Consider the following 117684-nt stretch of genomic DNA (forward strand, 5'->3'; position numbering starts at 1 on the left):
GACCTTAATCATGGTATCTTTTCAGGCAAACTGAAAGAAGCCCAGGCTAAGAAAGGGTCTTCAGAACAAGAAGAAATAACTAAGAGAGAAAGCTTGTCTTTGTTATAAAATTTCAGTGTCTGGCTCTTAGAGCTTATTGGGAAACATATACTGGGGGCCTAAAGTCTGCATGGGTGGCAGGTACCCTGAGTGAAAGGAATGCAACTGCCATGTATATATAGTGACTTGAGGTTTAAAAGCATTTTTATATTGTCACCTGATTTGGCCTTGTTGACAACTGAGTTAGATATATATGACAGATGTGGGGGGTATTCTGTGCACTTTACAGATAATCAGCTGAGGTTAAATGACATTCATGGTCATGTAGCTAGTAAACATCAGAGCTACCCATGAACTCTAATCTTTGGATAATACTAGAGGATTTTGTCTCAGTGTAAATGAATCTCAAGTATTGACTCTCACAGGAATATATTTGGGAAAAAAAGTCTCTTTTGGTTCCCAGAAATAATACTATAGAGGTAAACACTGTCCACTATTCTCCCTTGTAAAAAGCTGACCCTACATTATTAATGGTAGGTTCACTGACACATTACCTTTTCAAGGCCAGGAAGGCCCCTTTTCCCTAGATCTGGCTTTTTTATGAGCACTGCAAAGAGAGAATGTGTTTTTAGGCCAGCTAGAGACCTCCCCATGCCCAGAGGGAGAGGCACTTTCTCAGAAAGCACTCTTGCACAAGAGCCCCTTCCTTTTTGTTTCTCCCTCCTCCACCTGCACCTCAATGGAGAGTTCCTCACCTTTCTCCAACACCCCTTCATTACCAGAATAGCCAACCAGCCACCCTGTCAGTGCATACCTCCTGCCTTCTCACCAAGCATCCTCTTCCTCAACACAGATTAGGGCCATGGCAGGCCAGTAAAATCAGGTCTAATGGTAGAGGGATTCTGAGAAGCTCTTCTGAGAAGCTGCGAGCCAGCAGAGGTGGCTCCAGAAAGCCCCTTCCCCCTCCCAGCACTAGGCTTAGCCCTGCAGCAGTGGCAGCAGGGAACCTAACCACTGCAAGTTGAAACAGGACTCCCCGCCTCCCCTCTCAGCTTTAAATAGGATTAATGAGAGAGAACATGCTAAACACTGCTCTGAGAGGTTCCAGAACAGGCAGTCAGCTACTTCCTCTCAAGCTGCCATTTTGGACAGGGTCCCCTGGCTGCCTCCCCCTTAACTTCAAGCTAGCTCTTTTGTTCTTAGCATCCTAGCTCCGCTGGGAACCCAATTTTGGGATCTCAAGGACAAGATGAAGTCCCATTGCCCTCCCAGGTGACTCCTCTCCCCATGCTAGTGCCATAGAGTTCACTCTTGCCTCATTCATTAGACTATATTCTTTGATAAAATTCAAAGATTTTAGGAAAGGAGGTGGGCAGTGGAGCTAGGAAGGAAACAATATAAACCTATTGGTTTCAGCTTAGTGTGACATGCTCCATTGTATAGCAATCACAGTATCCCCAAGAATTTTAGTAAACATATTTTAATCTGCTTTATATTTGTGTGTGTGTGTGTGTGTGTGTGTGTGTGTGTGTGTGTCCTTCCCTGTGGAATTACATCGTCAATACCACTCGAAAGTGCCAGAAACTGAGGATATGGGCAGGAGACTTGGCCAAAGTTTCCCAGCTGGGTTTCTGACAGGGGGAGGAGAGGTATCAAAGAAAATAATTAAAGGGGTTTCTGTATGACAGGTGTGGTGCTAAGCACTGTGAGATAGGTACTAGTACTAGGAAACCCCCAGCAAACTGATGCTATTTGACATTTTGCCTTGATTGTATCATGAAAACAAACCTTCTCAAAGTTTACTAAAAGCCTCTTCTGGATGGAATGCTCACCTGGCTGCTGCAACAATCCTTCTTTTTTGTTTCTAGCAAACTTAGCTAAAAAGAGTCAGAGAATGCTGAAAGTAACCTGAGAGAATACCTGGTACAGCTACCTACCACCTCCACTCCTCTGTCCCTTTCCGTAGCTCCTTTATTTTTTGCAGGCAATAAGATTGAAGCCTTCTCATGGTGACTGCAGTCAGTCTGGGAATAAAGCAAAATGTGTGGTCAACATCTAGAGAGGTTCACATATAAAGTATAGGCAGTGAGGTTAACCCCAGAAGACCTAAGGGGAGAATCACAATGCTTGTTGAGAGGTGCAATGACCTGGAGATTTCAATGAAAAAGTCAGGCAGGCCAGCAGTGGCTTCTCATCCCAGAAGACCAGTGTCTGATCCTACCAACTCTTAAGGTACAACATCAGCCTTTCTGTCTGGGACCCCCCCAATCCCACCAGCTTCCTGAGAAATGACTAAGTGTGTGAATTAAATTTCAGCACACAGGGTCTAAAAAGCCTCTGTTATCCCCTCCACCCCCTCCCCCTTGGGGGAAGGAAATGATCATGCCAGCATTCCCCATAAGGGATCTAAATGATTTCCCAGAAGCCATGTTCTCATATGCTCTGTTTGTTTAAAAGAGTTCAGGGATATGAGTAAATGTGAGCCTGACAGGGTCCATTTGCCAAAGACCTCCCTCAGAACTGACAAAGGTCATGTCAACTTCTTCATCTGCATGCGGATCCTCAGCCCTAGGGAGAAATTAGCCCAAGGTCAATTAGTCTGTTAGTCACCACCCATATGCTCATCGGCAGGCTAAGTATTATTAGGGATATAGAAAAATAAGAGGTGGTCCCTGCCCTCATTTAGTCATTAAATATTTGTTGAGTGCCTATCAGGTGCCAGGCATTGGGCTGAGCACTTAAACATCTACCAGGAAAACAAGATGCATTCACCTGAAATAATAGAATATGAGTTACAAACTGCACAATAAATGAAAGAATAGCAGGACATAGGTGGGTTATTTGATAGGCTTCAGTGAAGTGGGGGTAGGGGACCCACGAGGACTAAGTGAGGGCTTGGGGAGGGCCTTGAAAGACTTCTATTATGGTTTGAAGGAAAGCAAGGGAAAAGAGATGAATGTGGCTTTGATGAAGGTGGGGAGCAGTATAGAACCAAGGAGACATACATGCTGAGGAAGAGGGAGAAATCAAGGTGAATAGGTAAGGAAGGGGGCATACAGGGAGGTGTTGGAGATACTAGAAAGCTATTTTATCTCTTGTGCTTATAGTGGTTCCTGGAAGACTTCAATTCATTTCGGGGGTCTCCAGTCTTGGGTAGAGCTGAGAAGGGTCAACCTGGAAGTCAACTGGAAGAGATAGCCTGGAACAATAGAGAGAGGAGAAGCTTTTGATGAACTTGCATTCCAGTCCCTTTTCCTTCACTTACTAGTGGTGGGATTTGGCATACATTATTTAATTTACTCATTTGGAAAACAGAGATGGTGATTTCTGTGATTTTTAAGTAAGACACTGTAGATAAAATGTCCAGCAAAGATGAGATACATCATAGGCAAGCAATGACTGTTTTTCTCCATGGCTTCCTCTTCCCCTTGTATACAAAGGTGAAATGTACAGGTATGTCCAAGTATATATTCCACCCCAACCAATTGGTCAAAGCCAATTATGGTATTCTCCTTGAGTATGCCAATGGTTGCTAGATGGTGTCCCCAATCCTATCCGGTGTCAGCTGAGAGCCTTCCAGGAAAGGTTTTCTTGATCTTAAGAAAGAGATGCAGGGAAAAAAAAAAAGGTCCTTTATTTCTCAGCCCATCACTGGTTCTGGGTATGACAACTAGACTGGCATATCCAACCAAAGTCATGAAGCAAACATCCTGAGGGCAAAGCCCATACTCCAAGAATGGCAGAACAGAGAGATGCAAAGACCTCATCTATGAGGACACTGTGAAGCCAAGGTATGAACTAATCTGGAAGCTAATCTCTTAATGTATTAATTCATGAGATTTTTGTTACCTATTGTTTAGGCCAGTTTGATTTAGGCTTTTTGTTACTTATGAGTGGAAACATCCTCCTGATTCACAGTTTGAGACAAACTAGTCAAAACCACAGAAGAGATAGATTCCAAAACAGGTGATAGGCCAGACCAGAATTAGAAATAGCCTATTGCATCCCACTGAAAATGGTATTTGAGGTGAGGCAGGACATGTCAAATCATAATACTTCCTCCTTATTTCTCTGTAATCTAGTTCAACCCTGTATTTACATTGAAGGGTTTGCTAAAGGATTATCACATGAGCCTTGTCAGCTGATGGATGAACAAAGCCTATTTACACTAGAAGCTAGTTAGCACCATTTGAGCCCTGGTTTTGCATTAGCCAATGTGGCTGTTTCACTACTTTCTGCTCAGGGGAAGGCTGCCTGCCTTTGGTCTCCACTAACCAAACCAAACCACATTCAGGCACTGTATCAGTTACAAGGCTTCTGAGGCAGCAATAGGATACATGCCTCAAAACCTTGGGGTCCCAGCTCCAGTAAAGCTGGGTCAATTTCTCACCTTGCTCTTTGACTCAGTTTTCCTTTCAATGAAAGAGTCGGATGGACAAACTTCTTGAGATAACTTGAGCATGCAAGTGTAAATAAGTCTTCATTTGATAGGAATTCTAACATCAGCATGTTCTCCCTAGGGCTCCTAAAGGTGTTTGTTCCCTCTACAACTTCCCTGGTCTCCTGAATACAGATTAAGTACTCAGAATGAAGTTCTACATGATAATCCTCCTGATGATAATGATTAACAATTTCTTGGAGTCATTTAGTACTTTCTAGGAAAGGAAAAGCATTACTTGCATTTTATCCTATTTGTCTTCATAACACCCAGAGAAGTCAAGGAATAGATGTTCCTCCCAATGCAAATAAGAGTTTACTAAAGTTCAGGGATAAGAGGTACAAGGTGTCCAGGGACAAACAGGGAAGGAATGTAAATTCTGGTTATAAGAACTAAACATCTGGAAAATTCCAGGGGAACTGTTTCCCCCACCCCCCAATCATGGAGGGAGACAGGACACTGGTGGGGCATCCTTCCAGGTCAAGAGGCATTAGATTGGCTTTCAGAAAAATCAGCCTTCCTGTACTTTCCTGGGTAGCTTGGATATAGATGCAGTAGTGACTCAGTGATCTAGCACTATATTTTCTCATCTACTTTTGGAGATTACCCAAACTCAGTTAAATATAGTCAGCTCTTTTTTTTTTTTAAGATTTTTATTTTTTTAAAGTAATCTCCACACCTAACATAGGGCTCAAACTCACAACCCTGAGATCAAGAGTCACATGCTCCACCCACTGAGCCTACCAGGCGCCCCTATAGTCAGCTTTTCTTACTGTCTAACATAAGTATCTGGAATTTTAGACTTGAAATAATATTAAACAACTATTTTACATGTTTTGCTTTTCTTTCCACCTTAAACTTCATTAATTCTTTTCATTTTTGCATCATTGCCACAAGACAGGTGAGGATAATGTTAATAAGCCCATTTTACCAATGAGCAAAACAGAGTCTCAGTAAGGTTTTAAGAAGACCACACATGTGAAGAAGTGGGACTAGATGTGATTCTTTTGTATTTGAGTCCATTTCTCTTTCTAAAATATCATCTTTCCCCCCTCTATAGACCTCATTCAAATATTTCTGAGTGCTTTCTGTATACCAACAATGTACTGGGCATTCAATGTTGAACAAGAAGGATATAGTCTTTTGAATGAGAAGTTTACAGAAGAATTGAACACACAGACAAGATGGACAATTATTTAAGTTGTAATAGGTGAAAGTACATTGAGAAAGGCAGAGGTGTATCTAGTCCAGAGAGGCTGTTAGATTAACTGGTCCATGGGCCTGGTCCTATGTGATCAGTCTGAGATCCTAAAGATAGAAGCCGGAATGGCAAACTACTTGAATCTTAGGTGGTGAACAGATGAGGAGGGTAGGGAATTTTTTACAAAAAAAAATGCTTTGTGACCCATCTTTCCAGACTAAGCTCAGGCAAAGGAGAGCCTGAAGGATGCAGAGGTCCAGATGGGACACCTGGGGCCCAGTTAGGGCAGTGCCCCTTCACCAGAAAAAGGAAGAGGAGCCACATCGAGAATCCCAACAGGGGTGTCAGGGGCAGACACAGCAAGTCATTGTGTTACCATACCCAACAGCTGAATCAGGGAGCTAATTATGGCTTTCTGCTTCTGGAGACCACATTCCTGAGGCTTTTAGGAACACACACACACACACACACACTACCATGGCAGCTCTCCTCCCCTTATTCTGTTTCCTTACTTCCACCCCCACTTTCAATGCACCCCATTCTATCTTTGAAGCATCCCTTGCACAGGGCATTTCTGTTATTTCATACTGTATCCTGGTTCTACCAACACACCAACACACTGCCCATACCCTTTGCCTAACTCAGTCATTATAAGAGCACTACACATCATGCTTTATATTCTCCCTAGAAGGTCTCTATCAGAGAGTCACACTATGTCAGTGCTGGATGAATGCCCTTAAAGAGTCTCATCCAAACTACTACAGATGAAGAAACTGAGGACTAGTCAAGGATGTGGCTTATCCAAGAGCATTTAAGTAGTAACTGTAGGGCCAGAATGAGAAACAGACTTCCAGGACTTTTTTCCCCTTCCATGGAATTTCACATCTAAAAACACAAAAATTAGTTTGACTGAAGTCTGAAGCCAACCTGATCCCTTATTCTACCTTCCAAGATAATACCTTTTTTTTTTTTTTTTAAGTGCTGAGATGTTTGGTTTATATTAAACCACTCAGCAAATGTTTCTGAGAAACTCCCACCTGTGAGGGAGCACACCAAGTCCCCGACTCTACATAGTTCATGGTCTACAGAAAGACAGACCTGCAATAACAGCCGCCATGCAAGCAAGCTTACATATGCTGTGTCAATGAATGGGACACAAGAAGCATGGAGCTTTAGAGAAAGGAACTGTCATTTTGACTGAGATGATAGAAGAAGGGATAAATAAGGATTGTGTTTTAGGTCTCAAATTCTGACAAGTAGAGAAAGACTTCTCAAACTGAGTGACAAGTATACACAGAGGTGAAAAAGAAGAGGTGATGTTTAGAGAAGGCTGAATAGCCTTTGGAGTTGATTCAAAAAAGTTGTAATGTTATTTGTAATAGCTACCATGTGTATGTACTTATCACATGCCAAGGATTCTTATTTAATCCTCATAGCAAACCTATGAACTAGGAATTGGTTCATTTAACAAGCAGTTATTGAATGACTACTATATGCTACCCAAGTTTTAGGTATTGAGGATACATCTGTAAACAGAGCAGACCAAAAGAACAAAAGAGAACAAGTCCCTGCCCTCAGAAAGTTTACATTCCAGGAATTGTTACCCCCATTTCATAAACGCAAAAAACAAAAAACAAAAAACAAAAAACAAAAAAAAAAAAAAAAAAAACCAAAAAAAACTGAGATATAAGGAAGTTAATGCTCTAGCTCAGGGATGCAGAGAAGACAATTAGCAGAGCCTGTCTGTGCTCTTAAACTCTATGTTGTATTGCCTTCCAGGAAGCCTGGGATTGAGAGTAGGGGTTTTCAGAAGTAGTAAGGATCTCTTACAAAGTTTTGAGCAGTGGGGTGGCTGAAACAAAATGATGTTGCTTCTGTTAGGGCTGTCTTTCCCCACTCTACTTATAATCAGAGATTAGCCATCTCCATCTTCCCTCCTCCACACATACACACCTCTTTTGGCTGAAGATGGCATTCCCTGGGTAGAGCTATTCGTGGTTTTAGCGGATTAGCCTGGGTGAACTCTCAGGATCAGAGCTTCATGCCACACCCAGCACCCCATTTAACTGGTCTTTTGTCCTACCAAAGCTTGTAAATTGGGTTTCCTTCCTAGCTCAATTGCTAGAAGTTAAAAGTGGGAGTGGTAGAGAAAATGATAGCGTTAAAAATGCACTGGGTGAGAATTAAAGCTATAAACTTGAAATAGGCCTCAGCTATCACCTGAAACCGAGTCCCCGCGAGGAAGCTGAAAAAGTTTGTCTTTGAAATGTCTTAGGAGTGGGAGTGCCAGTGCTCCGGCCTCCAGTCTATAGTCCTAGCAGGGTGAAGCAATGCCCTTCACCAAAGCTGCGGGTCCCTCTTTGAACCTAGAAATCCAACCTTTTTGCGGGATTTGGGGGTTGCTGTAGGGAGACCGTGCTGGAGAAAGGAAACTGGCGAGTAACTAGAAGGGGTGATAAAGAAGGAGAGGAATACGGGAAAAAGGAGAAAGCGAAGGAATGGATAAAGGAAACCGGAAGGAATAAGAACGGAGTGCACACAATAAAAGGAAAAAAAAAATGAAGGGAAAAGAACAATATAGAACAGTAGGAGAAAGGGAAGGGCGGGGTGGAGGGGTGGGTGGAGAGAAAGACTCAGGGCCGCCCGGCGGGGTCTGCTGGAAGTGAGAGCTGAGAGATGGGGGACGGCGGACGGCGGACGCCAAGGAGCCCAGAGGTCTAGAGCAGCCCCAGCTGTCAGCGGTGAACAAAGGCCGCCGAGCCGCAAGTGAGAGGCTGCAGGCCCCGCCCCAGCCAATGAGCGGTGCCGGCGCTGGCCCCGCCCCACTCCGCTCCGCCCCGCCCCGCCCCGCCTTCGGCTCCGGGACCCCGCGCGGTGGCCGGCGCGCGGAGAGCTGGCGGGCGGCGGACGCGCGGGGAGGCCGAAACTTTCTCTGCCCGCCTGGTCCAGCTAGCCAGAGCCGCGAGTTGTGGCGGCGCCGCGGGACCCGCTCGGCCGGCAGCTCTGCTAAGACAACCGGGAACACACTGCGAAACACACTGAAAAAAAATTCTCAAGTCAGTCCGAGGCTCAACGGGGCAGGTAAGGTGCGGTGGACGAGGGGTCGCTCCTGAGAAGTGTCTGCAGCCGCGGCACCCGCACCAGGGCTCCCAGGGAAACTGCACTCCCCACGGCGTGCCAGTGCGTCCGTGCGTCCGTCGGTCTTTGTCTATGTCAGATTCTGTCTAGGTGTCTTTGTCTCTGCATGTAACTGTCAGGGTCTCTCCCTCTGCCGGGGTGGGTGCTGCTGTTCTGGTCCCAGTCTGGAGAAAAGGATGCTGCGTCTGTCCTCTGTCTTTGTCTCGGTCTCCCGGAGACTGGTTTTATCTACTCCAAGCCCCGAATCTGATCTTGATGGATATTAAGTGATGTCTGAGATGAGGAAAAGGGGAGTGTGCGTGAGCCCTGAGGGGGCCAGGTCCTAGACAGAGGGTCTGACAGCTGGGGTCCGGTCACTGCACTTTGACTTCTGGAACTATGGAGATGGGCTGTGTCTGCACTCACAGGGTGGCAGGGATGCGATACAGTTAGGTTTGTAATGTTTCACTGAAGGAATATGTCACAGGGGCTCAGGTGGGTAGAGAGGGGGTTAATGAATGAAGGTAAGTGGCACCCTGGAGTTGTGGGTCACCAGGATCAGTCCTTGAGTTGCCATTTAGCCAAATTAACACACGCACAGTTCCACACCCACACATACTACATTCACTTCTTTTTTTCACCCACCATAGGCAGCCAGCCCCCCACTCCCTACACCCCCCACCACACCCTTCAACATACTTAACTCCATCTTTCAGAGCATACAACTCAGCAGCAACAGGCACCAAAACACCACAAGCCAGGTGAGCTTTCTCCTTCGTGGTCCGAGTGGAAAGGAGTAAACTGTGGAGAAAATGAGTGTTCTTCTCACCCACAAGTATGTCAGGCCTAGGAAAGTGCTTGAGACTTGTTAGCTTCAGAGCACTCAGTTCCCCAGGAACAAAGAGTGTTAGGGATCTAAGCATCTAAAGTTCCTGGGTCCCTCCTCTCCCATTCCATCCACACCCTCCTGCAACCATCAGCCCTGATCTTGGGTCTTGGATGCTGGCAAACTAGTGTGGAGGCATTGAGTTCTGGAGAGCTCTTGGCAAGAGCTGTACCAGATAAAGGGTCTCCTGCTCTGCTGGTAGTGCAGCCTAATTGCAGTCATGGGAGCTGAGCAGCCCAGCCACAGAGAGGTGAGCCGTCTGCTTGGTAATTCTTCCAGCACCAGGTACCCTTGAAGTGATTCTGTAGGTAGGAGCTAGAGTTTGTAACCTGAGCTTCCTCTAAGTTCAAAAATAATTTTCTGTGGGCATTCTGCAGAAAATACAGGTGTTGAAAGTGTGTATATATTTGTACATACATGAAAATGGGTATTTGAGACTGCATTTACAGGCAGGAAGGGTGTTTGTGTTCAAGGGTGGAGAAGAGCAGAGTGTGTGGGTGGAAATCTGTGGGCAGAGGCATACACACTAATCAGGTGTGGCATTTACACCTTATATTTATCCAGTGCCTTTCTTCTGAGGTGCTTTCTGCACATCACAGACGTTATCTCATTTGTTATCTCCTTTATCCTCACAATGTAACTACCAGGTTGGCATGAGGCATTGTTAATTCTCTGTTTTACCAGTGAAGAAACTGAGGCATGAGAGGGGCAGGGATTTCCCTGAGGTCCACTGCTAATGGGAGCAAAGTTAGGAAGTCAAAGGATAAACTCTCAGCTGAGAAGATGTGAGTGTGGACATTCACTCTTCATGAGGTGAGAAAAAACCCAGGTGGAGAAAAAAAGGTTGTCTCTCAAAAGTGTCTATGTGAGAGCAAGAAGGAGGATGGGACATTTGAGATGGTTGTTATTTAACATTTATGGCAGCCTCTGTGCACTTCATGAAGTAAAACCTGCTTTAACAATCCAGCATGTGCATTTGTGTCTGCAGGAGGAGCCTCCTGTCTGTGTGTGCCACAGTAGATGTGTGTGAAATAGTTGCTGTCAAAGGTGTGTTTTGGGAGACCCAATGCTTTGGGAGTATGTGAGGGAAAGATTTGCCATGCAGTCTTGAGAAGCCATGCGTTTGCCTATGTCTGTCTGTCTGGACAAAGAGGTAGATGGGCTCCAGCCATATAAAAAATGGCTTTCTAATCCTGAAAATTTATTTATATGCCTTTGTACTTATTCAGCATTCACTTAATAAATATTCATTGGATACCTACAAAATGCAAGGCTTTGGGCCTGGCAGTGAGGCTACGAAGATGAATAAGGTAATGAAGGCAAACCTATGGTTAACCAGCTTATAGTCGGTGTAATGGGCAATAGTTAACATTCACTGAGTATACTATGTGCACAGTACTTGTTATGCATTATCTCATTTAATCCTCAGCACAGCCCTGCAGGGTGTATGATTATTAGACCAGGAAATTAATAACGTAGCTAGGGTAGAAAATGGAGGAGCAAGGAATTGAACTCTGCTCAGCTCAGCCCTGGCTATTTTTTTTTTACTTTTTTTTTTAATGTTTGTTTATTTTTGAGACAGAGAGCATGAGTGGGGAAGGGGCAGAGAGAAAGGGAGATACAGAATCTGAAGCAGGCTCTAGGGTCTGAGCTGTCAGCACAGAGCACGACATGGGGCTTGAACTCACAGACCACAAGATCATGACCTGAGCCTCAGTCAGACGCTTAACCAACTGAGCCACTCAGGCACCCCTGCCCTGGCTCTTTCCATATTCTTCTGCTTTAAAAATAGAAATACATGTTTCCTCTCTGCAAAATATTCTTGCCCTGTCCCTCTCCCTCTACCTCCACCTAACAAGCTCCCACTTGCAATTCTGATTTTAACCATGAGAATAAACACCTTCAAGAAAACTTCCCCTCTCCTTTCCCTGAGTTTCTCTGGGTCACATGGCTTCCTCTGAGTTCTTCCATGCTATCCTGGCATTTACTCACTGGTCCTGAAGAGCCTGCTAAGTTCTTAGAGGCAGAGATAGTGTCGTGAATGCCTAACTCAGAGTATAGTTTGTGGCTACTTTGATTAGGCCCTTAATAAATGCTTGTTTAATAAAGTAATGGGAAGGAAAAGAACTGTCAGAGACCATTGGCAGGGAGCATTTTTCCAATAGCAGGTTACTGCATGGACACACTTCGTTGGTGTGGCCTCTGCTTTCCTGCCTTTATTATTGGGTCACCTCCTTCAGGGCCGCTGCCTAGACAGGGCTCCTCCATCTCAGTTCCTGACTCCAGTTTGGAAACCTAAGGAAAATCTAGCTCCCAGCCACCCTTCCAACATAGGCACTCTATGTCAGGTTCAGTCAACCCACAAATATATATAAGCGGGAGTTGCTAGGGTCTAGAATTGAGGTTTTAAAATTGTGCATTTGGAACCCCAGGAGGACAGTGGTTCCAGGGCAATGATGGGGTGTTTCTAGGGGTTTGCCAACAAAGTAGTATCTAGCTGTCTGGGGAATCTTTAGGTAATTTAAGTGGTAGGACTCAGAGGTAGCTTTTGAATAGATCTTTATGCTGCTACAGTTTGAAAACCACTGATCTAAAATAGACACTCATAAGCTGCTGTTGGGAGTGTGAATTGCTACCATGTTTGGGGAAGTAATCTGGTCATGATTTGTCCAAGGTCACATGATTACAGTCTGGTGACTCCCTTTCCATACCCTTTACACAACCCTATTATTTCTCAAAGGTTGCCACATGCCTTCTCAGAGGTCTGAGATTATTTTAGTTTTCCTAAAACTGCATTTCACTATTTATTAAAGATTTTATCCATGCAAGGTACCAGGGAGTTGGGGGATTTTAAGAAATGTTTCAATAATGCCTTGAGAATAAAAATTGTGATGAAAATTGAAAAGAAGAACCAGAACACATGAATCAATGACAAGTACATTGAAAATTGGATTGTACTAACTTTGAACATGGCAGCTGCACAGCATGAGGGAGGTGATCTCAAAGACACCAGGGAAGAGGTGGTCATGAACTAAACCTTGAAGTTGAGCTTCAGGAATGTGTAAAAAGAGTAGACATAGCAGCAGCAAGGTTATAGTTTCAAGATGCAAGCTGAGACCTGAGGAGATGGAGCTTTTATTCCCAAGAGGAATCCTGGTGGGAGCCTGTTTCCTCCTTCCATGCAACTCAGGAAGACACTGAGAGCAGACAGAGCTGGGAAATGAAAGATATGAGGTAACTCACCTCTAACAACTGCCTTCAGCAAAATGAGTGTGCAGAATCACTTTGGATCCCCTTCTCCAAGTATTTAGAGAAGTGGGTGGGGATGTGTCAAAAATCAAGCATGGTCGCATTGAGCTTCAGGCTAACTGCCGTTTGGCAAAGCTGCCCCTGTGTCTGCAATCTCCATCCTGCTTCTGTTACTCTGTTGCTTCCTGACAGACATCAACTTCTACTTGACGGCCTATCATCATCCCTAGGCTTCCTATAATAATAATTTTAACAGCTCTTTTTATTTGTACAGGACTGTCCACTTGAAAAGGGATATTAATGTTGCTGGTGATGGTGTTGTTAGTATAATCATCATCAACCCTGTAAGAAGATATCTTCCACAGTTGGACATATGGGAAAACTCAATGAGCTGATCAGAGGTGAAGGAGCTCACCGAAAATTTTAAGTGGAATGCTGGGATTTGAACTCAGTTTTCCTGACCCCCAGTCCAAGGCTATTACCACCCTATCATTAGGCCTGATGGCAGACAGAATGTGAGGGTGTATGTGTGTTAGCTATCAGCTAAAACTAATTGTTCTAATCAATCCAGTAGAGTGGTGATTTTTCTTATTAAGTGACAGGCAAAATTGGTGTCTAAACAGACGTGATGTGGGTTTTGTCCAGTACCTGGAACAGAGGCAGTAAGGAGCTGCCCTATACAGATCACCCACAGAATTGCTTCCAAGTCAGTTAATCACCGTGGGAGAAGATAACTGCCTTAAGGATGACTGCTAGCAGGCAGACACACACACACACAACACACACACACACACACACACACACCCCAAATTCATTCATTCGTCTCTCCCACTGAGACATGCTCTCCTCTGATATCCACACTCACAGTCACATCCCATAGCATGAATCCTCAGACATTCCCAGATGGCAGGACCTGGAAGATCCACACCTGTGTCTACTTGGGTTGGTCTCTCCATGGCATTATCTAAAGTGTACTTGGCAGCACCCCTCCTTGATGCCACAGAACCTCAATTTCTGCCATGCCCAGAGCAGTCTTTTGAATTGCCATCAGCCCTTCAGAGCTGCAGAAGTTCCCAGGCCATAGCATCCACCAGAAGAGGGATAAATCTAGGTGAGACTCTCAGACTAAGGGGTACACAAGGACACAGACCCCTCAAAAGTGTCAAAGTGGAGTTGAGATCAGGGGTGAAGATGGGCATTGTTCTGGAAATCAATTGATGTTGAAGGATAGACCCTGTCCTTTGCATGAATGTAACTGCAATGCATAGACTGCCAGGTGGCTGAGGCAATCCCTGCCTGAGGCACCAGGGTGGGGCTGTGCACTTGGCTCACTGGCCTGTTGGCTTTGGGGGCATCTTCACTCTCCTTGCAGTTGCAAAGCCATTTGCTGCTAAATCACCCTCCTCCTGGCATCCTGGACTGCTAAATTGGTCTCAACTTGCTGTACTTCCACCCACCACCTTAGTCATTATTCGCTGGCAGCATTCAGAGAGTGGGTGTAAAGCAGCTGAACATTATATTCCTGCTGAAGAGAGAATTGAGTATAGGCATGCAAGGGAAGGAGGCAAGAGAAAGCTAAGGAGGCAGTGAAACAAAGCTTGGGTTTGCCAGCACCTTTCCCCAGGAACTCCAATAACTCTAGATGGTGGGGTGGTGAGCAATAGGTGAGTGTGTCCTGGCTCAATAGGAGGAGACACGAGGGGTATGCTCACTACTGAGGGGCTGCACCTGCTTGGTCTAGAGGGAATAAAGGACATCAGCTATGGGAGAAAGACCGCCCCCCTATTGGCTCCCTTTTCCTTAAATTTGCAATATGTACTGTCACACCCATTGAGCATCTGTTCCCATGTATTAGTATTTAGCTTCTCTATCCTTCCTCCCTGCCTAGATTATAAATCCCTTGAAAGGAAAATATGCCATGCCTCACATGTAGAGCACCAGGTTCTGAATTCACTTAAGGTTCAGACTCAAATGGCTGAGGGTAATGGTAAGGCCTACAGTGGCCCTTCCTTCTCAGATCCTTCTCAGATCTCCCTGTGGTGCCCAAGGGCCACAGAGTTTGAAAACCCAGGCAGGCAAGAAAAGAAGGAATAACAGGGGAACTTTCAAGGCTGGTTCTCTCTCAGCTTTCAAGGAAGCTTCAGGGAGAGAAAGGGTTATACCACACAGGAACCGACCAGCTAGGGAAGCAGAAACTTAAAGACTTTCTGTCCTGGTATAGCGAGACTCTACATGATCTCCAGCCAACAGATGGGGCACTCTTTGTTGGCTCATCCAGTGCCCAGGATTGCACTGAGGCTGGTAGGAGGTGGAGAACAGAATCAGTTCTCATGTCAGACAGCAGAGATAGCATCAGGCAGAACAGAGTGACCTTGACAGAAGGTTCTCTGAGTCACTGATAACATACATTTGGTCTCCCAAGCAGAGGTTGGAAGGGGAATACAGTACCAACACAAGCTGGCCTGGAACCTGATGGATCCCCCAACCTTGGTTCCTTCCCTCCCACCCTCTTATCCATGAAGATAATGAAAAAAACCCTGAGAACAGAAGCCACCACACAGCTAGGGAGGCAGAAACAATGGGGAATTAACTGAGCTTGTCAAGGGATGGAAGTCTGGGGGAATGAGCCCTGAGGTTGCTCTTTACCTTCTGCTGATCACTAAGAGGGAGTCTGACTGGAGTGTCTGGAGGATGCCTGTGCTGGATCTGCCCTGGCCACCTCAGCAGCAAGGTCAGAGGCCAGAGGATTTCAGAAGGACCCTTTAAGCACTCAGAGAACCTCCCATATTTATTGCAACCTTCAGACATTCTAGCTTCAGCTCTCTTCTTCTCTTTCCCATTGAAGTGCATCTCAGCAGTGCACATGTGGAGGAGGCTGGGTAGGATTAGACTGTGCTCACATCTTGAGGAGACAACCTCCTCCAGCCCCAATACCACAGTGGCACCAGCAGGCAAACTGAACTGCAGGCAGGTGGGGAAAGCAAAAGCCACCAGGCAGAGCCGCAGCCTCCACCTGCACTAAAAAGGCAGTGCTCCACTTAAGGGAGCTGTCTGCTCCCAGCTGCCTGCACTTCTCCCCTCCATGGGTCTGCAACTGCCCTGCTCAGAGACATTGCACTGGCTTGGAGTGGGTAGCTCTTGCTACAGACAGGACCTCCAAACCCAAGGCTCCAAGATTTATCAGGAAACTAAAGAGTCTGTGTTGAAGAAATGTCCAGTGTTCTTCATAGAAACACAAAATATCAGAGTTGAAAGGATCCTTAAATTCTATGCTATCCACTCCTCCAACTCCATCCAAAACCTTCTTCCCCAAGTTGCTGTCTTTACTCACCTCCAAGAACTCCTGCTCTGGGTCCCTGGACCCATTTTTTTCTATTTTAGTTGCATTCTCTTAAAGTTGCATATACTAGGTTCATATCAAGCACTCTACCAGCTCCTGGCAGGACCCACAAATGAGACAGAGACTGTTCCAGACAGCCTTGGTATTAGGGGAGACAACAGATGCATTAGAAAATATCCCTATAAAAAGCTAAACTAGTCTAAAAAGTCTTCATGGAAGATATAGAAGTTGAGAAGCACCCTGTGATCTGGGTGTGATTTTATTTTTTTAATATTTATTTATTTGTTTGTTTGTTTATTTATTTATTTTGAGAGAGAGAGAACATGAGCAGGGGAGGGGCAGAGAGAGAGAGAGGGAGAGAGAGAATCCCAAACAGACTCCATGCTGTCAACACAGAGCCCCTGGTGGGGCTCGACCCCATGAACTGTGAGATCATGACCTGAGCTGAAATAAGAGCTAGACACTCAACTTATTGAGCCACTCAGGCACTCCTCGGTGTGATTTTAAGAGATGGAGGGAGGGTGGCAAAGATAGGGGACAATAGGTTGTGGGGAAACAAAAGCAGGTTGAATCAGATTGAGAAGGACCTTGTGCACCCCTTGGGAGTTTGCTTGTTATTTAGTAGGCAGTGGTAAATGACAAGTAACAGGTAGACAGTGGCTTATAGTAAACCTTGGTTTTAAGAAGTTAATCCAGCAATGGAGAATAGAATAGATTTGGGGTTGGAGAGACTTCTTTCTAGAAATAACATTATTTAGTAGAATGACTTTCTTTCCTCCTTCCTATCTCCTGATTGATAGCACATGTTCCCAGAGATCTCCCACTGCCTGGAAATGTAGGGTAGCTAAGGCTCAAGGAGAGGAAAGTTCCTAGTCTAGGAACTTATTTATAAGAAGATACATGGGTAACACCTTGCTTTGCACTGCTTTAGACCTAGACAGAATCACAGGAGCCGTTTTGTTTTGTTCTGTTTTGTTTTGTTTTGTTTTTGTTTTTTTAAACAGATGAAGGCATGGAGGCCCAGACTGGGGAGGAACTTGTTCAGGGTCCCACAGCTGGTTAGTTGCAGAACTAGGATTGGTGCTCCCACTTCAGACTCTTTACATTAACCTGCTGCTAACTGTGGACAAAGATGGAAGGGCCAATAGAATTCATTAGATCCTCAAATCTTTAGTGTTAGGCAGGTTTGCCCCAGAAGACATATGTCCTTGTCAATAATGGGATATTCTCAGTCTTTGTGGGTCTCTCCCCACCCAAGTCAAGGGAGTCCCTGGACTTCCACTGAATGGACTTCCACAGCCTCCATTTTTCTCTCCTGTATTCCTCCTTATTTTTCTGGGGTCTTCAGATGTTTGATTTCCTTCTTTTCTTTTGCCTTTTTCGTTGTTCCAAGAGCTCTGAGAAGCTCCCATCTAATGTGATAGTGAAGGTTTACTATGCCAGTCTCAGTTGTGACCAGTTGTCACCTTTCCAAAATGAAAATCAAGTTTGCTGTTTGTGTCTCATATGTGCCCAATTTAAACCAAATCTGAACAAAATGAGAAGGCTGTGGGTGCCGCTGAGCTCTGCTAACCACCCAGAGAGTTGATGTCACATTGGGAGAGATTCTCAGCCAGGAGGCAGATGTCCATTCCAGTGCTCAGAGAGTCAGATATGGTCAAGTAAGGACCTTCTTCAATCTCAGAACTGGGTTCCAGGGGTCCTCCTGCCCACAGCTCCCAAGATCTCAGGACATCATTCCCTATCTTCTTCTACTTGCCCAGGAGCTTCCCTTGTGTTTTCTAGAAGCCTGACTAACCAAGGGAGGATAAGGCCATGGCAGTGTCCTGTGACATCTCCAGCCTCCAGTGAGTCTTTCCTCAGGAAACACTTCAGCTCATGCCATATGCCTTTAGTCTCCAGAGAAGTTCATCCTCACCTGGATGGCAACCTACGGCCCCGGTAGAGCAGGTGAGCCCCACAAGTGAGGCTTGGGTTTTTTCATGCTTGTCAACCCTTAAGGCAAGTTTGGGAGTGGAAAGCAGAAAAAACATTGTTTTTGGCAGTGTTTGACTCTGCTACCTAACAGCTGTATGGCATCAGGCAAGTCACTTAGCCTCTCTGAGCCTGCTTTCTCATCTATAAAATGTATTGTGTCCTAGGTAGAATTTTTGTGAAAATTACATGACCCAATATAAGTAAAGGCACATGAAACATAGTAGGAGCTCTATTTCTGTTAGCCTCATCTCCTTCCTCTCAGCCAATGGAAGGAAGGCCAGCATGAGACTAAGATGTCCATCCAAGAAGGTCATGAGCCCTTCATATAGACATGTCCAGGATATTAGGAAGGGGAAACTTTGGAGTCAGCCAATACTGCATGACAACTACGCCCTGTCTCTCTCCTTTCTCTCTCTCTCTCTCTCTCTCTCTCTCTCTCTCTCTCTGTCTCTCTCTCTTTAACGTTTATCTAGAGAGTGTGTGAGCAGGAAAGGGACAGAGAGAGAGAGGGAGACACAGAATCCGAAGCAGACTCCAGGCTCTGAGCTGTCAGCACAGAGCCCGATGCAGGCCTCAAACTCACAAACCGTGAGATCATGACCTGAGCTGAAGTTGGACGCTTAACTGACTGAGCCACCCAGGTGCCCCCTCTCTCTTTTTTTTAATGCTTTATTTTTTTGTTTGTTTGTTTGTTTTAATGTTTATTTATTTATTAAGTTTATTTATTTATTTTGAGAGAGAGCATGAGTGGGAGAGGGGCAGAGAAAGAGGGAGAGAGAGAGAGAGAGAGAGAGAGAAAGAGAGAATCCCAAGCAGGCTCTGCACTATCAATGCGGGCCCAATGTGGGGCTCAATCCCACAAACCGTGAGATCGTGACCTGAGCTGAAACCAAAAGCTTAACTGGCTGTGCCACCCACATGCCCCAATGTTTATTTATTTTTGAGAGAGAGAGAGCATAAATGGGAGAGGGGTAGAGAGAGAGACAGAGGATCTGAAGTGGGCTCTGTGCTGACAGCCTAGAGCCCTATGTGAGGCTTGAACTCACGGACCATGAGATCATGACCTGAGCTCAGTCAGCTGACCCACCCAAGTGCCTCCTCACAACTGCTCTCTTATTTGCTTACTCTGGCACAAAGAGACAGTCATAACTAAAAACAATACCGGAGAGGGGGTGAAACACTTCCACCTTTGTCACTCTGGTTCTCTAACTACATTGTCAATTTGACTAAATTAAAATTGGTTAATGAAATTATGTACAACAGATGAGTGTGGCATCATTGAATGTCCTGAGGCAGAGATTCAGTGTTGAAGTAGATCTCTTGCTCACATTGGCTTATGCCAAATGTGTGGAGGACAGGAGGCAAGGGACGGGAGGGCTCAGAGACCCTGAAGGGCCACTGGATTTTCCCTCTGCCCTCAAGAAGACTCCATAACACCATCTGGAGCATGTGTGGAATGGAGTTAGGGGAGAAAGATTTCTCCCCAGGGTGATCGGCTGGATACAAGGATTTTATACTGTACCTCTTTATTTTTTCCTCCTGCCTCTTGCTTCAAAGCCAGTGCCTTCTCCATCTGGGTCATTTTCTGGATTATGTAGCATATAAGGTCAGGAAAAGGGGAGAAAGAAAAACAAATCAAATGAAACTTCTCTCTGCATTTAGTTCATTGGGAGATGAACAGATGAAAGAAGGCCCAAGTTTGGCCAAGTCTCACATAGGAGAATGAAAAGCTGAAAAGTCCACCTCTGTCTTAGGAAATTAAAGCAACATTATTCTGCCTAAATAGCATCATTAACAATATGGGGCAGGCAGCCTGGGTGGACCAAATCAAAGCTGCTGCTGTTTTGACACACATTCTATACCAGGGACAGATACATGAACCCTCCCATGTGAAATGAGCAGTCTGGCATTTAGTGCACCTTACACCTGCCTTCTCAGCTCCTTCTCTGCTTTTTATTTTTCTTTTTTCTTTGTGTGTGTGTTTTTTTAAGCAGGGGAAACTTCTCCACTTTGATGGCATGGTACAGAAAGTTGAGGTGGTTTCTTCCATGGCACAAGCACACAGCTATTAGGTCTCTGATCTGACTTTAGAACCTACATCTTCAGAGTCTAGCAATTTCTCCATTCTAGTATGTTGGTATCTGTTGGGGAGAAGGCAGTGCCTCCAGTGACAAGAGGCTCTCATGGCTTTTAGAAACATCTGGGAGAGAGGTTGTTAGCTCAGTTGCAGGGCCATCTGATTCTAGGGCCAGGACAGCTTGAACAGATCTTAAAGAGCTGTCCATGAACAAAGGCATCCACAGGACTTCCCTCCAGCAGCCTCTGCCCTCCCGCATTAGACAGCAGTGGGAACCTCCTGTCTTCAGAGAAAGACAGAGTTCAAAGGCCTGCCCTGGGCACAGTCCCTGAGACAGCAGCTATAAACTCCCACTTGACTGCACTTCATGGATTCAGAAGCTGATGAGAGATGTGGAACCTGTTAGAGAGACACAAGGCAGCCTGGAATTAGGCCTTACTCTCATCAGCATAAATTGGTTTCAGGAAAGCCTGCCAAGGGTCAAAAATAATGGTGCTATGTTGAGGTCCCTACTTAAAATGTCTGCACTCAGCGGGGCCCTAGAGAGGTGTGTCCCAGGATAGGAAAACAGGATGAAGGGTTGGCGACACAAACCAAGAACTCTCCTCTTTCTCTGTTCCTCATACCTTTTCTGCCAGCTACTGAGGACCTTGCTCTATTGCCTGGCCCTGGAGCAGCTCCAAAACAGGAACAAGGAGGCAAGTGGGATTTCTGGGATCTGGTCTAATTGAAGCGCCATTTCCCTGCTTTGCCCAGACCTGTGCTGGATGCACAGCACTTCTCAGGCATTCAGGATTGGAGTCTTCAGGGACACAGTGGCAGGAGGACCCCAGGGATCAGCCACTTCTCTTGTTGACCAGAAAGGGCTCTTGGGATCTCACTCTTTACAGGCATATATATTTCCACATTGAGTCATATAAAGGTACTAGTAGAAGGTAGAGTCTTGTTTCTACGACTGGTGTCTATGAAGGTTTCTTTTGCCACAGTACCACAGAGTGCTCAGTATGCACCAGATCCAGTGCAAGAGTGGACATTTCATGGTGCAGACCAGCCTCTGTGCTGCTTCATGTTTACTCCCCTTGTTCCAAGCCACTGAGTTGACATCATCCCTTAGATTCTCCCACTCTCTCTTCTTCCTCTAGCCGCTCCATGGACTCAGGTGAAAAGCCCTCCCCATAGGTGCTCCTGTTTCAGGAGGTGGCAGAAAGTGTGGGCCTAGCAGTAACAGCAAGAGACAGGATAGGCCAACATCACATGCTTCAGCCCAAGAGTATTTTAGGGCCAGAGACCCACAGAAATGCCTCTGGGGAAGACAGAGGTATCTGATTTCATCTACACCCTGGGGCCAGGCTGCTGTTAGCTGGCTGTGACTCAGAGAACATGCAGGGGAATGAGGAGATGTCTCTAGCTAAAAACACCCCATCACCAGCTTAAGGGGTTTTGTCTGCTCCCCCCTATTCATACCTGTGCTTCTGACTATCTGCTCCTTTCCTTTAATGTACTGAGTTCTTCTGGGCAAGGCTCTATGGTAGGCCCCAAGGATACCTCTGGCATCCTCAGTGACTTTACTATCTATTTGTTAGTGATTTCTAAGCACTTTAAGAACAATTTCTACAAAAAAAATCGATACATGTTTACCCATGTTTAAAAAATATCTAATCTCTAAAGGCCCTAAATGGAAATGTCCCAGTTCTTTAGATAATGAAAGAAAAGAAGTAGAGCCCAGAGAACAGCAATGTTGGAGAAAAATATATGAAGAATTTGAGTCTAGAATTAGAGCACAAAAATGCTTTCAGTCACAAAGTTCTATATGTTAAAAAACAAAAAGACAAACATAGCTGCCATTTACTAATCTCTCAAATATGTCCCACTTCCTTTACAAATAAAATCTCACTCGATATATACAGAAACTTTGTGCGGTAGGTACTACTGTTAGCTCCAATTTACAGGTAGGAATGGAAGCTTGGAGAGGCTACAGTGTTAGTCCAAGATTAGGGCTGCAAAGGACTAACAAGGATTACAGACTGAACCCAGAGTATAGGAGGAGGTGAAGCAGGAGGAAGGGGCAGGGGGCAGAGTTAGGATGAGGTCTGGAGGAGCAGGTAAGCCTGTGGGGAGAAGGTTGGGCAAGGGAGCAGGAGAAACACTGGCTGGTGTTAAGGTCTACAGAGCATCAGTACCACTAGGGGTAAACAGATGGTGTGTGTGGCTAAAGCTCTGTTGATGGCAGTCTGGGTTCAAAGCCAGGCATTGCCCCTTGCTAGATATAAAACCTAAGACCTCATTTTCTGCATCTGGGGTACAGATTACTCCAGATCATGTATGTATAGTCCTTCATCCAAACCTAACAAATGGGAGGTTAAGAGGAACTATGTCCTCCAGATTGACATCTAAGGGATCTGGACTCTGCTATTTCAACTTGGGCACCTACCTCTGGCCAGAGGCAATGGTAATGTTGGTAAACTATCTCCCCACAGCCTTTCCTGGGCAGTGGCCACCTTCTTCTTGAGCCATGGGAGGCTGGAATCAGCCTTTTCAGAGGAGACTCCTGACAGCATCCAGTTTCTGATTCTTCAGTGAGGTGGAAACTGAAGAATACCTCAGCTCTGTTGGGGAGGGAACTCTGCACAGGGCTCTGCCAACAGGGACAGTTTCTCTCTTTAGAAAGGAGGGAAGATCGCTTCTTGGCCTTTCGGCTAAGATCAAGTGTAGAAAGGAGGAAAGAGCTTGGAGGCTGAAATGGAAGTAGAGGAGTCAAGACCAAGTCCTGGGGACAGAGAGAGGTGGGAGCTGAGGCACACCAGTCTGGCTCCCCCGTCACCCATGAGGGTCTTTCCAGGAGTAGGCGAGTGGAGGAAACTTCACCCTGCTGGTGATAGCCTGGCTCTAGAGGCCTGAGGGAGAGGAGCAGGTCTTCTGCTCCAACTCTGCACTGCATTCTGGGAGCACTGCTGAAGCCATTTTTCTGAAACCACCCTGCCAGCCCCATCCTAAAGGTAACACCACTCTGCCAAGTAGGGGGCAGAGTCAAGAACAGGCAAGCTCAGGAACACTCTTTAGAGTCAGGAAGGAAAAGAGTAGAAGGTAAGGAAGGAGGGAAAGTGTAGGTTGGAAAGTTTATAGATTTAGCTTCTGGCCTTCTTCTTCCTACTGAGTGTCTTTGTTTGACCTGCTATAACAAAATACCATAAAGCAGGTAGCTTGAACAATAAATGTTAATTTCTCACAGTTGAGAGGGCTGGGTAGTCTAAGATCAAGTTGCTGGCAGATATAGTATCTGGTGAGAGGCCACTTCTTGGCTTGCAGATAGCTACCTTCTTGCTGTGCCTTCATGTGGTGGAGAAATAAGGTTCTGGTCTCTTCCTTTTAAAAAAACACTAATCCCATCATGCAGGCCCTATCCTCATGACCTCATCTAAACCTAATTGCCTCCACAGGCCCCACCTCCAAATACCATCACATTGGGGCTTAGGGCTTCAACATATGAATCTGAGGGGACAGAAGCTTTCAGCCCATAACACTGAGCATCTATTGGGCTGCCATGTTCAGCCCTGTGCAGGCAACAAAGGGAGCATGAGGCAAGTAGGATTCAGGGTCCCTGCTTGTGAAGAGATAAAGCCCCAGTGATGACTAGATGTAAAGTCAGGAGAGGGTGTTAAGGAATGCACACAGGGTGGGCTGTGCATCCACCTCTCTGCCTCTGTGAATAGCTCTCTGACTCTCATCCACCTTATGACATCGGACCAGTTCCTTGTTCCCTCTGTGCCTTGTATAGTCATTGGCAAATTGGGAGGTAGAACCACCTCCTGGGGTCAATGTGAGAATTTTTTAAAGTGAAAATTGTACTGAAGTATATGATATACATACAGAAATATGCACAAATCATGTATGAACAAACTGATGGATTTTCAAACAAATTTTACATACATAGAACCCAAGGCAAAAGGTAAGAGTGTTAAAAGTACCCCTGAAACTCCTCTGGCCCTCATACCCTTTGTCCTTCTGTCCCTCATCCTGACACCATAACTTTACCCTCTTTACCAACATCTTATTAATAGGACCATATAGCATTTGCATTTCAACATATAAGCTGCTGGAATTTTCATTGGTATTATATTGATTCTATAGACCGATTTGGAGACAATTCAAATCTTTAGAATATTGAGTCTTCTAATCCATGAACCTGACCTATGTCTACATTTGTTTAGATTTTATCACATTTATCACAAATTACTTCAAATAATTTAAATAATAATTTAATATATATAATTATATAATTTAATAAAATAATTTAAATAACATTTTAAATAATTTAAGCAATATGGTTTTCAATGCAGAGACCATGTATTACTTCAGTTATTTTTGAAATGTACATTTTTTAAATGGTAGTTTTTAAAATTTCTTTTGCTGTTTATTTGTTGCTAGTATATACAAGTGCAATTGATTTTTGTATATTGACATTGTATCCAGATACTTTGCTACATTTATTGCAAGGATTAAATGAGACAACGGATGAACCCTAAGCACATTGCTTGGTGGGGGCTCACTAACTCTGACCTGCATGCAGAAGAACCGAGACCGGTCAGGGACTCAGTACTAAGGGTATCCTTAGTGAAGAAAAATATCACAATAGGAAGGTCATTGAGCTCTGGAGGGAAGGATTTGTCTGGCTAGTTAAGGGAGTGAAAATCCCTATAAATAGAAATAATAGGAGAATAAGAAAACAATCTTGAATGAACTTTGAGAGAAATTCAAGAGATCTGAATGGATTCTAATATTGGTGCTGCACTTTATAGTTTGTAAAGCCCTTTCACATGCACTGTGTCATTGATTCTCACTGCACACCTATGAAATCACCACATGTGAGATTTTTATACCATTTTCAGAGATAAGGAAAGGGGCTCAGAGAGTTAAGGTGCTTGGCCAAGTTGTTTCTCTGAGGAAGTGCTGGTTAGATAGGTTTCAAACACAAGCCTTTTGACTATATTACTTAATGGGAAGGTTTCCCAACACTGTCAGATGGTAGCATTGGTCTTGATGAGGTAGACCATGGGAGCAGGAAAAGGTTATCAGAAAGATTAGTGTGGCAAGTGTTGAAATCTGTATTTAGAAGACCTTTGTGCAGAAAGGGTTAGTGGGAAGAGAGGAGGCAGGCCTTCTTGAAGGTTACACGACATGTTAGATATGAGATGATGTAGACCCTCAGGGAGGGAAGGGAGAGCAAATGCAGAGGAAGGAACCACAGTGGGCCAGGTACCCATGGGTCAGATCACAGCTCCCCATGAGCAACACATATAAGTGAGGAATTTCCTTTGGGGCTTTTAGATCTCAACTCCCCATTTAAAAAAGAGTGAAACTTGACATGTGTTTACCTTTCTTGGATAATCTTATGATTAAAACTACAACCAAATAAAAACAATGAACTCTTTCTTCTTCACCTGCTAGACCCTCTCTCCTAGCTCCTGTTATATACTGACCTTGGTAACTTTTGTAGATCAGCTCCACTCTGGCCCCCCAGAGGTGGCCCACCTTGGTCTGTTCTCATACTGGGAGCTCAGTCCTTTCAGCCAGTGACTACCTTTCAGATGGCTCTGATATGGCCTGTTCTCAGCATGAGACTGAACTTGGTGGTGGGCATGCACCAATAATTCTTTCTTCTCAAAGCATGTTTGGTTGCTGATCTCACCAGAGCCTCTCAAAGTCTTCCTTGGAAAGAGCAGTTGCAGTGCTGCCCAAGAGCAGATGATGAAGGGGAGCCCCAGAGAGAATGACTCACTCAAGACCACACAATCAATCAGTGGCCCAGAGGAGCAATTTAAGGCCCTAGTCCATTGCCCTTTCTACTCCGCTATTAAAAAAAAAAAAAATGAGTTGCTGGGGTGCTGGGTGACTCAGTCAGTTGAGCATCTGGCTCTTAATTTAGGATCAGGTCATGATCTCAGTTCTTAGGATCAAGCCCTGTGTCAGGTTCTGCACTGACAATGTGGAGCCTGCTTGGGATTCTCTCTCTCCTTCCCTTTCTGCCCCTCCACACTCTCTAAATAAATAAATATTTTAAAAAATTGAGTCGGGGTGTCTATAACTCAGACAACTCTGAAATTTCCTATATTGGGTCAATTTTACTTCTCATAGAAGCTAGAAGCTGGTTGTAGACTTGGAAGATTTCCATGTATCCTAGGCCTGAATGATATACTACTTCTGGAGACTTTTCTCCTTACTCTGTCTTCCCACCCTAGTAGAGATTCCAAGAGCTGAGCAGGCAGAATATGGCAGCTGCAAAGGCCAGATGCACTGAGGGCAGGGTGGGCAGGAAGGCTACCCTCTGGGGTCTACAGTTATAGCCAGCTTCCTCTGAGTCCTTCCTTCCTGTGCTCCAGCCAGGCTAGTGTCTCAGCAGTATCTTCCACATTCTCTCCTTGCTAGTACAAACAGCTTCTCTACATAAGCGATAGTCCTGCATCTGAAATGGGCCATGTATCTCCCAGAACAACCAGGGGAGAGGAGCACATTGAAGCACAAATGGGCAGCCTGCTTACAAAAAAGGCTCTCCAGAGAAACTACTGAACCCATGTTCCTCTGGGCCTCCAGCTACATCACCCTTTTCCCTGGAGACACTTCTAAGACATACCTGAATGTCCATAAAATGTCTGAGGCCATTGAACACCCTGGAGAGATCACTGGACTTAGACACCTTCTACTGAGCTTCCTTTCTAAAGCTACCCCCACTCTACCCAACTAGCACTCAGCACTTTGAGGCTCCAGGGACATTCCGTGGTGGGCGAAGATAGAAGGAAAACTGCCTAATTCTACTTAAAATATCTGATGGGACTAATATTTATTGATTCCTTATTATATGCTAGATGCTGTGGCAGATGCTTTACATATGCTATCACATTATCTAATCTTTAGAACAATCCCAAGGTGTAAATACTAGTGGTTTTTGATCACTCAACTGGGAATGATTTTGCTCCCCAGGGAACATTCAGCAATATCTATGACATTTTTAATTGTCACAACTGGGCAGGGGAGGGGGGCAGAGAGTGGGTATAATTGGCATCTGATATATATATATATATATATATATATATATATATATAGAGAGAGAGAGAGAGAGAGAGAGAGAGAGAGAGAGAGAGAGAGAGATGAGAAAGTCTCTTACAATAAAGAATTATCTAGTCCAATTTGTAAATAACACCAAGCCTGAGAAGCCCAACTGCAATGGACAAATGCAAAAAGAAAATTGGGGTTCAGAGTAGTGAAGTAGCTTCCCCAAGGCTCTTATAGCTAGTTAGTGTTAGAGCTCTGTCGCAGTCCACATCTATCTGACTTGAAAGCCTGTGTTCTTTTAGTTACAAAATGCCCCCTTTGAAAAGCAACTGCCTACCAGGTCCTATCTTTCCTGAGAGAGAACAAATGTCACTGTCTCTTATTAGGCAAGCAATTTGCATCTGCCTAACCAGAAGCCCAGTAAAGGAAGCAGCTGCTAAGTTACAGACTTTTCCCTTGGGGTGCTCTGGGGGATTGCAGAGGTATGAGCCTCTGCCGGATTCCCTCTAGAAATTTTGGGTCTCATCTAAGTAGGTATGGTATGTGCACATGCAGAGGACTTTTGAGTGCTAGTTGATGGTATTGCCAAGAAGCCCATGGGCATCAGAAGGATAGTGGGTCCTGGTGGGGAACAGGGAATATCTCCCTCATGGAAAGGCAGGGCTAGATTAGGTCCTGGAAGGCCTGGTAGTGGGATTTCAGTACTAAGAGGAGAATTGGGATCCTAACATCAGGGAGAAATTAGCCTGCTTCTTGGGCCAGGCTGGGAAGAGCAGGGACTATATTTTGGTGGGTAGGTGATAGACAGTAATGAAAGCACCACCATTCCACTGCCTCTTTTCTCTTGTATCTCTTACTTCACAGTTTTACTTTTGGTGTGCTTCCTCTAATGACTTTCTTCATGGTCCTAACAACCATCTTGTTAACCATTAGTTTAAAAAATGTTGGGGTGCCTGGGTGGCTCAGTCGGTTGAGCATCCGGCTTCGGCTCGGGTCATGATCTCATGGTTTCGTGAGTTCAAGCCCTGTGTCAGGCTCTGTGCTGACAGCTGGGAGCCTGGAGCCTGCTTTGGATTCTGTGTCTCCCTCTCTCTGTACCTCCCCTGCTTGCACTCTGTCTCTTTCTCTTTCAAAAATAAATAAAGATTAAAAAATGTTGAAAAGGTACCACTTTTGCTGAATTGCTGAGGTAGAATAACAGTTCTCCAAGCCATTGCAACCACCTGGCCCCTAAGCAGTGGTTAGGGAAAATATATAAGCAAAGCATGAGCTAAAGATCATAGGAGCAGACCTGCTTGGTGGGAGTAGAATTCAATTCAAGCAGGATATAGCAGATAAGACTGGTGGAAGGTACTTGAGAGCCATCTTCTGCAGAACCTTGAATGCCAGGTTAATGTCCAAGAGGAAGGCAGAGACTGGATCTCTAGAACTAGCTGGCTCTGGGAGGAATGGGGTTAGGGGAAGGGGATGAGGAGCAGTATCTGTCTGGGGTGATGTAGCTGATGGTGTTTTAGAGAAGAGAGCTGCCAGGAACACCCCCACCCTTTCCTCCCTGCCTGTTCTGCAGAGGCCACCAATTTTCCTGCTACTTCTTGAAATAACATTAGTGCAGTAGACTCCCCAGCTATTAGAGGGGGAGGGTGGTCCCCCATTCAGGCAGTACTGCTTCTTATTACAAGTGTACTCACTGCTAATGAGAAGTGAGGTCTGAACACATGTGCACGTGCCTCTATGCATGTGGCAGTGAGAGGAATTATCCCAGTGAATGTTAATGAATGGACAGGGACAATGAAGTACAATGAATGAGTGAGTTGTAAGAGGCCTTTCATGAGGCCTGAGTGACAGTTGAACTCCAAAGGAAGGGTGCCAGCAAGAATGGTATCCACAACCAGAAATTTAGAGAGGACTTTTACACCTGACAAAACAAGGCTGCAGAAGGAGCTGAAGTTCCTTCAATTAGCACTATTACTGGGCATATTAAAGCAGGAGGAAGGGCACACCCTTAGTGTGGGATGTCTGAGAAGATCAGGGCCAATTCCTAGAAATTCTAGAGAGGACTGAGAAAAGTAGAGGACTTCCACCTCATCTCTACCCTGATGACATTTGGTGGGGTGGGGTTTGCCTAAGGGAATGAGAACATTTTCCTTGGCCAAAGGGCCCTCTGCTCTCCTCCTGTGGTCAGTAGCAGTTCTACTCCTACTGGAAGCTAGCTGGGGGAAAGGAAACTCAATGCTGATTGCAGAAATTTCTGAGGCAAATGGCTAGGTATCTGTCATTTTATATTTTCCTAACATCATACCCCTAACATTCCTTCTTCCAACCTCTTTGAGCCTCTATGTTTTACTTCCCTCCTTCATTTAACAGTCATTGAGCTGAATATGTGAAAACAAATCAAAGTGTGAGTCTTCAAGAACCCCAGAGCCTACTGGGGTGATAGGTAAATAACTAGCAACTTGAGAAGTTACATGAGATCAGTGCTGCCATAGCTTCAGGCCCTCTCTTGTGAAACCACAGGCAAAGAAGCAAGAAGGACAGGAAGGCTTCATGGAGGAAGTGATATTTGAGTGGGACCTTGAAGAGTAGGTTATCACAGGCTTGGGACATAGGGACAAGTTGTGAAAGAAATTCTAAATTGAGCAAACAGCTGAGCAAGCAAAGCTCTGAGGGTATTATGTACTGAGTGGTATTAGAGGAAATGGTGAAGAACAAGTGGAGGGTGAAGTGGGGAACAGGACTGGAAAGGGAGACTGGGACTCAGGTCATTAAAGTCATGAATGAGAGTGCAGGTCTCTGAGGAAGGAAATTAAGACAATTCTCCAAAGGGGAGAAGGTGAAAAGGACTTTAACATGAACTGATCAGGTCTGTGTTTTAGCAAGGTAACTTCCAGTTGCTTCAGTGTGGAAGATCTATTTGAGCTGGAAGAAATCTAAGGCAGGAAGTTCATTCAGTGAGCATTTATTCAGCTCCAACTGTGTACCAGGCATTGTGCTAAATGATACCATGGTGAGTGAGACATTCCGAGGAACTCATAGTTGATAGCGTTATTTCCACAGATCTTTCCCAATGCACCCCAGGACACTCCTGGTTGCATGGAGGGGCTTTCACACACATTCTCCTATTGCCAGCTTCCCTCCAGTCCCAGAATTCCCCAACTTTGCACCAAGCCAGAATTGGCAGTAGACAAGGATAACCCCCCTGGGAAATTTCCAAGATACTGACAAATCCTGTTGTTTTGGATCTTGCACAAGATTCTCACCTTTGTGATGAGTAGAAACATAGAAAAGGGTGCTTTTAGGATAGTTTTACCACCTGGGGTTGCAGAAGTTTTCTGCCACTCTCCCTCCCTTCAACTCTCTAAGGGAAAATCCTCCTGAGGTAAAACCTTCAGAATGAATGTCCCCAGTTAAAACTCCATTCTTAAGTCATTTTGTGTTATTCTGTTAAAATTAGTACCAGCTTTATATACTTACCTTCAATTGTGATATCCTATCCTGGGCACACTTTTAACAGTCCTTAGTTCCCTCTTCAAGGCATTGTATATTAAAATGTGTAAAACAAAACAAATCTATTCCAGGATTGTATTACTTCTTGATAACTTACAGGCAATTTACACATTTTTTTTTTTTTTTTTTTTTTTGGTGGTGGTAGTAATGGGGTTAGGGATAAGTGGCTAGTGGCTTTAAATACTGTTCTTTCTATTAAAATGTGGTCCAGTCCCATGCTTTCTTCTATCATGCTAAGATGCATTCAACCACATACCTCCTTTCTACTAAGCCCTGACTTCTCTCATTTAATAACAGCTCACCTGCCATGTGACACTTGCACAAAAGAAATCAGATCTCCATAACCAACAGCTATGATATATTCTTTGCCTTCATCTCCATGGCTGTTTCAGCACAGTACCCTCCCCCTTCTTCACTCAGCTCCTACTCCCTTCCCAATCAATGCATTTACATCACAATGAAGGCCCTTTCCCCTCCTTCTGCTGTTATCCACTTTCCTTCTCCCCTCTTACTCTCTCCTTCATTCTCTTCTCCTCCCCCCAGGCTTCCCTTCTCCCCTTGGGATCTCTCCCTTCCCAGATCCTTTTAGACCTCCTCCCCTTGCTCAGGCTTTTACCCCACTCCCTGCTCATTTCACTCTGGGGTCCGTGGGAAAGCAGGGAATTGAGGAGGAGTGGACTGGGAGCTAACAGATATGCTCAATTCTTCTGTTTCTTCCCACCTGTTTCTTTCCCACCTGCAAATTAACTCACCATTCCCTCCATACATTTTCTTCTTTGCCCTCCACTGTGGCCCTACAGACACTTCCTTCCACAAGCCCAAAATCACACCCCTGAATGGTAAACCATTTGAGACACACACACAGGTAGCCATTCTTTGTTTTCTATAGCATCAGCCTAGGGAACCACCCAATGAGAAGCCAAGGGCCAAATCAAGGTGTCACTCAGGACTAATTTCAATCTTCTTTGTGCTAATCCCAATTTCCTAGATAAGGCCATCAACTCATCTGGGTTTTACTGGGACTTTCCCCATTCTAATACTGAAGTCTACTCTCCCAGGAATTTCCACAGTCCCAGGCAAATCAGCAAAATGTGTCTCCTCACAGAATTCTCTTTATAGAATGGAGCTCAGAGTACAGATGACTTAGAAAAATATAGCATCATTAAAGATGTTGAATTTAATGCATGATCTTCCTCCAAGCAGGTTAGGTCATTCAGTTGTACTCTTACCATGTGAGGAAGGTCTAACACACAAGTCTACAAATGCCAACACATCCAAAGCCCTGGACCAGACTAGGGGGCCACTGAGGTACAAGTGCCACACAGAGAAGCCTTCTTTAAAGCACAGTGCGGGGAAATGTCACATACATTCCAGGCTACTTAGTATGTTCCAAAAAGACCCCTGGGCATGGAGGTTAGGGATGAAAAAGTTTATAAATGTCCACTATGTAGTGTTTTGTGGTATTCTAGCTAGGAAAGGGTAGCTCGTGGGACCCATGTACCAAAATATAGAATATGATTTTTATTTTTTATTTATTTTTCTAGAATATGATTTTTAAACACATGCTATCTATCAGCAAACATTTATTGAGCTCTGGGATGGGAGAACAGTGTATAAAAGTCTTATAATCTGTTGAGAAAGGTGTATGACTACAAAGGACCTGCACTGCAGTGTGATTAACACTGTTAAAAGACTAAACAGAGGGTGTGTTGAAGGCATAGGAAGGCCTTCTAGTAGAAGCCCTGTTTCAGCAAAGTCTCAGGAATTTAGGCCTAGAGAATAGCATGGGAAAACCTGGGAAGTGGGTCAGTGGAAGAATACTACATATTTATAGAACTCAAGTTAGTCAAAATGGATGTAGGGAAGGGTAAGTGAGGGAAGGGATTGACACCATATAATATGGAGATACAAAGATGAATAGTTCTAATCATGAAGGCCTTCTCTGCCACGTTAGGAAATTTTGATTTTATTTTTTGGACAACAGAGAAGCTTTGGGAGAGGATGGGAAAGAGCAAATAACAGACCTATTGATATCCCAAGGGAAGTATGATAGAAACGTAGATCATAAGACATTGGAAGTGGAGTCAGAGGGAAATGCTGGTTTTTAGGAAAACCAGGAATAGCACATCTTAGAGACTGGTCAGTTATCAGGGTGAGAAGAGGGAAAGGGTTCTGAGCTTGGTCAGGTTTCTTGGAATCAGATTTCTGGCTTGGTCACAGTTGTACCATTCTCCAAGACTAAGAACCTAGAAGGAGAGACATGCTGGGGGAAGGTGGGTAATGGCAAGGAAGAAAGAATGGTGAATTCCATTTCAGATATGTTGAGTTTGAGATGTGGTAGCCTATCCCAGTAAAGATGGCCAGCAGGTAGTTGAATGTTCAGGTCAGGAGCTCAGGAGAGAAGTTTGGCTATGGACACAGATCCAATCATCACCATGTGGATGTGGCTACAGCCATGGGAAAGTGTGAGCCAACCAGGACCAGAGGAGAGGGTCCAAGATGGAACCCCAAATAACACCACCTTTTCAGGTCAAAAGAGGGAAAAGTGACAGAGGGAGAGGCGAAGGGGATAGGAGGAAAGCCAAGAGATCATAGTATCATATAAGCCAAGGAATAAGTGTCTCAAAAAGAATAGAGTAAGAAAAAAAGAACAAACAAATATGGAGTGACTGAGAGGTCAAGTTTGTAACTGTTAGAAAGTGTCAGTTGGATTTATTAATATCCCTGGAGAACATTTCTAGTGGATTATCAGAGACAGAAAACCAGGCTTCTGTAGACAGAGGATAAGTGGGAAATGAGCAAGTGGCAATAGTAAGTAGGACCTTCTCTTTCAAGAAGCTTGTCTGTGAACAGGAGGAAAAGGCAGTGATTTCTAGGTGTGTGGGGGGGAATGGAGTTCAGGAGTTGGTGTGTTGCTTTTAATTTGGCAGACATATGCATGTTTAAATGGTCATGTGAGAGAATAATGGAAAGCCATGGGGCACCTGAGTGGCTCAGTCAGTTAAGCATCTGACTCTTGGTTTCAGCTCAGGTCATGATCTCATGGTTTCAGTCGTTTGAGCCCCATGTAGGGCTCTGCAATGACAACATGAAGCTTGCTTGGGATTCTCTCTCTCTTCCCCTCTCTCTCTCTCTCTCTGTCTTCCCCTCCCCCATTCATGCTGTCTCTGTCTCTCTCAAATAAATAAGTAAACTTTTTAAAAAATTACAGAAAAAATAGAAAGTCAGAACTTGTAGAAATAGAGGAATAGAACATAATTCTTAGTGCCAGACCCCTGAGAAAGTTGGAGTTGATGGAACCATGCCATAGCTAGAAGAATTAGCCTGATATGAAGACATTCCATTTTGACAGGTACAAAGCAGGCAGGAATCACTTCAACTCTAGGTAAGTTCATGAGTTCGGGGAATTGAGGGAGTTTGATCCCAGTGCTTCTACTTATCTCTGTACTATAGAGATGAAGTTATCTGCAGGGAGTAAGATGCAGAGGTGGTACAGAGCTTACAGAGTGGAGAGGTTTTACTAGATGTGACTTGAGAAATACAAAACGTAGCAGTAAAAGCCCAAGATTGCTAGGAGATCTTGATTCTTTGGTGCAGATGTAAGCATCTGGACTCAGAAAGAGTTTATTATCCATTTGGGTGACAAAAGCACTATTTAGCAATACACAGTGCTGAGCAGAAAAAGGCAGGGAGGGCTGGATCCAGCAGAGGGGGAGGCACTGTGCCTCAGATGAGAGGGTGTAGCACAAGCAAAGGCATGGAGAAGGGGAAGGACTAGACAGGACTCTGGGCACAATCAGGGATGCTAGCAACGAGGCCATTCTGAATGTCAGATGCAACCCTGAGTGTCTGTGACCCTAAGTTCTGGGACTAGTTGGGAAGAGTGTTTCACTGGCAAAGCTTGAGATAGTGGGACATAAAGTTAGAAGGCAGGTTGAGGTTAGATTGGACAGGATGTTGAATGCAAGCTAGATCTGTTATTACATGTCTATAGGGGCTGACTCCATTCTGTTCACTGCCATGTCTGTAGAGCCCTGATAGTGACTGCACATAGTAAATGCTCACCAAATACTTGTGAATGTAAGACAAAGGCACAGATACTCCCAAAAGCTCTCCCCAACAGTTACAGATATCTCTTTCTGTCAAAGTGACCACTGGTACATATACTGGGAGGTGACACATAGCTGTGGCTACTCTACCAGGCATTTCAATCCTGTTTTCACCTTGCTTGCCCCATGACTAGGCTGTGTGAGGCAATAGATGAGTTCTGGCCTTTGAACCCAAGTCCTGGGTCTACAATCAGTTTTTCTACCTGTAACACCTGGAACTCTGCTTACCAATACCTGTCCAGGGTGTGGTCAGCACAGATGAGATAAGAACCCAATGCAAAGGTGATTGAAGTATAAGGTCTCATAGCACTCTACGTATCACTATAGATAAAGCACCTGATAAGTGGTCCATTTAGCAGGACTTACTACTTCCTAGTTGCTTCCTGTTCCTTGTTTCTTATAGTCAACAGAACACTTAATAGCTGAGGGGAGGGGATGGGGGCCAAGAGATGCCAAAACTCTTTTTTTGACATCCTCATCCATGGCCTGGCCCTCATGGGGAGAAATAATGGCTGATACATAAGGTGACCATATGCCTCAGTTTATGTGTGCTGTTCTGATGTAATTTATACTAGTGTCTTCTTTCGCTCTTAAAAGTGTCCAAATTATATGATCTCCCTACTATAACCTGTAATGTGTTCACAGTTTCTGTGTTCCCTGAGAAGACTTGTGTTTGCAAGTCACTGACTTTAGTTGGAAACAGAGAAAGTCTTGCTTGGCAAGTTGGCTAAATAATATATTTATGCAAAATATGTATCTAATTGGCCACAATCAGTGCATCTTCTAGTTATACTACCCACAGGGCAGAGAGAGAGAGCCCCATAGCCAGTACAGCAGGATGGAGAAGGTACTAAAGGGAGTTCTCATACTCTCTACTCTCTTCCACTTTGCTATAATGCAGTGGGTCACAGTGTAAGCAGGCTACCCAGGGGTATCCTTGAAGGACTCTGTACAAGGGGGTTTGGGCCAGACTTCTTTGCCCTGGTTTTGCATTTTGAGAGATCAGCCCCACCTGAGAAGCTCCTAAGTTTTTAAAGTCTTTGCAATGTTACTGGGTCAGGGACAATATTTCATATCCCTAATCCAAACTTTTTCAATATCTGGAGCTTTCTGATGCCCCAGAAGTACCCTCTACCATTACTCTACATTCACTGTCAATTTCATGAGCCCAAAGTGGATACTTGGGAAGATGGAAGTAGGGGAGGGAGGAAAGAAAGGATGCAGGAATGACGGATGGAAGGTGGTCTTCTTTCATTGAAGGCAGGTAAGATTTTCCTCAGCACCTTGGGTGGATGAGAAGGTTGAAGGAATCAAGAGACAGGGTCAGGGAGGAATGGGAAGTTACAAATTACTCAGATTAAATCTAATTAAAGTGCTAACCTAAGTCAAATTCACAAGGACTTCCCCAGAATTTCCTCAGAATATAAAAGGTCCCTACCCTCAAGGAACTTACAGTGAAAATTTATGTCAGGCTATGATTAGTACAATGATATAATACAAAGAAAATTCCACAACAGTGGTTGTCAAACTTTTGTTTCTTCTGGAAGTCTGTTAAAACACAGATTGTATGGCCCCAGGCTCTGGGTGGCCTGAGAACATGCATTTCTAACAAGGTTTCTGGTGGAGCTGTTTTTGGTGGTATGGGGGTCACCCTTTGAAAACCATTGCCAAAGAGGATCTAGAGATTGACATGCCTCCACTTTATGTGGGAAGGTCCACAGAGGAGGCAACACTTGAAGTGGGCCTTGAAAGATAAATAGTGTTTGAAATATCATATGATGATAGCTGACAGTTATTGAGAGCTTACAATAAGTTGGGTGTTGAGTCTAAGTGCTCTACTTGCATTGCCAATTTACTCCTCAGAAATATGGGATGAAGTAGATATGGTTATTGTCCCCAGAGGCACTGAGGACACCAAGTATGCTATTGCAGCTCAAAATATTTAAGGGACACAGCATAGGAGATGTCACCTAGGGTTGTATAAGAGCCCCTAGCTGGAAGTCCCCTCCTCCTGCCCAGATCTCAGCTTCTTCTCCAAGCCCCCCAGTATAACTGTGGTATGCCCAACCCTCTCCCTCCCCTAAAGTGTAGGTAATGGATATTTGTGTCTTGGGTTTGATTTCCTAGCATGGCATAGGACTGGCATTCCTTCCTTATGACACAGCCAAGGAAGGCAGTGGGAGGCAGAGGTGCTTGTCTACCTTTCCCGGTGATTCAAAGTCAGGGAGATCATCCCTGACAGAGGGAAGAGTGTGTGAAAAGCACTGAGTGGCAAGGATGGCAAGTTGGGAAACCATGAGCCATTTAGCATCACTGGAACATGATGGGCAAGGAGGGACAGGACCAAGGCTGTAGTAACCCTCAAGTCCCAACATCTTTGGGTAGCACTTCAGAGTCTCTTTATGTGTAACCCTTACCAGAAGGTGTCACAGAGGTGGTGGGGACAGTAATGAGGAATTTAGGGGCATCCATGGGCCATCCTTCAGGGTATCTAGACTTTGGAGAGAGGTTAATTATCTCACTTTCAGGACCAGTGGGGGCAGGTTCCAGGAAGGCAGGGGGATTGCCTTATGTTCACCAGAGGCTCCTTTGCAAGGTGTGAGGTTTCAAGTTCACTGACAGGAACACTCCCTGGGAAAGGAAGGAAGGAAGTTGAGAAATCAGGGCAGAGGTGACACAGAAGTCAAAATTCCCCAGCCAGACACATCCAGTGGTACTAAGAGAAGATTAACTCAGGACATGTGGAGACTCATCAGGAATGGTCACAGGATTCCCATGTTGTGCACACAGATCCCAAGAGACAGACCATGCCATTGAACACTCACAAACACACTCAGATTTACACGGACAACTCCAAATCTCAAAAGCCACACTCCCTAAAGGACCAGGTTGAACTCTTCAAGCCACTCTAGGTCATTTCTAGCATCCAGAGGTCATGAATCTGAGCTTGGCCCTCTGCCAGGGCTTCCCCAATTCCAATCCCTTTCTGAGTACCAAAACCTTCCAGGTATCTTCCCTGTCCCCTAATACATACTTTTATATACTGGATATAGTCGTTGGGTATAAAAGCCAGTAAGTGGTGGGGATGAGGGGGAAAGGTGAGGAGGGAAGGGGAGCTTTTTTAGGACAAACACTCACATTCTTCCTCCACTTTATCCACCCTCCATCCTTGTCTCATGCATCCCCACCTTCTGGAAGAGTCAATGCTTTCTGTTGTAAGATCTTACTCTTCTGTTCCCTAAATGGTGCTCTCACAAGGGTCTTGTAGGTGGAAAAGTCTTTCTGCTCTGCCTACTTCTTTCTACTCTTTCTTCCTCTTATTTCTTGTCATACCCTCACACCAACCATACTCAGATGCTCCACTTATCCTTTGATTTTTTATGGAACAATACTGCTTTTCACCTGGCCTCAGCCCCTGTTTATGGCTGGTGATGACACATGAAGTCACAGGTTGCTGGGATATGTGGATTTGATTTCATCTTTGATTTGACTTTTTTGATCTGAGCAATTTTAAAGAGTATATCTCAACATAGAATAATTCCACTCCAGCCCTTTTTCCTCTCTTGTTTAACAAAGACCTAAGTGGGAAGAACACCAGCTAGGGAGCCAGGAGGCCAAGTCTCTAGCCCCAGTTCTCCTCCCTTGCTGTGTGGCCCAGGAAAAATCACCCAACCTCTTTGGGCCTCAGTAGCCTCTTACTGTGGAACATTGAAGCAGCACCTCTGGGCTTCAAAAGCTTTTTCCCTTCTGTTTTTCTACCTATGATCTTGTGCCAACTTGTTTCTTATCCTGATTGCCCTGAGGCTCCTGCCCTCTTAGGATGGGTTTCATGCATAAGTAATTAGATAGTTGTCTCTGTGATGCCACTGAAGGGTCTTAAAGCCCTTTTACTGTTCAGGTGGCCCTTCCCCTCCCACTGGCTCCTTGGATGAAATGGTGATAGGTCACCTGTTGTATTTCCCTTTGACCAAGGAAGTTGGTCTGGAGAGTGAAGAGAACCACAGTATGGAGCTGGGGATAGATGAAAGAAGAGTTGGATTTTTGGTGAGGTGGAGCCACAAAGGCATTCCATAGAGTTAGAAATCTGTGGGAACCTCGAACATCTCCCATCCAATTCAAGATGCTAGGTTGTCTGATTTGCCAAAGGCTAACCAGGCTCCAACTTTGGTACCTGGACCAGGGATGTCATGTAGCTAATGGTGTGTCACCACACCCCTTTCCTAAACCATGGCCTGCATTGCTAATTTGTTACAAATTCTTCCCTAATGAACCTAAATTTGACCTCACAATACTTTAGGCAGCCACAGAGATGGCAAATAGATAAAACACATTTCAGTCACTGTCTGAGTCTCAGTTCTGACCATCAGTCAGTCACTCAAACACAGACCTATCTTCAAACCCACCCTTCCAGGAGGTACCCCACTTAGTGTGCACTCTAGGGTGGTAAGGGTTTGGCAGGAAGGGGAGCTGTCTGTACCCTGCATTCTGGCCTCCAAAGTCCTAACTGGTCCGGAGCCCCTTATGTCTGATCAGGTGAGATGGAAAGGAGCCTAGGAAGTTTCCCAGCCCTCCTCTAGATATCTCACCCAATCTCTCATTTAAGATCTGAGCCACTGTTCTTTAGATGCTTCCCCCTTTACCAGGAAGAGAAGTGACTCTCTTCACTGGGTGCTGCCTAGCTCACATGGGCCCTTGTGCCTAGTAGCACCTGAGTCATGAGTGTGGATGAAGCTTGCCTTCTGCTTTCTCACGTGGGAGCAGCTGCTGCACTAAAAGCAGCGGGGTTAAATTTGCATGAGCTTTGCGTGTAACTGTGGCTTTATTTTTGGAAGAGAGAAGGGCAAGTTGGGATCGGTGGGTAATCATATTCCTGAGGAGAAATGTCAATCATCACTGCTAAGACACAAGCTGCCCACCAGGATGGAGGAAGGCTCAGCCACAGCTGAATATTGACGACCTGAACACAAAAGGCTGCCAGGCAGAATGGCTTTTGATTCTTCCTGAGCAGTGGGAAGCAGCATTGCTTCCGATTGTTCACCCTGGTGGTATGACTCAGCCTGCCAGTGATTTCTCTTTCACTTTCTGCCTTTCCACAGACCCAAGTGCACTTAAGTGAGAACTGCGTAGGCTTCTGCTCCCAACCCTCAATCAACATGCTCCCCCTCAGACCTCAGCCACTCCTCATGCTGCCCACACTCCCCCACCCTCTTTCTCCTCCATTCTCTCTTCCTTTTCATTCACCCATTCACTCAGAAAATATGTACTGAGCTTTGCACATGGAGCCCTCCAGGCGTCAGCAAACCAAACTTCAGCAGGCTTGCAGACTGAGCTGAGATGATTAACCTGCCCCAACCCTGGCCCCAGCCCCAGCCCCTGACCCTCATCTAGAGCAGCAAATGGAAGGAGAGGTTAAGGACAGGAATACAAACATTGGAATTCTAGATAAGGAAAGCTGAATCAGACAATATACTAGAGGAAGGAACAGAGGGTCAGGGGAGAGTCATCTTGAAAGGAGAGTCAATTAACTCTGGGTAAGTGTCCCATTTAGCCCCAGAGAGACCTCTGCTGGGGAGCTGGCTATGGGCCCACCCACCAGCCTGGTGCAGCCAGAGTCCCCTTCCCCACCCTCATCCCCAGCTGGCAGTTGCCACGGGGCTGCTCTCACATCTCTGCAAGCCCCAGCTGCCCTCTGGTAGTCAGAAAGCAGGTCTAGCTGCTACAAGTCCCCATGAATCCAGCCCTGCCTGCCATAGGGAGATGGGGGTGGGAGTGAGGGGTGGCAAACTTTCCCTAAACGTCTACTTTAGGTTTTGGGTTTTTTTGAGTGTAGTTCACACATAATGTTACATTAGTTTCAGGTGTACAATATAGTGATTTGACAAGTTGATACTCACCACAAGTATAGCTACCTTCTGTCACCATACACTGCTGTCACAGTATCATTGACTATATTCCTTGTGCTGTGCCTTTTATTATCATGCCTTATTCATTCCATAATTGGAAGCCTATATCTGCCTCTTCCCTTCATCCATTTTGCCCATTGTCCCATCTCCCTCCGCTCTGGCAGCTCTCAGTTTGTTCTCTGTATTTTTAAGTAAAACCTGCTCTTTTAACTTCAAGACATGTGAGGATCTAGTTCTAGCATCTTTCCACATTGATTTGTAATTTCACAAGCACTCGGTTTAAATTCATCCCATGTGTACCATTCTTCTTACTGGGGCCAAGCATTATCATGTATGTGATTTCATTTAATTCTGTGAATACCTGATCTGTCAGGTAGGTATAAGCTGCTGTGTTGATCTAACGCATAAGGAGATAGAGATGCTGGAAGATTAAATCTCATGCTGGATGACAAAACAGATCCACCAGTCTGTGAACCTTTGTTGAGGCCTAATGTGATAATGCAGGTAGAACACACCACCAGGTAGGGGGCCTAATGAATGGTACCTGATGGTTATTCCTATGGACCCACAACTGTGCAGGCACAGGTCCTGTCTTTGGGGAGTTTGCTTAAAGGAGCAAACAATTTACAGCAGGTAGGGACAGAAAGCGAATGTTTTGTGTGTGCCAGAGCTGGGGTGAGGTAGAACTAAAATTAGAACTACACTTCCCTGACTTCCCACCAAGCATCTTGCCATTATAGGACTCTCCCCAAAGAACAGGTCTGTGTACTTTGGGACTATCAACACTATCAAGACAGAGAAGCAGTAGGGAAAACTATAAAGACAATGCCAGAAACAGGGTAACCTGATAGCCTAGGCAGCGTTTTCTGCCAGGGTGTCTGGTGTGTGGGGAGGGGGGAACATGGGGTGGCTAGCTCAGGCCACTATAACAAAATACCACAGACTGGGGGGCTTAAAACAGACATTTATTTCTCACGGTTCTGGAGAGTGTGAAGTCCATTATCAACGCACTGACAGATTTGGTCTCTGGGGAGAGCTCTCTTCCTGGCTTGCAGATGGCCACCTTCTTCTTGTATCTTCCCATGGAAGGAAGGGAAAGGGAAAGAAAGGGGAGAGAGATTGAGAGTGTGTGTGTGAGAGAGAGAGAGAGAGACAATGAACAGTGCAAGCTTTCTGGTCTCTTCTTGTAAGGGCACTAATCCCATCATGAGGGCCTCATCCTCAAGGTCATCTGAGCCTACTAATATTATAATAATTACCTCTTAATACCATCAGTCACATTGGGGGTTATGACTTCAACATTCAATTTTTATGGGTGCACAAACCTTCAATCTATAACAGGTAGATGTAGGGTGAGAACCTTTATCTCACTTCTATACAAAAGAAAAAATTTAAAAACACTCGTGTGCTGGGGGTAGAGAACACTGGCTCTAATTCAGCCAACTACTGCCAGTGTCTCCTGTGTTTTCAATTAAACCAGTGCTGATTTTTAGACTCTTTATCTAGGTGTATTTGTCTTGCTTCTCAACCAGATTCTTAAAAACAGACACTGCCTTATATTTCTTTGTCTTGGTCAAAAACTTTGGATACGACTGGGGAGTGAAAGAGAGGGTAAATTTACTCTGCTCCAAGTGACCATTTGACTCAAAGTCTAAGAAATGGAAATTTGGATTGAAACCAGATTTGGATTCTAGTTTTTCATAGACTTGCCTTCCTACCTACCTGTTGTGGGACCTCAGTGTAAGTCATATGTCTTCGCTATGCTTCATCTTCCCTTCCAGAAGCTCGCTCAATAAATCCCTATGTTCCCTGTGAGCTGATTTTATTAAAAATGTACCGAGCACCTTCTTTGTTCTTAGCACTGTGCTCAGTACCAAGGGGGATACAAAGAAGCTTCAGCTCCATCTCTGACTTCAGGAAGGTTTAAAGATAGTTGGAGTGGGGCGCCTGGGTGGCTCAGTCGGTTAAGCGGCCGACTTCAGCTCAGGTCACGATCTCGCAGTCCGTGAGTTCGAGCCCCACGTCAGGCTCTGGGCTGATGGCTCAGAGCCTGGAGCCTGCTTCCGATTCTGTGTCTCCCTCTCTCTCTGCCCCTCCCCCATTAATGCTCTGTCTCTCTCTGTCTCAAAAATAAATAAAAAAAACGTTAAAAAAAATAAAGATAGTTGGAGAGATGACCATTCATCTCTGAAAGATTAAATGCTGCAGAAGCCATCACTGGACCTTGAAGTCAGTAGGAGGTCATGCAGGAGAAGGTCTATAAACATGCTTAGTGAGAGGTTCTATGGATCCTTTACTTTTCCTCTCCTGTCCTTCTTCCCTCTTTCTTTCCCCTTCTTGAATCTCCATGGTCAGTGTGATTGCTTATTTTCACTGCAAGTACATACAGTACTCTGGGCCAGGAGGGTTTTGTTTCCCAGTAATACAAATGTGCCCTTTTGTCTTGTCCTTCCTGAGGGCAGAGGTAGCAAGTCTGGCAGGGTTGGGTAGATGGAAAGACCTAGGGTTTGGGAACTAGGATTGATCCACATTTCTGTAATGCTCTCTCCAAGTTGAAAACAGAACAAGCCTAGACACTTAAAGGTAATTAGTTTAGCTTCAAGTAGATCTGGGGATAATCTCAAACTTCAAAGCTCCTCTGTGTGTCAAGAGCTAGGAAGTGGAGAACAGGGTATCTGGACCTACAGGACAGGAATAAACTCAGAGGACCAGAGACCACCATCCTAAACCCAGTCCTCTCCTTTGCTCCCTGGCATCACTAGTCTTCTTCCTCTCGATCCTGTAGAGCCTAGCACAGTGCTTGTGCATCAGAGGTGATCCATACTGCTGCTCAGGTGAACCAGGGAGCTTACCTGTCCCTAAAACCTTGTTGTCATCTGCCAAAGGGAAACAAAGCTATGGCTAGAGGCCATGGACCTTGATTTCTCCTCCAGGCTTTCCTCCATCCTTGGAAACTTACTCTGCCATCCTAACATCTCTGAGCCTTACTTACAGTCCCCATGAACATTGTGCTGTAGCAAAGAGATCATGGAGTTTGGGTATAGGTTAGAGTCCCAGTTTGGCCACTGGCCAGTTAATTGACAAGGACCACATCATGTAACCTCTTTTAGCCAATGCCTCACTTCCTCATTTTTGTTCTAGGAGCTATAAATTTGAAGTCTTTGCTTTCATAGAGCTTACATTCTGGTGTAGATGCACACAATAAACAAAAAATAAGATTATTACAAGTTAAGCAATTGTTATGAAGGAAATAAACAGGCTGGAATAATAGTAATGGGGACATAGATTTTTTTCCAGCATAACCATAGAAAGCCACATGCAGGGGTAATATCTGAATTGAGAACTGAAGGATGAGAAAGATCTGCATGAAGAGCTAAGGAAAGAGAATTGTCAGCAGAGGCAACAGGAGATGTGAAAGCTCCTGAGTGGGAAAAGGTTTGGTGTATTCAACAACAGAGGAGAGACAAGTCTGGTTATACTTGTGGATGTGAGCAAGTAGGAAATGGGGTGAGATAAGATTGGAGCAGCAGGCAAAAACCAAGCTCTTCCCAGTGCCTTATTCTAGGAACATTTAGAATCTTTGAAGGGTTTCCATCAGGGAGCATGATACTGTGACACTTCAGATGCTTAGGAAGAACAGACTGGGGAAAGACAAATGTGGAGGAGGGTCCACCTGAGAAGGGATGGTAGTGGAGCAAGAGAGCCACAAATTCATGCAATATGTCTACCCAATATTATAGTTATACTCCAACTATGTTATATACTTCTTGAGGACAGCACCCTCATCTTGGACTTCTGTTGATCACACATACATCTGTAGAACACTGATCATGCACGAAGCACTGCACTTGTTAGTTTGCTTCATCCTCATATTGGTCCTATGAAATAGTTATTTTTTTTCCATTTTATAAGCAAAGAAACCTCACAGAGGTTAATTTTGAAATCCATATCTGTCTGATGCCATAGCCAACTGTTGTATCTCTACAACTTTGTATATATAAATATTCATAAATGTGTACTGGGTAGGTACAAACTAAGTCACCCATTACCCAAGTAGTGTAATGTGCAGAGTGCAGGCGAGTCTTTGGGCCAAAAATAGCTTTCCTCACTCTGGAAAACAGTATGGAGTTTCCTCAAAAAATTAAAAATAGAACTACCCTACGACACAGCAATTGCACTGCTAGGTATTTATCCAAGGGATACAGGTGTGCTGTTTCAAAGGGACATATGCACCCCAATGTTTATAGCAGCACTATCAACAATAGCCAAAGTATGGAAAGAGCCCAAATGTCCATCGATGGATGAATGGATAAAGAAGATGTGGTGTGTGTATACACACACACATACACACACACACACACACACACTGGAGTATTACTCAGCAATCAAAAATAATGAAATCTTGCCATTTGCAGCTACGTGGATGGAACTAGAGGGTATTATGCTAAGCGAAATTAGTCAGAGAAAGACAAATATCATATGACTTCACTCATGAGTTTAAGACACAGAAAAGATGAACACAAGGGAAGGGAAGCAAAAATAATGTAAAAAACAGGGAGGGGAACAAAACATAAGAAACGCAAAAATGGAGAATAATCAGAGGGTTACTTGAAGGGTTGTGGGAGGGGGGGATGGGCTAAATGGATAAGGGGCATTACGGAATCTACTCCTGCAATCATTGTTGCACTATATGCTAATTTGGATGTAAATTAAGAAAAAATAAAATTAAAAAAATAGCTTTCCTACATTTGGACAACTTCTTAGGATCTGAAGTCCCAGCTAAGCAAAAGATAGATGATGTGGGGGACAAAAAACACAATTTGTCTTTGTCAGCTGTTAAATTAACAGAGGAACTCTGTATTCCTAAGTAATACCATTAGAGATTGGGGTGCAGGAAAGTTGCATTTGGAATTGAGAGCACTAGTTCTGGAAAATGAGGTGAGGCATTGAGGATAACATAGGGGTGATGAATGCTGGAGAGAGCAATGATAGATACCAATGAAAATACCTACCAGTTGTGGAGTGCCTATTAGGTACTGGGCATTCAGTAGGCATACCAGACCTGTTAGATTATTTTGGTGCTTATAAACTTCTCATAACAATCCTATCAGTAGACATAATTGTGTTTCCTTGATTCTAAAAGGCCATCAATTTAATAAAAAGCTTTTCAAAGAAAACATACATTGCACTTACACCATGATGTTGTATTGTGTTTAGTTTCTACTAATGGAATATAGAATGCATTTATTCATAACATAACTATTTTATAATTCATGATAACAATGCAAGTTTGAGTTCAAGCCTTCATATTCAGAGTCTAAAGAGTCTTCTTGTTCTTTTTCACTGTGCACGTACAGTGCTCTATAACCCACCTGGAACTTCTTTCACAACTTTAGGATTGACAGTGTAATTTAGAGCAGAAGAAAGAAGAAAGAGTTTCTTCTGCATTTCCCATTTTATTAAACTTATAGTTTCCCTCCCATCATCTGTCTTTTGACTCAGAAATACTCCTTCACAATGCATGACAACCACAGTTTTTCCCAGCTTTGAAAATCATGTGACCTATGCTTAGAGATTTGTCCAAATCTACAAATATGCTGGTGTTGACATCCCAGTGTATTCCTCTATGTGGTGACTGGCAAGGTTATTGTTATGTTAAGCATTGATTATAAAATACATTCCTTTAACTTTTAAGTTTTTTATTTTAATTCCAGTATAGTTAACATACAGTATTATATTAGTTTTAGGTGTACAACATAGTGATTCAGCAATTCCATATATCACCTGGTGTTCATCACTGACAAGTGTAGTCCTTAATCCCCATCACTTATTTCACACATCCCCCCACCCACCTCCCCTCTGGTAACCATCACTTTGTTCACTATAGTTAAGTCTGTGTTGTGGTTTTTCTTTTTCTCTTTTTTTCCCTTTGTTCATGTTTTGTTTCTTAAATTCCACATACGAGTGAAATCGTATAGTACTTGTCTTTCTCTGACTTATTTAACTTAGCATTATATCCTTTAGCTCCATCCATGTCATTGCAAATGGCAAAATTTCATTCTTTTACATGGCTGAATAATATTCCAGTGTGTGTGTGCATGTGTGTGTGTGCGCATGTGTATATCACAGCTTCTTTATCCATCCATCCCACTTAGGCTGCTTCCATAGATTGGCTATTGTAAATAACACTGCAACAAACATAGGGGTACATGTATCCCTTTGAATTAGTGTTTGTATTTTTGGTGTAGATACTCAGTAGTGAGATTACTAGATTGTACATTCCTATTACTTTTAAAAACATGTTAAGTGTGTTTCAGAATCACTTTGCGAAACTGAAGGTACTTCTCAATGTTTGAGGGTACAATTATTTCCCTCCTCTTTCTCTCCTGAACGCTCTCTGGTAAAGTCTTTTTTTTTTTTTTACTCCTTCACCCAAACTACTCTCATCGAGGTCAGTACCTCCACCTGGCCAGATCCATTGACCAATACAGTCATCATCGGCAGCACTTGACACCATCCTTATGAAACAGTTTCTTTCTTATGTCTCCTCTATCAGTTAGAGCCTTCTCAGTTTCTCTTTCTGATTCTTCCTCACCTTCCTGACCTTCATTAACCAGTCCTCAGACTTCCCTTATCTTCCTGCCTTTACTTCTGTAGTGAAGTCATCTAGTGACATAGCTGGCTTCTAGAACAAACAACTTTTACATGGAAATCTACAGCTCCTCACCCATCCTTCTGCCTACCCTACAGCACTCTTTGGATGTCTAATTGACTCTGCAAACTTAATGTCTTAAACCAAACTCCTACTTTACACCCCATCTCATCCTAAACTGGCTCTTTTTGTAGTCTTTTGTTTCTCATTAAATGGCAACTTATGTCCTCTAGTTGCTTGGATAAAAACATTGAAGGAGGCACCTGGGTGGTTCAGTCAGTTAAGTGTCTGACTTCAGCTCAGATCATAATCTCACATTTCGTGACTTCAAGCCCTGTGTCGGGCAATGTGCTGACAGCTCAGAAACTGGAGCCTGCTTTGGATTCTGTGTCTCCCTCTCTCTCTGTCCCTCTCCTGCTTGCACTCTCTCTCTGTCTCTCTGTCTCTCAAAAATAAATAAACATTAAAAAACAAAGCATTGAAGTCATTCTTGACTCCTTTCTTTCTCTTATGTCTGGCATCCAGTTCAGTAGCAAATCCTATCAGCTCAACTCTAAAATTATACCTAAAACGTAATACACTGCTACCACCCTGGCCCAGCCATGTTAGTCACTCACCTAATGTAATTGGCCCACCACTTCCATCCAGGCCAGTCAGCAGCCCACTGTCTCCAACCTGCAGCCAGAGTGACCCACCACAGCCTAAGTCAGATCAAGTAATAAGCTTCTCAGAGTCACTCAGGGGCTCCTCATCTCAATCAGAGTAAAAGTCCAAGCTCTATGGCCAACCACGCTCTATGTTTTCTGGAACCTGCTAGTTCTCTGACTTCTGACTATTGTACACTGCCCCCATTGCTAACTATCCTCCAGCCAGACTGGTCTCCTGGATGATCTTACATATGCCAAGCACAAGCTACCACAGGGACTTAGAGCTTTTGCTCTTGAAGCTTCTGAGCATCTCTCTTCCCCAGATTTCCACATGGCTGCTCCCTCATTTTCTTGAGGTTTCTTCAAGCAGTACCCCAATAAAGAGGCCTCCCTGTGCCACCTGTATAAAATAATGACCTCCCAGAATTCTATGCTGCTCACTGTGCTTTATTTCCCCGCTCCCAGCACATATATCCTAAGGATGGTAAACATTGATTTGTTGATGGCTTGTCCACACTACATTGAACACAAGCCCCATGAATGTGGGGACAATAGCCATGTTAGTCACTACTGTATCACAGGACTTAGAGGAGGGCCATCCCAAAGGAGGGTCTCAGTGATGTTTGTTGAATTAGTAGACAAAGGAAGAGTGAACAAAAGAGTCCAGTAACAGAGTCAAGGCTGAGTTTTCATCAGGAGAAGCATACATTTCTCTACTGCTCAGATCTGGCCATCAGAGCAGCTCCTCACGAAAGTCACCATTGAGGACTGTGCCGTGGCTTGCTCATCTCAGGCTGACTTCTACCTTTTGTCCCCTTACAGGTCTACAGCTCTCCCAGGTTCTGTGAGGCTTCTGCTATGACCGCAGCTTCTTCTTGGTACCAGGACTGCCCCTTACTGCTGCAGCCACATCAGATCCCTGCTCTGCCCTGTCTGTCTTTAGCCCCAAGTCAGCATGGGTAGTGTCAGTAGCCTCATTTCTGGCCACAGCTTCCATGGCAAGCACTGCCGAGCTTCACGGTACAAGCTGGGCAAGTCCTCCCATCTCAAGAAACTCAATCGATATTCAGATGGGCTTCTGAGATTTGGCTTCTCCCAGGACTCAGGCCATGGCAAGTCCAGCTCCAAAATGGGAAAGAGTGAAGACTTCTTCTACATCAAGGTCAGCCAGAAAGCCCGGGGCTCCCACCACCCAGATTACACTGCACTGTCTAGTGGGGACATAGGCGGCCAGGCTGGGGTGGACTTTGGCCCGTCCACCCCACCCAAGCTTATGCCCTTCTCCAGTCAGCTAGAAATGGTAAGCAAGTGTCTTTGGTAAGAGTGGGTGGGTTGGAAAAGCAATAGAGAGCAAAATGGGAAGAAGAGAGTGGGGGCAAGGATGGGAATGAAGGCAGTGATACAAACATTTAAAAACCCAAGAAGCCAGGGCAGTGGTGGTGAGGGTGGAAATGCTCAGTCACACCACAGAGATCAAAGGCTGGACGAGGGAATTGAAGCACTGGTCATGCCCCTAAACTGGAAGTCTTGAGTGAGCCCTTACACAAAAAGCAAAAGAGAAATGAAAGCCTTTCTGAGCCCTACTGGAATGGAACTCTGGATTGTCAAAACAGGACCAACAGCAGCATTTTCAAGTACATGGCAAGGGGAGGGAGCTCTATTATCATCTGGAAGAGCCAATGGAGAGTCTGCTTGTAGAGAGCTAGCAGCTTTGCTGCTAGCAGACTCCTGGAGGTGGGCCTTTCCCTCACTTGCTGCTGTTGTGGTGCAGCAGCTCCTCACTCAAGCCAGGCCTTGAAAGTGTCTTCGGTGGGATAAGAACTGAGTTTGTTATCATCAGTTTAGCAGGGATGAGGTGAAAAGAGGCCTATAAAGTCAGAAATCCAGCCCTTATGCCAGCTCAAGTTCTCATGGGCCCAACTAGTGGACTTGAGAACAATTTCCCTAGTTAATCACATGCCCCCACCTGGGGGGATGAATCCATGACTTTGATATTCTAGGAAGTGACCCACTTAGTTTGCATAGAGCTTTAAGCTTTCCAAATTTAAAGGGTTTGTAGACTGCAAGGTACTCTTCCAAGGAAAATGACAGTTTTAAGAAAGGATTGTTGGGGCACCTGGGTGGCTCAGTCAGTTGAGCGGCCGACTTTGGCTCAGGTCATGATCTCACGGTCTGTGAGTTCGAGCCCCGCGCCGGGCTCTGTGCTGACAGCTCAGAGCCTGGAGCCTGCTTCAGATTCTGTGTCTCCCTCTCTCTCTGCCCCTCCCCCACTCATGCTCTGTCTCTCTCTGTCTCAGAAATAAATAAACATTAAAAAAAAAAAAGGATTGTTATTGCAAGTGGTCTTCCCAACCCTTTGATATTAGTCACAGCCAGTATTCTTGCTTCTGGCCTACTGGAAGGGGCAGTGAAGGTGAAGAAGGGATGCTTGTCGACCATGCTTGTTGAGCCTAATGCCCTTACCCTACACCACACAGAGACCCAGAACCAGAGCCCTGGCCTAGGGATCTCAGCCAGGGAACCTAAAGATGCTATTCATCATCTCACAAGGTCTGGGACAAGCTGATGACAGGTTAGTAGTTTGTAAAACAAAGTAACTCAGTGATCCTTAAGTACATCCCCTACCCACAAAGGAATTCCTCCTTCTTGAGAGAGACTCACCATATTCAGCTGCTTCATAGCAACAGGCAAGATCGCCTATGGTTATTACCAAAAAGGATGCTGTGTGGCCAGCACACACACCCAGCAAGGGAGGGAAAGGTGAGAGGGGAGTTGAAGTGAGACATGGAATCAATATGGTTGTTTTCCTCACCAGGGGTCAGAGAAAGGTGCAGTGAGGCCCACAGCATTCAAGCCTGTGCTGCCACGGTCAGGAGCTATCCTCCACTCATCCCCTGAGAGCGCCAGCCACCAGCTGCACCCTGCCCCTCCAGACAAGCCCAAGGAACAGGATCCAAAGCCCAGCCTGTGCTCTGGGGCACTGTCTGACTCTGGCCGGAACTCCATGTCTAGCCTGCCCACGCACAGCACCAGCAGCAGCTACCAGTTGGATCCACTGGTTACACCAGTGGGGCCCACCAGCCGTTTTGGGGGCTCAGCCCACAATATCACCCAGGGCATCATCCTCCAGGACAGCAACATGATGAGTCTGAAGGCTCTGTCTTTCTCCGATGGGGGCAGCAAGCTGGCCCACCCAAGCAAGGCAGACAAGGCTTCCTCATGCATCCGCTCCCCCATCTCCACAGATGAGTGCAGCATCCAGGAGCTTGAGCAGAAGCTGCTGGAGAGGGAGGGAGCACTCCAGAAGCTGCAGCGTAGCCTTGAGGACAAGGAGCTGGCCTCCAGTCAGGCTTATGAAGAACGGCAGTGGCGCTGCAAGGAGGAGCTGGATGGTCTGGAGCAGAAGTGCAGTGGCAAGTTGAAGCAAGCCTCACAGAAGAGCCAGCGCACACAGCAGATGCTGCACCTCCAGGTGCTCCAGCTCCAGCAGGAGAAGAGGCAGCTCCGGCAGGAGCTTGAGAGCCTCATGAAGGAACAGGACCTGCTGGAGACCAAGCTCAAGTCCTATGAGAAGGAGAAGACCAGCTTTGCCCCTGCACTGGAAGAGACTCAGTGGGAGGTGAGGCTTATGGTGGGGGCTTGGGGTGGTCAGCTATTTGATACCAGTCCCCACTTCTCCTCCAGGTTCTAGCCCATGGTGTGTGTACACAAATTGCCCAGACAAAGTGAGCCAGAGTGCCAGCCTTGTGACCCAAACAAAGGGCTCCATGGTGAACCATGTCGGGAGTACAATTAGTGTGAGCTTCCTACTCTCTCCCGCCTCAGGGCCTCATGGCCTCCAGAATTCAGTTTGCTAACTGAGTCATTGACTGAGGAGCTGGAACTGAGGGAATAGAGGCCTCACTGGGCTGATGGCCGACCCACTTCATCTGCTTGCAGAAAGCTCAAAAGAAACACAAGCCATGCCTGAGCATGAGTTCACGCTGGTTCAAGAGCCCACAAGAGAGCAGACTTTGTTATTTTTGAGAGAAGGGACCCCACGCACTAGTAAGAGTGACCTCATTTGTGGCAGGTATCACTGACAGAATGGGCCATTCTACACAGAACTGTAAGTGGGGCTTCTAGTTGGTGGGCTGCAATGGAAACATAGAAGAGCAAGAGAAGGGCACACCATACCTGGAAATGAGGCATCTGGACCTGGCTTAGCTGGAGAAGCTAACCCCCACATTCTGATCTCCAGAAAATAGCTTTTCTCACCTGAAGGGCCTCTCAAGGTGGATAGGGGTGTGGGCATGGTGGTTCTTTTATTCTCCCCAAAGACTCCTACCCTGGAAAGGAACTGAGGAGGCACTGTGTCTGATTAGACCAGTGCCACCCCAGGTCAGGGTGACACAAGCTCAGCAACATAAGCACCTGTTTGCACTGGAGCTTTCTGTACTCATTCTAGAAATTAGAGTGACAAATGTTATCAGGAGTAGAGAGGAAAATGATCCTTTCTATGAAAGAGATGAATGGGGTACTGGACAGGTGAGAAGGGAAAATCACTTATTTGCCAGGCTTCCCACAGAGGAAAGGATGCTGGCCATAGGGGTCTTTCCTCTTTCCTATTGATGATGGCACAGAAGACCCCACCCTAACTATCATTTCTCAGCCAGGGATCAGAGACATTTTGGGGCACCTCAAAGATATAAGCTCGTCCTGGTGCTAGGCATCCATGCTTATTTGTCCAATTCCCAGCTAAGCTAGACATCAGTGTGACCTCATTCCCAGATTGTCCAGTCTAGACAGTAAAATAAATAAGTATTTATAATATCACATAAATATATTGCAAACATATTTAGAATAGTAATTTATCAAGTGTTTATTAAGTGCCAAACCCTAGGTTCTCCCATTTAATCCTTATAATAACCCTATGAAGTAGGGTTATTATAAATAATCCTTAATTTAGTTAAGAAAACTGACAACACAGAGGTTATAGTAGCAAACAACTAGTTAAATGACTTGCCCAAGATCACCACATAATAGGTATCAGAGCCAGGATTTGATTTAATGATTTGGCTCCAAAGTTCACATTTTTAATCACTACCCCATACTATCACCAAGATCAGCCAATCATATACATATGTGGTCGAGCCAGGATTCAAAAGCAGGCCCATGCCTCAACCATGACTCTATGTTGCTCCCTCCATGAAACAAACACAGGTTTTGCCTTAGAAAGACATTCCTGGTCCCACACAAGCATTGTGGATGAGGTTATGCATTGCTTCATAAGTGGCTCATGAGAGCAAGGAGTTGGGGGTTCCTACTATGAGAGAAGTGAGGAAAAATTAAGGTAGCTTCTGGTCTTGTTCCAAGAATCCATTCTGTAGAGGCCCAGGCTCTGACCTTCATTCTGTCCAGCTTTCCCACAGGCCAGCAGGAAACATTCTTGTGACACAGCCAACCAGACTGGTCTAGGTCATCTTTTGAGCCACCCATGACCCCAAATGGTCAAGACCCCAGAGATGCATGGGTCTGAATCAGTGCCTTTGATTTTGTCTGCTGCTTTTGGCCAACTTTCGAAGGGGAATAAGAATAGAAATGGTGGAGGGGTGGGGCAGGGGGAGAACATAGTAGCTTGCCATTTGGCAGATCTGAATTGGACACTGTCTCTGAGGCAGGCATGTTGCTGGTCACTGGCATGTAGCTGGTCATTGGCGTGTAGCAGTTAATGCTTGAAAATAGTCTTTATCCCCAGTAGGGAAGGAGGGGAGCCAGGTATGCACAAGGGTGAGGTCAGAAGATGTGGGCACAAACATGAATGACAGAAGTTTGCCAGACATGGAACTCAAGGTCATTAATGTTAAGTGTGGATGATGGAGCTACCAGTAGTGAGCATTGGTTTACACACAACCATGGGTTTGGGTACTGATTGAGATATAGACTCTAATTTGGGGTTGAGACAGGCATGTGGACAGACTAAGACTACAGAATGACAGGAACCTCAGAGAGGGGCTTGGCCTTCACGGGTCACCCAGACCATCATGCCTGGGAACTCTCTTGAGACACCGTGTCAGGACCAGCCTAATTCTTTAGGCAGTTAAGATGTTACTCTCCCCAGATAAGGACCTCTTATATCTTATCACCTTCTCTTCTTCCCAACCCAACCCTTGGCAGGTGTGCCAGAAGTCGGGTGAAATCTCTCTTCTGAAGCAGCAGCTGAAAGAGTCCCAGACAGAAATCAACACCAAGGCTAGTGAGATCCTTAGTCTGAAGGCACAGCTGAAGGACACACGGGGCAAACTGGAGGGCATGGAGCTGAAGACTCAGGATTTAGAGAGTGCTCTGCGCACCAAGGGCCTGGAGCTTGAGGTCTGTGAGAATGAGCTTCAGCGCAAGAAAAATGAGTCCGAGCTTCTCCGAGAGAAGGTGAACCTGCTGGAGCAGGAGCTGCTGGAGCTGCGGGCCCAGGCTGCCTTGCAGCGGGAAGCTGTGTCTCTGGGGCCAGGGCTAGGGCCAGGGCCTGGGACTACCTTCTCTGAGGACATCCCCGCCCTGCAGCGGGAGTTGGAGCGGCTGCGTGCAGAGCTCAAGGAGGAGCGGCAAGGCCACGACCAGATGTCCTCAGGCTTCCAGCATGAGCGGCTGGTGTGGAAGGAGGAGAAGGAGAAGGTGATCCAGTACCAGAAGCAGCTACAGCAGAGCTACCTGGCCATGTACCAGCGGAATCAGCGCCTGGAGAAGGCCCTGCAGCAGCTGGCCCATGGGGACGGTGCAGGGGAGGCCTTTGAAATTGACCTTGAAGGGGCCGACATCCCCTACGAGGATATCATAGCCACTGAGATCTGAGGGGCCTCCTGGGAGAGGGAGAGCCTGGGACCTGACATTGGGAGGCAGGGGTACAGAGCCTGTCAAGGAGGGGTCCTCTTCCCACTACCCTGCTCAATAACTCATGTCTCCGAGAGAAGCCTTCCCCAAGGCACAGACCTGGGACCCAACAGGGGAGGAGAGAGAAGGAGAAGGACTGCTACATGACTTTTCCAACCCTTGCCCACATTCCAGCATTTACCATCCCTCCAGCCCACCAGACCTCTAGCTTTCCCAACAGATGCATCCAGGGATCTCCATCATTTGGTTAATAGATCCCTAAACCTTGTCCTTTGTTTAAAAATATTTAGACCCTCTCCCAGGGATGATGGTGACTGCCATATTGGCCAATGGCCACCCCATGACAGAAACTCCCTTCAGTGTGTTCCCACAACTACCTTTCTGCCCCTGGACACATTGGGATGCCTTGGGAATAGAAAGAAGCCATCTGTGACCATAAGCCTTGGATCCTGACCTGTTTATAACCTGAGCTATTCTCCTGTGGTCTCCGAATTGTAGGGCTTGTAGTCAGGTGTGGGGAACCTTGCTTAGCAACATCAGAGCTGTCCCAATTCTGGACAGCCACAGACAAGAGGGGAAAGCTGGGGCAGCCCAGGAATGTCTAGAGTCAGCAAAGCCCAGAGAAGGTTAGAGGGAGAAGCCAGGCAGTAATGACCAGACCCTGCTGGGCCCTGCTAACTGGAGGTGAGCAGCCTTAGACAACTGGTAGCCCAAATTTGACTTCAGTGACCACTCTTCTTAAAGCCATAGACACTGAGGCCCTGGGGAGGGGGAGATTAAAAACACCTGACACAGGGTGGGTGTGGTTTATAGGTCAGGAGCAGTCCCCAGAGCCCCAGGCAGAGAGAAGAGGCACAAATACAGTCTTAATGAACAGCCCAGGGCCACTGGCTAGCCTCCCTCCACCTGGGCCCCATAGGAGCCCCCAGCTGTAAAGAAACCAGAGGACTTCAGCTTTCTGGGGGCTGGGCCAGTACCTGGCAGGGGAAGGCGGAGCGGGGAGGGGGTGCTGGTGTTTCTCTTCTAAAGATGTGTAGAGCTGGGGGAGGAGAGAATGGTAGAGTTTCTCAGTTGCTTGGTTCAGAGAAAAAAAATTTTTTTTGGTCTTCTTTCGTCTTTTTTTCTTTCTTGTCTTTTCAGAAGCAAGCCAGATCTAGCAGGCAGCCAGAACTGTTCCATGTTCTATTTTTGACTCAAGCTACAGCTGCTGTTCTTTCTTAGGACAGCCAAGCCTTGCTGGATTCCTGAGCTTCATGCCTGCTTGCTGAGAGGGGTTCACTGAGGTAGGAGGGATGAGAGTCTGGGTATTTAGCAATCTGAGACCAAACCCCTGGTTCTGCCTCCCTGACCACAGTCTTTTCAAGGACCCAGAGTGGGAGTGGGAGCTGCTTCTCATCACCCTCCCCCCACCCCAACTACAGCCCCCATTCCTCCAGAGCCACCACGTTTTTTCTGAGTTGGGCTGAGGGCAGGGCCACCTTCTCTGCAATTGGCTCTGCCTTCTAGTCCCTGAGGTTAAACTGTGCCTGTCCTGCTGCCTTCATGTGACAGAGAAGCTTTTCTGGAATTTCAAGCAATTGCTCTTAGTCATAGGCTAGATTTAAACCTGAAACGGATAGACTAAAAGCCTCCTTCCTGCCTGGAGTGCAGTGCCCTCCATAGGGCACAGTGCAGACCCTCAGGTCAAAGATATCCCATTCCCTAAGCCACACTGTTAGAAAGTGGAACAGGGATGGTATACTATCTCCCAAACTGAGAAGGCACTTTGAGACCAGAAAACAAAGCAGGTGACTCCATTCAGTTTACACAGAATTTTATTCAGGGTAATGTACTGACAGAATAGGGTGGGGGATGATCCAGGCACTCTACACAGCTATTCTCCACAAAGTCTGGACCTTAGTCCACAGATTTTATACAGCCAGGGAACACACAGAAGGGCATTATAGTAATATCAAAGGGTTTGCATGCACCTAATTGACAGCTAACCTTTAATTAGATCTTGTGGCACCACCTGTTCATCAGGAAGAGGAAAGACTGTAATCTTCTAACAGATTCATGGGAGGCTGAAACAAGCCTCCCCCAATACCAGCCTTGGAAGGCATGTCTAAGGTACGTATGTTAATCTGCGAGGGGCCCAGAACACGTATTCCCAAGAGAGGTCATCAAGTGAACACGAACAAGATGGAGGGCCAAAAATGGAGTCTATATTGTCAGCACTCCTACACACGGCCCTCATTCCCTCTATTTTCACCAGCCTGTGCCTTGTTTGAGTCCTTTTTCTCAGTGAGATTGCCACGAGATAAAGGGGCTGCTGTTTCCTTCCCAGGCTGGAGATACCCCACCACTCCCCACCCCCAAAAAGCAGCCAAAAGCCTGGCCGGCCCTCTTCGCTCAAGACCTTGCCTGAGAAGAGGTGTGTGCTAAGCCCAGGGGAGGGAGCTCAGGGGCAAGGTTTGCACTCCACCATGGTGTGACACTGCCCTGCACTCTGCATCCTGACCTAAAGCCAAACCATGGATGCCCTACCTGGTCTGCCACCAGCCCAAGGCCCCAGAGTAGCCCAAAGTGGCACCAGAGTGCAACAGTGTAACATAGCGACCTCACTGCCATGTGGTTTTTCTTCCCTTCCCCATGCCAAACTCAGCCTTTCTGGAAGGAGGCTCTGAACAACAGAGGCTGAGCAGGGACTGGGAAGTCAGATGACAGGGCTTCAGAGCAGAGGGTCTGGCCCAGGGCCAGCCAGCAGGAGCTGGCTGCCCTTTGCTCTGAACACTCCTGCTGGCATACTTGCTCATTCAGTCAGATCCACTGGCTCTGCTCTTCCAAAGGATGCTTGGTCTGAAAATGCTCTGGCTGCCTACAAAGAGATAGCAAGCAGCATCCAGCACCACTTCACCAAGAAGGGGACTCTGCCTCCGGGCCTTGCAATGACCAGACTCTCTCAGGGTTCCCCTGGGAGTATTTCTTCTGGCTGCTGTGTCCCGCTGGCTGCACTCTGGCCTCCACAGGCACTGAACTCTACAGGGACCGGGGAGAGCTAGCTCTCCCCTGAGAAGCACTTGCTGAGCCTCTGCTCCTTGCCCTGCTCTTGCCCCGGCCCAGCTGAGAGGGATACCCAGGGGAAGGCAGGCTGGGGCAAGCAGCTTTGGGGGAGGGCTTTCCCCATGGATCCTGAGTTCTCCTGAGCCAGAGCTGCTGTGGCAGGAAGCTGTGAACCCTGTACAGTGGATGCTTCCCTCACCTGTTGTGTGGTCGGTCTTGTGCTGAGTCCACAGGCAGAGCTAGAACCTCCAGTCAAGGCTGGCTTTGGACAGACTGGCATTTGGAAGAATATGCACATAGTTATTTTTCTCTAGGTGGTTTCTTGTTATTTTGTTTGTTTGATTGATTTGCTTTTGACAGCTTTGTTTTATTTTTGATGCCCAAAAATGGCCATGTAAACTATTTCTGATAATTTTATGTTTCTATTTATGAATAAAGAATGCCATTTCTCATGCCCTCTAGAACCACTTTTGTCTACTCAAGCTACCCTGCTTTTCCAGGCTGTGGCATGGCAGCTCCTTGGGGCTTCTCCACCTGGAACAGGAAAGGTGACATCTCAACCTGCCAGTGAGAGAGGTGCAGACAGCCTTGATGAAGGCAGTGTTGGCTGGTGGCAAAGCACGGGCCTTGGCATCATGTGGACTTCCAGCCAGTCTCTACTACTCTCCAACCCTGTGATTTTATCTATGAACAGACCCTGGACTGATCCTGAGGAAGGAGAAAAGGAGACTAAGGGACATGGTTGTCTGCAAGGCACAGGGTCCTCTCCAAAAGAGAACCCCTCCACCAACCCTAACCTCCGCCTCCCCTTTCTTATGTTCTAGCTGCTCACCTCACCAGCCAATTCCTTGGCCTATTTAATCCAGCCTCTTTGGCAGGAGACCAGGGTGGCTCTCGTTGCTACTACCTCAGAGTCTCCCAGCTGTGAAGGTGCAGTCACCACAGTGGCCATCTGTCTAGCCTTCTCCAAGCCAACCTGCCTGTTTCACCTTGGCAAGCATTCCCAGCTTCTCTGGACTCAAATCCTACACTCAAAGGGCTTCTACTCAGATGGCAGGAGACAGAAGGGACATGTAAAAAGAAAATTGAAAACACAAGGTAGCCTGTGGAATGCATCAGGGGTAGATGGCAATGCCTCAGAGAGGGGACAGATCAGGGTGTCTGGGAAAGGAGGCAGGCAGGAGAGTGCCTGGAGAGCAACCATGGGACATAAGAGGCACAAGCAGAAAGGGAAAGACAGGAAGCACATCCCAGGACAGGTGTTCACACTTGCCTGTCTATACAGGTGACAGGAGCAACACTGAAGGTTGGAGAGGCAGGAGGCCAGGGTGCAGTAAGCCTCCAAAGCCAAGGAAGGTCAGGCAGCTGAGAAGTGACCAAGCCAGGATGGGAGCCTACATCTATCTAATTTCAAGGCCCAGTACTGGAACAAAGGGGTCATCTCAGGCCTGGAGTAACACGTCTTGTTCTTCCTCCTAGATCTGACTCATGTTGGGTAGGCTATTGCATTGGTGACAGCCACTGCAATATGCCTTCCCCTAATCACACCCTGGTGGGGCCCCTCCCCTTTAGTTCTGGAAGGCCCTGGGACTCACTTTAACCAATTAAAGTCAGCAGAAGGGATGCCCAACCCATTCTAGCCTAAGCTTCGAAAGCAACCTAAGCTTGGAAGCTTCCAAATGTATATTCCTGGGGGCCCTGAGCTGCCAAGTAAAAAGCCCCTCTGGTATGCTGGAGAGATCATCAGACTGGGTCAGTCATCATCCATTGAGCAGGAGTAATCCTGTTGTCCCAGCTAGGCTCCAGCTAAGTGCAGCTGATCCAGCAGACCCCCCCTTTGAACAGGGGTTTGCTTCCCCCCATCCTGCCCTTCCAGAATCCTGACCTCAGGACCATGAGCACATTAAATGGCAGTGTTTTTAAGCCACTAAATTCATGGTGATTTCTTATGTGGCATAGAAATAGCCATTCTCTAGCAACCCCATTACTTGCTGCTCCAACAAGCCTCTCTCTGTCCAACAGTCTAGGAGCAATAGAAAAGCAGGACTCTTCGAAATGTGTGGGGCTAAAGACTGCTTTAGCTGTAGGAGGGGCAGCAAAGTAGAGAGCAAAGCCTTCTTCCTGCCCATCTTCCCCTGAAGTGCTGTTGAGGACACAAGCCTTTTCTTAAGCCCCCAGACCTACTTATTATTTTAGAAAAAGGGGGGGGGGGTGAGAGAGAGAAAGAAAAAGAGAGAGGGGCTCCTCCTCTCCAGAAAACAAGCAGCTGGAGCCTCAGCCTGTCCAGTACTAGAAGCACAGTCTCAGGGTCCTCATAAAACCAGGAACATAGTGTGCACACTTGCGCCTGTGAGGTGGGAGGCAGAGCGGCCACTGTCCCCAGGCAGCCTCTGCATCAGGTGCTTTCTGAATTATATGAAGAAGGTCACACTGCCTCCAAACTTCTCCCCAACCCAGGCATCGCAAGTCCTGAAATTTCATCATTTCATTCATTCATGTTAACATACATGTATTTATTCAACACACATTTATTAAGTTCTACTTTATGCCAAGCCCTGTTCTAGATACCAGAAATACAGAAGTGAACAAAAATAGTGAAGGACCTTTCTCCTTATGGAGCTTATACTCTGGAAGTAAATCAGATGATTTTCAATTTAGATAAGTGCCATGAAGGAAATTAACAGGGTGATAACAGGCATTGGTGGTACTGTATGGAAAGGCAGCACGGGGGAAATTGGCATAGGAAAAGGAAGGTTGGAAAAACAAAATGTCCTCTTATGTCAATATTTTGGGAGACTGGGTCATCATCCTTTCCTAACTTGGACCTCCCATGCCCACCCCAGTTCCCTCTCCTAGGAATCTCCCCTTTCCTGGGGGCCTCCGCAGACACCTTAACAGGGGACTTACAGTGCTTCTCCCACGTCACCTTCTCTCTTACTGCCCCAAACATCTCCTACAACAGCCCTCACCTTCCTCTCTGTCAGAAACAGTTCCTCCCATCACTTCCAATGAAGATCACCAAAAAGCCTGAAACATCAAATGTCCTTCCACACATGAAAATTATAAAGGAAATTTTGGGTCAGGGCGCCTGGATTGCTCAGTTGGTTGAGTGTCTGACTTCAGCTCAGGTCATGATCTTGCGGTCTGTGGGTGCAAGCCTCACATAGTTGGATAAGTTACTTAACTTCCCTGTGCTTCAGACAGTTGTTTTTGACAATTAAATGAGATAATGCCCACTGAAAGTTAAAGTATTGCTATTATTTTTATTAATACTATAATTTATTGCTATCATTATTTGTTAGTATAATGTCACTGCTTCCAGCTATGCTGAACTACACTGATGCCCAAGACTCTTAGCAGCCTCAGCAAAACCCCCCCCCTTGAAGAACAGCTGACTGTCTCCCCCACCCTCAGCTTTTCTCCCCAGCTCTCAACTCCAGAAAGCTGGCTTGTGGGGTAAAACCCCTGGGAGAGACAGAGGGCACAGCTGGGAGAAGAAAGGAACAAAGAGGGAATTGCTAGGGGGTGTGGTGGAGCAGGTCTGTGCTGGAGCCAGCCTGTGACACTGACCAAAACCCCATGCCCAGGGTACTCAGTTACAATCCTATTCACCACCCCACTAAGGGCAGCCTCTCCAGTGCCAGCACCAGCACACATTTATGCACACACCCCAAGTCCCCATTGTATTCTCCCTTCAGGGCCCGCCACCCCCTACCACCTCAATAAGGGCTAATTGAGTTGTAAGTAGACTTAAGATGGTGTTTGTAATCAGTGACAGGTGAGACAAATTAAATTCCTTAAACCAAAAGTAACAGGACAGTTTGAGCCATCAAGACCCATCAGCTACTGGCACTCTCTTGGCCAGTGGAGGCCCAGAGCCAGGCAGTACACATATAGCCTGAGTGTTCAGGGTCCAAAGTTCCCTTTGCTTGACCAGTTCTTCCAGGCAAGAAGACAGAGGTACAATAGAGCAGGCTAGGGGTTTAGGGCAAGGGGGTGCTGCCCATGTTAAGAAGGGAAGTTAACCTTTACTGGGCTGGGGGCTAGATGGCTTCTCAAGCTAGCATCTGCATTTACCACTTATAACAACCCTGTATTTTACATATGATAGAATGGTGGCCCCCAGTGTGTGGGACCTAATTGTAGCCACAACACAAGCTCTCACTTTAAAAAAAAAAAAAAATGTTTGTTTTTGAGAGACAGAGCATGAATGGGGGAGGGGCAGAGAGAGAGGAAGACCACAGAATCCAAAGCAAGCTCCAGGCTCTACACTGTCAGTACAGAGCCCAATGTGGGGCTTGAACTCATGAACTGTGAGATCATGACACAAAGTCTTTACTCAACTCCCTCACCTCCATCCTAGTCATCACCTGGGGCCCCCTTAGAAGAGGTGTGGCTATGGGCTAGGAAGCTATCTGGAGCCAAGAGCAAATCTCAGAGAGGGACTCAGCTGACAGTTGCAGCCACTACACTCCCAGCAGGTGGGAAATTATCTTCCTAGAGGGGGGTATCTAGGCCATCCACCATGGTCTACATGTTCCCTACTCTGTCTTCTCCCTCTCTTCCCTATACCCTTATTATTGCCACCCACCCTCCCACAACACTGCACCACAAGCAAAAGCATTATGGATGGCGTGATATCCATCCTAGTTCTAGCCGTCCCACCCTCCAAGCCCTCATGGATGACACCAAGACCAAGCTAAGAGTGCTGTGTAAAGCTGAAATACAGGCTACCTTCACAACTCCCTTCTTCCTGATTCCAAAATAAAATTGTAGAGATGCTCAGTAATGCTTACTGCCAAGAACCAAACTTGTTTATGAAGTTGGGCAAATTACAGAGGAGAGAAGGAACATATGTTAAATATCTCCAGTGTGCCTAGCTGACATACACTTTTTATTTTTTTTATTTTTTTTAACGTTTATTTATTTTTGAGACAGAGAGAGACAGAGCATGAACGGGGGAGGGTCAGAGAGAGGGAGACACAGAATCCGAAACAGGCTCCAGGCTCTGAGCTGTCAGCACAGAGCCCGACGCGGGGCTCTAACTCACAGACCACGAGATCATGACTTGAGCCGAAGTCGGCCCGCTTAACCGACTGAGCCACCCAGGTGCCCCCTGACATACACTTTTTAAAGATCCCTGGATGTCTCCAGCAATTCTCCAGTGGTGGAACTTTAGGCATATGCAGGGCAGCTGGTCCAGCCAGAGTTAGGGTTGGCAAGGGAAGGAGGTCTAAGGGGGATTGTGCTGTGTTGTGTCGTGTTGTGTTGGGTTGCATAGAGCCAGGCTGACAGTTCACCTGTGGTTAACCTCTGAGCAGTGGCCTCACAAGCTGGCCCAGCAGCAACATGGCCACAGTGGATGTGGCCTGGATGGGGAGTCAGACTTCCCATGGGTCTCCATTGCCAGTTCCCCCAAATGACCTTGTGCAAATGTCTTAACTCCAAGGACCCTGGCTTTCTGTACCCACATGGTCCTGGAGATCTGGAGGGTACATGGCAAGTCTCTTACCCTATGGCTACCTGGTAAAGCCATCCCAGGTAGTAAATGACAGGAAGTAGACATTTCCAGACTATTGTGCTCTACACAGAGGAAAGGAAAAAGGTGTAGAGACAAATGACTGTGACAGTGGGGAGGCTGGTCTGGGGAGAACTAAGGGCTCTCCACCCAACAGCCTAATTAGGCAAGCAGAAATCATTAAGACTGCTTCAGCATCCTAGAAAGAAGGCTGGAGCAGGACTGGGCTGGGGAAGGATCTCCTGCTTTGTGTTCCAAAAAGGGCAGGCATAGTAACTGTCCCTCTTTTCTCTCAGAGTCACAGAGATGAGGGAGCCCAGCAGCTCTGAAGCCTGTGAGGAAAAGCACATTGGCTTACGTGGCTTCAGGTCCATGTCCCACAGGAGCCATGGCAGCTGTGATATATGGTATCCCCATTTCACAGGCATACTGAATGACGGGGACACCGCAGAGGTCCCCCACATGGCTAATGACCTTTGGAACAATACTTTCTCCTGGTTCCCCCTTGGTTGTCTCTCTCCCTCTTGTGCTCTAATCTGTATCTCCTGAGCTTACCCAAACTGGCTTCCTTCCCTGGAATTCTAGTGGCCAAAATTTCTGAAAGGAAACTTCGATGAGGGCTGTTCCACAGTAACTAAGGGGGCCTGGGTTGTGGGTGGGGATGTCACCCCCCTACCCCTTGGATCCCAGCACCCTCACTCTGACCTATTAGGACACCCATAGCAGTGGGGTTGAGGGGTCTTACAGTAGTCATATTACAGCCTGCAAAGACCCTCATGCCCCAGGTCGGCAGTGCTCTTACTGCCCCATTTCCTAGAGGCCATAAGAAGACAGCCACATTTCAGCAGCAGGGACAGAAATGACCTCAGGGTCTGTGCTCTGGGCCAGGACATGTCTTGGTACTGCTGCCTTCCTGCTGCTCAGGAGCCTGGAAGGAGTCGAAATACATCTTCCTTCCTGGTCTCCTTCAGACTGTAAGCTCCTTGAGGGTGCTAATAGCTTTCAAATCCCAACCACACCCTGCATAAGAGATGAAGTCCGTTAGCATTTACTGAGTGGAGAAAGAGCAGGGGAAGAGAGGGAGGCAGCTTCTGCACTCAGGGCCAATGTTAGGCTGAGGAGACTGACACAGGAGTAATCATGAGGCCGACTTCACAAACAGCTGGGGTAGGGGGGATCCTGGGAAAAAGGAGATTGATCTGTCTAGTCTTTCCATTTCATCATGTGGTTTCAGTGCCCTGGTCACACCTTAATTCCCATGGGGTTAGTCATGGTGGTGGGGGTTGTGGAGGTGGCACCAGGGCTGGTCTCCTCTAGTCACAACAGACTGCTCTGGGCTTATAGGGAGGTCCTTGTGAAACTATGCCGAGAAGAGTGGTATGTGAACAACAGAGGCCCCACAACTTCAGCTTTGGTCCCCCTGGGAAGTCCACAAAGTCATGGTAACTCTCCAGCTTGTTTCCTGCTTAAATAGGGATAATGCCACCCACCTTTTAGGGGTCTATTACTGTACTAGGGCTGCCTAACAAGCACCCCGAACTGGATGTCCTAAAGGAAAGGAAATTTATTTTCTCACAGTTCTGGAGGCCAGAAGCCCGAAATCAAGGTGTTAGCAAGGCTTCACTCCCTGTGAAGCCTCCAGGGGAGGATCCTTCCTTTTTTCTTCCAGCTTCTGCTGGCCCCAGGTGTTCCTTAGCTTGAGGCAGCATCACACCAATCTCTGCTGGCATCTTCCCCTGGCCTCCTCCCCTGTGCCTTCCTGTCTGCACATGTCACTCTCAGTGTCTCTCTCCTCTTGAGGACACAAGTCATATTGGATTAGGGGTTACCTCACCTTAACCAATTACATCTGCAATGATCCTATTTCCAAATAAGTCACATTCTAAGGTACTGGGGGTTAGGACATTAGGACGTCAATATCTCTCTTTGGGAGACACAATCCAACGCATAACAAGAGGTGTTGGGAGGACTGCGATCAAGGGCATTAATACGGGGTGGGGGTGGGGGGGTAGCTAATCACCACAGCCCTTCATGCCCAGCGAAGACCGAAACAGACCCCAACCAAGAAGAGCTGCAAGACAGAGGAGGAGGGTTCTGGGGAGTGTTCAGGGAGTGCGCTTTAACTCCGGGTGTTTAAAACCGCCCTCCCATTAGGAAGGGGGTGGGCCCCAATGGCTAACTCACTCAAAGCAACTTGATTTTCCCCAGAACAGACACAAGTCCCAAGAGTGGGGAACTGGGGCCTGTCCCCCTTTGAAGTGCAAATGCAGGCCCCACTGTGCAACCCCTGCCCTGAATAATCAGTGCCTAGCATCTGCCACAGCCGGTTCTGCCCCTGCCGGAAGTGCGCCCCGGCCAGCTGCTCCTGTACTCCCGGGTGCCCCACTGACCGAAGTCAGGTGGCTGGAAGGATCAGCCCCCAGGCAGTCCGGGTAATCACCACTTAGTGGGAGAGGGAATTAAAAAAACAGCATTTAATGTGCTGGGCAGCAGCTGCGGTCCTGTTTCACCATTTGCTTAGATACCTGCTGCCCCCGCAGGACTGTGGTGACGGGGGAGGGGAGGAAGGGCTCAAGGGACTCTTTGTTTAACGGGCAGTTTACTTCCAGGCAGACTTGGTGGCATCTGAGCTAATTTATAAGATGGGGACAGGATATTTGATGGTTTTGATAAGAACCAATGCGTGAACTTGGGGATAAGAAGGCACAGGGGGCCCGTTGGCAGAAGGGGCGCTCTAGGGACACCATTTGGCTCCACCTCAAACCCCAGGGCCAAAGTCAGCACCCAAGATAAGTCAGGGTTCTGCTCCAAAAGCCTGGGACTGGGAATCTGCACAAATATGGTGACCGTTGTTGGTACTCAGCTTCTGTGGAGCTTTGGTCATGGTTAATTAATTTGAGCCTCAGTTTTCTCATCTGTAAAATAGGAATCAATGCCTACTGATCGATCATGAGAAAGCGTATATAACACAGTGCCCATCAATAATAACATTTAACAGACTCTTTCCCCCTAGGACAAAGGTTTAAGCCCCAGAACCACTGTTGCAGGATTCTTTACCTCAAAACCTGGGGTTCCTTGTCTTGCCACTTCGAAGAATGAGGAGGTGGACACAATGAGCAGTAGGCCGAAGTTTATTAGAGTATAAACTCAGAAAGTAAGAATAATAGGAAAGCTCTCCTTAGAGAGAGGGGGTGTTCGAAAGTGAAGGCGTGTGACTGTAGGTAAGGGTCTTTGTTTTATAAGGTTCCGATCAGCACCCCTTCCCTTCTCCCTCATTCCTTCTCAGGTTCTAGCCTTACTGGCAGGATAACTCCAGGTGCTGGATTATCCATTCCTGATTGGCTCTATTCCATTGTGTGAGGAGTCAGACTAGTCATACTGTCCTTCTTATAAGTTTTATGGTTTACCTTTTTTAGCTAGGTATTCTGATTGTTGAATTCCTGAGGGGATCCTGAGTGGGAGTAGGTAGTGTCGGTTACATTCTGAAGAGGGACCTTATGCCTGAAGGTTTGGCTGTAGTTAAACGCTCCCAGCATTGTTCCAAAAATATGTTTTTCCCCACCCAGGGACCTCAGGTCCTAACCTTTCCCTCTCTGTCTGTTTTATCCTATCTTTCCCTATTATACCACCCCTGGAAGGTGGGCTAAATAAAGTATGAGGAAAACATGAGGCAGTATAAGGCTCAGGCTTGGTGCTGAGACATGCAGGAGACATGATTGTTCCCTTCCTTCTTTCTCCTTCCATCCCCTTCATCTGTTCTTTCTCTACCCTGGTCACTTTACTACTGCCACTACAGATGGCAGGGTCACTTGCCTCTTTCAGGGTCATCTGTCTTGGCTAACAGGGCATGGTCCCCTAACAGCTCCCAACCTGAGGGTGAACCAGGCATTACCTGAAATGCAGGGCCCACCCAATATTTTACATATTTGATGATCAAACCATGAGCAGTAGTGGCTGGGCTTGTGGTCTAAGGACCCGGCCAGAGCTCGGAAGAGGACTCCCTCTCTTAGGCTGTCCAACTGCTGCCTAGGGCTGGGCCAAGGCTGTCTTCTGAGAACTTCTTCTTGGGAAAGGGCACCCTCTCTTGGAAGGGACAGTGCTGTGTCACTGAAACTCTCTGAAGCCTATAGTGTAAAGCCTTCTTGGAGCTGATGATACGTGCTTCTGTGCCTTCCTGAGCCCCTCAGGAGCCACAGGATCCTGTCTTGCCTTGAGGTTATGAGGATTCCCTAGTCACTGCCACCTCTGCCTGCTGAGCCCTGGTCCTCAGTGGGTATCACTAGCAGAAATGAGAGGTTTTTTGGTCAGTGGGATAGTTGGACCTCCCTGGTCCCACACAGCCACCCCCATGGCAGCTCTCTTGAGGTTTCTCTGCTGTGGTGGTGGGTGGGGAGAGAAGGCAGTACTGAGTCACTATGCTTTGCTATTTTGTTTTCCTCTTTTGCAAAAAGTTGCCAGTCCTGACCCCTCTTCCCTTAAACAGTTTTATTTAGGAATGCAATCCTAAACAAGCCCACTTAGAAACTTGCATGACTCACCTTTATGGCTATAGGTCTCATTTTTCTAATAAGACTTAAGGTCTTATTCATGACCTTCTTACCAAAAAAACCATTGTCTTTGGAGAACAAACTGTGAATTAAACCCAGTCAATTGTGTACTATCTATGTGACCTTGGGCAAGTTACTTAATATCTAGCTTCAGTGCTGACATTAATAAAAATGGAAAGTATCTCACCAGCCATACAAGAGATGTATTAGCTTCCCCTGAACACTTAAGGCTTAAGATCACAAATTCTTTTAAGAAACATGGAGTCTTAATATTTCTACATTGTTTTGAGATCATGCACTAGAAAGTAGTTTTCATTTACTTTTGATTTCTATTACCACATGATGGTTGTAGGGATGGCCCTGCTCAGATTGATGTACAGTCGAGGAAGCTAAAAGTAATTGATTTAGTCATTGAGGTGTGGGCATTCAATTTCTCCATAGCTGTGAATCATTTGATCATGAAAAAAATGTTTTCCTTTCCTTTCCTTCTTTCCTTTCCTTTCCTTTCCTTTCCTTTTCAAGTTTATTTATTTATTTTGACAGAGAGAGAGAGAGCGAGAGAGAGAGCACATGCACACACGAGTAAGTAGGGAGGGGACAGAGAGAGGGAGAGAGAGGATCTCAAACAGGCTCTGGGCTGTTATCTGACTTGGGGCTCAATCCCATGAACCATGAGATCATGGCCTGAGCTGAAACCAAGAGTCAGACACTCAACCATCTGAGCCACCCAGGTGCCCCTTTTCTTTTCTTTTTTAAATAAAAGATGTATTACTATAGACATAGAAATGAAGGGACAGGATAAAACAATCAGTAAGAAAGGCGCACAGCCAGGATTCAAACCTAGATATTCTGCTAGGTATTTGGGGGTGTTTTCACTTAATCCAATAGTTTAGAGTAGGTATCATCCCCATTTATATGATAAACAGGGTCAAAGATGGTAAATGACTTGCCTAAATTCTTGTAATTTTGTGGTAGAACATAGATTTCCTCTTAGGCCTGTTGTTCTCCAAAGTCCATGATTATCCACACTAGGCTGCCAGAGTCTGAGGACTCCTAACCATAGCAGAGGTACAGAATGACAGAAAGTCACTCAACTAGATTTCAGGATCCATGAGTTCCTGTTCTACCAGCAAATCCAAGTAATTGTTTAACTTGCTTGCTTCCTGGATAAAAGGGAATAATGTTATCCTGCCCTATCTTGGGATGGTTGTAAAGACCAATATAATATGGTGGGTTTAAGTGGGCTTGAAGGATAGTGCTAAAAACAGCAATATACTTAGATCTTCCAAGAATTTCTGAGGAAATCCCTATTTCTTATTCCTTCTCTTTACATGGCAGCAGCAGAGAAATGCTCCAGTCTCCTGAATTTTTGGTGACATCATTTGTGGTATGTTAATTCTTGGGTGTCAGTGTAAGAGGAAGACCAGGAAACAGAACAGATAAGGCAGGGCTGGAGAAAAATGCCTGATCTTCTGAGAAAAGTATCCTATGTTCTCAGACCTGGGAAAATAGTTCTCCCATTCCAGGCTTGTGCCCAGGTCTGTGGGGAAAGAGCAATGGCTTCCTAAGATACTTACTCCATCCTGTTTTAGAAAGGAGTCACCACTTATAGAAAAGTTGATCAGGGGTAGATCCATGAGTTTAGCGGTGGTCTTATCTTGGGTAAAATGTTTCATTCATGTGAAAATTCTATTTCTGGCTTAGAATCCTGGAGTGGTATCCTCTGGAGATTGGCTTGATGATGTATGAGGGGCATCATTACCTAAGCAAGATGATAAGAAAGTCCCAGTGGATTCCCAGGAGGGATACGGGACATTAAGAAGCATGGCACACTGACCCAGGTCAAATCTGAGATCCTGGGATTTAGAAATGATATGGCTGCGTTGTTTCCCACCCAAGGTTTGAACTGAAAATAAGGAAATCTATCTTTGCAAAGTATAGGACCTAGATTTCTGAAAGAAACACAAATGGCTAAAAAGGTTAGGGATTTGTGGTAACTTGATTTATTATAATATACATTTTATATGAATTAAATTAGCATAGCTTCCCCACACTCTCTCCATGGTATTAGAAGTTAGGATAGTGGTTTTCCTGGGGAGTGAGTGGGGAATGGTTGGGTCATGGAAAGGAGCATGATGGTAATTTCTCAGGTGCTAGAAATGTCCAGTCCATGGAGTTGCGTCTGGTTATATAGGTGTGTTCACTTTGTGAAAATTCATCAAGCTATACATTAATGATTTATGTAATTGTCTATATGTTACCTTAATAGAATTTTTTTTCTTAAAATCAAGATGCTGTTTTTGATTATATTTAACAAGGAAAAACACTCAGGTGAGTGTGGGCAAAATGAAATGAACACTCATACACTGATGGTGGGACCATAAGTTGTCATAAATATGTTTTAAAAGCAGTTTACCAGTATAAGTCAAGAGCTTTAGTAGTGTTTGTACTCTTTTTACTATACTTTTGGAAATCTCTTAAGTAAATAGCTCACAATACAATTATTTATATACCAACAAATGCATCACAGCATAAGTGAGAGTTAAAACTATCTCAAGTGTTAAACAATAGAGGAAATATGGTCTATTTATGGTAAAGTATTATACAGTCATTAAACTGTCTGAATGCTTGATAAGTGCAGCTTCACAGGCAATTAAGTAAAAAGGCAGGCTGCAACATTCATATATCTTCAATTTCAACTGTATTTAAGCAGTTGGTCTCATAGTAAATAAAGGTCTAATTTTAAAAATGGCATTAAATACATCTTTAAAAGCACAGCAAGTAAGATTTCTAGAAGTTACTCGCTTCTCAAGCAAAACGTTCTTTGGTATTAAAAATCCCACCCTCACACACTGCTGGTGGAAATGTAAACTGATGCAGTTGCTTCGGAAACAGTTGTGTAGTTCCTCAAAAGATTAAACAGAATTACCATGTGACCCAGTAATGCTACTTCTAGGTTTATACTCAAGAGAAATGACATATATGTCTACATAAAGGCTTGTACATGAATGTTCATAGCAGTATTATTTAGAAGAGTCACAAAGTGGAAACAACCCAGACGTTTATCAACCGATGAATGGATAAATCAAAATTAGTATATCCATACAATGGAGTATTATTCAGTAATAAAAAGAAGCACGATACATGCTTAGACATGGATAACCTTAAAAACATTAGGTTAAGTGAAAGAAGCAGTTATAAAAGATTACATATTACATAATTCCATTTATGTAAAATGTCCAGAATAGGCAAATCCATACAGACTGATAGGGTCTGGGGAAAATAAGGAGTGCCTTCTCATTGGTACAGGATTTTGGGGGGGGGAAATATCAGAATGTTATAAAATTGATTGTGGTGATGGTTGCACAACTCTGTGACTATACTTAAGAACACTGAATGGCAAGTATTCTAAGTAGGTGAATTGTATGGTATGTAAACTCTATCTCAGTACAGCTGCTATTAAAACACACACACACACACACACACACACACACACACACAAGTAACCATTCTCCTGCATGACCTACAACCGCATGACCTGCAACAGTCCAGGGCACATTGAGTGCTTCAGGTAATGATCTGTCAAAGCAGATTCTCCTATAAACCATGGCATGCAGCCTGAACCTGTGATTAAATTTCTCCACATCAGCCCTTATTGGCTTAAAACACCTTTCATACTTGTGTTTTTTATCTTTCAGAATCCTTGGCAAAACATACAAGTAACTGCCTGGCATTATTGAAGTACTCAGGGGTACATTTCATGGGCCAAGTCCCTCTCTGGATGGCCCAGAAATGAGCATACAACCTTTCAGGTTTTACCCTGCCCCTACCCCTGACTTCAAGTAGAGTGGGGGCTTCTAGCTTTACTGGAACCTCAGCCTGCTTTCCTTCTCCACCCTCCCACAGGGTCAGCCTGACCACCCTGGTTTCTGAGGTCTCATGATAGGAAAGGGGAAGAGAGCATAGAAAGCAGCATAATGAGGGGCTGTCTGGGTGGCTCAGTTAAGTGTCTGACTTTGACTCAAGCCATGATCTCACGGTTTGTGGGTTCAAGCCCCATGTTGGGCTCTGTGCTGAGAGCTCAGAGCCTGGAACCTGCTTCAGATTTGGCGTCTCCCTCTCTCTCTGCTCCTCTCCTGCTCATGCTCCGTCTCTCAAAAATAAACATTAAAAAAAAAATTTAGAAAGCAGCATAATGGAAAAGTTTCCTCAGACCTGACTGTGGCCTTGATCAAAGCCACTGAAGGAGATAGAAGTAGTGGACCAATAAGAAGGGGCTTTTAAGAAGTACTGTGTTCATGGTAGTTGAAGAAATCTAAACAAAAGAACTTTATTTTGAAATTATTTTTGTTTTACGTGCCGTGTTATTTTAACCACTCAATTAAAATACATAGCTGTTTTGTAAGTGTATGTATTAAGAGTTTGTAGTTTAAACTTCCATAATCTGGTATACATAGTATCTAGGGAAAGAAGCCATAATTGTTAAGGGATTCTATATGACAAACTGTAAATAGTTTCTTCTGAGTGGTAGGATTATAGGATTCTTATTTCTTTTTACTTACCTGTACTTTTTGAGTCTTATCTGTACAATGAGTATCTATTAGGTAAACCATTAATGAAATTCCCTAGTGCTTGGGTTCCACCTGAGTGCTACTGAATAAGCAGATCCTGGGGGAAAGTACAATAGAACCAGAGAACAGAATGTCTTAGTTCAGAGCATATTGAGATTTCCAGTAGCCTAAGCTTGAATCAGCATCCTAGCCTCAATGGGAGTTAGTCCCAAAAATCATGTTTAGTGTTTTCATGATTTCAGTTCCAGAGACTACTTGACTCTCATGGGCTGAGCCTCTTGAAGAAACTTCTTATTCTGGGGACAACATAAAGCTTAGAACAGAAGTACAAAGATTCCCGTTCTAGAAGATCAGATGTGGATCCTATTAAGTTACTGAAAAATTCCATCACCCATAAAGTGAGGGGTCAACTAGAAAAATTTGACTGAAGAAGACTTAAAATTGGCAACTATCTTCAGAGCAGTGTAGGGTTATCACATGGAAGAGCCCTGGTGGACAGGCCAAGATTTAAAAAAAGAAAAGTTAAAGTTATCCAGAGGCAGTTTACCTTGACTTGGGTGCATCCCAATCATCAGAGAGGCTAATCCTTGAAGTAGACTGCCTCCTGAGACAGTTCCATGTTCACCGGAACCGGGGTTTCCATGTTTCCGATGCTTAAAAGGGCCTTCAATTATCAGGAGAGAGTTGGACCATATAGGCTCTGCAATCTTTCTAATCTAGAACTTCTGAGTCCAGTCAGAAGTTGCTCTTTGCACCAATTTTGGTTTTGGTTTATTTTTATTACAGCATGTTTCCTTGTAGCCCCCAGGCTTAGGTGTAGCCCCCAAAACACCATTTGATTCAATGAGTCATTGTCCTGCTGCTGCAGGTGAAGTGTCCCCATTTCTGGGGCTCAGTGTTTAGCCAGAGCATGGCTGTTGAAGAGCTGTTGCCCTCTTGTGGAAGTGAAGAATATAACTGGTCAAAAGTAATGAAGATGGACTTGAGGTTCTTGTCAGCTCCTACAACCCCGTCTCACCTCCCCTCAAAAAGCTTAACTTTTGGTGTAAGCCCTGAAATTCCTAACTCTAGCCCTTCAGGGCCACTCCTGCTGAGGATACAAAGCTCTGTGAGTGATTAGTCACTGAAAGAGATTTCTCATTATTTCTAAACACAGAGTCACCTCCTCAACTGTTGCAGGGCTTCATATAGAGGATGAAGACACCACACAGTTCGCTTAAGCACTAGGTAGGGGTTCAGCCCCAACTTGGTAAAAGGATGTGGAATAAATTGGTAGTAAGTCACATAACTTTCATTTTTAAAACCTAACACACAATGCTTTGTTGACCTCAGACATTTGAAAATAAAACAGCTTAGTGAGGTATTTATTAGTCTGAAAACATCTTTTTACTTCCATGAAATCTCGCAAAGTGAAATGACAATCAAATAAAAGCAATAAATGTTTAATTTAGAGTCATCTAGTTAGCCTGGCCTTTGAAAATACTTTTTCTCTTCCCAGAAGTCGACTGAAATATTTCCTTTTTTAAATTACATAATCACAAGGGTCCATGTTAAAGTCTCATTTTTAACTGGTCCTTTAATTAGGTCTTATCACTGGCACAAAAAGGTACATTAAGGGGCACCTGACTGGCTCAGTCAGAAAAGCATACGACTCTTGATGTTGAGGTGGCGAGTTCAAGCCCGTGTTGGGTGTGATTATTTAATTAAACTTAAAAAAAGGTACATTAATGTTTCCACTAAAAAGTAAGTAACAAGAGTTGTACTAAGTCAATGTTTCCTAAGTATTATGTAAGAATACTCAGTCAAATCTGCCTCAGTAAGAGTTTGTTAATAAAAGTGGTCTACAACGAGTGCCTATCAGGGACCGGGCACTGGCCATAGTCCTTTTAACAACCCTAAAAGGAACACAGAGTCAAAATTTTTAAAGACTAAACAAGGTCCCATGAATACTGGCAGAACCAGAATTAGAACACAGGTCTACCTAGTTCTTGCATGATTGGGTCCCTTCCTCCTCTATTATCTCCTAACAACTGCTTTGAAGAAGGGAGAGAAATGGAAGCCTCCATGATGCCACACCTTTGTCCTTAACCACCATGTTTTCTTTATATTCTGGATGTCTATTTAAGGTATTATTTGAAGCAAGTTTTGGCATGCTTCAATATGTGTTTCATTTTCTATTTATCATCCTCTTTCATCCATTGCAGATAGGTTCTAGAGGTCTTGAAAAATGTTTTAACAATGCTGTAAAACACTTGTAGTAACTCTCAAGCTTGAATCAAAACACAGTATGTTGGAAGATATATTACTGTGGAAAGAGCTTGGAAGGTAGAAAGGTCAGCCTGAAGACAGAAGGATATAAAACATGGGCCATATCCCTATAACACAGGAGGCTGGTGCACAACACTAGTTATGATGTTCAAAACTAAATCAGAGAGGTGATTATATATTATATATCCACTTGTTATTATTGTTTTTCTGATTAGAAGATACAGAGTCACTCTAGGTAACTTCCATTTAATTTAACATTTATTTTCATTTTATATCCAGATGTCACATTTTCTACATTAAAATATAATCATGCTGACTCCCCCCCACCCCTACACCCTCAGAGAAAAAAGAACTTTACACAACTTGAAAGATGGAATGCACAGAGAAGTTGCTATTGCACCCAAGTAACAAAGAACACAAAGAGACTAAACAGTAGACATGGCAAAAGTGCATAGAAGACAGCTCAGGGCTCACAATAGGAAGGAGCGAGAATTAAAAGGCGAAAGCTTTTAAATGCTATCACTTGTATCACAAGATTAACCTGAAAAGGCAGAGATGGGTCAGAAAACAGGACCAAATAGGGGGTCTTCCAAAGGCTGCTGTCAACAGAGTTTAAAATATCCATACACAGAAAAGCTTTCTCTTCCCCACCTTGCCCTCAGCGTCTGGTAAACACTTTAGAAACTTAAGCCACTGTCAGCATGTCAGAATGTAGAATGAATATGGGTTTTTCCTTCTTCTTTTATTATACCCCAACTCTTTCCAAGCAACAGTTCTATTAGTTATTTTAATTATGATTCCTCTGCAGGGAAACCCAGTAAGGATCATTAAGACAAGGCATCTCACTACTATCAGAGTGATGCCAGCTGTGCAAAAGCTGCAGGATTCTGTGTCACTCAGAGGGAGGGAGAACAGTAAAACACAGGATTCCCAACTCATATGGACTAAAGAGAAAAGGGAAACTCCTTTTCTAATCTAGTCATTAAGTAGGAAAAAGCAGGTGGAAAGTTAAACCATCTGCTTAGAGCAGCAGCACATACCTACAAGCACAGCAACAATCCAAAAACAAATGCTCAGGGAAAAGGCTCTTGGCTCTTCAGACAGGAGGCTTCTTTTAGACCTGATCCTGGCCCTAACTTGGAGATCAAAGCGTTATAATTTCAGACAGTGATACTCTTGAGGGGGCTGAGAGATAAGGTAGAGGAGACCCAAATAATGAAGACATTATTAGGCAACTAACTGTACCACTATGTACAAACACACATCAGTAAGAAAAATTCACCTCCATCCCTGAAGCTACTTTAAAAAGAGCACTGATGACCTGGGTTTTCTCAACAGGGGATATTTTAAAGTCTGTTAGAAGTTTAAAACATTGCAACACTGGCACAGCATGTTACTATTCTTTGTTTTTAATTACAGGGTAACAAGGCAAACTCCAACACAGAGATGGGGGATTAGGGAGTGCAAAAGGAATAAAGAAAACAGAACACTATTTCACAAGTGTATCGAGCCAGCGATAAAGTAGCAGCTAATGCTTTGCAGAATCTCGAGGATAAAATTCACTCAGGGTGCTCTGAGGGATTCTCTTCAGCATTTCTTTGGGGAAGATTCGGAGCAGTTGCCAGCCAATGTCCAAAGTCTCATAGACAGTGCGGTTTTCATAAGGTCCTTAGAAAAAAATGAGATTGAATGAGTAACGGTAAACTACTTACCACTTATCAGTGTTATTCATTATTTATGGCACAGTAGGGCTGTGAGCATCGAGTATAAACAAACAAACAAACAAAAAAAAAACAGAAACAAAGCAGTTAGGTCTCCTAAGACTGAAAGCAACCGAATGTGTAAATGAGGATACAGTTAAGTACCATCAGGAATCAGAGAAAAGGGAGAGAGGCCTGCAGGTCAGAGAGGGCAGTCTGGTGTGTGGGGGGACAACTTTTTGGATAACTGGGTAGGATCCTAAATACCTGGAGCAATGGAAACTAGACCCAGTATTCTGTCCAGAGATTACAAGAAAGGCACTTTTCTAGAAACAGAGGATGAATTTGAGGGAGGGTTGTACACACTGAGAAACCCTAAATGTCAACTAAATACCCTGAATAGGTCAGTCATTTTCAAAGTTGTTACTAATTATTTTTAATAGCAGAATCACTCTTATCCTCAAATAAATTTCATTTCTTGCCTGAAGAATCAGAGTGGCTGAAATTCTGGGTTCTTTTCTCTACTAAAAGAACTTCATTTTAATCTTTTTAAGGTACTATGATTCTGCATTAAAAAATTATCCACATTTTTTTGGGTTTAATGTTAATAAAAAATGCATCACATACATAGAAGAGTGCACAGGTCCTAAGTGTATAGCGTGATGCATTATTCCAAAGAAAACACATTTGTTGTAAGTACCACTGAGGTCAAATATAGAGTATTAGCAGCATTAGCAGGTGGCAAAGGAGAGACCAATCAAAACAGCTTGAAAACCCTACATGTGCTATTTGATGAAAACCATTATAGAGCCTTTTTTACTAGAGGGACAATCAATAAAATTAGTAATAAATTTATTCTAGCAATGAGACGTAGAGAGTCAGGAAAAGTGATGAAAAAGCTGGCACTGATGACTAGGATGATGGGAAACGGGTATGGACTAGGCCTTAAGATGCAAAGTGTGGCCAGAGATCAGTAGCGTCCACATTACCCAAGAAGTTGTCCAGATACAGAATCTCTAGCTCCATCTAGAACTACTGAATCAGAATGTCTAATTTAGCAAGATCCCAGTTGATTCAAAAGTGTATTAAAATTTGAGAAACATTGGACTAATGTACTGTAATGGAAATGAAACCAGAATAGGATATCTTATTTATTGTTTATTTCCATTTATTTTGAAAGAACATGCACAAGCAGGGGAGGGGCAGAGAGAAAGGGAGAGAGAGAGAACTCCAAGCAGGCTCCGTGCTTAGGATATTTTAAATAAGAACACCACAAATTAATAAATATTTGGTCACTGGAGAATAAATGAATAAAAGTGAAGAATAATGTCCAATTACTGAGCTTGGGCTCAGTAGGACAATGCTCATGCAAGAGATAGATAAACTGAAAAGAGAACTGCTAGGCAGGTGTTCAGCAAAAAAACAAAAACCCCAAAAAACTCTGGGTTCTGACCATGCTAAGCCTGAGGAGATGGCAGCATAAACAAAAGTATCCTAGTTGGTGATGTGGGATTAGAGCTTTAGAAAGAGGATGAGGATCCTACATAGCAATTTAGTCAACAGCATAAGAAAAAAGTTAAATCTAGAGGGAAAAAAAAGCTCAGAAAAAACAGGAAGCTAAGCCTCTGAGAAGGAAGAGGAAGATAAGATATCAGAAAAGGAGATGAAAATAAGTGAATCAGAAAAGCCCCAAACCCCCAAAGCAAGAGGAGATCATTGCAGAGGGGTTAAGAGGAAGGAGAACCAGCAGTGGAGGCAGCAGAGCAGAAAGCCAGGTGAAAGAGAAGGAAAAATTCAGATGGGAGCTGAATGGATAATGGAGTTGAAGGCAAAGGGGAAGGAGCTTGAGGGCTAAGTGCAAAAAGACATGATAGACAATTGGAAGAACCTCTTGTCTACTCAGAAGGAAAATCATGTAGAGACCAATGTAAATTGTCCAGACTGGGAAAGAAGTCTTCAAAACTATATATGAGGTTTTTATATTTGTGAGAAAACAGTCATCTTACCCTGAGCAATAAAGTTCCTCTCAAACTTCTGCAGAAATTCCAAGTAAAGAAGATCATCTGAGGTAAGGGCTTCTTCTCCAACTACGGCTTTCATGGCTTGTACATCCTTACCAATAGCATAACATGCATACTAAAGAGAAGAAATGCTTATATGAATAGGGATAAGATTTTATAAATGTTAACAGTAATCTGGGCTATATATTTAGGAGTATTTCTATACCTATCTTCATGTAAGAGACCACAGAAGGAATTTCACATTATTTACAAACATAATTCACATAAAGTTCATATGAAAGTATAAGAAAAATATTATTATAGTCTCACTGAGAAAGGAGTCTTCTGGCATGCAGTCCATAGGCACTACTAATATTCTCTAAAACATACACTTCCTCAACATTCAATGAGCTTACATTTTAATAGCATGTGAAGTCAGAACTCATACCACAAAGAAATCCATCTCAAAGTTCAGAAAAACTATTTGCGGTATGAAGTTTGCTTTTTTTTTTTAAAGTTCACTTATTTATTTTGAGAGAGAAAGTGTGATCAGAGGAAAGGAAGAGAGAGAGAAGTCCAAGCAGGATCCATGCTGTCAGCACAGAGCCCAATGTGGGGCCCGAACCCACAAACCATGAGATCATGACCTGAGCCAAAATCAAGAATCAGATGCTCAACTGGCTGAGTCACCCAGGTGCTCCTAGGCTTACCATTTCTACTTTAAGGTCAAAAGTATTTTTCTTTATGGTGCCTGGTGTACAATCTCATACAACTACAAAAACCAAGGACTTCACAGAATATACAAAGCTGTATCCCTTAGTGTTCTGGTGATTGCTTAAGATCTTAAGTAAGAAATTACAGTATCATTCAGGAATACTCTGGGGGAAAAAAAAAAGACTTGGTTCTAATGAATGATTATATATTCTACACATGCAACCTTTATTAAAGTTCTACTTGGATTGGGAGATAAGTACAGTGATATGGGAGAAAGACAAGAGGCGTAAGACAGCAAATGGACTAAGAAAGGTATTCATTTCTTTAAACCCCATCCTTAAGATGACATACATACCAGCTGGTTAGATACATCAGCATGATCCTTTCTGGTCATACCTTCTCCAATAGCAGACTTCATTAACCGTGATAAAGAGGGCAGCACATTAATAGGCGGGTAAATCTTGCACAGAACATGAGGAAAAAAAGTACATTTAAATACAAAATTCAAGATTTACTGGTAGTAAAGAAGCATTTTGAAACTCATTATTATCCCTTAAATTATATAAAACTGCATTATTTGTTTCCTAGTTAAGTTCTAATATCTTTTCCTAGCAAGAAAAGGAAGTGAGACTTTACGGCATAGTATTTCTTTTGAGAATCAAACTCAAAATGAAACCTACAAAAAAAAGTACAAGAGCATATTGAAAAACTAGAATTTTCAACATCTGCCTACAGTATCAAATCTAAATAGCCTTCTGAGCTCTATGTGATTCATATAATCACATATGAAATAAAAAGATTAACTAACAGTAAGTAATTCCACCCAAAAGCTGGTATTAGAAGCCATATCTATTACAAAACCATCAATCTTTTTTTGATTATTCAGCCATTAAAAAAAAATCTTGCCATTTACAACATGGATGGGCCTTGAAGGCATTATGCTAAGTGAAATAAGTCAGGCAGAAAAAGATAAATACTTTTATGTTCTCACTTATATGTGGAACCTAAAAAATCCAAACCCAAAAAACTGTGAGCTTACAGATATAGAAAGGAGACTGGTGGCTGCCTGAGATGGGCGCTGGGTGAAGGGAGTCAAAAGGTACAAATTTCCAGTTATAAAACAAGTAAGTCATAAAGATGTAATCCAGAGCGTGGTGACTACAGTGTGTATAATACTGCATTGCATATTTGAAAGTAGCCAGGTGGGTGGATTTGAAAGTTCTCATCATAAAGAAAAAGTGTTTTGTAACTATATGTATTGATGGATGGTAACTGGATTTACTGTCATCACCCTGCAATACATGTAAGTATCAAGTCATTACTTGGCACACCTAAAACTAATAAAATGTACTGTCACTGATACTGCAATAAAAAATAGAAAAATATATTTTTTTGTATTAATAATAAGACTGGTAGATTATACTATTATGGAATAGAATACCCAAGAAAGTTCTTTGAGAACTCTGACTCCATTTTAAGAAAAGTGGAAACTTCATTCTTAGTATTGGCATTCTTGTCCACAATAGGACTTAAGTATAGAAAAATGACAATTTTATAGCTGTATTATAAACAATTCAAGTTGACATTTTCTGACAAAATAATTCCTAAAAGCAAAGTCAAAGTCACTAAAGAGAAACTGAAGAATAGATTTGTAAGATTGACAGCACTGCTCAAATGTCAAATACCTGTCTATTGTGCAGCTGTCTGTCCACATAGATCTGTCCCTCTGTAATATATCCAGTCAAGTCAGGGATGGGGTGAGTGATATCTACCAGAGGAAAACATCTGACATTAAAGTGTCCATATCATATGAACAAACCCACAAGAAGTGAGAGTACATTACCTATAGCATTACATAAAATGGTGCTCTTTAGAATAATTTTCTGTGATAGAAAAGTTCTATATCTGTGCTGTCCAATATGGTAGTCACCAGCCTAATGTGGCTACTGAGCACTTGAACTGTGGCTAATGTAAGCAAAAAACTTGATTTCAAATTTTACCTAATTTTAATTAACTTTAGAGTTTAAGCAGCCAAATGTAGCTAGAGGTTACCATATTGGTTGGCGTTATTTAGAGTTGCAGCACAGTTAGACATGTATTGGGCATTTAAGGTCAATTAGCTGCATTCAGAAAAAAGTACCATGTCTCCTAGTTATTTCTCTCCAAAATATAAATAAAATTCCATTTTAAACACAAAGTTCCCTGGCAGAGGTTTACCAATTTAATATATACTGAGAGAACATGCTTCGTTCATAAGCTATTTCAAGTGGATATGCACCATTTCAACACAGAAAGTATAGGAATGTTAGACAAGCAAACCACCACTATGCAGGCAGCACCAATAAAGTTCCACAAAGCAAGACGTTTTTAAGTTGGTTAAATGCATAAAGTAATTTTGTAGGTACTTTCTTGGAACAAGTATTTTCATGTGAGAGGCAGTATAGTGTGAATTATAAATTCAGACTGTCTAGGTTCTAAAGCTATCACTTCTTAACTTTAATAGGTTACTTTACCTCCCTGTGCCTCAGAGTAGAACATTTACCTCAAAACTGCTATGAGGATCAAATGAGGTAATACTTATAAAACACTGAAAACAGTGCTTACAGTGAGTTATTACTGATTCTGAAAATATTTTGTAAAAGTGCTTTTTAAGCATGGAGGTAAGGACAAAAAGGCAGTAACAGAAGAGGACTACTGAATGGTTTCACTCCCGAGCATACACTCACACAGGCATTGCACTGTGTACTTTCACAAAATAAGAGTCCTTTTTTTAATATTTAAATTCTAGTTAGTTAACATATAGTGTGGTATTGGTTTCAGGAGTAGAATTTAGTGATTTATCACTTACATATAACACCCAGTGTTCATCCCAACAAGTGCCCTCTTTAATGTCCATCACCCATCTACTCTGTCCCCTCACCCACCTCCCTTCCATTAAGAGTCTCCTATGGTTTGCCTCCCCCTCTAAAACAGAGTCATTTTTAAGCAGCCTTTGGTGATCACTCTGTCTCTAAAGTCTTGTGGCATTTCTTATTTGTGCTCTTCATTTGGCACTTAAGCTACCTTACTAGTACACATACATAAAAAATATCCAACTAGGTCAAGTAACTTACATTAAAGAGAGACTGAATTAAAAACACAAAAGGAATTCCTTATATCTAGATCTGTGTCCCCAATAATAGCAGTCACCCAGTAGTAATTTAATAAATGAAAATTGAAAATTTTAATTATAAAGAAAATTGTTTTTCTTCTTCCACAAAAGGATGATTATTATAGGCAGTTATCAAATGAAAAATTTTATTTAGAAACAAATCACTAAACTCTTGAAGGATAAACTCTCAAAAGGATTTCAACTCCAAAACAAATGAACACAGGGGAAAAAGGCTAACCAAGAAACAAACTCTTAACTATAGAAAACAAACTGATGGTTATGGGAGGGGAGGTGGGGAGTGGGGGGAAATGGGTAAATTCTACACCTGAAAGTAATATTGCACTGTATGTTAACTAGCTGGAATTTAAATAAAAACTTTTTTTTTTGGGGGGGGGGGCAGAATTTCAACTCAAAAAGGTAAATGTTCTTCTGTCTTAGAATCAAGTTCTTACAGTGATTAGGTGTGCTATAATTCAAAGACCAAAAGCTTACCATCATTAGGCATGGTGAGAATAGGGATTTGAGTAATGGAGCCATTTCTACCTTCCACTCGACCAGCACGTTCATATATTGTGGCTAAATCGGTGTACATGTAACCTGGGAAACCTCTTCGACCAGGAACTTCTTCCCTGGCTGCTGAAACCTGACAGTAAGTCAAGAAGGAGAATATCACATACCAGAATATGAAAAGTAAGCTTAGTTAGAACATGTTTTCTTAAACATGCCCAATTACAATGTGGGAAGTATCCTCTCTTAATTTTAAATAGTCTCTAGAAGATGACTTAAAAACCTAGCAACACAAGTTCAGATTATTCTGTAACAAATATGTTGGGGGGGGGGGGGGGCAGAAGTTTTTCTTTTTTCTTGCTACAATCATATCACCATAATGCAAATCTTCAAATATGTTGCTAGAAAAAATCTATAAATCAATCTATAAATTCTATAAATCAAAGGAAGTTATTTTAAAACTAAGAGAACATTCTTAGTTCACAAGATTTATTTCATGCCACGGATCTTGCCATATTTATGTAAGCTAACTAATGCTGAAAAGGTCAAAAGGAAAGGAAATACATACCAGGGATCATTTGATGCAGCTTACATATTTAATTTAATCCTCACAACAATCCTGTGAGGAAGGTAATGCTGTTAACTCCAGCTTACAGTTGGAATCAAGGGTTGGCTAAATAATTTCCCAAGATAACAGAGCCAGGAGTCCATTCATTACACAAAATAAGAATAGTTATAGTCTTTCTCTTAGAGACATGCACACTACAATATAGGCATATATATTAACCTACAACCACCAAGAATTCTAAAGTATTAAGCCCAACTTTTAGGTGTTACTTTGGCACCTCCAAAAGAGTGTGCTACAGTAGTGGTACTCAAAGCATGGTCTGCAGACCAGCTTTTATCAATGTGTAATGAGATAACACAGAAAGTAGAATAAGTATTTAAAAAACTGATGGCAATCTGACATCTGTTGAATCTAGTAAAAGTAAAATTCCAGGCTTGTAAGTTTATACCTTCTTTAAAATTTGCTAATAACTCATTTTAACTGTGCTTTAAAAAAGTACTGGTCTGTGATGGGTGGAAAAAAAAACTCCTATGCTGAAAAAGCACTGCAATAGAATGAGATATGGTGATGGATCATAGGGAGTTTTAAGAAGCTGGGTATTTATACAGCATGTCTCTTCAGAAGTCCTTTTTCCCTTTTTACATGTTTAAAAGAGTAACTTACTCAAAATTTCAGTAACTTGTATTAGAACAAACACCCCAAACTTCTGGGTGGTAACTACGAAAATCTTAACATTGTTCCTAAAAAAACACTGAGTTTTCTGAAGGAAAAAGTTCTAAAGAGGGTGCTATCAGAGTATGCTGTTTTATTTAAATACTAACATTATTAAGAATGAAATTCTGAAAAGGGTTAAAAATTGACAATCTGGACAAAGAACATCCTAGGAGAATAACTGAATAAACAACTTGCATCATTTGCTCTCTTTTAGAATCAAGTCTTAAATGCATGGAGCTGGTTACAGTACGATAACTAGGCTAATAATTTAAATCTTATCCTATAATAATTTCAACTAGGTTAACAAAAAAAAAAAGTTGTGTTTTCCTTTCCAATTAAGGTATTTTACTAATATGTGAGTGATGAAGCTTAAAAAAAATGATTAAAGAAAAATAAAAACTTGTAAAGAGACAAGATAACTCTGAAAAATAATCCATTTTTAGAAAAAAGTTACCTCTCGAAGTGCTTCAGCATAAGAACTCATATCTGTTAGGATAACCAATACATGTTTTTCACATTGATAGGCCAGAAATTCAGCTGTGGTTAGAGCCAAGCGAGGAGTGATAATTCGCTCAATACTGAAATGGAACATTAAGTCCTTTGTTACTCAAATTAAAAGGCCAAAGACTAAACAACATGATTCTGGAAATAACAGTACAGTTTCCCTTCAAAGTTTTAAATAGATTGCAGAGGATAAAGCAATTATTACTTTAAAAGTTCTAAAGTAAGCAGTTATTTTATATATTTTTATAGTAAGAATTACTTAATGCTACAAAGTTAGATTATTTTAGAAACGGGCGCCTAATTTCTCAGAACTACATTGTTCTTAAAACAGAGAGAAACAGGGAGGGAAGAAATAGGCAAGGGCTAGGTTTCTCAAGTAAGAGGAAAAGATCACTTACTAGGTACTAGGTAATTTATATGTATTATCTCACTTAAAATGCACAACAGTATGAGACAAGTATTATTTGTCACATTTTATGAGAGAGACAACTGAACTTCAGAGCCAAGGTGATTAGCCCAAAGCCAATTAGCCAGCAAGAAGAGCTGAATTTAATTAAACACAGCTCTGCCATTCCTATCCCCATGTTGCTTTCACTGTAACGTTTTACTTCCCTTGGCTTAGTAACATTTTTGATCTAAAGCCTGAATGAGCAGAAAGAAATAGCTCTATTTACTTACGTTGGGTCATTAGCCAAGTTCAAAAAGAGGCAGACATTGTCCATTGAGCCATTTTCTTCAAAGTCAGATTTGAAGAACCGTGCAGTTTCCATGTTTACCTAAATAACAATGACTTCATCAGTGCAGGGAGAAGAAAAATTCTCAATATTTATTTCTGATGAAGGCTAAGCTATGGATCTACACTGTTCCTTCTTTTAAAGTTTCAAGTACTCCCCAAAATTTCACAAAAGCCAACAGAGTAAAAACAGCCTGCTTTGGGTATAGAGAAAATTATTCTTAAATTTTGCAGTCAAGTGCTAAATTTTAATCCTGAGTTTACCCCAAAATGCCAAATTGCAACTTCTCTACCTAGAAATAAATCCAACAATGTATGTGTTGTTTCTGCACTGTTTTAATAACATAAACAATTAATTTTATATGTCATATTAAAACAAAAAAATTATACTTACACCCATAGCAGCAAATACAATTGCAAAATTTTCCTCACTGTAGTCCACTACATCTTTGGATTTCTTTACCAAACCAGCCTGGCGACAGATTTGAGCTGCAATCTGATGACAAGTATAAACGAACTGAGTTGAAATCTAAAATTTTTACAACAAAATCGTTTTTATCCTAAACTTTTTGAAATTGGAATTATAAATGAAACAATGTTCTAAAGGACTTTACCCAAAAAAGTTTTTGTACTTTTTGCAAAGATTTGTAAGAGTAAGCAAGATAAACCTCATGCATGAAAAACACAATACTGTTGAAATGGGCAATGGGTACAAGTGAGTATTGCTGAAAACCCTTTATTTGGTTTCCTACTAACAGTGAAGCATTTGGAAATTCTCCCTTGTGATGAAGTGCCTGGGTAGCTCAGTTGGTTGAGTGTTCAGTTCGGGTCATGATCTCATAGTTTGTAGGATCGAGCCCCGCATTGGGCTCTGCACTGACAGTGTGGATAGATCCTGTTTGCAATTCTCTTTCTTCCCCTCTGCTGTTCCCCCCACTCGCAATAACAAGCTCTCAAAATAAATAAAACATTAAAAAAAAAAATCTCCCTTGTTAAATTTCACACAAAACAGATCCTAGTTCTCACCTCATTGTGTGGTAAGCCAGCAGCAGAGAAGATTGGAATTTTCTGCCCCCTAGCAATACTGTTCATGCCATCTATGGCTGAAATGCCAGTTTGAATCATCTCCTCTGGGTAGATTCGACACTGAGGATTGATAGGCTGGCCTAAAGTAGTTCCAAAAGATAACATTTAATACATTAAGACTATAGCCATATAAATAATTTCTTTCTACTCTTAAAGAATCAGTTATTTTTAAAAATCTGAAATTGTTTAAGTAACTTTTCCATTAAGTAACATTTCCAGTCTTTTGTAGACACAAAATATATGGTAGCAGAACTCAAGTTCCTAAAACAAAATAAATAAGAGAGAAATCCTAATTTCAAAATCCTTTACATTTCAAAGCTATTTATATTTCAGATATACCCTAGTGATATTTTATAATATCTTAAAATATTTTATATAAAATTTTAAGATTTCTAGAAAAAAATTAAATAATACAATTAATATGTATCACATTGTCTACTTAAAATATCAAAAAAAATCACTCTCTGACAAAGATATTATAAAATAGAGGCTATTTTCTTCAAAACACAGAAATCCATTTATTGCTCCTACCCATGATGTCAAGGAAGTCTTCAGCCAGTACAACAGGACCTCTATCGATAGGTTTTCCTGATCCATTGAATACCCTACCTGTAAAACAGTAACAAGACAGTACAGAGTGGACTGTGACTCAAACAGTCATAATTTTTAAGAAAGACTCCATGGAAATATGTTTAAAAGAAAACAGATCTCTGCTCACAACGCATAACATCCATTTACCAAGCATATCCTCGGACACTGGTGTTCGGAGAATATCCCCAGTAAACTCACAAGATGTTTTTTTGGCATCTATACCTGAAGTCCCTTCAAATACCTATTGAGAAAGAAAAAGTAATCAGAAGAGTAAAAGGGATTTAGATCATAAGTACTTAAATATTATTTTTGTCTGTTAAACAGCCTATATAAAGTAAAATACATCAATGCATAGTATTTTCATAATAAACAGAGAAATGTCCCTGGTGATGAACCAAACTGCCAACCTCTAAACCAAGGATTGTGCCTCTAGGCCAACTCCATCAAGCTAAGAATGTTGTTTACATTTTTAAAGTGTTTAAAAACAAAAAAAAGGAAAAGAAAGGAAGAGTAAGAATATGCATCACAGACCTTAGGTGGCCCCACAAAGCCTAAAAATTTACTATGTAGTCCTTTACAAAAATTTTGCTGATCCTTGCTCTATAGTACTTTTTAGAGGAACATGTTATTTGAGAAAACTGGCATTTCTCATAATTGGTAACATTAAAAACTAGGTATTATACAAGACAATGAAATAAACAAACTCAGATCTTGTTTTGGTTTCATCCCATAAGCTATAAATTCTGTCTTTTCATCTTTCTCTTTCCATGTGATTATCTGCTTTGTTTTATTTAAAAAAAAAAAAAAAAGCCATTTATCAGTGGAGCTATTGGGCTAGAACGAATATAGATGCTGACATTTGGCAAGACAACAAGAAAAAATTTTTTCTACCAATAGCCAGTAATCAAGATATACTTACTCAATAATTGCTAGAAAAGACAAGACGTGTCCTTTAATGTTTTTGTTCAACTGGCCAGGTTTTGAAAATGATGCTTACCTGAACCACTGCTTTGGAACCACTAACTTCTAGAACTTGCCCACTTCTCTTCGTGCCATCCGGTAATGTCAAGTGGACAATCTCAGCGTATCTGGGAAACTGTATAAGAAAAAATAAAAGATCAATAACCAACTTTTAAAAGCTCCCCAAATTCCTCTGTATGCTCTATCTCCATCATAGCATGTATGCATGTAAAATCTCCCCCAAAGGTATATACTGAGAGTTTATAACATCGTCAGGTAGTTTACATTCTTTAAACACTTAGCACCTGGTACATATACTGGTAAACACAGCATAAGGTACAGAGAAAGGTCTTAAATCCATAAAAACACAGCAATTAAATTTTTCTTCTCTGTGTATATGTCTTAAACTTTGAAACTAAAGAAAGGCACAAAACTTACAAATGACCACATTCCCAGTACTCAGAACTGACGTTTATTTCTGGGTTGTGTGTGTACTCACCCTTATACTTTGTGGGGAGGGGATAAAAATGCCAACTGAAAATAAGAAGATAAATGTTCCCCCTCAAACTCTCCTAACCAAGTATGTATGCCTCTTCCGTTTTTAATATTTTATTTTTTTTAAGTTAATTTTTGAGAGATAGAAAGAATGCATGCATGAGTAGGGGGCATAGAGAGAGGGAGAGAGACAATCCCAAGCAGGCTCCGCATTGTCAGCATAGAGCCACAGAGCCTGCTAAAGGACTCCAACTCATGAACTGAGATCATAACCTGAACCAAAACGAAGAGTCAGATGCTTAACCAACTGAGTCACCCAGGCACCCCCCACCACTTTTAATATTTTAAAATGCAGATTTCCCAGAAATATATTTTAGTGTTTTGTTTACATAAATGGCAACGTATTATATATATCATCCTGAAGCTTTTCTTTTTCTTCACTTGATCTTATGTTTTAGATCTGTCATGGTAATACTTACCTCTTTTATCAACACAATCTATTGCAAAGTGCATCGCTCCCTGTGTGATGTGAAGGAAAACATCTCTCCATTAAACAATGGTGCATCACTGATTTTAAAACACTCTTTTAAAAATTTTATTTATTTTAATGTTTTTATTTTTGAGAGAGAAGAGAGAGCACATGCGAGTGGGGGGACAGAGAGAGAAGGAGGCAGAGGATCTGAAGCGAGCTCTGCGCTGAGAGCAGAGCCTGATATGGGGCTTGAACTCACAACCCATGAGATTATGACCTGAGCCCAACTTAGACACTTAACTGACTGAGCCACGCAGGTACCCATAAGACACCTGGGGATGCTAACATGTGAATAAATGGGCATCCCAAAATTAATGTTAAAACAAAACAAATGTAGTTAAAATCAAATGACACCACATTTTATTCAAGGTTATTCCAAATTTACACTATTACAAATATGCTACAAGAGCATTCTTGCACGCAGCTCCTCATGCAAGTGGGTTTTCCATAAGGTATTTGGTTACCAAGTGATGGGCTAGAGGCTGTGCCCATTTTCTCTAAATTTTCATACTACTCTACAAAGGAACTGTATTTTTTTAAGATCTCCCTAGCAGTATACAAAACTATCTTTTCCCTGTATTTGTGCCAATCTTTTATTATTTGAACTTTAATTTTTGCCATTTTAATGAAGTAAAAAATAGCATCTTTTCAATATGTATTTTCCAGATTCTCCTAATATGGAACAGCTTTTCATTTCCATTGACAATTAAGACTTCATTACCTATGATTGGCTTATATCTCTTCTTCACTTTTCAAATGGATCTGTTTTTTCTTTGATTTGTAGGAGTCTTATAGGTACTGGATATTAATCCTTCTGTAAGTATGTGGTTTTACTGTTTCTTGTCTTTTAATTTTCTTTATGGTATCATATCAAAACTTTTTATGTAAGAAAATAACTTGTCTTCCTTTATGTTGGTGCCTTTTGTGTCTGGTTTAGGAAAGAAAATCATCTAATCTAAGTCGTACAAATAGTCTTCAATTTTGTCTTCTAGTAAGTTTTTCAGGTTTAGGCTAACTTTAATCCAATTGCCTTTGTTTGTGGTATCCATTTTTTTTCTCATTTTTATTCTTTTTTCACATAGAAAGCCAATTACCCCAAAAATATTTATGCAGCACAAAATGTCCCCCATTGACTTGCAATGCTGCTTTTATCATTTACCAAGTCACAATCTGCACTGTGACAAGAGTTGGTTTGAGGGAGCTTAATTTTGCTCCATTGATAACAATTGCTTATGCCTGCACCAAATTTTTATTTGTAATTTCTCTCTGATTCTGTTGCCTGAGAAGAATCAGTATCTTGCCTATTCTGAGTCTTTTCATTAATGAACATGGAATCTCCACTTATTTTAAGTCTTCCTTTTTGTCTTCCAACAAAGTTTTAAGGTTTTCTGTAAATAAGGAGTTCTGCCACATACAACACTCCTGATTTCTATAGACTGATTCTTGTATCCAGCAACTCTGTGTTACACCATTGTTTCTAGTAGTTTGCCTACTGAATGACTTGGGTTTTAGTTAATGGTATTATCAAGAAATAATGACACCTGTGCCTTTCCTCTAATACCTTTATACTCTTCTTTCTTTTAGCCACAGCACTGGTCAGGTTCCAAGTACAAAGATAGAAAATGGTGGTGACAACTAGGCATCCTCAGCTTTTTCCTGATTTAAATGGGAATGTTATTCGAGTCTCTCCTTAAGTATGTTGTTTGCTGTAGGTTATGGTAAATATCCTTTAAGAGGTTAAAACCTTTTGTTTTTGTAGAAATGAGTAATTTTATCACCTTTTCTTTATTAATTTAGAGGAGCACAAGCACTTTCTAGTTTGATCCATAAATGAGCTGAATTAAGCTAAATGACTGATATATTTCCTAACATTAAATTATCTTTGTATTAATGGGACAAACTCTACTTTGTCACAATTCTATGGATTTTTTACATACTCATTTTTGCTAATCTCCAATACATGACTATTAAAAATTTATTAAAAATTTTGGAATCCGTATTTATAAGCGAGGATAGTTGTCTTTTTTTCTTTTCCACTACTACCCTTTGTCTGGTATGGAAGCCAAAGATGTGCCAGTTTCATAAAATGAATTGAGCAGTCTCCATCTTCTTCTTTTCTGACACAATTTGCATAAAATTATCTGTTCTTTAACCTTTAAATTCTAAAAGCTACTCTAAATGTGGTGTTATAAAGCCATTTCTACAACTACATATATTTACCAGTTTTTCCTCAGCTGGAGCAAACATCAATGAAACTTTTTGATCACTCTTAAAATTACTTCCTGAAAGATATTTTCTGAAGTCCTTCTCAGGGCACCTGGGTGGCTCAGTCACTTAAGCATCTGACTCAATTTCGACTCAGGTCCTATCTCACAGTTCGTGAGATCGAATCCCAAGTCAGGCTCTATGCTGACAGTGGCGTCTGCTTGGGATTTTCTCTCTCCATCTGTCTCTGCCTCTCCTCAGCTTGTGTACGTACATGTGCTCTCTCTCAAAATAAATACACTTAAAAATAAAAATCCTTTTTGTTACCGACTCTTATAGCATCCCACACTTAGCCTTCATAGCAATACTAACTAGATATTTATATATATATGTATTATATTTGCTTCTCCACTACATGATGCTCCACGGGGGAGGGCCCATTGTTCACCATCACATCTTCTGTTCTGAGCTCAGCGCTTAACAGAATTGAAATGTGAATATTTTTAATTGTTTTCAATAACATTTATAATGAGTCAAAAATATTATCTAACATAGAAAAAAAAAGGAGAAATAAAGGATTAAAAAAAAAAAAAAAGAAAGCATCCAATCTTTTCCTCAAAAATAAAAGTGTAGGCTCCACTTCACAAAACATTAATGGGCACCTGCCTACACCCTGCACAAACTGAGTGCAATAAATTAAGGCTTTAAATCAAATTGCAGACTAGCATGAGACTGTGGCCAGAAGATGCATTTGTTATGCTTAATCTTAAGGTTAAAATTTGTAAAGGAACCTTGTCATGCATAAAAATATAATCTTAGTGATAAAGCTGAAGAGACAATGCACTTTGCCCTTTCTTTGAGGAAATGTTTTCCGATTTATTTTCTGCTTCCAGAGAGGTCACATGTCAAACATATTTCCACCATTACTTCTCCCAACAAACTAATAATTGTGTGCTTCTCCCCTAATCCACCCCAACACCAACCAATACAGAATTATTGTTCTAGAGAGTATACTACATAAATTATTTTCTTGGAAAATATTTTGATCATACAGCTCAGGTAGGAGGCTTTCCCTAGGATATTCAATTATAGTCTATATCCTATGCCTCTTTTTCTATAATAACAGTAATAGTGTTTTTAATTCTTAAGCATAGGTGTAGCTAAATAACCAATATGTAACTAAAGATCCTTACAACAGACTGAGTAAGTAAAAACTGTTCTTTAGAGTTTCAGTCACTGCTGAGATAACCTGTTCTTGTTTATCATTACTTGAAAACCAGTGTCAGGCCCTCAAAGATAAAAGTAACTTTGTTTATTCACTCAAAGACCTTAAAATTTAGTAAAGAAGACAAATACTATTAACAAATAAGTATAACACATGGCAGTCTATGACAACAGCCAAAAGATATCACATAGCTAATAATGATCTATAGGTTATAAAACACATTCATAGATTACTGTTGTTTTTCCTCAATAAACCTATGAGGTAGGATTGACACCGCTCCCCAATTTTCTCTTTCTTCTTTTTTTTTTAATTTTGCAAATGAGGAATTCTAGGCCATAAACAGAATCCACAGTAGATCCACTACTGGAATCCAATATTCTGTCTTTTGATTTTAAAACTAGTCTCCTAGATAGCACTGACATTCAGACCAAAGAATGGCTTAAAAACAGTAACACAAAATTTAAAGTGTGCTGAACAGGACTTAATGCCATGTCTTTAATTACATAAATGTTTAAATGATAATCATAGTGGTATTACCTTAACATGATCTAAGATCACTAGTGGACCATTGACTCCTGATACTGTCTTGTACGCTGGAAAGAAACACAGAAGAGTCAGCTTTAGTCAAAGAGGACAACAACCCACAATTGTCTCTGTAGTATTACCAAAAAGCTCCTCTCTCTACTGCACCTATTATAATATGGAGCAGTGAAACAGTTAAAAACTTTTCATTGAATTTGTGAAATATGCCTGTGCCTGTACAACTTTTCATAATCCATCCTCATCCAACCAAAAACATTTTGTGTTCTTACTGTAAGTCACTTTATTTTATGGACCCAGGACACAAAAACAAAGATGGCATAGAGGGGCAGAGCTCTTTCACAAGTTCCCAGTTTTATATGGAGAAGTGGGGAGAGTTAAGGGCTATAACAGACATAGACGGTTTGTGGGAGCACAGGAAAAACCTAGCAGTTCTTACTTCAAAGAGAAAAGATAATCCTTTAAATAAGAGGTGGCACTTAACAAAGTAGATAAGGAAGGGAAAGGAAGTCCTCAACAACTTTAAACACAAATGACAAAACTCACAAAGGAAATCTGAGAAAATGTAATCTGTGAGGTAAAAAGCCATAATTAAATGATGTCATAAAAATTACAGGGAAAAGAACTTTAGGAAGTGGGGAGTAGGCAATGGAAGAGGTCAAATAAGATCTTTTTTTTTTTTTCTTAGAAAAAGTAAAATGTTACTGTCAGTTTAGAGGCCTGTATTTTTCTACTGCAAATTATTCTCTAGGAATAAACTACCAGCCAATAAGGTACTACCCAAATCCTTCATTTCAGAAAGGAGCCAGCTATCCTACACCGACAAACATGTCAAATGTAACGCTATTTAGGTATAAAACAGAACACTCAGGAGACAATAATTCTAATCTCAGAATTAACTAAATTTCATAATCAGAACAGCTGAAAAAATGAAATAAATGAAGAAAACTTAATACAAGGCTTTAAATACATTTTAAGAAATTGTCATCTGAGAATTTTTCATTTGCTTCATTTCTTGTGAGGTCTTGGGATGGAGATTTTTGGCACAAATATAGACTTCCAAGAATGAGGAAACCATTTAATATAACTAGTCTGTCCACTCAAGGGGGTTAAAAACTTGAAAACAATTTCTTCAACCAGAAAGCAAGCACCCTGGGACAAATGCTGGAAGCAGGAAAGCACTATCAGGGGCATTTGTCTTTCATGCTCATAGGACATTTAAACCTGATACCAAATATTTGCTTGAATATCTGTAATTGTAATTATCTCAACAGAGGGCCCCAAATGACTTTTTTAACCTTGGATAATAAAAACCAAGTCACAAATTTAAAAAGCTAAGTTACTTGAATGGATGGTAATGTAAAACAATCCAATTCCCTTCAAATTACAGAAACAGAAAAAAAGAGGCTTTTTATGAAAATCCTCCCCACTATATGAAAATAATCTGATACTCTTAAAAATAATTCCTACTCCTAAAAAAAAATTAATTTTTCTCATTTTGAGTGAACTTGAACATTCAGTTTTTCAATGACTTTCTAAAACTGCTATGTAGAAATGCAAAGGGAGCTACATCTGAAACATGTTTTCCTAGAACACAGCTTTTAAAAATATAGGAACGGGGCACCTGGGTGGGTCAGTCGGTTGAGCGGCCTACTTCGGCTCAGGTCATGATCTCACGGTCCGTGAGTTCAAGTCCCGCGTCGGGCTCTGTGCTGACAGCTCGGAGCCTGGAGCCTGTTTCAGATTCTGTGTCTCCCTCTCTCTGACCCTCCCCCGGTCATGCTCTGTCTCTCTCTGTCTCAAAGATAAATAAATGTTAAAAAAAAAAATTTAAAAAAAAAAAATAGGAACAACACATTTTCAAAACCTTCACTTAGTCAGGGATAAGAGGAGGGTCTCAGCTGGTGGGCTGGGGGTGAGGATCTAGTTTTGAGATTTATAGGCAACTATGTTTTAACTTTATTTTTTTAATGTTTATTTGAGAGAGAGAGAGAGAGAGAGAGAGAGACAGAGAGCAAGCAAGTGAGCACACAAGCAGGGCAGGGGCAGAGAGTCGGAGACACAGAATCCAAAGCAGGCTCAGGCTCCGTGCTGTCAGCGCAGAGCCCCAACGCAAGGCTAGAACCCAACAACTGTGAGATCATGACCTGAGCCAAAGTCAGAAAGAAGCTTAACCAACTGGGCCATCCAGGTGCTCCTAGAGGCAACTGTTTTGAATAAAATGTAACCAACAAAATTCTTCAGATTCTGAAAATTCTCTCTACTTTTTCACCAAGATTGGCATCTTCTCTGAACTTTTAGCCTCCGCAACCAGATCCTTCAGAATCTCACGTTTAAATTCAAGCTCATTTCAAATTATGAAGTTTTGCCAGTCACAAGCAAAAGCCTGACCAAGAAAAAGAAACACTAGTCATTGTTTTTGCTGGAAACAATGAATCAAGTTGACTTCTGTTACAGAAAATTCTATTTCATCAAAAGCAGTCTCTAAATTTGCAACAATGTACATACTTTAAAAAGTCTATAAATAACCATTCAAATTAATTGTTTAATACCAACACCACCAATATACAGTTAATAAGTAATTGTCAGGAATTCTCACTTAATCTCCATTAACAGATCAGAGTTAACGAATATTATTCCAAGTTTTAGAAGAGAAAAAGGACTCTCAGATAAGTAGTCAAGTAACTTGACAAGGATCTGAACTTTTTTTTTTTTTTTTTTTAAAGTGTATTTAGTTTGAGAGAGGGGGAGAGAGAGAGATTAAATCCTAAGCAGGCTCTATGCTAACAGTTCAGAGCTCGAACCCAGGATCCCTGAGATCATGAGCTGACACGAAATCAAGAGTTGGATGCTTAACTGACTGAGCCACCCAGGTGCCCCAAGAATCTGAACTTATATATAGCCTGGACCCAGAGCCACTTGTTCTTTTAACTCTGTACTGCAGCTCAAATTCCAAAACTGAACTGGTTGTTTTCCGTGGTCTGGTACACTCTTGTAATTATTAGTAAGACTTAAGTAGCTATACCACTCAAAACAATTTCACAAGTCTGCAACTTTAGCTATGAAAAAGTAAGTTATTGTTGCTATTTAATGCACTGGACAATACTTCTCTTGTGTCTAAATTTTGCCACTACTGCTACACAGTCTTTCTACAATGGCATATAGCCACTGGCAGAGTGGGAGAATCTAACGGAGATGCTTACTTCTTTCCCCTCACTGGAAAGCTTAAAAAATGCAAGGAGACTACTTCAGATACAAATCAGAGCTTAAGCAACATCTTGATTTAAATTAAACTGACATATACAAACCGAACAAATAAAAGCTATAACCCAAACTAAATAAAAATATTACCAAACTTTACATTTAGAGAGTGTTTCACACTATACAGTGTGTCGTCAGAGAAGTTACCTCATTTCAGATTCACAAAATGCTGGGAGATCAGCAAGGCTGATAAAGCCACTCTACACTTAAACTAAGGCTCTGACAAATTTGTTACTAAATGTAAGAACCGGACTTAGAATTGGATTTTTGGTTTGTTTGGCTTTTTCTCCCCCTAATTCTAAGGTTGGTATTCTATGACCCTGTATTTCTGAACTTAGTCTCCTATATAATTTAATAAATATAGAGGTGACACAATTCCTAGCATTTTGACTACAAACAGGTACTATAAGACAGTTTATATATACCAACTATAGCTCTTTTCCATAATAAAACTATTTTAAAAAAATACAAGCAGAGAAAATGATACCAAACACTACTTTTTACCTCTCAACAGTGTTTACCCAGCCTTCCTCACAATTACTATTAACAGCCCAAAGCAGAGAGAAAAGTTTAGAGTAAGGCTGCCAAAGACATCAAGCTGCTCTACGAAAAGTCAAAACCTATTCACAAATTATATAAACATTTGTATTTACCAAAATAATGACCACTCTTATGAAAATTCCCAGATGAGTAAGTTGAGTCTGCAGGGGATATTCAGAACTTCTGACAACATAGATACATGTTTACATTACATGTTGAACACATTACATCTTTGATCCTTAACTATCAAGCAAGTACTATCAAGTAATATTTATGGAGTAATATTTTAAAATCAAAATTTACAAAGGTTTTAAGAAGCACTTATTTTGTCAGATGACATCCTCTTCCTCCTGCAGGATATGATATTGTTCAACACTAGTAACACCACTTAATGATTGTGAAATTTTCAGAGAAAATTAGACAGTCATTGCATAATACCAGATCCAGTGCTCTAGCCTCCACTTTATTAGCAAAACAAAAACCCTAAGCAATCATCTTCTATTATGCAAGAATAGTAGAGACCCACACCCTGACAGGTGGGTACTGAGAGGTTCTAAAAAAAGGCAAACTGATAATTCCTTTACTTGACTTTTCACTGAGGCTAACTCTGCTCTATGAAATAGGAAACATAAGGTTAGTTCTGAGGCTAACTCTGCACCATGAAATAATAAACTTAAGGTTAGCTCTGATCTAAGTAAGGTCTTAAGAACAATAGAGATTATCTAATTCAAAATGTTCAGTGTATAAAAGTTCTATATGTATTACTGAATTTTGCTCACAATTTAAAAGAAAATTAAGTTTTCTTTCCTTGTGATTAGAAATTCAACTAAAATGCTCATGATTACTTCAAGGCTGTATATCTCATTTTCCATTTCTCGTTAACAGACCCATAATTGTGATGCTGTTTTAAAACAGGATCGAATTTTTACAGTGGAACTGCCGAATTAGTTCCACTCCTTTATTCAAAAAGCACACATTAAATTACTATAATAACATATCACCTAAGGTGGTATAATCAATCTTTAGAAAAATTAAGAAGTTAATCAATATTTACTCAGAAGCAATTAAAACTGTGGGACTAGAATCAAGAATATGGCAATATAAGAAAAGGATGATATTCAAATATAGTTAACTGTTAGCCTAAATTCAGTATCATTTATGCTTTTCAGAATAACCCAGACACAGAAGGGCAACTCAAATAAGTGTCCCAACTCCCTACTCTGATTCCACCCACATTAAGAATCTCCTAAACTATTAAAACAAGGGGTTTAAATGCAGGTTATCAAACAATTACAAGACACCTTCTATGTGTCAAGCACCTTGCTACACTGAGGATACAAAAAGGATTCCTGAGGTTCAGTTTTAAGCATTATATTGTAACAATTCTGTCAGGAGGCATCTCCTCTGGAGTTCTTTAGCGCTGGCTAAGCACACAAAGAATAGTGAAAAACCATACTCATCTCTCTTAAGGATTAACAACCATGTTTTAAACAATTTTATTATTTCAGTTGATACTCTCTGAATTAACACTGAAAGAAAAATTATATGGAAACTATTGCACCCTTATAATCTTTTCCTACAAGTCACTAATGTTTACCTGCTCTACCCAGAAAAGCAAAGCATGCAAATGCAATTCATAAAATAAAATGTGTAATTGTTGGGTATAAATTTATTGTCTAAATCTATATAAGAATGCAATATCTGTCAATTTCTTGAAACATTAATTTATATAAATCTCCAACAGGCATTTTCTAATTCAGATAATTCTCAATGTAAAAAGCACATTTTAGTAAACCATGGAATCAACTGTGTTTTCCTCTTCCACTCACTGCAGTGCTGTCATATGACCTAGTGATAGATCAGGATAGGATTAGTCAGACTGGAGAGCCCTAGACTGGAACCCTTCATTTGAAATTTTTTTTAACCAAAGAGCCACCCACAAACAGGCATTCTGGCAATTAACCAGTGCAAACATTGTCTCACCACCTGGGGAAACATCAGGTGCTTCCCCAGGTTTTAAAAAGAGTCAATTTCCAGGGCTGATCCCTAATTCCTAAGGAAGCTGTGAAGACATCTGATGCTACACAACTGTACTGTTTAGTAATAAAAATAAATAAATAAATAAACATTTCTTTTGGTAGTCCACTTAAAACATGGTTTATTAAGGCAGGTTTTTTTTACAGTCACAACAACACTTAAACATGCATATGTATGATATGCTTTGCACATAGACTATATAATACGGGCAAAGCTGCTTGGCTTCCCCAGGATATCCTTGCACTCAATCGTGTTAGGTTTAACTCATCAGTAAATGAAGAGACAATGGTAGAAAAGGGCCCAGAGAAAATTAAGAAACGGAATTTTAATTCCTGCTTTGCCAATCATTTAAGCATTTAAAGTCTGGAAGTCGTGTACTTCCCAGACTGTAAGCTTCACACTGTAAAATGAGAGCGTTAGACTAGATGACCTGCAGAATACTTTTCAGCTGTAGCATTCTCTGATATCAAGGTGTCCTCCCGTGGAGCAGCCCTTCCACAAAACATCTCCCTCTGGCTGTGGGCCTGACCTCCATCAAGTAAAAGCCAGACCACGTCAGCGATGGCATTACAGAGTCTCCCTAGGCAGGAACTCCAGACTACCCCTAAAGGTCTATACCAGAGGGAGGAGAGGGTACATATCCAAATGATATGGGGCAGGGGCAGCTGAAGACTGAAGTCACAAGAAGCGGCCTTGCCTCAGAAACAGGAAGCAAGTGCCTGATTAAGCTCCAGTCTAGGGAAGTTGGAGAGGGCGGGGCAAATAGCCCGTAGCCCACCACCCCCAGGAAAAAGTTCCTGGCGGTTCTCTTGCCCTTGGCCTACCTATGTTACGAAAACGTTAGGTACACTCATATCTCCTTCTAAGAACAGACTTTTGGGTCAGGGTAGGGGCGGTGAGAGAGGAAAAAATAAATCCCCCCTCCCCCGCTAAGCAGGTGAATGAGAGCACGGGACTGGGTAAGGAGCAAAAACAAGATTCGTCTTATTCTCTGATACTCACTGAGGCGAGGCTGGGAAAGGTAGTTCCGGCTAACTGCCAGCGCTTGCTCCCGAGATCCCACCACCGGCCTGCTGGTGGGCATGGGTAGCTCGGGTGCGGCCCCGTTCACGATTCCCCGCATCGCCCGCAGCGCCATCTTGTCTCCTCCGTCCCTACTGGCCCCGCAGCTGCCCAGCGCAGGCGCACATATAGCAAGGGCGGACGGTGTGCCTGGCTCCGCCCACGCGCGCTGCGGAGCCGGGGCCTCGCCCCGGCTTCGCCCCGGCCTCGCCCCGCCCGCTAAGCCTCCTGCTTCGTAGCTCACCGCCGGCAGACTCGTGACTCCGGCTCCGTGTGGGCGGGTGTGAGTCCGCCTACCAGCGAGAGGAGCTGACCAGCGTGCTGTGAGGGAAGGCGCCGGGCCAGGGAGAGGGAAGGAGAAGCGGAAGTGGGTCCCAGAAAGAAAGGCTAGATTTAAGAGAGAGAGAAGAAATGAAGACGAAAGGGATCCACATGAAGGGAAGGAGGGGGAAGAGAGGCGAGCATGTACAAGAAAAGGTCACCCATCTTCATGACACTGAATGAGGAAAACTCAAGTTCTGAAAAAGCACTTTGAAAAACGGAAAAGATATTAAACCTATTCCATGATTAACATAGGGCACTATGTGCCATTATTTATTGCACTTTACTGTCTTCCTGTCCGATTTATTCCCTCATGTATCTATTTAAAAAAACATTTGGTGGAATGTTTAGGGTGGTGATAGCAGTGTGAGACACGTGTAACATATTCCAGTACTATTTCAGAAATAGAAGTTCCCCTGACTCGGTTGGTTAAAAGTTATACTTTGGCTTGGGTCATGATCTCACAATTCCTGAGTTCCAGTCCTGTGTCTAGCTCTGTGCTGAGACCTCAGAGCCTGGAGGCTACTTTGAATTCTGTGTCTCCCTCTCTCTCTCTCCGACCCCCACCCCCACCCCGATCTCTCTCTCAAAAATCAGTAAACATTTTTTTAAAAATTAAAAGATAGAACTGATACAAGAACGACTAGCTAGTTGTAGGAGGTGACCGTTGAGGCCTAGGGTCTGAGCGATTGAATTGATTGTGGTGCTGTTTATAGTTCAGAGAATAGAGAAGGAAGTGTGGAACTTTGCAGACGGTGGTGAAGGAAAAGATAAAAGCTAATTTGGGGATCTGTTTAGTTGTTTCCAGTGGAATATTCGGAATGAGATTTCTATTGAATTGCATAGGTAAATATCCCACAAGAATATATACAGGCTGAATTGAGATAAAAATTTGTGGCATCACCATGTAGGTAATATGGAAATAAAAGAAGTAAGTCAGTGTGTGTACTGTGGGGAGATGCTAAAGACCAACTTTAAGGGTTCACTAAGATTAGGGGATGAACAAACAAAGAATATCTTGCAATCAAATTTGGAATGATATTAGAGTTGGAGAAAACATAAAGCACATGTCTTAGAAGGAAAAGGAAGAGAAAATCTTTAGAAAGGATTATTGTATAATACCAAAAACTGAAGAGAAGGCAAAGGATAGAAGTACTACAAATATACATTGTATGTAGCCTCTAGAAAACCATTGTGATATAATGAGAGATAGATACTTAACGGAGAACAATAAACTTTCTCACATATGTGAAAATTTTAGAGTTTGAACTACATACCTGATCATATATTACAAATTAAGTGAACATTACTTGGTTATTTAGTCTATTTTAGGTGAATCATTTCCATGCCTTTGATATAAATACCCACAGCTCTTTCGAACTATAACACTGAAGCAAACATTCCTTAATTTTGAGTGAGATTGAGTATCATTTAGTATGTCTTAATAATTAAAGAAAAGAAAGGGAAAACAATATGAGACACCATTTTGTTTTAATTTGTGAGAATGACATTAATTTTGAACTAATGTCCAAAGTTGGTAAGAGCATAAGGAAACAAGAATTTTCGTATTCTATTGCTAAAAGCATAATTGGTATGATATCTAGAAAAGCAATTTGGTGGTGTCAGACTCATCTATTTATCCTTCTGTATATCTATCTATCTATCATCTATCTATCTCAGTATATGTGATAAATATTTTAAATTGCATATATACATCATGTATATTATTATATGATATGTAATCTATATTGATCTATATGTATGTACATGGATATATACAGACATATTCATTGAAACATTTTGAAATAGGAAAAATCTAGAAATAATCTAGATGCCCATTCCTAAATTACAGCCTACCCAGTCAAAGGTATTCCTTAACCTTTGAAGAATTCAGTATAGCCTTAAGTGTTAAGAAATCCTTCAAAATAAATTATAAGATTTTTAAAAGCAATTACAAAATGGTATGTAGAGTGGATTAATTTGTATACATTTTAAGTATACAAATATATAGTATTTTAAGTATATATGTATATATTTATATAAGTATAGATGTATGTATATATGTGTATATCTCCGTATATATGCATAAATACATATATAAAATGTATGCACATATGTGTGAGAAAATTCTACTTTTAATTTAATCTTTCTGTGTGATTTCAATCCTTTATTAGGTGTTTGCACTGATTTTTTTTTTTCAAAATACAATGTATGACAGCTTCTTTTTTTAATAAAAATTACAATTAGGTCTTCTCATGCTAATTTTTCACAATAGTAGGTACGTTTCAAATATGAATATCAGACTATTAGCTATTGCCATACCTGTTTTTCTTGTTTTCTAAAATTTATTTTCAATCAAACAAGTAATACAGTAATTTATTCTCATTTCATGTTTTTTCCTGTTTTGTTTTTTTAATGTGCACAATACAAATATGTCAAAAGTTCCTCTTGATTCCCACCCAGTTCCACCCAGGGGGAGCCACTTTTGTCAATTTGATAGGTATCTGTCTAGATTTGGGGCAAGTGTGTGTGTATTTAATATGAATAAGATCATGTTGTGCATACCATTCTGTGTTCTGTAACTTGCTCTTTTCATTTAATAATAAATCCTGGGCATCATTCTATATCAATAAATAAAACTTTATTTCATTGTTTTGAAACTTTACACAATATTTCCATAGTAGAATCTACAGTAGTTGATTTAGCATCTCCTATTAATGGACATTTAGGCTGACTCTACATTTTGAATAACAAAAAAAATACATGTGAATTAATATAATTACACTTTTTTTTTTCTTTTTATCTTAGGAGTAGTTTAAAATTTTTACTTTTTTTTTCCAGTTTATTCATTTATTTCGAGAGAGAGACAGTGCAAGTAGAGTAGGGGCAGAGAGAAAAGGGAGAGAGAATCCCAAACAGGCTCTGTGCTGTCAGTGCAGAACCTGACATGGGGCTCAAACTCACAAACCGTGAGATATGACCTGAGCTGAGATCAAGAGTTGGACACTTAACCGACTGAGCCACCCAGGCACTCCTCAAATTTTTACTTTTTAAAAAGTTTTCTTTTATTGTTTATGTGCAAGACTCAATTATGGTCTACAGTGCATGAACAAAGTATTAACCTAAACACTTATTTAACAAATATTTGAACAATTTATCATCTGTACTGGATACTGTTCTAAGCTCTAGAGATACACCAGTGAATAAGCAAAGTCTCTGTCTTCATGGCACTTATAAGAGTGAGAAAATCAGAAAACAAACAACACATTAATGAAGTGCTTAGTAACAAGTGTGATGAAAAAATAGCAAAACAGGGTGAAGGACAGATTTGAAGTAGTGTGGTCAGGATCTCAGCCACCTGAGGCCTAAATAAAGAGAGAAAGATAGTCATGGTCAGAAGATGTGTGATACAGGCAGAGACAAAAGTAAGTGGAAAGTCCTGAGGCAGAATTAAAGTGGAGCTAGAATGAATTAAGCTAAGCAGACAGCAGTAGGAGAAAGGGCTGGGCCAGATCAGATAGAGCCTTGAAGATATGAATAGGGGGTTTGAATTTTATTAGTGTGAGTAGAGAGGTTTTTGAAGGAATAATGTGATCTGGTTATGCTTTAAAAAGACATCCTGTTCTACCAGGCAAAAAATGAACTGAAACAGAAGGCAAGAGCAAAAAATGAACTGAGACAGAAAGCAAGAGAGAAATTGAGAGATCAGTTAGGGTGCTGTTGTAATTGGGTGAGCAATGATAGCTTGTGGCTCTCCTCCAACACCTCCACAGTTCTCTGGCCTTATCTCTGTCACAGAACTCAGTGCTGTAATGACAACACTGACAAGTGTCCATTTATATTTTTCTCCTCTACCGTTCCTCTCTGTAACCTCATACAGAACAAGGGGATTGGCAGGAGGATGTAGATAAGAGCACAGTTAGGAATATTTTGAAGGGAAAAATGATAGAGATAAGTCTAAGACTATTGTAAAACAGGTGTCATTATCTGGGAATACATGGAAATCTGTGAATCCTTATGCAAAAAGAATATTATGCATATGGGCATTTTCCAGGGAGATGACCAATAGAATTTTATCTGATTCTTAAAGAAAACTAAAACTCTTGTTTATAATTATTTATTTATTTATTTTGAGAGAAGAGAAAGAGCATGAGCAGGGGAAGGAGCAGAGAGAGAGGAGAGAGAATTCTAAGCACACTCCATGCTGTCAGTGCAGAGCCTGATGAGGGGCTTGATCTTACAAACTGTGAGATCATGACCTGAACCAAAATCAGAAGTTGGACACTCAATGGACTGAACTACCCAGGAACTCCAGAAAACCAAAACTCTTAAAGAAAATAAATAAGTAAGCATAACTGAGTAATTGGATAAGTGGTATATCCATTTATAGAATCATAGGTGTTAAATCAAATTTCCATATGGTAGTGTCAGATAGTATTACTTGGCATCTTCTCTAATGTCTTGGACAATTATAATTATTTTTATTTTATAATTTATTAAGGTTTTATGATGATATCTCAAAATATGACTCGATCGAAATTGAACATGAGAGTTTCTCAGTTGCTTAGAGCATTAATATTTAAACACTTTAAACATGTTTTAAAAATATTTTTAAAATATTTTCTTTTTAAAAATTTATTTCTTTAAATTCAAGTTAGTTAACACACAGTGTAGTATTGGTTTCAGGAGCAGAATAATTTTTTAATATATAAAAAGACAAAGGTTAAACAAATATTTTATGTATAGAAAAATGAAAGTAGGAAATTATGGAAAAATTTTAGTTTTCCTAATAATGAAAAAATTCTAACTGAGAAAACCATAAAGTTCTATTGCATCTGTTAAAATTAAGAAAACTAACCAAATGATTTTTTTTTAAGTATTGGCAGGATTAGGGACTAAGAAGTGCACCAAAACATTTCTCCTAGCTTTGTAAATTTACCAGTCCTATGGGTTAGGGATCACAAAACTGTTCATAGTGTGTGATCCAATAATTTGTCTTGGTAATCTCAAGAACAGGATTATTAACCAAAGGAATATGTTTATAGCTTGTTATAACAATACTACTATTCATCATAACAAAAATGAAGTAATAACCTAAATAATAGTAGTGAACTGGACAAGGAGTTTGTATCTGTATCTATATATGGCTTTTAACAATTTTATTTTTAACTTAATTTTTAAAAACTGAAGTATAGTTGACACACAGTGTTACATTAGTTTCAGGTGTACAACATTGAGATTTGACAATTTTGTACATTATGCTATGTTCACCACAAGTGTAGCTGCCATCTGTCACCATACAATGCTATTACAGTACCATTGACTATATTCTCTATGCTGTAGCTTTCATCACCATCATTTATTCTTCCCATAACTGGAAACCTGTACCTCTCACTCCCTTTCACCCATTTTGATCATCCTTGAACCCCCTTTGCCTCTGGCAACCACCAGAGGGGTTTCTGGTTTTTTTTGTTTGTCTGTTTTGTCTTGTTTTGTTTTAGATTCCACATATAAATGAAATCATATGATATTTGTTTTCTTAGCCTGACTTAGTTCACCTAGCATAATACCCTCTAGGTCCACCCATATTGCAAGTGGATCTCATTCTTTTTTATGGTCGAGTAATATTCCATCACACACATACCACATCACATCACATCACATCACATCACATCACATCACATCATCATCACATCTCTATATCCATTCATTACTAATGGACACTTAGCCTGCTTCCATATCTTGGCTATCATATACAATGCTGCAATAACCATAGAGATGCATGTATCTTTTTGAATTAGTGGTTTTGTTTTCTTTGGGTAAATAAAATAGCCAGTAGTAGAATTACCAGATTGTATGGTATTTCTAGTTTTAATTTTTTTAAGAACTTACATATTGTTTTCCACAGTAGCTGTACCATTTATATTCCTACCAAGAATGCATAAGGTTTAGTTTTTCTCCATATCCTTACCAACACTTTGTTATTTCTTTTCTTCTTGATACTAGCTATTCTGACTGGTGTGAGGTGATACCTCATTATGGCTTTGATTTGCATTTCCCTGATGATCAGTAATGTTGAGTATCTTTTCATGTGTCTGTTGACCATCTGTATGCATTCTTTGAGAAAGTATCTATTCAGGTCCTCTGCCCATTTTTAATTGGATTATTTGGGGGTTTTTTGGTGTTGAGTTGTATAATTTCTTTGTATAGTTTGGATATTAACCCTTTGTTGGATATACCATTTGCAAATATCTTCTCCCAAGTTAGTAGGTTGTCTTTTGTTTTCTTGATGGCTTCCTTTGCTGTGCAAAAGCTTTTTGTTTTCATGTAGTCCTAATAGTTTATTTTTGCTTTTGTTTCCCTTACCTCAAGAGACAGATCCATGAATATGCTGCTAAAGCTGCTGTCAAAGAGATGACGGCCTATGTTTTCTTCTAGGAATTTAATGGTTCCAACTTTCACATTTAGATCTTTAATCCTTTCAAGTTTATTTTTCTGCATGGTGTAAGAAAGTGATCCAGTTTCATTCTTTTGCATATAGCTGTTCAGTTTTCCCAGCACCGTTTATTGAAAACACTGTCTTTCCCCCATTGGATATTCTTGCTTTCCTTGTTGTAGATTAATTGATCTCATAAGTGTGGGTTTGTTTTTGCACTCTCTATTTTGTTCTATTGATCTATGTGTCTATTTTTGTGTCAGCACCATACTATTTTGATTACTATAGTTTTGTAGTATATCTTGAAATCTGGGATTATGATACTGCCATCTTTGTTCTTCTTTCTCAAGACTGCTTTGGTTATTTGGGTCTTTGTACCTCCCTACAAATTTTAGTATTATTTGTTCTAGTTCTGTGAAAAATGTTATTGGTATTTTTATAGGATTGCATTGAATCTGTAGATTGCTTTGGGTGGTATGGACATTTTAACAACATTAATTCTTCCAATCTATGAGCATAGGATATCTTTTCATTTGTTTGTGTTATTTTCAATTTTTTTCATCAGTGTCTTATAGTTTTTATTTTATTTTTTTTTATAATTTTTTTTAACGTTTATTTATTTTTGAGACAGAGAGAGACAGAACATGAACGGGGGAGGGTCAGAGAGAGGGAGACACAGCATCTGAAACAGGCTCCAGGCTCTGAGCTGTCAGCACAGAGCCCGACGCGGGGCTCGAACTCACGGACCGCGAGATCATGACCTGAGCCAAAGTCGGCCGCTTTACCGACTGAGCCACCCAGGCACCCCTCTTATAGTTTTTAAAGTACAGGTCTTTGACCTCTGTGGCTAAGTTTATTCCTGGGTACAGTTGTAAATAGAATTGTTTTCTTAAATTCTCTTTCTGCTACTTCATTATTAGTATATAGAAATGCAACAGATTTCTATATACTAATTTTATGTTCTAAATTTAGTGAATCCATTTATTACTTCTAATAGATTTTTGGTAGAAGGATTCTACATTTAATGGATATTGGTATGCATATAATATATAGCTAGTAGACTTTTTTAAAGTTTATTTATTTATTTTTAGAGAGAGAGAGAGAGTAAGGTAGGGGCTGAAAGAGAGGGAGAGAATCCCAAGTAAGGTTCCATGCTGTCAATGTGGAGCATGACACAGGGTTCAATCTCACAAACCATGAGATCAGGATCTGAGCCAAAATCAACAGTCTGATGCTTAACCAACTGAGTTATCCAGGGGCCCCTAGCTAGTGGATTTTAAGTATATGGAACTATTTGTACAAAATAATAGTGAGTAAAATGAGCTAAACATAGATATAGACCAATTGTAATAACATAAAACACCTTTGTACGTTTATAAAAATCAGGAGACATTGTGCAGTGATATAAATAATTGATATTGCAATTTTTTAGGAGGTATCATTATTTTCTTTTTAAATGGACATTAATAATCCAAACTCACATACACTCACACAGACAGCTTGACCTGAGGAAAGGGGTGAAATTCAGTATTAGGGTTAAGAGGCTCTGGAGCTAGACAGATTTAATTTAAATCCTGATTTTATTATTTCTATAACCTTGAACAAAAATTTGTTTATTTATTCTTTCTAGGTCTCATTTGCAAACTGAGAATCATAATACTACCTTCCTAATAAATACTCACCCTTATGCTGGTTATTGTCCTTTTCTTATTTGTTGAAATCCTGTCCTGACTTTACCCACAAGGAATGCAAGACCAACTGGCCCTAGCAGTAGGGAATGTGGTCAGAACATGAGACTCAGAGTCACCAGCCCCAGATTCAGTGTGGACTATCTCTTAACGCACAGTGTAACTGTGGGCTGATCCTCAATTCCTTTTGTCTCTGAGTCTCCATATGTCAGTTGGGAAGATTTTATGTGATAGTTCTCAAGGATTTAAAAAGAGAGCTTTTAGAAATCAACATCTCAGAAAAAAAGGCAAAAGCTTATTCTTTTATTACAAAAGATTATTGTGGAAGAAAATCAGAGAAGGGAAGTAAAAAAAAAAAAAACAGCTCATGCTAGTGACCTAATTTTCCCCATAGAAGGTGTTTCTCTTTTCATTTGCTGGAAAATTTTGATCAAGGAAAGCATTATAAAGACAAACCACAACAGAGTATAAAACAGAGCTGTACATTTCCAGGCAACAAGGCAAAAACTAGCATAAGATCATCAATATAGAATTTTGGGCATCAGATGGGAAATTAATTCCTGCATGTGTGTGTGTATTTTCTCTTTCTTGTTGTTAATGTTGGTTATTTTGTAATTCTGACCGTCAGATGCAAAGTGAGCTTTATAGGCTGAAAACTGTATTGACTTCCTGAAAACAGATCTCTGGTTCTATTCTATATTATTTTCATTGTCACTAAGATCACTGATGTGTTGTGGAAAGAGAGGGAACAATAGAGGGCCCCCTACAATCAGAATAATGACTAATGAGCAAATGGTGCAAATATTTAAACTTACAAATCCGAGGCAGAGACAATGGTTGGAAGTTCCTTTATCAGGTGCTGCTTGTATCATTGCTTAGCAGTGTGAAATGGGAAGAGGTTTGAAACTCCAGGTAACTTTTGTCAAAGCCTTTCTTTTGTTGCCAGATCAAAACGGCCTTTTCTCATCCCAAATGTATCCATACGTTTATCCATCAGTTGGATAAATGCTGATGTGTCTATTTGATGGAGTATTATTCAGACACCAAGGCAGATAGAAAAATATTTTAAGCATGGGAAATTTTTCACAATACAGTATTAAGTCAAAATTCTATATGAAATGGCATATACAGTATAATGTCTATTATCTGTATGTGAATACATACCCTCAGAGAAAATATTGGAAAGGAATACATACACATAGTAACAGTGACAATCTCTGAGTTATGGAAGGTTCTGTATTCTGTCAATATACGGTATATATATACATATATATACTATATGTATATACTATATATACTATATATATAGTATATACTATATATATACTGTATATATACACATATATGTGTATATATATACACATATATACGTATATATACAGTATATATATATAGCATAAGCCTCCATTGCATTTTTTAATCTGCAATAAAATTAAGAATGTTAAGATGCTTCTGTTTAAAATGGTACAGTTTTTGTTTTAACAGGCAGATTTGACTAGTGGTAAATAAGCATACAATCAGGCAAATGAAAAGTTTTATATTATAGAGATTTGAGAGGAAGCTGGGTCAAAGAAAGTAGTGACAGATGACACAGAGTCAGCATTTGATGAGAACTCATTGTTTCACCTCAAAGACTAGAGGTCTTGGGATAGACCTTACAAATCAACCAGACTTAACTCTCTAATTTACAGGCTAAGAAACTCAGGGAAGTAAAGTGATTTTTCCAAGTTCCAGAAGCAAGGTTGTAGAAGGGCTAAGACCTTCTACTTCACTAGACTTTAGATCTTAGAACTTCCTAGACCTTAGGTCATCCTTTTTGGTTTGTTTGTTTGTTTTTGCTCCATAGCTTCCATAGCTTCCCAGTTTTGGCTCTATCACCTGTGTATACATTTCTTTTAAGTCTGGCAGATTCCTTCTGATGCAGGGCAAATATAGGGTCTGTTCTATCCCTATTTAGGAGACTTTTGGAAGACCAAATTAATTCTAAGAGAGGTGGGGGTTTCTGATTCTTTGAAATAAGAATCCAAGGCCCAGGCACTGACCTGGTGTCTGTCTGAAACCTCTACTCTGGTTGCAAAGATGACCTGGGGACAAGCTACACTTAGAACATCTGGGATTCTCAGGAAAAAACCTAGGGACTTATTCTGCTCTGGATCAACTCTAATTTACCAATAGTTGTCATGGCAGTGTGCCTGTACTATCTCAATGTCTGAATCTGACCATCACTAGGAAGGCCTTATGTCCCAGCTTACTTGCAACATACTTATTAGAGAAGTACGGTTAAAACTTGAATGATATTTTCTATCAACAAGTGCATAAGTGAATACTGATAATGAACTCAGCATGGTTCTAGGCACTGGGAAATCTTGGAAACACTGAAGGACATGTTTCTGCTCCCAAGTGGTAAGTGTATTGGACTGAGCTTTGTGCTTTTAGCCAAACAGTTTCTCTAATCCTGTAACAAATTGTTAAAGCAAAGGTGACATATTTGTGAAATGTTATTTATAAGAATCTAAAGGTTAAATTGTGGAGACAAGATTAACACACTTGATCCAACAAAAACAACATGCAAAACAGCATGAAATGTCATGCTGATTGTCTAACTAGTAAGAGAAAAGTCAGCTAAGATTTGCTTAGGTTAGGGTGGTCTCCACAGAAAGGCAGATCTTTGAGAGGATTTGGATTAGAAGAATGTTAATCAGGTGTCTGATGTGAGTCTTGAGCAAGGCACATAAATTCTCATGGTAAGCAAGAAGTAATAGCTCTGAAGCAATTCATGGTAGATATTCAATTTAGAACAGACATTTATTTTAGGGAACTTAATGTTTGTAAATTCCATCCCAAAACAGAGTTTAGTTGAAGCAAAGTCAATGTTTTACTGTTTCTTTGATAAATAAATTCATGGAATCTAATATTATGTGTCTACTATGTGACAGGCACTCTTACAGGCACTTATTGCTAATCTACTCATTGAACCTCCACCACAAACTCTATAAGTTGGCAAACCAAGGCACAAAAAAAAAAAAAAAAAAAAAAAAAAACAGGTAGTTTGTGCAAAGTCTCATAGCTAGTGAATAGCAGAACCAGGACCCAAACCTTGCTAATTCAGGTGCTTCTTTTCTTTTCTTTTCTTTTTAATTTTTTTAATGTTTTTATTTATTTTTGAGAGAGAGAAGGACAGACAGAGCACAAACTGGAGAGGGGGCAGAGAGAGGGAGACACAGAATCTGAAGCAGGTTCCAGGCTCTGAGCTGTCAGCACAGAGCCCGATGTGGGGGTCGAACTCACAAACCGTGAGATCATAACCTGAGCTAAAATCAGATGCTTAACTGAGTAAGCCACCCAGGTGCCCCACAGGTGATTCTTTTAGACTTCCTGGTGTTTATAGAAAGATATTTACAGAAAATATGGCCCTTGTTTTTAAGATAGTACCACTGGCCTTTCATACCCTTCTGAAGTCATGGATATTTCTACAGACTCTCTGATCCAGTGCAATGGTGCATGAGATAATAGATTTTCCATCTCTGGTCTATGAATTAAAGTTAATAAGGAACCAATGCTAAGGCCAAGATCCCAAGGGTCAATGGTGGATTTCAAAACTCTCACCTCTGCTTGCTGAATTCTGCTCACACAGTCAAGATGGGTGGGAGCTGAATTCCATATAGAAGGTGGAATTTTCTTATTATGTTTACACACACACACACACACACACACACACATATATTTTTTTCTTTTTTCTTTTTCTTTTTTTTTTTTTTTTTTTTGAGAGAAAGCTGGGGAGAGGCAGAAAGGAAAAGAGAAATCCCCAGCAGGTGTCAGCACAGAATCACACATGGAGATTGAACTCATGAACCTTGAGATCATGACTGGAGTGGAAACCAAGAGTCAGATGCTTAACAGCTTAACCAACAGAGACACCCAGGCACCCCTCCTTATTCCCATTCTTAAGCAACGAGGCTCTGGGAAGTGCAAGTGTCCTTCAGGGTATCTAATACCTTGCCAGTCTTATGTGATGCTCAGTGAAGCAAAAAAGTTCATCAGCATCTCATCATCATTATCACCAACAGCAACAACACAGAGTTATATTGAGTACTTCAACTGGGGAATATGCCAAATGCTATGTAGAATGCAAAGATAAGGAAGATAAACCCCTGCCCTTAAGTAGTATACGTTCTAGGAGCAGATAATTGCAATGCAAAGAAAAATGCCACAAGTGGAATAAAGTATTATATCTCTGCTTCTGGCTTTTGGCCAGTCTTGTTCTTAACCAATTCTTGCATGGCAGTGGGCACTAAAGAAAAGGAGGTGGAAAAGTGCTCACTGGTAACTGTACTGGGGCTTCATTTCCTAAGCATGGTGGGTCACACTGGGCTTGAGTCACACTGGGCAGAGATGATACACACTGATAATTTGGGGGAAACACCCAGGCTGAAACTTGATAACAAGGGAGGATTTTTGAAGTGACATACTGAGAGGCAATAAAAAACTAGAAAGAAGGGAGGGACTTCACCAGGTTAAGTTAGAAGAATGCAGAAAGTATAAGATAGACAGTCATGTAGATAAAAGAGGCTTAGGTCTCTACCAAGGAAACAAAGGACTGAGGTAGCAGGTGAGAAGCAACAGCCAGAAAAGCCTCTTAAGGACAAATTCTACGAAGACAATCTACCACTTAGTTTTGCCTTGTAATGGGACAGATGCAGGCTTCTCCTGGTAGCCCTGTCTAAAGGAAATCCAGACTGAGTTTGAAGGCACCTGGCTCTAAAGATGAGAAGGCTGGTTTCACAGAGGCAGATTTTATACCTTCTTTGGTTTTAAACATTTCTAAGTCTGCTATCTCTACAGGCAAGGCTATCTTCTCAAGAGCACTAGGGATCAAGAGATGTTGGTTGGGAGTGGGGGAGTGCTGCATTTCCCTAGCTCCAGTGTACTTATTTATTTACTATCCAGTTTGTCACCAGGGTCCCTACAATACAGTTATTCAATGAAGTTCCAGGTTGTTTTAGGTTTGGTTTTAAACCACCTTATGTCCCTTGATCTGAAACAAACTCTTTCCTCACTTTACCAGGCATAGCAATTCCCTATAGTTTTGGACACAAATCCACCCCTACAGGGTCTACAATGCCAGGTAGATCATAGCCATAAAGTAACATCTTCCTGGCCTTCTTTTCAGAAGCCTATGACCGAAACCAAAAGCTTCTAGTTTGAGGCTGGAACTCTGACATATACTTGGTATAAAAGGAAGTCTGAACTGATTGTTAAGTATTTCAACAGCAAGAAAAACAGGAAGCAATGAAAAACAAAAGCACCCTCTAGATCTGAGCTAGAGGACTATCTGCTCTGGCAGGCCATGTCAGTCACAATTAAAGGTAAGTATAATTAGGTTATGCATGTTATTTGTCTGGAGAAAGAGCTGTCTTTTCTGATGCTGCTGTGTGCTAGCCACTTTAACTGGAGTGATAACCACTCTCAAAGAGCCTCAAACGTTCATTTCCATCCCAAATTGCTCTCAATAACCTGCTCTGGCTAGAAATCATTAGTTTGTATCAAGGATTCAGAGTTCACCAGCTCAAATGCATATAGACTGGTGACTTTTTATCTTTACATTTTCTATTATAATTTAGATAATAAATAATCACCCATAATTTGCCACTTAGCATAACCACTAATATAATTTAAATATATTTATCCTATGATATGGAGTTTTTATAGGTATATAATTACAATATACATAAAATTTTGAACACCTTTTGGTCATGGCAAAATATGCATAAAATTTATTATCTTAACATTTTTTGGACATGCAGTTCAGTAGTATTAAGTATACTCACATTGTTGTGCAACCAATCTTATTCTTCATCTTGTAAAGCTGAAACTCTATATATAAATTAAACACCAATTCCTCATTTCCTCCTCTTCCCCAGACCCTGGAAACTACCATTCTACTTTCTGTTTTTATGAATTTTCACACTCTAGATACCTCCTATAAGTGGAGTCATACAGTATATGTCTTTTTGTGACTGGCTTATTTTACTTGTTAGCATAAGGTCCTCAAGATTCACCCTTAAGATTAGCGTGTGTCAGAATTGTCTTCCTTTTAAAGGGTGAATAATAGCCCACTATATAGATATACCATATATGTTTATCCATTCACACATCAGTGAATATTGGGGTTACGCCTACCTTTTGGAAATTGTGCATAATTCTGTTATGAATTTACATAAAGTGTTATGTCCTACCTTTCACTTTCCATTATATCTAGGTATAAACATAGATAAATTTTTCTAGATTGATATATATAGTTTTCATAATAATCTTTTCTTCTCTGTTTTAATAGCAACATGATAGTTCTTCAATCCCATGTACTTAAACATCTAAATTTTTTTTTTAACATTTATTTATTTTTGAGAGACAGAGACAGAGTGCTAGTGGGGTACAGGCAGAGAGAGAGGGAGGGAGACACAGACCCTGAAGCCAGCTCCAGCCAGCCCAGAGCCCAAAACGGGGCTCAAACCCACCAGCTGTGAGATCATGACCTGAGCCAAAGCTGGATGTTTAACCAACTGAGCTACCCAGATGGCCCTTAAGCATTTTTTATAGTTGAATATTTGATGTTTGACATGCCCAATTTTCCCCTAAATGCTATGGTAAAAGTTTTGTAGTTATCATGTTCTTTCCATATTTTAGCTTATGTTTTTTAGAATAGATTTCTTAGAAGTGAAATTTTGGGTCAAAAGATATGAATATTTTATGACTTAAATGACAAAAGTTAGAAACCCACATTGCTTTCTAAAGAACTGTATCTGTTTGCATAGCTTCTAATAGTATATATGAATTTCTATTTCATTATACACACATCAGCTTTATTTTTTTTACATTAAGAAATTAAACAGGAGAATTAAAAAATACTTGAAGTGATAAATTAATTCAGTAAAGTCACAGGATACAAAATCAATGTACAGAAATCCATTTAATTTCTATACACTAATAATGTAGCAACAGAAAGAGAAATTAAGTGAATAATTCCATTTACAATTGCACCAAAAATAATATATCTAGAAATAATCTTAACCAAAGAGGTGAAAGACCTGTACTTTGAAAACTATGAAACACTGGTGAAAGAAATTGAAGATGACACAAAGAAAAAGAAAGACATTCCATGCTCATGGATCAGAAAAACAAGTATTGTTAAAATGTCTATACTACCCAAAGCAATCTACACATTTAATGCAATTCTTATCAAATTACCAACAGCTTTTTACACAGTACTAAAACAAACAATCCTAAAATTTGTATGGAACCACAAAAGACTCTGAATAGTCAAAGCAGTCTTGAAAACAAAACAAAACAAATAAAACCTAGAGGTAAAACAATTCCAGACTTCAAGTTACATTACAAAGCTATAGTGATCAAAACAGTATGGTACAATCACAAAAACAGAGACCTAGATAAATAGAACAAAATAGAAAACCCCAAAATAAACCTACAATTATAAGGTCAATTAATCTTTGACAAAGGAGGCAAGAATATGCAATAGGAAAAAGACAGTCCCTTCAACAAATGGTAGTGGAAAACTGGACAGCTACATGTAAAAGAGTGAACCTGGACCACTTTTTATTCCATACACAAAAATAAACTCAAAATGGGTTGAGGACCTAAAATGTGAGACCTGAAACCACAAAAATTCTAGAAGAGAGCATAGGCAGTAAATTCTCTGACATTGGTTGTAGCAACATCCTTCTAGATATGTCTCTTGAGGCAGGGGAAACAAAAGCAAAAACACACTATTGGGACTACATTAAAATAAAAAACTTCTGCACAGTGAAGAAAACAATCATTAAAATTAAAAGGGAACATACTGGATGGGGGAAAATATTTGCAAGTCAGAGACAGACAAACACCACATGATTTCAGTTAAATGGGGAATTTAAGAAACAAAAAAATGAACAAAGAAAAAAAATGACACAAACCAAAAAAAAAAAGAAAGAAAAAGAAAAGAAAAATAGACTCTTAAGTATAGAGAACAAAATGATGGTTACCAAAGGGCAGATGGGTGGGGAATGGGTGAAATAAGTTAAAGGGGATTAAGAGTATATTGTCTTGATGAGCACTGAGTAATGTATGGAATTTTTGAATCACTATATTGTACACATGAAACTAATATAACACTGTATGTTATCTACATTGGAATTAAAATGAATAAAATTAAACAGGAGGAAGATAAAAGCTCATTCCTATTTACTAGACAAAACTCTGACTGTTAACAGTGATGAGTCTTTGTGAAAATACCCCAGATTTGGCTAGCCTGTAAATGCTAATATGGTCACAGTCAATCTATATAAATATAAACATATATATGTATTAGAAACATGACTTACATAATGGGTGCTCAATAAATGGTAGCTATTATTATTGTCGCTGTTGTTTCTATTAATGCCCCAAGTATGATGATTTTCAGTCTGTATCTGGTCTCTCAGGCCCTCAGCTCCTGTAAACCATAGTTTTCTGGTTATGTGGGGCATTCCCAGTTCTAAAGTATCTCAGAACAGCTTTTTCTTCCTGCAAAGATGCTTCATCTGAGCCCTCTGCTGTTGGTGCTCACTACTAGTCATAGCTTTGCTTTGCTGGTGGTTTCCCTAAGCTCCCAGAGTTCCAGAACCACACTAAGGGTAGACAGCATGATGACAGAAGTGTCACCTGGGCTTCAAATAGGACATCACCTTATGAGTGTCTATATTAATAAGGCTCCTCCATCTTTTGGCCCCAACCCCCTCTCTTCACAAAGGCTCAGGTCACAGGGTATGTAAGGGGGGAAGTACATCATGCTCCCTGCAGTAGGCAGAATAATGCCTCCGGAGATGTCCACATTCTAATCCTGGAACTTGTGAATATGTTACCTTACATGGTAAAGAGCCTTTATGGATGTGATTGAATTCAGGATCTCCAGATGGAGGAAATTATTTTGGATTATCTGGATGGGCTTAGTGCAATTACATGAGTTCTTAAAAGTTAAGGGAATAGACAGAAGCTAAGAATTGAGAGAGAGAGAGAGAGAGAGAGAGTTAAATGAGTTAGTGCCTTGTTGCTGACTTTGAAGGTGGAAAGGAGCTGCAAGCCA

General features: G+C 42.0%; 2 protein-coding genes across 4 annotated transcripts; one reads left to right on the forward strand and one right to left on the reverse strand.

Annotated features, from left to right (window-relative positions):
• Positions 1-8522: 8522 nt before the first annotated feature.
• LZTS1 (leucine zipper tumor suppressor 1) lies at positions 8523-58551 on the forward strand. Of its 3 annotated transcripts, none has more exons than XM_053900973.1 (4): positions 8523-8759; positions 49009-49348; positions 51002-51805; positions 54343-58551. In XM_053900973.1, exons 2-4 carry the CDS (start codon positions 49142-49144, stop codon positions 55012-55014), a joined length of 1683 nt encoding a protein of 560 aa, XP_053756948.1. In that variant the 5' UTR covers positions 8523-8759; positions 49009-49141; the 3' UTR covers positions 55015-58551. The 3 variants fall into 3 exon arrangements, with proteins under 3 accessions (XP_053756948.1, XP_053756946.1, XP_053756947.1); XM_053900971.1 differs by having other exon boundaries at positions 8524-8759; positions 49009-49486; XM_053900972.1 differs by lacking the exon at positions 8523-8759 and adding an exon at positions 13222-13331 and having other exon boundaries at positions 49009-49486.
• Positions 58552-75239: 16688 nt separating this feature from the next.
• ATP6V1B2 (ATPase H+ transporting V1 subunit B2) lies at positions 75240-100275 on the reverse strand. Its single transcript, XM_019467055.2, has 14 exons — positions 100065-100275; positions 93222-93277; positions 88265-88363; positions 87415-87508; positions 87208-87285; positions 86617-86756; positions 85985-86086; positions 85536-85633; positions 84808-84931; positions 83057-83207; positions 81099-81181; positions 79769-79873; positions 78706-78835; positions 75240-76667 (listed from the first exon to the last, which is right to left on the reverse strand). The coding sequence occupies exons 1-14, from the start codon at positions 100198-100200 to the stop codon at positions 76528-76530; spliced, it is 1536 nt and encodes a 511-aa protein (XP_019322600.1). The 5' UTR covers positions 100201-100275; the 3' UTR covers positions 75240-76527.
• Positions 100276-117684: the final 17409 nt, after the last annotated feature.

Source organism: Panthera pardus, unplaced genomic scaffold, assembly GCF_024362965.1.
Source record: "Panthera pardus isolate Hobbes unplaced genomic scaffold, ASM2436296v1 HiC_scaffold_13, whole genome shotgun sequence".
Lineage (NCBI taxonomy): Eukaryota > Metazoa > Chordata > Mammalia > Carnivora > Felidae > Panthera > Panthera pardus.

Bases quoted from the DNA above. Each gene is read 5' to 3' on its own strand.
- LZTS1 (XM_053900971.1), top strand. From the start codon at position 49,142: ATGGGTAGTGTCAGTAGCCTCATTTCTGGCCACAGCTTCCATGGCAAG. The intron at 49,487-51,001 runs GTAAGCAAGTGT...TTTCCTCACCAG, and splicing joins TCTCCAGTCAGCTAGAAATG to GGGTCAGAGAAAGGTGCAGT. The intron at 51,806-54,342 runs GTGAGGCTTATG...AACCCTTGGCAG, and splicing joins TGGAAGAGACTCAGTGGGAG to GTGTGCCAGAAGTCGGGTGA.
- ATP6V1B2 (XM_019467055.2), bottom strand. From the start codon at position 100,200: ATGGCGCTGCGGGCGATGCGGGGAATCGTGAACGGGGCCGCACCCGAG. The intron at 81,182-83,056 runs GTAAGCTTTTGG...TTCCTCTGGTAG, and splicing joins TCTCACCATGCCTAATGATG to ATATCACTCACCCCATCCCT. The intron at 79,874-81,098 runs GTATTTGACATT...GTTCTGTGCAAG, and splicing joins GACAGCTGCACAATAGACAG to ATTTACCCGCCTATTAATGT.